The 141,405-nt window shown below is 34.8% G+C and overlaps 10 protein-coding genes, 2 long non-coding RNA genes, 1 other non-coding gene and 1 pseudogene across 13 annotated transcripts; 8 read left to right on the top strand and 6 right to left on the bottom strand.

Annotated features, from left to right (window-relative positions):
- Positions 1–5,959: 5,959 nt before the first annotated feature.
- On the top strand, positions 5,960–9,771 carry LOC126709011 ((S)-N-methylcoclaurine 3'-hydroxylase isozyme 1-like; annotated as a pseudogene).
- A 4,438-nt stretch (positions 9,772–14,209) lies between these two features.
- On the top strand, positions 14,210–16,394 carry LOC126709010 ((S)-N-methylcoclaurine 3'-hydroxylase isozyme 1-like). Its single transcript, XM_050409076.1, has 2 exons — positions 14,210–15,203; positions 15,645–16,394. The coding sequence occupies exons 1-2, from the start codon at positions 14,292–14,294 to the stop codon at positions 16,248–16,250; spliced, it is 1,518 nt and encodes a 505-aa protein (XP_050265033.1). The 5' UTR covers positions 14,210–14,291; the 3' UTR covers positions 16,251–16,394.
- Positions 16,395–16,797: 403 nt separating this feature from the next.
- LOC126709008 (scarecrow-like protein 28) lies at positions 16,798–20,470 on the bottom strand. The gene has a single exon (XM_050409074.1). The coding sequence runs from the start codon at positions 19,260–19,262 to the stop codon at positions 17,187–17,189; it is 2,076 nt and encodes a 691-aa protein (XP_050265031.1). The 5' UTR covers positions 19,263–20,470; the 3' UTR covers positions 16,798–17,186.
- A 1,612-nt stretch (positions 20,471–22,082) lies between these two features.
- LOC126709009 (plant UBX domain-containing protein 8-like) lies at positions 22,083–27,174 on the bottom strand. The gene is made up of 11 exons (XM_050409075.1): positions 26,971–27,174; positions 25,921–25,991; positions 25,205–25,754; positions 25,038–25,121; positions 24,846–24,961; positions 24,228–24,426; positions 23,898–24,098; positions 23,629–23,793; positions 22,730–22,873; positions 22,595–22,651; positions 22,083–22,371 (listed from the first exon to the last, which is right to left on the bottom strand). Exons 1-11 carry the CDS (start codon positions 27,052–27,054, stop codon positions 22,264–22,266), a joined length of 1,779 nt encoding a protein of 592 aa, XP_050265032.1. The 5' UTR covers positions 27,055–27,174; the 3' UTR covers positions 22,083–22,263.
- Positions 27,175–31,983: 4,809 nt separating this feature from the next.
- LOC126709059 (uncharacterized) lies at positions 31,984–39,075 on the top strand. Its single transcript, XM_050409137.1, has 14 exons — positions 31,984–32,245; positions 32,324–32,371; positions 32,465–32,525; positions 32,657–32,689; positions 33,277–33,401; positions 34,003–34,137; positions 35,218–35,294; positions 35,418–35,680; positions 36,273–36,329; positions 36,427–36,595; positions 36,811–36,868; positions 36,952–37,037; positions 37,122–37,178; positions 38,554–39,075. The coding sequence occupies exons 1-14, from the start codon at positions 32,089–32,091 to the stop codon at positions 38,647–38,649; spliced, it is 1,422 nt and encodes a 473-aa protein (XP_050265094.1). The 5' UTR covers positions 31,984–32,088; the 3' UTR covers positions 38,650–39,075.
- Positions 39,076–50,539: 11,464 nt separating this feature from the next.
- On the top strand, positions 50,540–53,458 carry LOC126709919 (cytochrome P450 87A3). The gene is made up of 9 exons (XM_050410288.1): positions 50,540–50,924; positions 51,006–51,327; positions 51,417–51,566; positions 51,864–52,115; positions 52,216–52,305; positions 52,403–52,481; positions 52,587–52,693; positions 52,809–52,936; positions 53,037–53,458. The coding sequence occupies exons 1-9, from the start codon at positions 50,542–50,544 to the stop codon at positions 53,158–53,160; spliced, it is 1,635 nt and encodes a 544-aa protein (XP_050266245.1). The 5' UTR covers positions 50,540–50,541; the 3' UTR covers positions 53,161–53,458.
- A 135-nt stretch (positions 53,459–53,593) lies between these two features.
- LOC126709920 (protein HAPLESS 2) lies at positions 53,594–68,815 on the bottom strand. Its single transcript, XM_050410289.1, has 18 exons — positions 68,494–68,815; positions 67,828–67,971; positions 67,334–67,422; positions 65,249–65,288; positions 64,100–64,157; positions 63,945–64,005; positions 63,379–63,457; positions 62,180–62,314; positions 61,417–61,611; positions 60,753–60,833; positions 60,574–60,674; positions 59,252–59,369; positions 57,276–57,308; positions 57,075–57,168; positions 56,865–56,953; positions 55,906–56,021; positions 54,266–54,366; positions 53,594–54,171 (listed from the first exon to the last, which is right to left on the bottom strand). Exons 1-18 carry the CDS (start codon positions 68,665–68,667, stop codon positions 53,771–53,773), a joined length of 2,109 nt encoding a protein of 702 aa, XP_050266246.1. The 5' UTR covers positions 68,668–68,815; the 3' UTR covers positions 53,594–53,770.
- A 14,568-nt stretch (positions 68,816–83,383) lies between these two features.
- LOC126708348 (pre-mRNA-processing factor 19 homolog 2-like) lies at positions 83,384–83,963 on the bottom strand. Its single transcript, XM_050408141.1, has 3 exons — positions 83,950–83,963; positions 83,618–83,688; positions 83,384–83,526 (listed from the first exon to the last, which is right to left on the bottom strand). The coding sequence occupies exons 1-3, from the start codon at positions 83,961–83,963 to the stop codon at positions 83,411–83,413; spliced, it is 201 nt and encodes a 66-aa protein (XP_050264098.1). The 3' UTR covers positions 83,384–83,410.
- Positions 83,964–88,172: 4,209 nt separating this feature from the next.
- LOC126709391 (U-box domain-containing protein 35) lies at positions 88,173–95,455 on the top strand. The gene is made up of 14 exons (XM_050409605.1): positions 88,173–88,576; positions 89,430–89,844; positions 89,986–90,108; positions 91,914–92,475; positions 92,936–92,976; positions 93,074–93,142; positions 93,238–93,338; positions 93,741–93,819; positions 93,925–94,023; positions 94,109–94,177; positions 94,328–94,377; positions 94,470–94,551; positions 94,632–94,726; positions 94,806–95,455. The coding sequence occupies exons 1-14, from the start codon at positions 88,242–88,244 to the stop codon at positions 94,909–94,911; spliced, it is 2,226 nt and encodes a 741-aa protein (XP_050265562.1). The 5' UTR covers positions 88,173–88,241; the 3' UTR covers positions 94,912–95,455.
- Positions 95,456–99,990: 4,535 nt separating this feature from the next.
- LOC126709019 (uncharacterized) lies at positions 99,991–102,163 on the top strand. Its single transcript, XR_007649298.1, has 2 exons — positions 99,991–100,382; positions 101,858–102,163. It is a non-coding gene; the product is annotated as an uncharacterized LOC126709019 (long non-coding RNA).
- Positions 102,164–102,529: 366 nt separating this feature from the next.
- Positions 102,530–104,823, bottom strand: LOC126709020 (uncharacterized). Its single transcript, XR_007649299.1, has 2 exons — positions 104,026–104,823; positions 102,530–103,011 (listed from the first exon to the last, which is right to left on the bottom strand). It is a non-coding gene; the product is annotated as an uncharacterized LOC126709020 (long non-coding RNA).
- Positions 104,824–116,446: 11,623 nt separating this feature from the next.
- On the top strand, positions 116,447–121,266 carry LOC126708780 (protein IQ-DOMAIN 22). The gene is made up of 4 exons (XM_050408715.1): positions 116,447–117,016; positions 119,281–119,481; positions 120,140–120,217; positions 120,304–121,266. The coding sequence occupies exons 1-4, from the start codon at positions 116,588–116,590 to the stop codon at positions 121,018–121,020; spliced, it is 1,425 nt and encodes a 474-aa protein (XP_050264672.1). The 5' UTR covers positions 116,447–116,587; the 3' UTR covers positions 121,021–121,266.
- Positions 121,267–123,108: 1,842 nt separating this feature from the next.
- On the top strand, positions 123,109–123,182 carry TRNAV-AAC (transfer RNA valine (anticodon AAC)). The gene has a single exon. It is a non-coding gene; the product is annotated as a tRNA-Val (tRNA).
- Positions 123,183–125,113: 1,931 nt separating this feature from the next.
- LOC126709054 (RHOMBOID-like protein 2) lies at positions 125,114–130,118 on the bottom strand. Its single transcript, XM_050409133.1, has 5 exons — positions 129,459–130,118; positions 127,319–127,482; positions 126,637–126,800; positions 125,978–126,228; positions 125,114–125,477 (listed from the first exon to the last, which is right to left on the bottom strand). Exons 1-5 carry the CDS (start codon positions 129,728–129,730, stop codon positions 125,366–125,368), a joined length of 963 nt encoding a protein of 320 aa, XP_050265090.1. The 5' UTR covers positions 129,731–130,118; the 3' UTR covers positions 125,114–125,365.
- Positions 130,119–141,405: the final 11,287 nt, after the last annotated feature.

Here is a 141,405-nt window from a genome sequence, read left to right as displayed (position 1 = left end):
TTCTAAAGAGAATATGATGAACTAGGACAAATTGTCTCCGGTCACAATATGTGATGGCCCTTAAAATAATCCTTATACATGTCTAGGGTTATGAGAAAAGAAACCCTACACAAATATTCAAGGATATGCGTGAAATCAGATCTGAAAATTCTAATTTCGTAATTCTCGATAGATACAGCTCCTGTTGAGCTTCTGTCGAGCTTCAACATTAAATCCCGATAGAAAGGCTTCTGTCGAGCTTTAATAAACAACACTTCTTCACTTGTTTCTTGGTCAGACTTGCATGGCTTCAATACTAAACTTGAACGCTTGTTTCTTGAAGTACTAAATTCATCCTAGATTTACCCAATTATAAGTAAAGTGCATTTTGTCAAAGGATTAGTCAATTTACATCACATATGTTTCTAACACTTTCCACATATGTCCTAACAGTGGGTAATTTTTTAGACCGGATTTGCATTTTATCCCATTGAATTTTGATTTGTCAAGAGGTTAAGGATGATATTTTTAGGATAATTGATTTTTTTAGATCAAAAAAATTTTTGGGTTACCAATATTTACAAGGATATTCAAAATTTTTTGTTCTTTGGTCACAATGATGTATCAGATTTTTTGGAGTTTCTTCTTAAACTATTTTTTTTTTTTTTACTACCTTTGTTTTCAAAATTTTGAAGCCCCCTTTTACTTGGGGGCTTAAGCAAAGACCTAATCTATATATATAATAATAGGAAAAACTGAAGAAAAAAAAATCCAATTAGATTTCAAATTGGAATTAAATTAAAGTCTAATTTTACACCATGTGTCCCATCTAATCTAAATTTTTAAATTTTTGTGCCAAGTGAGTTAATTTAATGTAAAAATTAGATTTCAATTAGAATTTAATTTTGTGACATGTGTCCCATTTAATCTAAGTTTTTTTTTTTTTTTTTTTTTTTTTTTAAATTTTAGTGTCAAATGAGTTAATTTAGTGTAAAAAAAACAAGGAGTCCAATATAAGTAAACCATAAAAAATATAATTTTTGAATGATTTTATATTTAGGAGCCTTTTTTTTTTTTTTTTGTATAACTAAAAACAATTCAAGTTTATAAGTCGTGTGTGTGTGTGTGTCCCATCTAATCTAAGTTGTTTTTAATTTTTGTGTCCAATGAGTTAATTTAGTATAAAAAACAAGGAGTCCAATATAAGTAAATCATAAAAAATATAATTTTTGAATGATTTTATATTTATGATCCTCTTTTTTGTATAACTTAAAACAATTCAAGTTTATAAGTCATATATATATATATATATATATATATATATTAATAGCCAAAACTAGGAGTAAATCCAATTAAATTCTAAACTAAAGTCTAATTTTGCTCCACATGTCTCATCTAATTTTTAAATTTGTGTTTCAAGTGAATTATTAGGTGCAAAAATTAAAAAGTTTAAATTCAATTAGATTCTAAATCAATCAATCAATCAATCGATCAATATATATATATATATATATATAAGTAGAAAACTCATGTGGAAAAGTATGAGGTTTTACCAAATGACACATTGTATGATATTCTTTTCATTTAGGTTTCCACCTCATCTATATTTAGCATTTATGTCAAACTATTAAGTAATGGCAAATGCATTTATTTCAATTTTTTTTTTTAATAATACTATAGATACAAACTATTTTACAAAAAATTTTACAAAGTGCTTATGTGGTGAGTGATTATTGTTAAATGAAAATGTGATATTAATGGTGGGCCTAAATAAAAACCAATAAGAGGTTGGTTACATCAACATTTTGTAAAAATATTGTAAAATAGTTTGTAACTGTAACATTACTCTTTTTTTTTTTTTTAATGGGAAAAGACAAAAATTTGTATACATTTATAATTTATTGCTTTGAATAGATACGAATGGATCTAAAAGTCATTTGAAGTGTAGGAATTAAGAAAACTTTTCAATTTTCTGCATAAGACAAACTGCAATGCAGAATTGCAAGAGTCAAATTCAATGAATTAAGTAAATATTATTTGTCTCCACATTTGTCCAATATAAATCCCCATTTCTGTTGGATTTAAAAATTAAACTTCCATAATATTAATTTCTGAGAGGTATGTTAATTTTCAAAATATTATGCTCGTCTTAGATATTTTGTTTAGATTTTATGTATACATTTTTATTTATGTAGCATTGCAATGTATTTAGGCTTATTTTTTCATATTATGTGCTAATTTATATTTTTGATTTTTTGTATGATGCATATACTTGGTAAGGATTTGTTTTTGGTTGCATTTAGTTCAATTAAAATTTGGAGATTAAATTGTGATATTATTTCATCACTATAACATTATTTTTTATGTTGTTGTATCATGAAAGTCTAGAAGTTTTTATAGCTAATTGATATATAAAGTATAAATCATACAAGAAAGACACCTAGGAACCAACAAATTTGTAGGTGACAATGTGAACTGTGTGATTTGGTGACATTTCTTGGTTGCATGAATTAGAGGAATTTTCCTCCAATGTATTTAGTTTAAATTTAGTTTTAGTAGAAAACTTCATAGATTAATTGTGACTAACAATAATAGTATTCATGAAATCAATGAGACATAAATAATTTGTTACAAAATTTATCAAAATGCACCGTGCATCACGCAGGATTTTGGCTAGCTGAATTTTAATTGGAGTTCAATTTTGCACATGTACTCCATCTAATTTTTTAATTTGTGTGGCAAGTAAATTATTAAATGCAAAAACAGAAGTCTAAATCTAATTAGATTCTAAATTATATATATGTAATTGTGATTATTTTTAAATGTATCCGTGCATATGCATGGGGTTACACCAAGGACGGACCTAATAGGGGGCCTAGGCCCCCCTTTCCTTATGTGAAAAAATAAAATAGTAGGTTAAGCCCAAAAATTATCTTAAAATTCAAAGTGATTTACTTACCAACCCCCCTAAAATTTTGGAAAAAAAATAACTTTAGACCTCGAATAGTTTCACACTTTCAACCCAAAGAGAAAATTTTGATATAAAGAACACAGAATAATAAAAATAATTTGGCCATTCATTGAGTTGTTGACCCATAGCTCCTCCAAAATAAGCAACAAAATAATTTTAATAAATTCAAACAATCACAAAGGGATAAATAGAAAAAATAAACCAAATATTTTCTATTTAGGACTCTTAAATCAAGAGATTCAAGACTCCTCCTAATAAAAGTTGAAAAAGAAAAAACTCATCTATATATATATATATATATATAATTCAAACAAACAATCCCATCCTCCTCCCATCGCCGCTTGCTGCAAAGAGCTCCATCAAGTTGAAGATTTGACTAGCCAACTAGGGACGATCGGCACAAATCTAGCCTCGAGGCCCTCTACGGCTCCACTATTGTATTTATCTCTCTTTGAATCCCTCTCTCTATTTGTATATTCAAATGTGTTCACTTTAAGTTTAAGACTCAATTGCTCTTTGTTTTGGTAAAGTGATGGAAAACTATAGTAACTAATAAAACAGTAATATAAAATAGGATTGTTAATTATATTATTATTTTATTAATTGATTGATAACACCTTAAAATGTATATTTGCTATATATTTATGTGGGCATTATCTCCTTAAAATGTATGCTTAATTTGTATAATTAAGCCATGATTTGCATTAGTCCCTATTATTTATCTTTACATAATTTCTTGAATAAAATGCTATTCATTTTGTGTAATTTTTTACTTTCAGGAAATTATGTGAGAAAGATGAGTTTACAGGAATTTGTGAGAGAATGGAGGCCAAACTAGAATTAAAGTGAAGCTAAATGACCATACTTAAATGTCTAAGGAGGTGCAGCCGGAGTGCTTAAATCGTCTATCATGATTGGAAGCTTTAAATAAGAAAAGAAATCAAAGAGGCAAAATCTGAAAAGGAAAAATCTGATTTGAGCACTGATCAGTATTTTAGGCGTATCTCTCTCCTCAAAAATCCAATTGACACAAAGCCAGATTGGTTGGAACCATGACTTAAATATCTACAACTTTCCAGTTTTAAGTTTTTCGAAATTCTCAATTTTTGAAGGCCGAAATTAACTCACAAGTAACTGCTATAAACCTGAACGAAAATTAAAATAGTAAAAGTATTATTTTCTTTTGACACTTTTTACGCTAGGGTTTGGAAGGGAGGCTGGGTAGAACGAATTTTGGAGAGAAAACCTTGTATTTTCCTTTCTTTAATGGCAGCCTAAACTCTTTGCTAGGGCTAGGGGATATGTTTCTTCTATACGGTATGAATATTCAATGTGATTCTCTCTAAGATTTTAGACAGTAACATATTTGATTGTTCAATTAGATTTCTTTTGATGTATTAGTTCTTCCATGCCTTCAATAAGTTCAATCATATTTTTCTTATTACTTAGATGAATTTCTAATAGTTTCAAATAGAGATCACGTTTTAAAGTAAATGGGTTTTTCTGAAAACTATTCTAACTGCATTATTAATCAAGGTTATCATGCATTCTTGAATTATCTCAGTTCAACTGAATCATAAGTATTTAATTGTATAAGAACAATTAATTATGAAATATATATTTTCTTAGATCACAAAGAATTTCATATTGATATAGGGAAACACCCCGATACCCTAGTATTTACATTATTGACTTAAATCGGTTATTACTGTTATTCTTGTTTACAATTACCAAGCAAAAATTGTTCTTCATCTTCACCAAAAGTTTTTTTTTTTTTTTTTAATTACATTGTCTTTGAATTTACTCTGCTCCTTGTGGTTTGACCGCAGTACTCTGAGAATTATATTGCTACAATCTCCTGCACTTAGGAGTGAGCAAGCATTGATATGTTTCATTAATGAATATGGGTTGATATGTTGATATGTGTAGTTCAATCAAGCAAAATAAGATCACTGTGTAGTACTGTAGAGGACTAGTAGCTATATTGTTAACTTGTGAGTAATCATCAATTTGCTTTATATTCAACGTAATTTTTATGTCTACATTGCAATTTCAATGTAAACTTACATGATAGACATACAAAAAGTAATAAATATTGTACATATTTGTAAAGAAATGGTAAATTTTGTATATTTTTTACAAATGTATACAATATTTGCCATTTTTACATTATATGTACAATGTAAAAGAAGAGTTTTCCTTTTTTTTTTTTTTTTTTAGAATACTAAGTATTTTTAACACACACACGGGGAGAGGGGAGAAAGTTTTTTAAAAAACTTACAGTGGTGTATATCCAAAAGAGTCTAATTCTTGGATACACAATACAGCCTTTAAATCTCTTTAACTCATACTCATTTTCCAATGTGGGATTAACCCATTGTTTTTTCTTTTGAAAATACTAAGTATTTTTAACACACACACACGGGGAGAAGGGACCGGAGAAAGTTTTTTGAAGAAACTTATAGTGGTATAGATCCAAAATGATCTATCTCTTTCATACACAACACAAGTTTTAAACCTCTTTAAAAAACCTTCTTCTCTCTCCCCGTGTGTGTATTAAAAATACTTAGTATTCTCTTATATTTTAAATTAATAATGTTTCTATAATAATAGTATTTGCTTGAGCAATTAAATTAAGACATTTACTCATTCTTATAGACTTTTTATTAATTTTGTAGAATAAAGTATTTTTTTGTCATGATTTTTTTTTAAAGTTAAAAATTTTTATTATCTTTGGCTTGACCTCCTATAAAACATTTTTGACTTTGCCACTAATTATATAAATACTTACTTGAAATTTGATTTTTTACGCATACTTTGCCCTCCTAACTTCAAATTCTGGGTCGTTCCTAGTTGGCATGATGGAAGGCGGCCTAATTGATAGTCAATTAACATGCATTTCGGGACAGACATCAACGTCAACATCTAGACCACGTGGTAAATTTTTTTTTAATTATGGAGTGGTTGAGAGGAATATTACATGTTGACCCCCATTTCTGCCTCATCAGTTATTAGCTAACACAGAAACCACTTTTTTGATTGCGAAAACCAGCTCTGGTTCATGAAAAACATGGCTCAAACAAGTGGCACAGAAGGAAGCATTGTTTTGATTCCTATACTTCTTCTACCTCTCGTTTTTCTCATCCTCAGGCATTTCAAAATTTTATCTTCGCCATTCAAGTCCCCACTAGTTCCACCAGGTCCATATCCATGGCCAATCATAGGCAACATTCTCCAACTGGGAAACAAGCCCCACGTCACTCTAACCCAACTTGCAAAAAACTATGGTCCACTCATCTCATTAAGGCTTGGAACTAAACTCATGGTAGTGGGATCATCACCTGATGTTGCCAAGGAAATTCTCAAGACACATGATAGAGTCTTATCCGGCCGCCATGTTCCTAATGTGTTCTCATACATGAGTTCAGAACTCGACAATTTATCACTTGGATGGTCTCTTGAGTGCAGTGGTCGATGGAAGTTTTTACGTACTCTTTGCCGAGCGGAACTGTTCTCAGGCAAAGCCTTGGAGTCTCAAGCATGTTTACAAGAGAAAAAGGTGAAGGAAATGATGGAACTATTAGGCACAATGGAAGGTAAGGTGGTCAATATTGGAGAAGTGATATTTGCTACTGTGTTTAACATGTTAAGTAATGTTCTTTTATCAAGTGATTTTATCAGCTTGAAGGATGAAAGTGTGGGTGGGGGGGTTGAAGGAACTCATAAGGAAACTCATGGAGGTGTGTTCTGCCCCAAATGTATCCGATTTTTTTCCAATTTTAGGTGGATTTGATCTTCAAGGTCAAACAAAGAAGACCCTGGATTTAATTGGGAGGATCAGTTTTACATGGGCAGATATCATCAAAGAAAGAAGAGAGAGAGAAGGAAGTATTGTTCTGCAAGAACAAGACTTCCTGGATGTTATGATTGACAATAATTTTACAGACAAGCAAATCAATCAATTGCTCCTGGTTTGATCTCTCTCTCTCTCTCTCTCTCTCTCTCTCTCTCTCTTTATATATATATATATATATATATATATATATATATAAACTATGTGTTTATGTAATTGTGTCCATAATACATATTTCATATTATCAAAATAAAGAAATCAAACATAATCAAATTAAGAGCATAATTTAAGTACGTAAAGTTTAAATATGTAATTTGAATCCTCAAAATATAATGAAAATAACTAAAAAAATCAATATGAAAATGTTAAAGAATATAGCAATATACATGTAAAGTTGTATACATATCTCACTTTCTTGAATGCTTTTAAAAAAATACGTAGAATTCTACTCTTCTTCCACTCTTATTTTAAGTAGCTAAATTTTGAGTTTATACAAAAACTTCGAGAGATGAAAGAGAAATGTCAGCAGAAACTTTAAAATTTGTAGATTTTAAGTGCTCAATAATGCTATAGTTCTAACTTTTTTCAGAATAAAATTCACTATTGTTGGAGTGGTTGACTATGAGTGATGGAAAAAAAATAATAGACTTATGAGTATTAGTTGTGTTCACTATTCACAATTAACTACTTTAACAATTGTGAAACTTGTTTGTGAAAAAAGTTGTGTGCTTAAAATTAGTGTTTGTATACATAGTAAGCCTAGTACCACAACTAGTTTCACAATTTTACTACAACTTTGTCATGCGGCAACTAGTAAGTGGTAGAATCATGGACCCACCATTTTATTTTCACTATTTACAACTCGCCACGTGGGCAAGTTGTGACAAAAAATGTGAAATTTATTGTGATAATAGACTTAAGTGTGCGTTTATTTCCACTTTCTTGAGCCAAAACGTGTTTTTTTTTTTTTTTTACTGAAATTTTAAAATGAGTGTTTTAGTAACGTTTTATTCTTGTATACAAAAATATGGAAAATTATTGAATACTCCGGAAGTATAATAAATGCGTACTCCCCCCTCTCACATGAATTGTGAATCCCACCATAAATTTAATTAGTGAGACCCACAATTATGTGAGAGTGAGAAGTATACATTTATGGTACTCCAAGAATATCCAATAATTACCTCAAAAATATAGTACTCCCTCCGTCCCACTTTGTTTGTCCTTTATTCCATTTTGAGATGTCCCAAAATATTGTCCTATTTCTAAAAATAAAAGTCATTAATTTACTAATGTTCCTATTATACCCCTATTTTATTAATAATTTAATTTTTTGATAAATTTATTTAAGGGTAATTTTGGAAACTTATACATTTTTAAAAGATAGACAAGATAATAAATGATATTCCCTTAAAAAATTTGACTTTTCAAACAGGACAAACAAAGTGGGACGGAGGGAGTAATTTTTTTATAATTATATTGTGGGCCCTGCTAATACTTCCACGAAAGAGAGTAAAGTCAACACAAACACTTTTTTTTTTATATGAAAAAAATATATCTTTATGTGAGACCCACAGATCACCATCATTTGTTTAGGAAAAGACAAAATGTGGTTGCTAAGGCCATGTTTGGTATGGCAACTCAAACACATATTTTCAGTTTTTAAACAACATTACACGTATTTTTACACATTTTTTTACTCACACGTATTTCCACACATGTTTTCAAACAACAAAACACATGTTTTTAAGTGCATATACCAAACACCCCCTAAGTTGCTTTATTTTATAGAAGTGAATTCATTAGTTTCAGAGGGGGCAAAATAGTAAAATGCTTTTAATACCCACCGACTTCGCCAGCTCTTCCAAGTATCAGGACACATTAAGTCCTTGATTTTGGTCTCTTTCTTAGCCAACCTTTTGCCTTTTCTAATTTGTTTGTGGAAATTTATTAGCTAGTTTGGGAGATATTTCCTCTCTCGTTCGTATGGAGGTGGGCACCGTGGTAGGTAAGACTCATTCCTATGTGAGAGGAAGAGAATATACTTTCAAAGTATCCAATAATAACCCGTTATTTATTACCGTGCACATAATTTAAGGATTATTTATGGTCAATATCATAATTAACTAGGCATTATACTTTGTTCTCTTTCTTGAGTCTCTGCTAGGTTATTCACTAGCTTTGCTTCTTTATTTGCATTGACAAACCAATTGATAAGCATACATATATTCTAGAGATAGCACTTAATTTTATCATGTATTGGCAGGAGCTCTTTTCTGCTGGTACAGACACTAGTAGTTCAACAATTGAATGGGCAATGGCAGAACTAATTAAGAATCCAGAATCCATGAAAAAAGTTCAAGAAGAACTTGCGAGAGAAATCAAACAAGATGTGGTAAAGGAATTCCATCTACCTCAGCTAAACTATCTACAGGCATCTGTTAAAGAAACCCTTAGGTTGCACCCTCCTGCACCATTACTACTACCTCACCGTGCCATTGAATCATACCAAGTGACAAGCTACACTATTCCAAAGGATTCTCAAGTTCTAGTGAATGTTTGGGCAATTGGGCGAGACCCCATGTACTGGGAAGACCCTTCAGTGTTCAAACCAGAGCGCTTCCTCAACTCAGCTCTGGATTTCAAAGGGAACGATTTTGAATTTTTACCTTTCAGTGCAGGAAGGAGAATCTACCCTGGTCTACCAATGGCTACGAAAGTAGTACCTTTAGTTCTTGCTTCATTAATTCACTTCTTTGATTGGTCTCTTCCTCATGGATATGATCCTAAAAAACTAGACATGAGTGAGAAATTTGGTGTAACTTTGCAGAAAGAACAGCCTTTATACCTCATTCCTAAAGTTAGAAAGTAAAGAAAACTATCATTCCAGTTTCCTCATCATGTGTACTCTTCAACTTTCTCTGGTAATAAACATGTAGTCTATATGACTTGGGTCATATGTTACTAAGTTATCATTTGACTGTATCTTTATAAAGCTGGTTTATTTTGTTTCGAGTTCTTTAAAAGTTGAAAATTAATTTAGGTTTTCAATGTGATTACCTTAATGCACCACCTCATATAAGGCTGTAAATGAACCAAGCCGATTATGAACAACTCGGACTCGGCTCAATAAAGAGTTTGTTCCTATTTGTTTGTTTATATAGTAAATCAAACTTGAGCCTTAGTTTTAGGCTCGTTTAATATACAAGCTAAGCCCAAGCAAAAAAATATGTTCATAAACAAGCTTGTGAGCTATTAAGCTTGATACATAACAATTCAAGAAAAGACTCATTTATAAGTTTATATGTGTTAACTAAATATACTCATTACACATATCTTAATAATGACATGACCAACATGGGACCACTACCCATTACCTTAATTTGGGTTTGGCTTACCTGCAGTACTTTTTTAACTAGAGTCTTCTTTTATTTTAATGAGAAACTACCACATCATCTATTAACTAAATAAAATGTGAAAATTAAAGCTCACTACCCCTTACTATTTAGTATTTAAAACAAAAGGGGATCTTCAGTTAAAAAAGTACTGGAGATAAGTTAAACCCTTTTTTCTTTCCCTCTAAATTGACCAAAAACCATTTTAGACTATAGTTACATTTAGAAATAAATTAATTAATTAAGTGGGCCACATATGATCATTCCCTAACTATCAATCATCTAAAGTAAAGTTATAAAACATGTTAATATTTTCTCATTCATAATAGTTACAAACAAATATTTTTCTAGTTTATCACCATCTAACGTGAATGTAAAAATTGTATTTTAAACAATTTATGAAGCTATAGACAAGGAATGATAAATGAATGAATTTAATTATGTAAAATTTTAATTTGAATAATAGTTAATCATTAGTAGGACTAGATGCATGATAAAATGAGTATGCTATTATTATTTTTTTTCTTAATTTTAGAGATTTAAGCATTTAATAATGTAATTTTTTTAGATCTCAATATCAAAAACTTGACTTGAGCTCAAGTTTGAGCTTGATATTAAGCTTGAGCTTGGCTTGACTAATTAATCAAGCCAAGCCAAGCTCAAACTTTTTGGCTTTCCAATGACCTCAAGCTCAAACACTATTTTTAGGCTTGTCACGAGTTTGAGCCAAGCTTAAACATGCGTTACTTGACAAAGTTCGGCTCGCTTACAGCCCTACTCATGAGATCCTTATGCCCATAGTTCTTGTATACTAAAAACAGGTCTGAAGCTGCGCTGCGAACAATGCTAATATACTGCTAAAATAATTCCCATCAGCACCTATTATGCTATTGGATAGACTATGTATAATGTGAATGAATTTTGCATCACATTTTCACTAATATAATTTTCCTTTTACTCCCCCTCTTGTCTATCTAAAATACTCATTTTAAGAGGTCTTGTGAGAACCATAGCCATTAGGTAGAATTCAGAAACTGAACTGCAAACAATCTTGAACCTCATGTAACATCAAACTAACTCAAACCCAGATAGCACATAGCCATTGAATACTGATTGTATTTTTTTTTTTTTTTTTTTTTGATAATTAAAAAGAAAAATATTCACCTATTAACGACGGTGGATTGAAGAATAATAAGTAACTAAACACAAATCAATGAAATCATATCATATATAACAACCCAGTTTCCGACTACATACATGGTTCATGAGTAACCCTCCAAGTCCAACAAAGACAATAGAATGGAAAATGACTGACAAAGAATTTCAGCTTACATAAAAAATTAAAGAATAAACACAAATTGACTCCAACTACTAGCGTCTGGAATCTAGGCCTATTTGGTAATGTTGTTTAAACAAAAGTTTTCGTTGATTAAACAGTACCATAACACATTTCCATGACGCTTTTTCACTCACACGTATTGCCACAACACTTAAACAACGTTATTAGAAATCTCTTACCTAACGGGGAATCTGAGCTGCAACAACTGAAATCAAGAACGGGATGTATGAAGAAAAGAAAAGCTGCAGCAATCAAGTTGGCTGGGAATAAGAGGATAAACTGATTGCAACATCAATGGGTGCCCATGCGGAGATTGTGTAAAAAGGTGAACCAATGAATGTGGTTTGCAGAGAAGTGAAAATGGAAGTTGATCAATTATCTTAGAAGCAATGGATTTCGGTGATGGGTTTGTAGCACAAACAACAATCTCGTCCTCGTTTACTCCATTTATTGCCAGTTGCACTGGCTTTGTCACATTCATCTATTCATTGTGACAAGTATATTAGATTTTATTACATCATCAATAAATTTAAATAGATTACAAAATAGCTCTAGATAATTTTTGTATAAACATTGATGATGTCATGAGTTAATAAAATTTGATCTACTCTTCTTCAAATTGGATGAATAGATTTCTAATAACTTCAAACTCTAGAGCTTTTAGTTTTTATTGTGATTGAATAATGCTTACATTTTTTACATTCCTAAATTTGGCTCAAATGATATGGTTAAGGGATATATGACTTTGGTTTAAGTATTAATATTTCTCCATCATAAATCAAAGAATAAAAATTCTTTATCACAAAATAAGTGTCCCATTTTATATTCCACCAATCACATTATGCTACATCCTATTTTTATTCCTTATAAAGTAACCAAAGTTTAAGACAAGGGAAAAAAAATTTAATTGATGGTGTGGCGTTGGTGGAACATAAATTTGTGTTGAAGAAGTTGACAAGAGTTTCTCAATTGAATCCAACCATGTGACGGTTCTAGGAATAGTTTTCAGGGGGGTCAATTAAATTTGTGTTGAAGAAGTTGACAAGAACTTCTCTATAGATAATTTTTTCTTATTTCATCTTAATCAATAGTGAAGATAAGATTAGATATTTTCTTGTAACCTATAATCCAAAGGAAGATTTTTCAAGTTAACAAAAGTTCTGTTAGAAGATAAATCTTAGGTAGGATATAAATCTTGTGATACATTGATTTCCTTATCAGAAATTTAGTAAGAGAATAAATGATAAACTATAAGTTCATTGGACATATTTCTTCTTATTATAATGAAGATATTAATTATTGTTGATAAGATTAAATCTTAGAAATCATCTATTGTCTCTTACTGTAATACGTTATTAATTATTGTTGCTAAGTGATTTTTAATTATTATTTCTTAGAATAATTAATTTATTATTTATTAGTTATTGTTTTTACTCTTTTCAATTCTTTTATTTAATAATTCAACTCAACTTTGGCAACTTATTGGTTTTTGTAATTCATTAAGAAGAATTTTTTTTGTGTTTTTTTGCATTACTCTATTAAGAATTCAATAAAACAATACAATCATTAAAAAAAAAATTGTCATCACTCCCCTCTGTCCCACGCCTTACTTCTATTACCTCACACTTAATTGTCTTTAAGTGTTTACACTATACTACCCACTTAATTTTTTTTTTTTTTTTAAGATTTAAGATAAATAAATTACTAATTTTTGTTGTTGGACCTTTTTTTTCTTCTAGATTTTAGATCAAATTAGTTTGTTGTTGGGTTTTTTTTTTTTTTTTTTTTGGTCTAAAAATGTCAAGATAAAGGTTAGTGTTGAATTGGTTCGTTGTTGGGCTCAAGGTTTAAAGTTTTATTTTTAGTGGGTCAAAATAAAAAATCACAAAAAAATAAATAAATTATATATTGTACAATTTTTTTTTGGTCAAAAGTCGAGATTCATTTGAACCCCATAAGCAATGTGGCGCCACCACTAATCCAACCACATGATTGTATTGATTAAAACACTTTTTTTTTTTTTTTTAAGTGTTATCTTTTTTCAATAACTACTGAATTTAACAATGCATTTCATTGATCGATATAGCCACAGCCACATGGTTAAATTGAATTGAAGAACCTAAGTTAGGAACCTAAATATATGTATAAACAGGAACAAGTCTCTACAGCAACATGCATGTTGTGCATCCACGCTTTAGGATGGGCTGGATGATGAATATGTTTATATTCAAAGGAAGCCCAGTTCCGGGTTAAGGCTTCTCTTTTGCCATTATGTGAAAATTTCCAACTCCATTCGTGCTGGTCTAATTTGTTCTGGTTTGGTTTGACAAAGTTTATATTCCAAGGGAAAACCCGTTAAGACCCAAGTCCTACTAGGCTGAATAAAAATTTCACAACTTTAAGGGAAAAAATAAATAAATAAAGAATAAAAATTTCAGATATGTTGACCTGAACAATAAAAATGGTGCTACAGTGTTAAACTGAGAAATTGAAATAATATCCACATTTCCACACAAAACTTCCACTATTTTTTTTTTTTTTTTTGCTGAAAAAAAAAAAAAAAAACTTCCACTATTGGTAGTCAATCAACTTGCATTTTTGGATTGACATCAACATCTAGATCACCGGGTCAATTTTTTTTTTTTTTTTTAATTTATTATGTAGTGGTTGAGAGAAATATCGCACACTGACTCCCATTCCTGCCTCATCAGTATCGGAAACCACTTTTTTAATTGCAAAAACCAGCTCTGGTTCATGGAAAACATGGCTCAGACAAGTCGCACAGAAGAAATGCTTGTTTTGATTCCTATACTTCTTCTCTTGCCTCTCCTCTTTTTCATCCTTAGGCATTTCAAAATTTTATCTTCACCACTCAAGTCCCCACTAGTTCCTCCAGGTCCATATCCATGGCCAATCATTGGCAACATTCTCCAACTGGGAAAGAAGCCTCATGTCACTCTAACCCAACTTGCACTAAACTATGGTCCACTCATCTCATTGAGGCTTGGAACTACACTCATGGTAGTGGGATCATCACCTGTTGTTGCCAAGGAAATTCTCAAGACACATGATAGAGTCTTATCTGGCCGCCATGTTCCTAGTGTGTTCGCATACATGAGCTCAGAACTCAACAATCTATCACTTGGATGGTCGCTTGAGTGCAGTGGTCGATGGAAGTTTTTACGTACTCTCTGCCGAGCTGAACTGTTCTCAGGCAAAGCCTTGGAGTCTCAAGCATGTTTACAAGAGAAAAAGGTGATGGACATGGTGGAACTATTAGGCACAATGGAAGGTAAGGTGGTCAATATTGGAGAAGTGATATTTGCTACTGTGTTTAACATGTTAAGTAATGTTCTTTTATCTAGAGATTTTATCAGCTTGAAGGATGAAAGTGTGGGTGGAGGGTTGAAGGGACTCATAAGGAAACTCATGGAGGTGATTTCTGCCCCAGATGTATCCGACCTTTTTCCAATTTTAGGTAGATTTGATCTTCAAGGTCAAAAAAAGAAGATCCTGGACTTAATTGGGAGTATCAGTTTTGCATGGGCAGATATCATCAAAGAAAGAAGAGAAAGAAAAGGAAGTGTTGTTTTGCAAGAACAAGACTTCTTGGATGTTATGATTGACAATAATTTTACAGACAAGCAAATCAATCAATTGCTCCTGGTTTGATTTCTCTCTCTATATATATATATGTGTGTGTGTGTGGGGTTTGATCTCTCTCTCTCTCTCTCTCTCTCTATATATATATATATATATCTGTCTGTGTGTGTGTGTGTGTGTGAAATTAGGAGATGAACAAACTTGATTCAAGTTAGGCAAGCTGATAGAAAATAGTATTTGGCTCAGAGGGAGGATGCATAAGCAAGGTTCTTGAGATACCTTCTCCCACTTCCAAGTATCAGGAAACATTGAGTCCTTGATTTTGGTCTCTATTTTAACATCTTCTCCAATTTGTTTGTTAGAGTGCACATAATTTAGGGACTTTATACGGTCAATATCATAATTAGGCATTTTACTTATATGGTCAATATCATAATTAGGCATTTGACAGACCAATTTATAAGCATGCTTGTTCTTGAGATAGCATTTTTATCATGTATGCAGGAGCTCTTCTCTGCTGGTACAGAAACTAGTAGTTCAACAATTGTATGGGCAATGGCAGAACTAATAAAGAATCTAGAATCCATGAAAAAAGTTCGAGAAGAACTTGTGAGAGAAATCAAACAAGATGTGGTAAAGGAATTCCACCTTCCTCAGCTAAACTATCTACAGGCATCTGTTAAAGAAACGCTTAGGCTGCACCCTCCTGCACCACTACTACTACCTCACCGTGCTATTGAATCATACCAAGTGACAAGCTACACTATTCCAAAGGATTCTCAAGTTCTAGTGAATGTTTGGGCAATTGGACGGGACCCCCTGTACTGGGAAGACCCTTTAGTGTTCAAACCAGAGCGCTTCCTCAACTCAGCACTGGATTTCAAAGGGAACGATTTTGAATTTTTACCCTTCAGTGCAGGAAGGAGAATCTGCCCTGGTCTACCAATGGCTGCGAAAGTAGTACCCTTAGTTCTTGCTTCATTAATTCACTTCTTTGATTGGTCTCTTCCTCATGGATATGATCCTGAGAAGCTAGACATGAGCGAGAAATTTGGTGTAACTTTGAAGAAAGAACAGCCTTTATACCTCATTCCAAAAGTTAGAAAGTAAAGAAAACTATCATTCCAGTTTCCTCATCATGTGTACTCTCAACTTAGTTTCTGGTAATAAACATGTAGTCTATGTGATTCGGGTCATATGTTACTAAGTTTTTATTTGGCTTTATCTATATAAAGCTGGTTTATTTTGTTTCCAGTGCTTTAAAGTTAAAAATTAGTTGCTGGTTTTAATGAGATTGCCTTATTGCACCACCTCATGAGATCTAAGCCCATAGTTCTTGTATACTAATAAAGAACAGGTCTGAAGCCGCACTGCAAACAATGCTAATATACTGCCCAAATAATTCCCATCAGCAGCTATTATGTGAATAATTTTTGTATCACATTTTCACTTCTACAATATTTCTTTTTACAACACCCCCCCCCCCCCCCCCGGCGCAGGTCTCTTGCCTCTCTGAATGACTCATTTTAAGAGGTCTTGTGAGCCATTAATTAGAATTCAATAAACTACTCTCTTTTTCTTTTTTGATAAGTAAAAAGAAAAATATTCACCTATTATGGGCTGAAGGATTGATGAATAAGTTATAACTAAACACAAATCAATGAAATCATATCATATCATATATAACAAATCCAGTTTCTGACTACATATGGTTCATGAGTAAACCCTCCAACAAAGACAATAGAATGAAAAATGACTAACAAAGAATTTCAGCTTACATAAAGAATGAAAGAATAAACACAAATTGACTCCAAATACTTGTCTGAAATCTAGGAATCTGACCTGCAACAACTGAAATCAGTATCGACCTACTGTATTCATACAAATAATTCTGACACTATGGACTGACAATCTTATCTGCAACAAAAGAATGAAAGAATGATGACAGGTTTCCTACCTACAAAGAATTCTGTATCCCTCCCTTTCTGTATGCAAGAACGGAATGAAATGTAATGGAATGTATGAAGAAAAGAAAACCTGCAGCAATCAAGTTGGATGGGAATAAGAGGATGAACTGCCTGCAACATCAATGGGCGCCCATGCCGAGACTGTGTAAAGAGGCTGATCTAGCCAACCTAAAGTAAGTGCCACTCCATCTTGCCCTTGCTTCTTAACACTAAAGTTCTCACAAGAGTACATCTTCAACAGCATTTGGCTCTGAAGCATTTCCCTCTCAGTAATTCCCAAGCATCGAAATCCTCCTTGCTCTATCAACTTCCTCCACTTCTCAAACCTCTCATGCCTCTCAAACCTGTCCCTTCCTTCACAAGCAACAATGTTCCTAATTTCGCGCCCAAATATCTCCTCTATCTTTAGCCTCACCGAGCTGTCCAAGGGAAGGCTAGAACCAATAGAGTCAAATATGGCAGAGTAGTATTTCAGTGAATTGGAAACTCTTGTTTCCAACCTGGGGTCATTGTGTTCAGCTTCTTGCTCTGCCATAAGGACTATCGTGGGGTTTGTGCTTCGAATCAGTCCCAAAAAGTCCCTGAGTGCTCCTCCAGTTCCATCATAGAGCGTCTTGTGCATTTGGAAAATACAATTCACAGCCACACTCTCTTGCTCCTTCACATGAAGCATCCACAGCCTCACATCTTCCAGCCTGTCCACTACCGGATGAAACTCGAAAGGCAGGTTCAATGCTTCAGCAAATCCAGCAAGCCTATCTCCTGTTTCATTTAGTTCTTGTTTGGACTCACCAATACCCGTGATTCTAACATGGCTTGGAGGATTAGTTCTAGAAGCTAAGCTCTGGAACAAACTAGGCCACTGAAGCCCTTGCTTAATATCGAAATCTATAATGTGAACCCTGTCTTTCCCTTCAAAAGCCCTCAACAATATCTCATTTGAAGTGAAATGAAGAAACTTCGGAATTGGGCTCACCTGGTTTAAAAGCCTTAATGCAGTTCCAGATTCATCATCCACCCGATCAAGCTCCCGAGGTGCATTAATATGGAAAAATTGAGGCCAAAGCCTTGTGACTCGTATTGCTAAAGCTTCAGTGTAATAAGTAGACAAACGGCTTATAGGGCTTCCTTTTGGCGAAGCAAGCTCACCCAATTTAGCTATAAAATGGTGAATAGCTGCAGTATTCCTTACTCCAATTGCTTCAACACAAGCTGTAAGTAAGCTGACAAGCTCAAACCCCTGGTGCTCCACTTGGTTGTTGTTCTCCCCCTCCCTAGCCTCCACTTCATTGCCCTCATATGAATAAGGATTCCTATTAGACCCATTTCCCACTTCTTGTTCTGAGACATTCTCATGTAACCTAAGGCCCAAGCTTTGGCTCTCTGATGAAGTACTCGAACCTGAGGCTTCCTTCACTGGCCCATGGCTTGTCTCACCATCCTTCTCACCAAGGTCTGTGACTGTAATCTCAGTCACAACTGAGTTCACCCAAGGATTGTTTGACAAAGGCTGTTGAATCACTTCACCAGGCACATAACAAACCCTCTCTTCATCCCCTGAACATGTCAGAGTAAAAGGAACTTGAGGGGGGTTAATAAGGCCTGTGAAACTTCGCGACACCTCAAAACTTGGTTGAAACCAAAAGTTCCCAGCACCCAATTGACCTAAACTCAAACTATCACCTCCACCTTCAAGAATGTCGTTGCTTTTCCCATTATCACTGCTACCCCTTTTCCTCTTGGCCCTGCTAATGCATGACTCGTCAACTGATCCTTGCTCCGCAAACCTCTTCTTCTTCAAGCTCTTTCCTTTCTCCCCCCAAAACTCATCTTTAATCTCTCTCTTCGCAGCTTCAATAAATGCAGTCTGAGCATTGGTTGTTTGAGCACTTGTAGCCAAAGGAGGAAGCCGGATGTTCTGCTTAAGAGAACAAGTGCTGGTCTTGGATTCAATTGGCTTCTCAACTGAGAGCCCAACCGGCCTAATGGGCTGCGAGCGTGAAGTGTCTTTGCGAGAGAAAGTACATGGTAAGTCCAATCTCTGTGTGCTCATTGAAGGGAGCTGGAAATGGCAAGCTTGGAACTGTGCAGGTGCTTCACTCCTCAATCTATGCCTCGGTGACAGCAATGTGGAACTAGAACACCCAGCCAACATCCTCTCTATAAACTTCCTCTATTTTTTTTTCTTTGTTTTGTTAACTTCAAATTCACTCACCCTATATGTGTTTGCTTTCTATTTCTCTCTCACTATCTCTCTTTGTTTCTATAAATTTGTTTTTTGAAGAATGAAATAATTGGGTTTTTGTTTTCCTGTACGAATTCTATGGATCTATATGAAACTCTTGAGCGTATATTTTGAAAAGAGAAATTCAGAGAGACAGACTATATGTGAGTGTGTGAATTTTTAAGAAATAAAAACAATAGGAATCCGATGAAAAACAAAAGCTTTCACAAATTCGAGTGTTCCTATATAAAATATATATATATGAGAGTATGCGATGAATAACACAAGTATAGAATATGCAAATACCCCACCCCCAAAAGAATGAAAGAATTGATAAACTAATTTAAAGACCTACCAGAAAATGATCATCGGATTCCAAAATGTTCAGAAAAAACTCATTGGGAAAAGCTATGATTTTTCTTCTCAACGGAACTCACAATATGAAGGGAAATATAGAAACATACTTGCTCATGGATGAAATCCTGAGAAATTATGAGACCCAGTTCGGCATTTGAAAAAACCATGAAGTACACCATAGCTAGAACAGAATGAGAATCAAAACCCAGAATTCCAAGCTCCGAAAAGACCCTTTAAACATGCATGGAGAAGGAGAAGAAGTTATTAACAGCACAAATACAGACCTCTCAGCAGCACTCAGTACCCAAAAAAACCATAACCAATAAGACACCTGTGCTTTTATATACTGACACCCACCTTTCTTCTACTATATCCTACACACTTACTCTACCACTATACAGCAATAACTACTAGTAGCACTACCGCTGCCATGGCCGTCTCTATCGTTTGCTTTTTTTTCTGTGTTTGTAAATGACTACTGATTTGATTTTACCAGCATTGATGGACAAAAGGAAAGAAAAAAATGATGGTTGCGTGAAAAGGATGTTGGAGGAAACTTCGTTTTGTGGCCGTTGGATAGAGAGATCACACGGTGAAGAGTGAGAGTCTATATGACCGTTGGAGGGTTGTCGGTGAAATATGACCGTTGGGGGGAGGAGAGAGAGAGGTGTGTTTAGTGTGTACGGACAGTAAGGGTTTTTGGAATTTTATTCCTCTTTTGGGTTCAAGACTTGTTGGTGTTTTTGGGGTATCTTACTGTCTTTGGTGTCAGTCACGTGGCCCACACGTGCTTGTTCCCCCAACTTGACCGTTGGGTTTACATCATCGTTTGGCTTTTTTATTTTTTTATTTTTTTAAATCTTTAGGGGGGATTTTCATGGCTAAAGATAAGCTAAGGACACGTGGTGGATAACAAACCGACATTAAAGATTTTACCTAACTTTTATAAAAGTGAGTTTTGACAAAATTAGCTTCGGTCCAGTTTTTCTTTTTCTTTTTCTTGTCAAAATATTTTTTTTTTATTGTTTTTGTAATTGTTGTTGTAATTGAGTTTTTGTACTTCGCTTTAAGCATCTATATTGTGCGGCGTCACTTTCGGCAGGGGATTGATACCATCTATATTATTGTAATAATTGAGTTTCATACCATAAAAAATAAAAAAATGCACACGTTAATTGGCCCACACGTGACACACGAAGTCTGGGTCTGATCTGTGTAAGTGTGATATTAAGTAGTGGTACAAATAAAGCAGTTAACCTATATAAAAGATAAAGATACATTTCATAAAAGAAAAAACTCATCTAGCACATTTTGATGGTTTTAACAGAAATTTCCGGTTTCTCACATTATTATAACTATAAAATAAAAAGGGAGAGAAGATAAAAATAAAAATAAAAAAAATTAATTGCTTTAATACCAAAAAAAAAAAAAAAAAACAGAGTAATTGCTCAGAAGAAATAGTCATCCAATTGTAGTTTGCATTTTGCAGTAGCCTTAAAGAATATTCTGGAACCCCATACCCATTATATGAGCAAAGCCTAAGCCCTACTAAGGACTAGGGGTCATAGTCTCATAGACTAGTACTAGCTAACGTTCTTTGACGAAAGTGTTCATCCAATTTGATGAGCATGCAAGAATAATAGGTGTTAGAGTGGTAATCCACTAATCCGTTGAGCTCGGGCCCACGTGAGCTTGAAGAATTTGCCATTATGGGTTGTCACTTGGCAAAGATTTAAAACGAACGGTTATACAAGGACTGAAAATAAATAAAAATGACAAATTACCTTTTGACGACAATGCCAAAGCCAAATGCAATCCATTTTTACATTTAGCTCTCACTCAACCTTTTAACTTTTAAGACTTTTAGGGAAAGGAAAAATTAAAAACTATATATATACTAGTTCAAACTAGTAAAAACAAAAAGTCCCAAGGAATATAAAAATGGGGCACCATGCATCGGTACTGTGTGTGTCTGTCTATGTACTAGATGTTGGGCTCACATCCAGCAATAAGCATCACCGACCCAGTCCCACCAAGAGCTTGTTGTTGTTGGGCTAATAAACCCAAATCATACTCTTAGAATATATGTCCCCATGGCACATGCAATCTTACCACAGCCCCACCCAATACTAGATTGTTGGGCTAATAAACCCAAATCATTTTCTTAGTCACAAGTCTCTATCCAGACGTACAACTAAAATCTTTCCACAATTTAACTAAATTAGTTATTTCTTTTTTAATCATCCTTACATGGGATTAGAACCATTAACTCACATTCCATCCTATATATTTCTAACATCTAAAGCTCACAAACAATTGAACAAGTTAACCTTCTCAGCCATGGTAACTCGCAAAAACAGAACATACCACTGCTGCAATTTTGAAGACAAATACTGACAAAGATTGTTCTTCTGCCCATTCTGTTAAGGAATAATTATGTTCATCTCCTCAAATTTCATGTATTTCACCCAAACACCACAACCAAAATGAAATCCCATACTTCGTGTATGACTTCATATTTTAATAGAACAAAATATTCAAGTGACTAGTTTTCTATAATTTTGGAGTTTATTTGCTAAATCAACTCCAAAAACAAGGCTTCTTGTTTGCTGGTCAGCCCAAGTTCATTTAGCGTCAAGGCACTCTCCCCATCACTAAAAGCACGCCTAGGGTATGGCCTCACCTGTACCACCAATGACATTATAACACGCACAATAAGTGACAATTCATATAAAATCATCTTTAATTCATTTTCCAAGATTTCAGCACACATAGACAAGTAGTGAACATTATTTGGCACTACGAGAAAGTAACCATGTATCCAGCATAAACCGCAGTAATTAGAAAGCATAGGGTTCACTCCCAGAACTCAAAAAGGCATATATTATAGTACAGGGTGTACTTACCAGTCTGTAAGTGCCAGGTTTGACCGCTCTGCCAACATCTATGAAATCAAAAAGAAACTGCAAAGCCAACAACGATGCATGTTCAGCAAAGAGATAAGTAATGGAGCAAAACAATCATGCCATCACAGAATTTACCTGTAGCTTGTCAGACTTGAGAAATCGGCGTCCACGGCGGCTACCATCTGGCATCCGTACTAGAAGGGTAATAGCACTTTCATCATCCGATGCTGGTTCCTGAGGCAGAGAAGCTTCTTTTGCAGCTAACTGTCTCTCCAACTCCTAACAATAAGAATCATACACAGCGCAGCAATAAACAACTTGGAAAGCAATATTCACTTCAATGTCTTTTTTTTACATATAAGTAATCACTTCATATTTTTTACTGTCCAGAAAATAGTATAAACCAATAGTCAGGTGTAATTTGTTTCTTAAAAAAACTGGGATGTACTGATGAACAAACAAGCAGGGTATGCATATATTGCATTAAAATCCGAAAATTGTAAGCACAACATAATGAATAACAACCTTAAACCATCTGGAAGAAAAAAAGCGGTATTGACAAACTAAACACATTCCTGCTATCTAACATAATTGAAATTAAATTCAAAAACATTTATCAACAAGGATAACCTCCCAAACCACAACTTAAACAGAGAACTTCCTATCTTATTAAAAGCTTTTGCTTCTGCAGTCACTTCCTATATGAAGGAGAACAAAAAATCATAAAATGTATTATTAATTTCAAAGACAAAATCATGTTACTCTTAATAAAGTATAATTCAAATCTCAGTTTACCTACAAAACAAATATCAGGGTAACCACAGTCAAGTATCATTAATAGACATGTCTACCAAAAAAACAAAAGAAAAGAAAAGAAAAAGATTGTCACATTTCTAGTTAAGTTCACCAAATATACCAGATATTGCTTATTCCAATATATGACACAAACAAAATGGATGTACTCTGCCTAAATTACATACACAACCAAAACCAAGTTGTATTACAAAACTCTAACGAAACATAAATAACATTACCTGCTCCTCCTCCAATTTCCTGCGAGATTCTTCCTCTCTTCGTCTTTCTTCTTCACGAGCAGCTTGTCTAGCTGCTTCCTCTTCTAAACGACGAGCTTCAGCTTCCTCCATGGCCTTCAATTCTTTTTCTCTGTCAGCTTGCAAAGCTGCAAGATATTCATCATCCTGCATGCATCAGACAATCATAGAACCATTGAAAGTTAAATCGCATTGCTTTTGGTGGCACAAATTTCAGACCTTTATTTATAGTCAGGGCCCCAAAGTAAAACCTGTTGTTCCCGTATCAAGCGCTGAGCAGCCAGAGAGGGTGATGGAGGACGAGGTATCCGATGGGGATAGTGACTTTCAGCATGCATAAACTGATGAGGTCCATATCCAAAATGATATCCAGTCCCTTCAGGAATTCCACCAAACATGGCAGCCTCCAGCATGACTGCTTCATCATGCTCCTCAGAAGAAATCCCTCCCCACTTCAATTTTGGGGGAAAAAAAGGGTCAAAAACTAGTTGTAGCAAAACATTTGAGTAACTATATAAACTGAAAGCCGGAATTCTTATTGAGGTTTAATTGTAAAACCAATGTTATATTAAGTAAGATACCTCATCAGAAGGGAAGGCATTTCTATTGTGCTGTGGATGATTACCCACATCATGTCGTCCAGGACTTGATGGTGGGCTAGCCTCAATTACTTCAACATCGTCAGAGCCAGAAGACACACGCTGGGACCTATGCCTGACAAGAGGTTGCTCCTCCACATCTTCAGCATCCTCTTGGATGGATGAGCTTCCAGGCTCCAACCTAGATTGATCACAATACCCGCATCATATTTCCTCCTCCCAACAGTATAAATCAAATATCATGAATTAAGAAACGGTTCACCATTGTGGCTGGCAGAGAGAGAATCCATACACATTGTCAGGGCAAGAAACCATATATTGCCCTATGAGACAATGGATGCTTTCATCCCTCTTTCGTCCTTTCCTTTTCTATGGTTACCTAACATCAATACCAAATTAACTTGACCTGGAATCAGTGTTCCAGGTAAAGCCAATTTTAAGTTAAGCTTTAAAAGAATGACTTTTCACTCTTGATGGAACATAATGAATGATTGTTTCAATGCCACCTATAGGCAAAGGGGTGAAAGCCTGACAGAGGCCTATGCTAAAGTAAGAAAGAAGTGTGTGAACAACTACTGAGCAGCAACAAAGGACAGATACCTCCCATTCGATGCAACAAATTCTCCTAGCTCAACCTCAGCTGGCTTAGAAGGCCCCACATTTGAAGCTACAGCAATTTCTCCTTGCTCGCGCAATGCTTTCTCTTGCTGTGCTGTCTGAAATCATTCTAAGTTAAAGGGGACCAAGATTCCATTTTAAATTCAAAGACAGAGAGAGTGTAAAAGAACACACCTTCAGGGACAATGAAACAACATGTGCAAGTTCAGCATCCTCCATGTGAGATTGGCTTTGTGTTGGAACTGGGTCAGCTAATTCCTGCGTCAAGATAGGTATGAATTTAGTACCGACAGAGAACATGGAGGCCATGCTTGGGAGCAGTGAATGTTAGCATCACATACATTGTGTGCACCCTCAACCTCTCGTCTTGAAGCCTCAATGGCAGCTCGAACCATTTCTTCTTCTATGTCATTACTATAGTCAGGCAAATTCTCAAATTCAGGAGCACTTGGCCCAATATTTCTGTCATGAGAACTATCACCTAGAATATCATCCTTTTGTTCATCCCGCTGTGCAGTTGAGGCAGCTGAAACATCCTCATTGTCTTCATCATCAATTATAACAGTCCCACGAGTATCTGGGCCATGTGCATGCACAGTTCCAGTGACATCCTCAATGGTAGGAGCAGGTCCAGAGTGACCGGCTGGCTGATTGTTATCTTTTACCTCTATGGGAATCTGCCTAACCTCTCTCGGATGCGTCACAAAGGGTGCACGGTTTGGAAAATCAGAATCAATATTGAAAATATTTCTACGGAAGTGTGGATCAAGAAGAGAATATGTATTTGTGTTTGTAGGTGCAGAAAGAAGTGGTAAACGAGGTCCCTGTGGTTCAATTTCATCGACATCCATTAAGTCATCTTGTGGAGCAGCAACTGAGGTTTCATGCATGCTGTACATGAAAGAATGAATTTTGGCGTCAATGCTAAGGTAGGAAGCATGAATCATTGCAAAATGCAGTGTGTAATTATTGAAGAACCAAATTTGATACTTTTTGTCTTCTAACAAAAAAAAGATACTTTTTGAAATGATAAATAACAGGAAATAAAATAACTTACTTTGCTGGTGTGTTTCTATCTCCTTCAGTAAAATGTGCATTCACAGCTTCGTTGAGATTGCCGCCATGCTCCTATTTGTGAGCAAGATAACAGATATTGCAGACACGTAAAAATTAAGAACTTAATTGCTAAACAATTAAAGTTAGTCAAGAACTTGGTCGTATAAAACATAAAAGAAACCCGCTAAGAGTGTCCCAAGGACAAGTAGATAGAATGAGCTCATTACTCCATTTGTTATGATGCTGGGTATATATTAAAAATCTCATTCCAGGCTGTGGGAATAAGTTTCGTTTCCTACTTTCAAGTATTTACAATTATTCGAGTACAGCATACACTAATTGAGTTGCTTTGTAACTATGTTGGTCAAGCACTTGGGGGTAAGGTTGTTTATGAAACACCTCTCCCAGAACCCAGACCCCCACAAAAGTGGGGGCTTCGTGCACTGGGTACAACACCGCTTATGCTTCATAATTTTATTGAGTATATCAATATAACAAGTCATAGAAAATACAAATTTAAATCCAACACCATTAGAGGAAACCTTAATTCCTTTATCTTCCACCATATGAAATTTTCGTAAGCCCATTTCTTTAATAACACTCAAATGCGTAAATCACCATTAAAACGAAATTCGTCAAGGACACCTAGGTCAGCCCAATACTAAAAACAAAACCAATCAAATATTTTTCTGGCTCCACTCCCTAAAATTGACCAAACTACCTCAAGTCAATTATCATCAACGATAATAGCATACCATCCCAAACAAACTAAAATCCCATCCCAATAAACCATAAACACGCACAAACACGCAAAAATGTCAAATATAAACAAATTAACAAACTAAATTGCCACGAAATGCAGACAGAAACCCTAATCGAAGTCTGGGCTCAACATTAACGGAAATTTTCAAACACTTTTATATACGTCAAATTGGGAATCGAATTTTCCAAGCTCAAGAAAAATAAATTTCGATATATCTGACAAAATTAATCCCAAAAAATTCATCGGTAAAACAATTTACAAAATTATAGGGAACAAAAAAAAAACCACCTCGAGTTTTTGAACAGCGATGGCTTCCGTCGCGCCTGTGATGTTTATGAAGGTATCGATTGCTTCCTGATTAGGCGTCGCCATTAAAGGTAAGAATTTCTCGGAACTCAGAATTTTTACTGTTTCGGTGAGGAATTTTCTTTCGGTTTCTTGGAGAAGAAAGAAAGGAAATGCTTGTACTTTAGGGGAAGGAACTTTATATATGTGTGTAGAGTGGGAGTTTTTTTTTTTTTTTTTTTTTAAATGTTAATATGTTTTTTTTAAGGGAAATTGTTTATAATACTATGAGTAGTGAAAAATAGTAAATACTTGTTATAGATATATGGTAAGGTGAAGCGTGAACGACTGAAAGTGCTTGGGTGCTTCTAGTTGTTAACTTGTGAGGTGGTCTCACCTTCACCAATCTTCTATGAAAAAAAATCTTTCTTTTTTTTGAAAGCCTTCTATGAAAAAAAATAAATAAATAAATAAAAGGATTTTATGTCATTGATATACATGTAACGATATTCACATGGTGTGTTGAATCGTTGATATATGTGTAACGATAGAGGTGGTATTTTACGGGAAGTGTGGGACCCACCCCCCATGAGTCGGTTATTAAATATGGAAGAATGTATCACCGCACATCATTGATGCAATGGTCACTTCACAAGTATAAATGCTGATAGAGTGCGGGAGGGTAAAAATCAGGGTTTAAGTCTCTAAGAGCATTAACATCAGAAAACTCTAATTCTACTCTATTTTACCATTCCAAAAAGCCACTTTATCATTATACCATACCATTTTACAATACCTCCAGCATCCCAAAACTCTATTTTTATTAAAATATTATTTTTTAATATCTCTTTATTATTTCTTTATAACTGTCATTTTTTTCAGACTCATATTTCCTGGGCTTTCCAACAGTCTTTTTTTTTTCCTCTCCTTCTCCCTCAACCTCTAGCAACACACAAGCCATCAACAACCACAGCCACGGCACCAAAAACCCAAGCCACCGATCAGAAACCCACGCTGCTGATCAACCCATCAACAACCACATCCACGACACCAAGAACCCATCAGCACCTCAACCCATCAACAACCACAACCACGGTACCAAAAACCCATCAGCCCATGCCGCCGATTTGAAACCCAGCTGATTTGAAACCCACCGGAGCAAACCCATTAAAAAAAATCATCACCAAAGCCACCATCGGAGCTACCGATGATCAACCCAACCGATCCACTGTTTCAAACCCACCATCAACCAATCCCAGCCCACCGATCCAACCATGACCCAAACACCGGACCCAACCCACTTCAGCCACAACCCAACCACGACCCAAACACTAGACCCAAACACCGGACCCAACCATGACCCACAACCCCTTTAGGCACCGGTCACAGTAAAAAAAAAATTTAAAAAAAAAAAAAAAAAAAAAGCAACCACAGAACCGCCGAATTGCAACCCACCAGAAAAGCTGAGCCACTGTGATGTGTGATATATGTTGGGAGAAGAATGGTGTTTGGGTCTGAAAAGAGGAGAGAGCAAATGGTGAAACAGAGAAGGAAGAGAGAGAAGAGAACTGAAATAATGAGATAGAGGAGAGAGAAATTTCAGGGGAAAAAGTGAATAAATTTTTTTTTTTTTTTAGAAAACTGCTATAGTACAATTCTAACTTTAGAATTGTACTGTAGTACTATTGCAAAAAAATTTGCAATAGTTGAGTTTAGCATTGTCTGATGCAAAAGGATTTTAAAGCTTAAAATGTCAAATTGTCCTTAGATATGGCATTAGCATTCTCCAATGCTAATGCTCTAAGAAGGAGTTTCACACACATATACAATTAATTTAGAGTAAAATTTCTATTTTGTATCAAAAATAAAATTATGGGAGTATGTGTGTGGATTGGATTCATAATGATGACACTAAATATTGTATCCTTTTATGAAAGGGTGTGCATGGATTGGATTGGGTTAAATCTGAATCCAAACCATCACATGTGTAGAAATCAACCCAACTCAACCTACAAAGGTCGAGTTGGATCTATGAGTTATGCTTATATGTTTTTGTGCACGGTAAAAAATAGGTATTCATGAATTATTAAAGCATTTAAAAAAATATATATTGCAAAATAAAGATGTTCACTTTCATAGTAGCAATCACTTTTATGAGCTTATCAAATTGTATGGACTCTCTTATTATTACTCCTATATAAATAATAAAATTCCCTTTTTACCAAAATAATAATAATAATGTATGGCAACTTTCGTGTATGGTTTATCTAAAATTGTGCAATTCTTAAATTCTATAGTACCAAGAAATTTGACCAAACACTTATTGCATTTGATAGGGTTGAGTGATTGACTCAACCTTGGATACCTTTTATTCCTTTCTCAGATTTCCCAACGTGAGGAAGTGGGTTAACCCACATGACTACCAACCCACCACCTCGTCAATTCAAGAACAAAGTTTGGTATTTATTCCATGTCCAAAACAAGCCCCTCCTCATTTTCTATTTTTACTGCCAATGATTTGGGTTTTAATGATCTGACTCTCTATACAAAATCATGCGAGTTTGGTTTATAATTAGTAGTGTGTTTTATTACCAATTAAAATTCCGCACAATAGATGCATGGGAATAGAATCATTTCCCCCAAAATGAAAATATCTTGTTTAAATTATTCATCTCTTTTGGTTATCATGTCTATTTTCAATCTTGTTGGCAACATTGAGGAAATAAGCACAGAAAAATGGAATTCCATTCAATCAGTTCGTGGTAATTTTTGTTGGTAAATAGGATTGGAAACTAGTTCAGTTGCATATTAAAAGTTCAAGTATGTTCATTTAATTTTATTCCAAACACAAGTTAGGCTAAAGCTTATCATCAAATAAGATTAGATATTCAAGCTCAATTCATTTCTTGTCAAACAAACTTCTTGATTCATTTTTTTTCCATATATAATATGGTAATAATGATTAAATTTCTTACCCCTTCACAAATATGAATTTTACAACAAATGAAATCTATATTATCCATAAACTATAAATACTAATCTGATATTATTTAACTTATTTACAAATTGACACAATCCATTCTCAAGTTTATATAAAATTATAAATACACTTTTAGACAAGTATACACTTAAATCAAGCTCGCATGTTCACGAACATATTATTATGTTTGAACTTGGTTTGTTTGCTAAACAAACAAATATAAATAGGTTTTTTTTTCCGAATCGAGTTCAAGTTGCTCATAGATAGATTGGTTCATTAACAGCCCTAGTAAGTCTCAATTTGAAATAATTACTAAGTTCACTTGTCCACGTAGGTTGGAGAAAATATGTTGCTAAGAAATTTTCAGTTGAAAAGGAGAAAATATTTTGCTAAGAAAATTTTAGTTGAAATGGTTTTAAATAGAGTTTGTTTTATTTTGAAGTGGCTCTTAGACCATTTAGATCGCCCCAAAAGAACGAAAATAACAAATAATAATTCTAAAAATGATATTTGTCAAACTTGATTACTTGAGTTGATATTTTTAAGAAAGTTAATTCTAAAATCAAAATTCAATCCAATTCAAGATACCTATAGAAAAGATTTTTACATGATAAGGATCTAGAAATACAAATATGCTTGAATTTATTAGTTATAAGACAATACTATTAGCTTAGATTTCAACAAAAAAAAAAATACTATTAGCTTAGACCATAATTTTATCCTTAGTGTATGTTTGGATAGTGCTAAAAAGCACTTTTTAGCTGCGTCTTACATTTTTCAGTGGGTCTCATGCACTGTTCACGGAATCTATAAGTACTTTTTTTAGCAAAAACAACTTCAAAACTAGGTCCCACAGCACTAATCACACATTTAAAAATTATTTTGTTACAGTATTTTCAGTTTTTAATTTTCAGCAATAAACGATATCCAAACACATTCTTACAATATATATTTTTTAAGAGTTAACAAAAATTTAAAAATTAATATTGATAATGTTAAATTCAGATAGGTGTGTTTATTGTGTATTGTGTATGTATTTCATCTTATAAAAAATAAATAAATAAATAATTGGAAGGATCAAGTTTGAGTTCATAACCTCTAACTATGCTCTAATAGAACCTTGATCTCATAGCCTCCTTGAGTACTTTTTTTTTTTTTTAGAATACTAAGTATTTTTAACACACATACACAGAAAGAGGAGATAATGTTTTTTAAAGAAACTTATAGTAGTGTATATTAAAAAATGTCTAATTCTTGGATACACAGCACAGGTTTTAAGCCTCCTTGAGTACTTGTATGTTAATTGGCATTCTACGGAAAAAAGAAAAAAAGAAAAGAGAGAGAGAGAGAGAGAATGGTTTCCATTTCTAAATCCATTGTATGATTCACATTAAATTTTACAAATTTAAAAGTGTCCACTATCATTTTATCTAATGACACTCTCTACATTATTAAATTTAGGAAATCAATGAATTGAGAATAATCTTGTAATTGGGTGACACTTGTATCTAGTGCCTTTTTGCACTGAACATGATATGGTTTGGATGCATCCCTTGTAATTATGCAATCTTCATATCTTTTAGTATATCAACATGTTACTTAAAAATAAAATTTTATTTTATATGCAATCTACAACTATCTTAGTATAGTAACATATCACTTAAATAAATTTTTATTATTTTATTTTATAAAATAGCAGTATTGTTTACAACGTTGTTTCATATACAATCATATCATTTAATAAAAGTCTCTACATTATTAGATTTAGGAAATTAATGAAATGGTAACAATTTTGTTATGCAATCTACAGCTTTCTTATTATCATTTAAAAAATAAAAAACATTTATAAATAGACTATTTTAAGAAAGTTTTGATAGCATATTTTTCAAGAAAAATATAAAAATTTATAATAAAAAAAAGAAGACGAAGAAAAAAAAAAAAGAAAAGTATTTGTTAACTTTTTCCAAAAAATAAAAATAGAAAAACTATGGGTCTACGACACCGTTTCATATATATAGATGATCCCTTTGAAGTTAAAACTTAGAACTGAAAAAGTAAAAGTTAGGAGTTGGGACATGCTCCCTCGCCGGTAGTCTCTCTCTTTTTCTGTTCAGAGTCCGAGAAGAGAAAGGCAAAAGGAAATGGAAGGTAAAGAGCAAAGCAAGAAGAAGGAGTCATGGTATTGGAATTGGTTGATAGGTTCAGTGGCATTGAGAGTAATACTCATTTACTTTTCCAATAACCTCAATCTCGCTTCTCGCCCCGAAATCTCCACTCCGCTCACCAGCCTTCGCCGCCGTACTCTCTCTCTCTCTCTCTCACCGTTAATTCCAATCTTCGATCTTTAATTTAATTTAATTAGATTTTGTTTTGTAGTGGCCGAGGGTTACTGGTTGAAGCAGTCATCAATGTCTCCCTACGCAGGTCCTTTATTTTTAACTTCTTTTTTTTCTTTTTGATTGTTTGATTTGAGAATTTGTTGTTGTTGTTGTTATTGAGATTTTTGTATTTTGACAGGATCTATGTACCATGGTTCTCCATTGCTACTCTCACTTCTTGGCCCACTCACTGCCAAAAGGTTACCACATTTGCCATTGCTTACACCATTCATTAGCTTTAACTAATTCATCTTTTTCTTTTTTCTTTTTCTTTTTTTCATTATTAATTTAATGCATACTTTATTTTTAACTTTTTTATTGGGTGGTGCAGAATTGAAGGGCAACCTGATCATATTTTGTGCAGGTAACTAATATGTATCTCTCTTCTTCTTCTTTTTTTTTTTGTTTGCTGTTTGGTTCCTGTATTTATTTTATTATCTTTATCATCTTTATATTTCGCGTTATTTGTTTTAAATTTTAATCATCTGAAATTTAGTTATAATTGTCACTCATTTGATATGAATGCATTTTGTGTTACATTTTTGAGTGCTTGCATACACAAATGCGCGCGTGCGTGCACACAGATTTTCAGGGTTTTGGTGCACTTGGTTTTGCTTAGTGGTGTTTTTGTGTTTTTTATTTGCTTTCACATATGTTAACCAACACCTGAGGATGTAAACTTGGCGCTAATCTATCCTAATTAAATTGGAGTGTGTTGCCTGTCAATTAAAATGGAGCAATATGGTAATTCTATTATGATTGTCAATTACCAACTTGTGCCTTTGCAGTTGTGATTGAAATGTGGGCAACAAGCATTGACTTCTATCTGATTTGTTTGTTGCATGTACTATTCCAAGCAACTTGGATGTTACTCCCTTTTCTTTGTTCCTTAATTTAGCCTATATTGTACATACGATGACGCAGTTAATATTAACACACCTTTGGATACAGTTTGGTTTTCGTGATTGCAGATGTTGTGAGTGCCATGTTCATTCGTGCTACTGGTCGGAATCTTCAAATTGCTTATAGTCAGAGTTTGAAATTTCTAGACCTTGTTAAATTATCGAAAAAGTCAGGTAATTATAATAGTTAAAGGGTTTTCCAATAAAAATCATTTTAGATAAAAAATGTTGATACGAGAAGCACACTAGAGAAGAATAGACAATTGAATCAAGCTATTTAACTTACAAACTGTAGGGCAGTGGCACATTTGATAGATTTAGTGTGTAACTGAGTTGTTGATGTTGAGAATTGAGATGCAAGATGAAAATTTTTTGTGCATTTGATTGATATAATGGTTACCCTATTAACTCATAATTAAGTTTCAAAAGTAGTGTTGGCTTAGATATGTCAAAGAGGAAAATTATGTCCCGGGGCTGTTGTGTATATGATTCGTGTTCGGCTGAAATGGTATAGGAAGATATGTGCTAGTGAAGTCTTTTGAGTAGAGTACAGTAAAATTTCATCATAATGCACTGTTTATGTTACTTAGTTCCCATCCGCTTGCAATCTCTTTTAAATTGCTGGGAGGATAGAGAAAAAGAAAGAAAATTGGAACCTTCTAAGAAACTTTTTTTTTTTTTTTAATGCCATCTATATAAGTAACTATATTTATTCAAATTGCCCCCTTCTCGTCTTTCACAAGCTGATGAACTGCAGTATTCATGTTGTCTTCAGATATCCTTCCTTCTGGAGACATTGCTGCTCTTGTCTACTTATGGAATCCTTTCACAATAGTTGCATGTGTCGGTTTGTCCACATCCCCAGTTGAGAACCTGGCCATCATTTTGTCCCTTTATGGAGCATGCAGACGTAAGATGCTAACAATAGTTGTATTGTACTTAAGTTCCTCGTTGTGTGTGTAGTAATTTTTGTTTTCAAGTTTGTTCATGAGAAGTGAAATATATTTCCTCAAATGATCATAATAGTGACCTCAAACAACAGACAAAAAAGGAATTAAAAAGGAGAAAAAACCAAATCTCTTCTTGTGGTGATGATCCTAATGTTTTATGTTTTTCATGTTTGTATTCTCTAGTAGTAGCTGATTTATTTTGATTTAAGGCTTGTATTGAACTCAAAACATTTTGAGTTTGGTCTTTGCTTAGCATTTTTTTATATGCTTCTTTTGATATTTGCCTGCATTTTTTGCATTTTGCACTTAAATCATTTATGCTGACTAAAATTAGCTCAAGTAGCAATTGAAAATTTGCCTGGCTGGAGATGTCTCTAATTCACTCAAAATCATGTAGGCATTGAATTGATAGGCATTTCCTATGCAAGATGCTGCCACCTAGGTACTGTTTATGTGACATGAAGTTATAGAAAATATTATTTTCTTATTACAAAAGGTGTGTCTTACTGTGCTAATGAGCTCTAGCTCAAATGGCAGTGGCACTTCCTCCTCACAATAATGGGGTGGAGGAAAAGGTTGTTGGTTCAATAGCCTAACTTACCAATAATAACTAAAAAAATGAAGAAGTGTCTCTACTTCCTAGTAGTTCATACTGAATGTTTATAATGGTGGAATCATACACACAATTATCATTGGATCAAACTCTCTTATGACTACATAGAATTTTCAATTGCCTCTGGTATTGTAATCCCTACTGAATAAGTAATGATCAATTGGTTCATCACTTCATTGTAAAGATTTGAGGTGCCATGTCATGTGGTGATTGTACAATGCAAGAACATCCAAATCACATGCACTAAGTGCATTTTTTTCTTGATAGTATTATTTATTGATTGTCCTTTCATGAAACATCTTCACGATAAATTTTTTTCCTAATGGTATTATAAGCGTGACATATAGAAAAATGGAGATGTCTTTGAGGCATCTTTCTTTGAAACTTTTTGCTTGCTTTTAAATGTTGTTTATCTGATGGAATCCAGGAATAGCTCCTTTGGCAGCTTTTGGATGGGTCATGGCGACACATCTGTCCCTGTATCCTGTGATTCTGATTATTCCGGTATCCCTTTCTTTGCCTTAGAGTGTTTGATGGAAACAGTAAAGCCTTTAAAAGACTCATGAACATGTTCTTTAAATTTCCAATACATGCAAATTGGTTCTTTATCATTCAGTTTTGTTCCAGATGATTCTTTTATTAGGATATGGTCCAGATACTCCCCCTAGGAAATTGTTCCTGCAAAAAAAATATGTTGAAGTTGGAGATACTCCCTCAAATGATAGATGTCAGCAAGAGGAAGCAGTTGATCAACCTGAACTCCCATATGTTTTCTCATGGAGACCAGTGATACATTTCTTATTCTGGACTTCTTGGTGGTTGGTCTATGTGTTAGTTCTATGTGGTGTATCTGTTAAACAGTACGGTGGTCTCTGGGAGTTGTTTAAAAGGTATATTTTGAATAGCATAGTAATCTTTATAGGTGCTTTTCATTGTCATATAATCATATTGCCTTGCTTTCGCAGCAAGTAGCTAAGTACAGAGCAGTATGTGCAATTTATTTTACTGTGTTTTTAATGATGCACAAAGTAGATTATGTAGATGTCACTTGAGGATGTGACTTCTTTTCTGGGTCAAGAATCGAATAGCAGGTGCATTGCTATAGTAGCTGGCAAATCTGAGTTTAATAATAAATCAAGCACTTAACTTGGCTGCTCAAGATATCTCAGAGATGCCTTGCTCTGATGATGTTATCTTGAGAAATTTCTGGTGTATATGAGCACAAGTAGTTCTAACAAACTTAGTGAAGATCATAGAATACTGAGGCAAGAGCTGCTGCATAGAAAAATAAAATCATGCACTAGGAGTCTTGTTCATCTATTGTCTGTTGCCTTAAAATCATGCTATAGACGATTTGTGTACCATACTCTTTTGGCTTCTGTTAAATTGCTTGGGATTGAAGAGTTATGTACCATAAAGATTTTCACTTTATGGTGTAGAAATCTGTCTTAGCTTCCTTATACACATTGCTGGTTTTTTCAGAACGTATGGGTTCATGCTCACCGTGCAAGATCTATCTCCTAATATGGGTGTCTTATGGTGAGCCTGAAAATATCTCTAATTTAATGTGGTCTAATTTAATCCTTTCTTTAAGTATTTGGACTTATAAATTCTTTTCTCTGATGTTCTACTGCAGGTATTTCTTTGCAGAAGTTTTTGACTTTTTCAGAAATTTCTTTCTGATAGTTTTCCATGGGAATATTCTATTTATGATACTGCCATTAGCCATACGGCTGAAACACCGCCCATTCTTTCTAGCTTTTGTGTACATTGTGATCTCCTCGATGCTTAAGTCTTATCCTTCTGTGAGTTCTTCCTTATTTGAATTATTTCCCAGGATTAAATATTTTTTTGTGTGCAATTTGACCCATAGATATGAGAAACTTTGTTCTTTCAGAACACTAAACAAAAAATGAGGTGACCCAATAGATATGTAATTGTTTTTTTCTGCCTTTTCTGAATTATGTTAGGAATCTAATTCGCTCTTCCCTTGCCCCTTTTATGTTCAAATTTTGATTAGGTTGGAGATTCAGCTCTGTACTTGGGACTGTTGGGGTTGTTTGTTAATGAACTTGCAGGCAAGTTAGCAGGTTCTCTTTTGTTACTGACCTATTTAGACATGGTTTGGTATCTTTAACTTTCTACCCTCCTTGACATGCAGATATGAAATTCTCTTTCTTCCTGTTCTGTGGTTACATCGGGGTTTCTCTCCTTAGCCCTGTGATGCACAACCTATGGATCTGGAGGGTATGGCTCTTTGAAGCTGATCTCAATGTTCAAACGCATAAATATTTTTCTTTTAGATGGTGACTTGTTTAATTGAATTTGCAGGGCACTGGCAATGCGAACTTCTACTTTGCAACTGCAATGGCTTATGCTTGCTTGCAGGTTTGTTTATTTGTAGTGAATTATATTCTTTCCTTGATGTAAACCTGATAGTATCCGTAGGAAAGTATAAGATAATTCAGAATTGCAGCTTTACTTATTAAAACCAAAACAGAGTTGCAGTTGTCATGTAGGAAATAAAAAGCTGACATTTGGTTTATTTCATAATGGTAATTTATAGTGGAGTTGAGCCTTGAGAGGAAATCAGTCATCAACATCGTGATTCTATATATCAACCAAGCTTTGAGCAATTAGTTTTTATCTTTTATAATTCAATAATCACAATGGAGGTGGGGGCATTTGAACCCTAGATGTCTCTGTTAGAAACACTAGGAGGTGTCAATTGAGCTACAAGGCTCTTGGCAACCAAGCTTTGAGCCATTAGTCATCTAGCATGATCATGCCTAGAAGTTTTGCTACTTTCCAGCTGACTTTTGACCATTTAATTGTTTATCTATGTTATGGTGAGTTTTAGGCTTTTAGCTGAATCTTCAAATTAAAATGATTGAAGTCTATATTAAGAGAATTTTCCACCAAACCGGTTTGGAGGGGAGTTATCCCAATCCACTAAGTGGCAATGAAGTGAGCATCCACATGCTTGGAGGAAAATCTGTCCTTAGCAGAATTAATTTCAAATAAGTTGAAATTATGTTGACTTAATCTTCAGAATTCAAATATCATGCACGTACATGGGATTGAACCCATAAACTCACTCTCCACCCCTTTCTTATGGGGGAGGTTAGGAGATCCATTTGGTCAAAGGGCCATTTGCAAAATTATCAAGTTAGTGTTGTTATGAGTTCTACACATCAAAGTTCTTGACTGCTTTTGCCTTTAATTTTTCAAGCAACCTAAGCTGTTCTGTTGCCATCTGACTCCAAACAGAAGATAGCTAATGAAATAATCTCTTAATCATGGAATGGAGATGCTATAGGGCTGAGCATCAAAGTGGATGATCACTCTGTCCCAATTCATTATGGGTGTACAAATCCTTCTTTCTCCCCCAAGACTTGCAAATATACGTCAAACTTACCAACACCTAGATTAGTTGTTGGAACAATAAAGGTCAATAAAAAAATGTAAATTGATGGATGGTGCACGTAAACCTTACTTTACCCTCATATCTGCTTCAATTTTAAAATTTGAGGATTGTTGATCGAAAGAAAGAACTAAAGCATTTGCCTACAGATCTAGGTTTTTTTTTTTTTTTTTAAGCATTTGGGTACAGCTCAAGTAAAATTTGCCACTCCTGTTGAATATATTAAAACCTGCTTAGGATATGAAATTTGAATAAATTAATGCCTGATTCTCAAGAGTTATCCATAAAATACTTTGGTTCATTCTTCTCTAATAATGAATGTTCTGGGTTTGTCTGCAGATTATTTTGGTGGTCGAGAGTGTAAGTGCCATGCTCAATCACGACAGGAAGCTGAGAAAGCTATCCGCCACAAAGGTGTTGGATGGTAAAACTTAAGCACTTCTTGCCACTGCATGCATATTTCTGATTGCTTGGTATTGGTGCTTAGAGTTCTAGAGCAAAATTGCAGTGGTATAGCTGCAATGGCCTTCCTTGTTTTATACTCACAAAGATGCAATTGCAAAGCACTCTTCTGATGGATCGGGCAGCATAGACATTCTTTTGAATTACTTTTAAATCAAATTTTGGATGTGTAAGATTATTGTAGTTTGATTAACAATACTCAATAGTTTTTTTTTTTTTTTTTTTTTTTTTTTTTTTTTTTTTTTTTCCACTGTAAATTGGTACTTTGTTTTATTTACAAAAGAAGTAGATAGTTGATGGACCATCAATATTCCTGGCCTTATTGATGGTTATGTTATTGGATTCTTGTTCAAATTAGGCCCTTCTTGAACACTAGTAATTCATGAAAAATTGAGTTTCTGTGTGGAGATGACTAGGGATGTGCAAAAAACCAGTAAACTGAAAAAAACCGGCTGAAACCAGCCGAATTGAGTCCACAATCTTTAAGTTCGGTTTCGGTCCGATTTGGTTTTGATTTGAATTTCTTGAAACTGAAATATTTCGGTTTTGATTTCGGTACTGAATTTTTTCACCCCGAAACCAACCGAACCAACCGATATATAGATTTTATGTAAGCTTAAAACATAATAGAGCGAGTAGCTTAGTGGAATGATGCACATGTTTCAGCCACTTGTTCACAAGTTAGAGCCTTCGCCTATCCATTTTGAGTTTTTAAATTTTTTAAAAACCCTAGCATCTTATAAGTTATAAACTTATAACCCTACTAGACTCTTTCTAGTTGCCCCTCCCCCAATTTTCTCTCTCACACAAACACAACCACTTGTTCACAAGTTCGAGTCTTCGCCTATCCATTTTGAGTTTAAAATTTTTTTTTTTAAACCCTAGCATCTTATAAGTTATAAACTTATAATCCTATTAGTCTCCTTCTAGTCGCCCCTCCCCCGATTTTCTCTCTCACACAAACATATATCCTGCATCTTTTTCTTTTTTTAATATACACATACTCTACATCTTATTTTTCTCATTTCTTCCAGCACTGATTCTCTCTATTCGTTTCTTGCTATGGGTATGTCTTCTTGATTTGTTTCTCTCATCCCAAATCACCCATGCTTGTATTGGGATTCCATGGGTTTTGTGTCATCCCATGATGTTTGTTTTAAAGAAACTCTGTAGCTACTACCTTTTGTTGTAGATGATGGCTTAAGGTTTGTGTTTTATGTTTTTTGCTGTGTTGCTCTGTATTTTGTGCTGAAAACAAGGTCTGTGTTGATCTTACTTTTCTTGTTAGTTGTTGTACTGCTTTTGTCTTTCAATAATATCTCCGTTTGAGGCAAATAAATCTTCTTCTCTTATTTTTTTTAATTGTTTTTGTTTCTCACATCCTAAACACTGAAACCCGGTCAAACCGAAATCGAATGCAATCAGTTGGTTTGGCGTCCCTTCCTTACAAGTCGGTTTCAATGCTCAAAAATTAAAACCGAAATTTTTGGTTCGTTGCAAAAATTGCCTTCAATACCGACCGACCCGAACCGATCACACTCCTAGAGATGCCAATTGACCAGAAAGAAAGCTTTTTTTTTTTTTTTTTTAAATAAAAAATATTTTTATCCTTTATTTTATTTTATTTAATATTCCAAAAAGGTACGGGTTGTTTAGTCTTTGGAAGTCCTTGTTTGGATGTGATTGTAACACTTGTGGAGGAACAAATGTTTAGAGGGGACAGAGATGGGGTAGGATGGGATTCATGGGAAGCCGCATTAGCTCTGTCAAGTGGGGTTCAGTTATGATAATCTTAATCCTATAGTCCAATAGCATCAGTTGGTGGGCTACTTTATTTTACTATTGACAAATAGGAGGTGCTGCTCGATCAAAGATTTTTTTTTTTTTTTTAATTTTTTGAGAAGTGCTCGATCAAAGAAGAAACAAAAAGAAAGGAAAAAGAGAAAAATCTTGTAGTTAATGAACCTTAGAGATATCAGAAAGCCCAATCTTGGCGCTCTGACTTTGTGGTTGTTGGACTCTTCTCCTCTCAAAATAGGACCAATGTATGAAATATCAAACGTAAATGTCCATAAGATGCCAGTCTTCAGACAAATTATAATTCAATCATTACAGTCAAGAGCATTATAGCTTAACTATTCTCAGTGTTTAGAAACGTCCAGGGTTTGAATTCCTTGTACCCCAACTATCAAATAATTAAAATAAAATAAAACTCAGTCATTAAGGGAGGGTTCTGATCCAGTGTTGACATCATGGTAGACTAGCTTTCCATTATACATTAGTTGACATTTGTTGCTTTCCATTATTCAGTAGTTGACATTTGCTGGTGAGTCAGACGAAAAGCCGTAGTAACGAGAGGCCTGGGTCCAAGTCCACTCATTAACTTGGCAATTTACTTTTGTAGTTGTTATGATCGCTCTGGCAGTCTGGCTAGCTAGCATGCTAGGCAACCAACAAGCCTAAAGAAGCATCACAACCTGTCTTGTTCCCTTATTTTTCAACCAAAAAAAAAAAAACCCTTCCAACTTGTTTTCCCAACTCTCAATATCAATGTTACTAACCATTCCCATGTCACTGCAAAAGTGAATACGTACATGATAAGACCTGGTTCTTGCAAGTTGCTACTAACAAAACATTGCATTGAAGTTATGCCTATACACTATGGCTTTTGAGCGGAGATGTGGTATGTCTTTGTGTTAGAACCCTTTCCTCTCTCCCTTGTGTGTGTGTTTGTTTCTCAAAAAAAAAAAAAGTCATGCCTATACATACTTACGTGGCGTCGAACAATATTTCTTTGACATGCATATATTTTTTGACAATTTATAGAGAAAATAATCATATATATGAGCGAGCCTTAATTCTATATTTAAGATGGATTGATTGTCACGAGTCATAACTCTCTTGAAAAATAAAATGTTACAACTTTAATGGTCAAAAATGATTGTGTCCCAATTAATATTGGACCCTTTTAACATAAGGAATCGGTATTGTTACATTAGGTTATTAGGGTCATGTTTCTCAAAAAAAAGGTTATTAGGGTCATGTGCCCTACAGTGCGACCGAAAGAACAATACTTGCGCATGATTGCATTTGCATACATGAATCTGAGTCGGACTTGATTGTTTAAAAAGGTAGGCTTTGTCTTTGTATATACATGAGCTTCCGGGTGGGTCATGTTTCCGAGGCCCAAGAGTTAATGACTACCCCAGGTCATGGATGACCACATTTACAGCTTGCTTTTCTCAGTAGTTTTGTTTCTTTATTCAAAGTTCAAACAATTATTTTATATTATATTATATAATTGTGATACCAGCAGTCAAATGAAAGTGAACTAAGGTGCTGTTTGGATTTAAGTAGGGTGGTAAATGGGTGGATTGGGTTATAAATGAGTCGGGTGTGTAATTACTTATTTATCTATTTATGGCCTGTTTTTATATAAATTAAGGGTTTTGCTAACGAGTGTCCTTAGGACACTCATTAGTAATCCACTTTAGGAAAGTTTTGATACCACTTTGATGGGAAATGAAAAGAAGCTGTCAAAATATTAATTACTTTTTTTTTTCATTTCCCATAAAAATTTTCTTTATATGGATTATTAACTAGTGCCCTAAGAGCACTCGTTAGCATTTTCCATAAATTAATTATCCATTACCAACTCATCCCATTTAATTAGTAACCCACCCATTTAACTCAATATGACCCAAATGCCTCTAAAACTACTTGAATACCCTCTTAACCTCCAAAATACCCTTAAATACCTAAAATGACGCAAATACCCCTACACTTCCAAAATTACCAGTATACCCTTAGACATCCAAAATTATCTCCAAAATCTCTAAAATGAGCAAAATATTGCCAAAATCTCTAAAATAACCAAAATGCCCTCAATATCTCTAAAATTACCAAATATGCTCAAAAACCACTAAAATGACCAAAATATCCCCAAAATCTCTAAAATGAACAAAATACCCATGAAATCTCTAAAATGACCAAAATACCCCCTATATCTCTAAAATCATCAAATATGTTTAAAAACCACTAAAATGACCAAAATACCTCCAAAATCTCTAAAATGGGCAAAATACCCCCCAAAACCTAGAAAATTACCAACATACCCCCAAAACCCAAAAATTACCAAAATACCCCCGAAACCTAAAAATGACCAAAATACCCCTAAAACCTAAAAATGACCAAAATACCCAAACATTCAAATGGGTTGGATTAAGACTTATCCAAATTAGGTGGGTAATGGGTGGGTTCATGGATATGGATAAAATTGCCACCTCTAGATTTAAGTGAAGAGAAAAGCTAGAAAATGGTTTCATTGTCTTCCTCAATTCTTGGATGAGGTGTAAGTGTATCCTCATTTATGCATCGACTCTCCTCCCCATCTTCTTTCATGCTAGACAAAACAGTGAAAACATATTCCGAGCGAAAAAGAATTTTTTAGTAATAATTATATGAATAAGATTACCTAAATCAATGCTTATTGGTTTCAAATGCTAACCTAACAATACTTAAAGATTATTCAGTTTAATAAGCTTATTTTAATTGACTAACGAGTCTGTATGTATGAATGTAGCCTTCATTGACATCCCTCTAGTCCAAGTCCCTCTTCTCTCTACCCCTAAATTCTAAAGTCAAAGTTGGGGTCGAGAGGAAAAGTATGATGAAAGATTAAATGTTGGCTAAATGTTTGAATTTGAATATATTATTTAAACCCTTTACTCAAAAAAAAAAATAATAATAATAATATTATATAAACCCACAATAACTAGGGTCTTAATGAAGCGAGGAAAAAAGCAGGAAATAAATGAATAAGCTTTAATAAAATAGAGTATTTCAACACTTTTTTTTTTTAAGAAACACTTTAAATGTTTATAACACTAGTTGAGATGATGTACACATCTAAATTTCCAAATCTAAAATTTTTTGTTTGAAATAATAAACATAAAATGAAAATGTGAATATGAAGAAGTGATTCTATTTCTTTGAAATTAAAAGGATAGGGATTGTTCTTGAAAAAAAGAAAAAAAAAAAAAAAAAAAAAAAGGAAAGAAAGAAGAGGCGTTGTTATACATTCCCATAACCAGTGAATTTGGCTTATATTCCACTAATGTTTCTCCACTGCACCGTCTCTAGATCTAGCAAAATTGGACTCGGGTCCGATAACTTGAATCAAACCCAAAAGAAAATACCCAACTTGAATCCAGGTTTTTTACCTAAAGTAAAAACATATTGACTGATGACTTAACCTGTTTTCTAAACTTTTTTTTTTTTTTTGGGTTTTATTTTTTATTATATATATATATATATATATATATATATATCATACTATATAAACTAGCAAATTAATTCAAATGTTAAACTACGTAAAGGTAACATGACGTCAACCATCCAAAGGTAATGATTGCATTGAATCAATTATCAAATAACATCCACTAAAAAGTAAAAAGTAAGTAAAAAGTCTTCTTTCTAATTTGACCATGGGACAACAAGATTAAGAGAAATTGAGTTTACAAGATAAAATTTGAGAGCATCAAAGTAGCTTAGATTGAAACAATATCTTTATATTCTCTGGTGTGATAAAAGGCTCTAAGCATTGGTCTAAGCTCAAAATTTCTGCAAAAAACCTCATAATATTCTTGCCATTGTCAATCTCATTTGCTACAAGTGAACAAACTTCTCTTATTGTTTTTTTTTCCCCTACACACACACACACACACATATATATATATATATATAATTTTATGGACTTTTTTAATGTAATAATTTAAAAAAAAAAAAAATCAAACCTAGGTCTTTTTTGGGCATTTAATGGCAAATTATTTCATTTTTATGGTGATGATATTACTAGTAAACTTTAAATTTTGTAAACTAACGAATTTATGTTTTTTTTTTTTTTTTTGATATTTAGTATTTTTTTTTTCCATTTATATATCTTTTTTGCATGTGAAAAATACGGATAGACCCATAATCCAATTTACCAAACCTGCTTGCAACACATTTATGATAACCCATTTTGACATGAACCCGGTTAACACGACCTGTTTGCCAGGTCAACACCTCTGACAAAGCATGCATAATTGCATATATGTCATAACTCAAATAACTCGGGTGATATGAATTTTTATTTGACTACTAACTTCACTAATTAACCCAAGCAGGCTTTGTCAACTTCGTTATTCCCGCTTCTTAATAAGAAGAAGAAAAAAAATCCTGCACTTTGCCTTTCTATAATTATAGAATGAGTTTTAGTTGGTTCTATAAATAACCTGTTTATTAAATGTTTAATCATCTAGGTGTTACAAATTGAGCGGCTAATCAAACGTGAACGTGCGACCTCGACTAACCACCAATATGAGTATTACAACCTTTATTTTTCTTCAATTTCAATAGCATTATCTTCCTTTTAACTTAATCTAGCCTCACACAGAGAGAGAGAGAGAGAGAGAGAGAGAGAGAGAGAGATTAATATAAACTTTGATGGACTTGCTTGCATTGCAACTAAAGATCAACCCTCACACTCAGTCAATACAAGAAAACGAACTATTGCTGTGTGTGTAATATCTTAAAAAAAAATTAAAAAAAAAAAACATAAAATAGTTTATTGACTACCTGAAGGTGACCCAACATACCTAAGAAACCTATATATATATATATATATATATATAAACTTCTAAATTTGGAAAGAGAACATCTTAATTAGCGAGTATAATAGTGTCATTATAATACTGTTCTTGGGTTTAAACCGTATATGGGAGTGTTTTAGTAATGGATTCAAGTCTTAGTCACTTTTATAGCGTATAATATTCACCTAATCATCAGCCTTAAAGTTCATCACTTTCTTTCCTACCAAAGAAACCTGGTTGCATGTACATGTTAGCTTCACTTCCTCTAAAAAGTTTTCCTGCACTGCAAGCACACACCAATTAGTTTTGCACCTATTGCAGTAGAAGACCATAAATATTTGTTCAAAGCATGCGTTTGGAGAGTTTTTTTTTTTTAATAGTCAGTTTATTTGTTTATATACAGATTTTAAAACCTCAATTTTCTAAATATAAATATATGTTTATAACTTTCAACAAAAAAATAAGTTTATATAGCAAAAAGCTAATCTAAATGCACATATAACCCAAAATCAAGTTTCTTTTCTCTTAAACTATATTGTCATTCTTGCTACTTATTCAAATCCCAACACAAACTAGCTAGCATCTTTCTTAATTAGTTTACTTTAAAGTTTAAACAACATATTGTATATATTTTATAGCCATTTACATGTAGCTTAGTTCACAGGACAATTGATATATGGCAAGTGTTCACATGTGGATGTGTCACTCACGGCCGGGCTGGCCTTGGCATGCGTTACAACATGCACCACTAGGATTAGTTCTCAATAAACTATGTGTTTTGCAAGGAGAGCATGATAGATTTAAATTAAGTGATGTTAGGGAAACTAAAAATTTATTACCTATAGCTTATAAAATGACATATCACAAATCAAAGAAAAATCATTCAAATTTCAAAAATTAATTAATTATGTTGTTTAATTAAGTGACACAAATCATATTATTGTCATATCAATTTGCAAGTTTTTATAATAAAATTTGTAATAATTTAAACATTTTTCATTTAAAATACATAATATATATTGTGGGGCCTGGCCCAAAATGATGGGCTAGTCAAATTACGGGCCCGTCTGTGAAGCATCCTGTCCGAGGAGAAGTCATAGTCCAAGCATCGTTCGAGCCCAATTACGGTAAAGAAGACCTGTCCGAGGAGAAACTCCTCCTCGGACATTACGAAGTCTGGATCAAGAGCTCACCCCAGCCATTGTAATTCACCCTCCAAGCATATAAAAATGAATAAAACCCAAAATATCTCATAGAAAGCTGCTGCCACCACATTAAATGAGTCACAACCACTCTCCTGACCGCATTAATGAGGAAAAGACCCCTGAACAGTGCTGCCTTGGCCACTGCAACTCACAAGGTGATGATAAAGATGTCTGATAGGACAGGTGCTCAAGTGGAGGCTTAGATGATCAACAAGTGTAAGGCTCAGATAAGATCGAAAGACCTATATAATGTAGTGGAATCCCTCAGAGAGGAGGGGAGGCGGAAAAAAGAGGAAAAGAACGGCGAAGAACTTAATACTCCTCGGACTAATTCTGAGGAGTCCAACCCTTCAGGCTACATCGTCGTAGGGCTTGGATGTTCAGACCGAACTCCCTTCTACATAAGCCCTCCTGAAATCAGGACCAGACCGTTGCCCAGCGACCAAAAGCAAGCCTTTTAAGCCCACTCTCTACAAATCACATTGTGAGGGATCTTTTATGTACAACCCCAACGTCATTCTTGGGCCGTCCAATAATCTTGTCCTTACATATATCATATATAGATTGATGGTCTTCACGTAGATTTGCATAATAAAAGTTGGGATGATCGGTAAAATATGTGCAATTTACACTTTAAACAAATATTTAGATGAGAGCTTTTTACTTTTTTTTTTTTTTTTTTTTTTGGGGGTGGGGGGGGGGGGGGGGGGGCGCCACTTTTAAGTTACATAAATTATTTCAAATTTATGGTTACACTGATTTTACAAAATCAATAAATGCTACGTGCCTTTGAGCATGAAATTCCAAAATGCAAGTCAAGTTTCTTGCACTTGTATTTACTGTTTAGTAATAACTTGTAAGCACTTTGATTACTATATCCATTAATCAGCTTTGAAATGAATGGATGTAAAAATTTAGCTAGTCATTTATTTAGTTAAAGTTTATATTCAATTGTTGTTATAAATTGAAAATATTTTTATTAAATTAAACTTCTCTCTTTCATTTTTACTCACCTTGCATACTCGAACTTTAACACAATTTATTCCTAGCTACCGATACAGACCTATTTTTGTGGGCAATGTTTCTTACAAATTTGTAGACAGACGTACTAGCTCATTTGGCTGGGCTTATTTGGTTAGAACCACATTTAGATTTCCTAAACAAATGCTTATGCCCTAATGCGGCTAATGTGGAATATTAAATTTCATATTAACTTTTTATATTTCTCATAAAAATGATGAGAAATGCTAACGAGTGCCATTAGGGCATTAGTTAATAATCCATGTAAAGAAAAATTTTATAGAAAATGAAAAAAAAATTTTAATATTTTGACAACTTTTTCCATTTCTTATAAAAGTGGTATCAAAACTTTCCTAAAATGAATTATTAATGAGTGCTTTAAAGACACTGGTTAGCATTTTCCATTGTTTTTTTTTAGACAAAATAAACCTATAAAAAATTGTATACCAAACCCTCTCTAACTACGTTAGGGCATGGAACACGAGGTGACTGGGATTAGGAACAGTTAACGTTAATGATAAATTAGCGGTTAAAGACGACGTAGTCTTTTGGCTAATACTCCAATAGTTTTGGTTTAGACTTAAAACTTTTAAAGAGTTTATTAGACAACTCAACCAAATGTACCCAATCCCCATGCGCACGGGCACGGCACAGACAAGAAGAACAACTTTCTCCTCAATTCTCTCTCTCATTCTTGGGTAACTAAAAACTCTCTTTACATAGAAGTTATAATATTACTATTATTAATAACAATAATATCTATCTACATTAATTTAGTCTATACTTTTTTTTACATATATATATATATATATATATTTTTTTTTTTATCAAACTACTATTATTACTAAGTGTTGGATTAGAGAATGAAAAGAAAAAAGAAGAGAATTGTACTTCACACTTTACGCAATTAAGCCTTGTAATAGCACTTAGGAATAAGTAAATATAATTTTTGATAAGATAAAAGCAACAGTTTAAGGACTAATTAAGATGGTCTCTGACTCTCTATACCAAAACACGTGTGGCACATTCCAAGTACTACAACCAACCAAAGCTCACTTTGGAAGACTTTGTAAGTCAACTTCATCAACAATCTTAAGCCGTCTGATCATATGACTATGATAAGATGGAATTGATATATATGATCTCTCTGATGTGGACCATGAGATTTGAGCCAATTTATAACTATGACAGGTAGGACCCTCAAATTCCAGCAAGCCCACCTGCAGACATGAGATAAAACCCTTTTGAAAAATGGAAAACCCTTACCCTAATAAGGGTTTAGAGAACATAAAACTGACAGTATAGCAACCACTTCTGTACTGTACGTATTGATTTTATAAAATATATAGTCTATGTTCATAATTCCTATATATATAAAAGCTAATTGAGCTGTCGCTACAGTGCAAACCTCAAATTGGAGCCAAGCAGTTAAGCAATCTTTGTCATCCTCTCAAACAACCCCCATTCAACCTTTTGAACTTTCTGCATTAAAGGTTTAAACTTAAGGGAACCTTACATGTTAAACTAATCACCGTTATATGAAGTTATAAAAGATTGATGTTAAGACACGCTTACATATTTTTCTATATATATATACTTTACAAACTGGTGTATCATTCGCCACTAAAAGAATAATTCAAATATTTATTTATTTTATCATAGTAGTGATTGTCACTCAGTTTGTATGCTCTTTATAGTAAATCTAGTAGTAACTTTAGCATTTTTCTAGAGAAATGAGTTAGTCCTAGAAAAAGAGCATCCAACTACTTAATAATAACACCGTGTATATAAGCTAGAAAGGGCATTAACTTTACAGCTTTGGTAACCTATAATGATATCTACTTCAGTCAACCTAAAAAATAAAAAATAAAAAAGAGAGAGCTGTTAATTAATCTACTTCCAAATTTTAATCTTGCAGACAAGATGTTAAAGGAATCACAGAACACAGTCACTGGTCAGACAAATTTTTAGGATTCCCATGTTCATAATTTCCAGCTCTCTAACCATTCTTTCACGTGAAATTTTCTCCAATATGAGGTGAAAATTTGTACCAACTATATATCTAGTCGGCAATTGCACATAATGGAGGTCATTATTCACGGTAATGAGTGACCTACCTACATTTGGCTCAATGGTACTTGTTGCATGGAAGTTGAGTGAGTCCGTGGCTCAATGGGGGCGGTGCTCTATGTGTTGAAATGGGTTACCTTATCAACTAGCTTAGCTTACCTACTTGTGTGAAATTATTTTCTCCAAGAATAAGAACAAAATAAGCATGTGGCAGTGCTTGCATGCATTTTCTAGAAAACCTTAGAAACTAAATCGCTTGTGATGTATGCATTAAGATTGAGAGTCTGACATTGAGAATATGATTATACGAGATAATTGTTACTTGCAGCTAAAGAAGATCTAGTAAGAGATATGATTCTGAAACATAAATAAAAAGAGAAGAATGAAACACAAGAAAGAATAAGTGTGGAATCTTTCATGGTATTTCATCACATAGATACTATAGCATTCAGCAAGGATATTGGAAAGATTTCCTAAGTAGGTGAAAATCATTAAATTTTAGACTTTTTTAAGTTTTTAATGATCCATTGAAGATTGGTTTTCATACTTAGTTTCGTCAGAAAGATCCTTTAAACTTCTTCTCAAATCTAGATACAAGCTCATTGTTCTTGCAAAATCTCCTTAAAAAATGGCCATAATTCTGCCTCGTGCTCCTTTTGTTTAGCTTTTGATGAGCTCTTAACCATAACCAAACAAATGATTCACACACACTCACACACATAGAGGAAGCATCCTGTAACCTTCAAAGTTCAAGGTAGGGTCATAATACAAAGTTTTATAGCTGCCGTTGACAAAGGCTAAGGGGTTGTAAAGACAAGTTAGTCTAATGTATTCTATTCTATCTAAACAGCTAGTGCAACTTTATATACTATTATTTTTTGTAACTATTTGTAAATTCTGCCTGCCTATTTAAGAAGATCTTCTGGTTGCTAAGATACATGCCAGCACTTTCTGCTCCACCCTGTCTATTCTTCCCACGTTTCCCACCTCAAACTCTTCTAACATCCAGTAATCTTAGCCTGTCCCATTTCCTTTTGTTTCAAAGGCCTAAAGCACATCACAGCATTATGTACTTATTTCTTCAACTCAAGGTCTTCTCTGAGCTTCAATTAGTGACTGTAGGCAGGATGTGGGGCTTGTGCATTGGAGCTTTAGTAATCATAAGCATCACACATTTTGTTTACCGCTGGAGAAATCCCAGATGCAATGGAAAACTCCCACCAGGTTCAATGGGATTTCCACTCCTTGGTGAGACCCTGCAGTTCTTCACTCCCAACACTTCTTCTGATATTCCTCCTTTCATAAAAAAAAGAATGGATAGGTAAACTTTCTAATAAATTCACCAATTCTTTTTTATCAAGAGTATTGCATTCTTCTTGTTGTGACACATTTTACTTTACAGGTATGGATCAATATTCAAGACCAATTTGGTGGGACGACCAGTTGTAATCTCAACGGACCCGGATCTCAATTACTTTATATTCCAACAAGAAGGAGTACTGTTCCAGAGCTGGTACCCAGATACATTCACAGAGATTTTTGGAAGACAGAACGTGGGTTCCTTACATGGTTTCTTGTACAAGTACCTCAAGAACATGGTGCTAAATCTCTTTGGTCCTGAGAGCCTTAAGAAGATGCTCCCTGAAGTTGAACAAGCAGCAAATAGAACATTACAACAATGGTCATGTCAAGACACTATTGAATTAAAAGATGCAACTGCAAGTGTAAATCCAGGCTAACCATTACTCTTTTCATTAAAGAAACAACAGAGAATTTCTTGTTCAGAAGTGTAATAATAATTTGGTCTTTACAGATGATTTTCGATCTGACTGCAAAGAAACTGATCAGTTATGAACCTGATAAGTCCTCGGAGAATCTAAGGACGAACTTCGTGGCATTCATACAGGGATTAATCTCCTTTCCTCTGAACATTCCCGGGACAGCTTATCACAAATGTTTACAGGTAGATGAACCAAAACCGATTATACTAGTTTGTGTCATACATATCATGCATTTTTTTCTTTTTTTCTCAATTTTTGACCATTGGGGAATGTAGATAATCAGGCAAACCAAGGACCAATTTTTCCCTTAATTGACTGACTCTTTAGTACTTCACACAATCCAGTAAATGGTTGATATTTCAGTCATGGACTGAATTGGTTTTGTCTGACCACAGGAGCTGATAAGCCTTTTAACTAAATATGACTTTCTAAGCAACCCTGTCTATGTTTCTTGGCCTTAACTATTCAAGTTTTCTCAGGGAAGGAAAAGGGCAATGAGGATGCTGAAAACCATGCTACAGGAAAGACGGGCAATGCCTAGGAAGCAGCAAAGTGATTTTTTTGATTATGTCCTTGAAGAACTTCGAAAGGATGGAACGATACTCACAGAGGCAATAGCTCTGGATTTGATGTTTGTGCTACTGTTTGCCAGTTTTGAAACGACTTCCCTCGCTATAACTTTAGCAATTAAGTTTCTTTCAGACCATCCTCTAGTGTTGAAGCAATTAACAGTAAAGAATTTCTATATTAAATTCAAGACCATTGTATTCCTTCACAACCTTTATTGTTACCAACCAACAACATACTCTAAACGTTTCTACCTTCTGTCAGGAAGAGCATGAGGCAATTCTTAACCAAAGGGAAAATGCTGATTCTGGACTTACATGGAAAGAATACAAATCAATGACATTTACATTTCAGGTGGATTAAGCCCTTTCAGTTTTTGCCTTAATAGAATATTAGAGATCATTCCTCTTTCTATTTCTACTATACAAAATTTGACGAGTTCAACTTGCAGTTCATCAATGAAACAGTTAGACTGGCAAATATTGTTCCTGGGATCTTCCGCAAAGCACTGAGAGATATACAGTTTAAAGGTATGCATACATTTACACTGTACAGGACTAGTCAGCTTCTTATCACAGTAATTAATGCAAAGAAAGTTAAGCCTAATATGACAAATAATACAAATATTGATGCAGGATATACCATTCCAGCAAGTTGGGGGGTTATGGTCTGTCCCCCAGCTGTACACTTGAACCCTGCAAAATACAAAGATCCCCTTGCTTTTGATCCATCGAGATGGGAGGTGAGTCATATGTTTGAGAACTTCCAAAGTAGTTTACTCCTAGCTTTATGCTGCTACAGATAACATGCTTGAATTTCTTATATCTTGATTGTATGAATAACACTGGCATATACAGGGAGTGGAATTAAACGGTGCAACCAAACATTTCATGGCTTTTGGTGGTGGAATAAGATTTTGTGTTGGAACAGAATTTACTAAGGTGCAAATGGCTGTGTTTCTCCATTGTCTGGTAACAAAGTACAGGTAACTGTCCCAAAATCTGTGTGTGTATGTGTGTGTGTGTGAGAGAGAGAGAGAGAGAGAGAAAGAGAGAGAGTAACCTATTTAACATTTGAACTTCCAGGTGGCAAACAATCAAAGGAGGAAATATTGTCCGAACTCCTGGTTTACAATTTCCAAATGGTTTTCACATTCATCTCATGAAGAAAGAAACAAGGGAACAACAAACAACATATAGCTCTACATAAACAAAACAGAGCAATCACTATGCTAGCCATATGTTTTGCTAGAAACACTATACCAGAGGTTCCAACTTATCTTCACACCCAGCAAGATCACTGGTCTCAAGCTGCACAGGATAATGGTCAACAAGACATTTTGAGTGCAGAAGAGGGAGAACAATTATGATATTCTCTCCACAAGCAACGATCATGCTCTACTTTTGCTCAACAGCACAGACAAATTTTTGTGTTTTATCTCAACATGTATCTATAAGATCCAATATATAACAAATTGATCAAAACAATGATTTACTTGTAAGAATTAGTGTAAATTTTTCATTGTCATCCTTCAAAAATATCTGAAAATTCGAATTGCAAAATTACATCAAAGTTTTGTCAAAAAGGATTGCATTCTTTCACTCCACCCCCTCGCCTTCCCCAAAAGAAAAAGAAGAAAGATATACAGGAAAAGAGTCAAAAGACTATAATGTAGTTTCTTGGAAATTTGTATTACTTGACGAAATACCATTACATATAATATCAATTTAAGCTCCAAAATTCTCTCTGCTTAGCATGCAGACAAAAGTGTGTCATTCAGCAGTCCACATCTACGTTTGTAAAATTCATCTTGTTTCTCCTAAATATATCTGCTTGCTTTGGACAGCCCTTTCATAGTCTCTCTTTCCTTTCTCCGTCTGTGATGCCCAATATTGTCATCAACTTGCTGAAGACTACCTAAATGCTTACTTCGCCTATGCTTGTGCTTTTCCTTGTGAACATGATCAACACAGTAATTATAATCAGTGTCTCTGCCAGAATGGTTATGTCTTCGTTCATTGTAATTGCTTCTTCGGTTATGGTGGGCACCATGCTTGTGGTGCCTTGGCTGCTCATGATGTTTATTGACATGAATGTGGTGGTGATCAAATTCATTTCTTTGGCTGATACTCTGATTATCATCCCCAAAATGATCTTCCCACCAGTCATAAAGAGGATCAAAGAGTCCTTTTTGATGTAAAAGCCATAGAAGCACAAGCACTGCAACTCAAAAGTATAAGGTATTATGTATTCCCTGCCTTTTCCAAAATTATCAATGTATGGTTCTCACATTAATGAATAAAAAAGGTTTTACCTGTTGGAAAAATTGCCAAAAGTAAACCAAACATCACTATCCAACTCATACATATATACTGTATGTGGCACCTGAAGTCAAAAAATCCAGAGCATTTTCTTCTGCTCGCCAAAAAGACATGGAATATCAGTAGGTAAACCAACTAAATATAATACTTAAATATGAGTTATACATAAAAAGCCATAATTAGGTGAAAGTAATGTCATAGTTTGACTGTTTACAGCAACATACTTATTGTTTATAATCCCAAATTTCCAAGTTCTTGCACAAGAGAGCACTTCAAAGTATTCCACATTTATTTTTTGGAATGAACCTCAAAATCTTAAAAACTTCAGAGGGGGAAATAACCCCCACCAGGCACAATTTGGATCACCAATTGTATTGTCTCAAAGCAAGCCTCGCTTAGTGCTTCTAGAATTAATGATTCCAAATTTAAAAAGAAAGTGCAACTATATATGGTTTGATGTTCACAGATTGCATGCAGATGTCAATAAGACTAAGATTCAGTGTAATAAAAGTTACAAGCACATTACCAATAGAAAAGTTATGAACGCAATGATATCCTCTAAGCAAACACATATTTTATGGTCCCATTAGAAATGGAGAATTTTCATAAAACGGGATTTTTTTTTTTTTTTTGCAACAATTATATTAAGCCACATTTAAAAATAAATAATAATAATAATAATAAAAAGTTCCTACCCCTACACGTTGGCTCTGTCTAAATGCATGTACTTGTCAAAAACTCAAAATCATTATTGTATATTCTATTGGGTCTGTCATTTTAACCATCATGCACACTATACATTATGATGGTAAGATTATCAAACAATCTAATTAATGTATTAATCATAGAATTATCAACTTTAATATCATATCATGTTAGAGCAATATAAAAGTTTAAAATTGTAGAACTAACAAGGCCTGCAAATCTAAAGTAATTTGAGTTTTCTAGACTCACTTCTTTTGAAATTTAGCTATGACTAAGCCATTTATCCTTTGTTGATAAACTACAATTAGAGGATACAAAAAAGCATGAAAATTGAAAATTTTTGGGAATCAAACTATTATGGCTTTTCAATGGGAGGGGAACTTATCCCTTGAATATGTAGGTCATGTGTTCTTTAGTGGTATATAGACTCTTGAATAAGTATACCCCAAGTAAATAGAAATTTCAACTTTCATAAAACTCTTTCAATCCCTGAAATTTTTTAGATATATCGAAAGATATGATTCCAAATCCTTAAATCTGAATCACTTTAAACTCATTTATGTATAGGAATATAGAAAGAAAAGAGAAATGCATTAATAGAATCCAACTCAGTTACCAATCTGTATTTAGCTTCTTTCAACTCAAACTCAATTTGATAGGTAGAAATATATTATAAAACAAAAGGAAATAAAAAAAGGTCTTTGTTTAACCAATGGAGTTTCTTTTTTGGCTACAAGCCTACAACTATGTGTTTTATCACATATATCACCAGAAAAAGAAATTTACAAGTGATAGAAAATCCCAACAGAACAATCCTTCATTGCCATTCATACCAATATAGAAAAATAGCTTAAAAAATGAGCAAAATTTTGCAAATAGGCTAGAATTATGAGGTATTTTAAATCTATTTTCCTTCTAGAGCAAGTACCTGCAAGTTTTTCCAGTGATGAAATCTAACAAACCTCTCCATATTTTGTTCCAAATGCTTTCTATAGAATCAAAGAAACCATTTATACCGCTCTCTGGTGGTTGAAAAGGAGTACTCTGCAACAAATTTATGATTTAAGTGTCTCTTGATGTCACTAAATTGAATGAGAATACGTGGTAATTCCTAAGAATCACTTGCAATATTTCATTACATAATTGATTTTTCAAATAAAAAATGACTTCTTAAAAATCTATAGAGAACAAATTATATTTTAGACTAAATTTTTTGAGTTAAATTAGCATTGGTTACAACTGGATATATAGGAATAGTCTTCTCCTAAATGAAGAATTGGATATATTTTTCATGCTACAGTTCCCCTATATGTCCATTAATGATTCCTTAATTAGCATTGGTGACAATATCCAAATAGTGTTTTTGGATAAGGAACTGAATTGTCAAGCTATGTGCAGTTTTTTTACAGTAAATATATCTTGAAAATTATGAAAGAGTTTATAGCGCTAAAGTTTTTTAGCATAAAAGGACATTCCAGATGTTGACAATGCAGGATATCCTTAATTAGGGGCTAAATTCGAAATATCTGAAGTCTTTCCTGAATTGTCAACATCCTAGAACATCCTTGCTATGCTGAACAACTTTACTACCATAAAATCATTCATAATTCCTCAAGCTTTATTCACTACATAGAAATGGCATATAGCTTAAAGCTAATAAATTATCTATTATCTGCCTATAGAGAAATCGTGTTTCAGAAACATAAAGGCATAATTCAAAGACCAGTAGTAATTCCTATATCCTCTAGCTGCAAACAATATTTTCTCTCCACTCACACTTTGATCGGTACCAATGTCCCTTCACAAGACACTTGTTTGCATAAATTTCTGAGCTGAAGGAAATGAAGATGTACTGGATAAATCATAATCTCAAAACTATCACCAAACCTGTGATCCGTTATCAAGAACAGTAGCTGTAGTAGTAAACTGGCACTCAGCTCTATCAGCTTCATTAAAATTAGAGTCCTTCAATATTGCTGCATTGACCAAGATTTAGTAGATTCAGCCACCTTACCAATCTCTCTCTCCTGGCCCTTACCCCTACCCTTAACAAAAAAAAGAAACCATGATTCTACATTTTTGTATCATTGATCATACCAGCGCATACATATTTGGCAGCTTGATCTGTAGTTGGATAGAGTTTAAATGATCGATTCGTAATTTCTTTTGGCTTCATAATAAAGAATTGTTCCTGCAACCGTCTGATGCTAGTGAGTAACTAAACACATTGATGAAATATCCTTTTTTTTTTTTTTTTGATAAGGATGAAATATCCATTTAAAAATAGAAAAATAGTACCTCCATGAGGATGACATCTCTCGAGCAATCAAACTGCAAGAAGGAGCATTCATCAAGTCCATAATTACAAATTTCAAATTTATTCTCAAGGCATCCATGTTTTAATTCAATTTGATATAATTTTATCAAGCAATGCCATAATATATTACTACTTGTTCGAAAGTATATTTCACCTTCCATGTCATTGAAGACCAAATCAAGACATTGATTTCAAGAGAAAATTATGGGATTGATTGCTACAGTAAATTGTGGGATTGAGACAATCAACTTCAAATTCTTTTTAACTTTTGTATGTAATCCCATTATAAATATGGATTCCATTGTAATATATTATCAAGAAAAGTATAGAAAAAAATGTAGCCCTAAGGGCTTATCCCGTGAATGTAGGCCACACACTGGCAGCTCCACATGCAAGCCAGGGTGGTCATAGGACTACCTTGACTTGCAAAATAATGCATATATATACTTGCCAAAAAATTATTACACGTTAAATTAACCTATTATGACCACCCTAATAAAAATGTTGAACACCATAATTTGAGAATTACAAAAAAATTGGGTTCAACAAAAATAAAAATAATGCTACATTCACAATATTTTCACAATACTTTTACAACAAATCCAATGTGGTAAGCTGTTACTAATTTTAATTTGGGCTCAATAATGATATTATTTTTTTTACTCACTAATAACAGTTTTTTGCATAAAATTTATTGTAAAAATGTTGTGGACATAGCATTACTCCAAAATTAATTTTGCCCCCCAAAAATAATCCTTAATCCCTTTTATAAAATTAAAAAGAAAAAGCTTAAATAACAACAATGAATATTGGCCCAGATAACAACAAACATAAACCAAACAAAAACAAGACAAGACTAAACAACATCAAGTGATCAAATTATTCAACAAAAAGCTTATTATAAAACAAAAAGATAAAAATCGCTAAATATTCAAATTTTATCTCGTTCAAACCATTCAATAAAACTAATTTCTAATTTCATTTTTCCCTAAAAAATTGTACCAAGAAAAATATTGTAGTTATCAGTTCTTGATGGTGACAACAATTATATTCTTTTTGACTTTGCAGTCGCAACAATTTTGCTTTCTTTAGCGACTGGACTCACAATTGTAGCAAATATTCAAGTTATCCCTTTATTAGATTTTATATAATTTAAATTTCTTAATGACCATCCTAAAAAAAGTTCCTAAAACCGCCACTAAGGCCACAATGCCAAACCACGTAAACTCTCGTGTCTTCTCTCTTTTCTTTTCTCCCTCACATCACAAATTTCTACACTCCTCAATGAGAAATCTACATGATAGCTAAGTCGTATTTGTATTGTATGAATCATTCTATCACATATAAGCACAGTATGAGGTTTTCCTATTTCCCTCCTCAAAAGCACAGAAAATAGAGACAACAGTTATCGGTATTAAAAAAAAATCAATTTTTTTCTTCTTGCAGTTGTCAAAACCACATGTAACTGAAAAGCAGGGAAAACTAAGCAAAGTCAGTTCATTTCCAGTTTCATAATTGAACCTAAATGACAAAATATATATATATATATATATATATATATATATTAAGAAAATTATGCAACTATTTTCCATATTGAACATATACAATTTATCAGAAAATTAAAATTCAAGTTAACATCAATCTAGTGCACCACAAACATGGGTCACATGGCTCTAGACTTTCAGTAAATGATAATCACTATAGAAGTAAACCAGCACCCATATAAAAAGATTAAAAAAGTAAAAAGATTGCAGTGTAGATTTATAACAACTATGTAATTCTCAATATATGAAAAGGGGCATTTAAAGTTTCACATGCATATCTAAAAGTAATTCGCCATTTTATAACAACTATGTAATTTGCCATTTCCCCAGCTAACCAAAAGCTACATTCCTACTGCTTGAAAACATTTCAGTATTATGACAAAATGTAATTTGGAAAAGTTCAAAAGGGATACCGTTAAGCTATATGATGCTTCCAGTTCACCAGTATTTTTAGTTGCGATTGTAGCAACTCCGAATTGAGTAAGGGCTTCAAATGTTGGTATGCTAACGCTCAAGATTTTTCCAGGGCTCCTACAAAAATATGTAAGTATATAATGCAGTGATCTGCAAGAAATGACATGACACTAGAGAAGATTCAAAGAATGAAGTTATGCTAAAAATCAAACTGAAAGGCGGAAAAAATATCGTTTGGCATCATTTGAAAAAGATGTGGTATTTTTTATAACTGCTGAAACCAAAAAGTTATACAAAGACAGGCAAACAATTGTGTAACAACCAAAAAGTCTTTAAAGTCAAAGATGTCTATAATTAGCTCAAAGCTAAATTCAAGATTTTTTTTTTTTTTTTTTCAGATAAATACTAAATTCAAGAAGTTTTCTTCCATTATATTCAAAATTAATGATTCTGGAGTTTCTAAATCTTGTATTTAAAATCTAGAAATCTAAAAGCTCTAATGGTCCGTTTGAATTGAGGAGGAGGGATGGAGAGTAGAGTAGAGTAGAGTAGAATTGGCCCAAAATTAGCCTATTTTTAGCCAGCTCTACTCTACTCCCCTCCACTCTCCCTCCCTCTCCCCTCAATCCAAACGGGCCCTAACAGTCATTCAGGTATGCTGCTTTGGATTAATACAAAATCCCCCAATTTTAACACCATAAGTCATGATACTAAGCAGTGGACTTTTCACCCTTTTTCTGCTGACTCAAGGAGCTGATCTGAAAAATGCATTTTGAAGTGAGGGAAGCTAGGCTTCCCATGTTCAACTCTAATCTGTTCTTAACAAATTTAAAACATATTCATCAAATCAGTGATATCTTCCATAAACATCATTCCCATGTATATGCTTCTTTCTCTTTTCCCCCCTTATTAGATGGGTAACTTAGCCATGTGCATAATAACGGAATTTTATAACAAGTGGTTTTATTTGCATCAGAAGTATATCATATATTACCTGTAAGCAAAATTTAAAAGGATCAGAGTCATTAAAAACGACATCCTTAGGTTCCAATTTAATTGAAAATTTACAAACCACTTCTTGGAAATATAATCCAAACTGTAATTCTGCTAATAGTCAGCCACTAAGATGTTGCACCAATTAGACATCTGACAAGATTAAATGTAAATAAATATTATCTATTTTTTTATAGTTAAATAAATATTATCTAAAATAATAATAGCAGTTATCATCTTGCATAATTCATCTCTGGATCAATAGTTGAAACAAACTTCTAGGACAAGCCACTTGTAGCAGTTATTGATGTTAGAAAATGATATTAACCTTTGGTAAACATATTCTATGTCATCAGCACTTAGTTCTAGCAAAAGATTTGTATTAAGAACTTCAGTGACTCCTATGGAGAATGAATGACTCCCTGCATTCTGCACCCAAATCAATGATAAATAGAAAGAATAATAGGCATCCTTAGGAATACAATTCATAAATGGCTAGAACATAACTGGGTGCTGGTTTATCCTTTCAAACCTTCCTTCCACACCGTATAGTGGCAACTGATTCCTAGTAATTCGATTCTTGTCAGCCTGTCAGAAATAAGAAAGCTTATTCTTAATTCAAAACAACTGTAACTATACTAAATGCTGACTTTTGATTCAAAAACTAAAAAAATCACAATCCTCTGAAGTTTTTCTAACTAAAAATGGGAAGAGAACATGACACATAAAACGAGAAAATGAATATGTGATGCCCCAAATTAATTGGATATTGATTGAGTGTATGTTGTAGGGTGCGTATTGAGTCTCACCTCGGGCATATATTGGGTTGATATGGGTTTTATTAATAACTAAAAGAGCCTCAATTGTGATTAGACCAGTCCTTTTGGGGTACATCACAAATGTGGCTAGTATTTTTCTTGGGTTTTATTAATATTTACTAATGCTAGTGTCCATGATTACATATATAGAAAGACCAAATCCTTCATATATAATATTATTCATGATGCAAAAAAAAAAAAAAAAAAACAGCATTAACCATCAATAATAAATAATTCATGTTAGGTAAATTCTTTAAACTGCATGGAGATTAGAAATCAAGGAAAGAAAAAGACAAATGGCCAACATGAGAACATAAGACAAAATAAAGTGCTAACTTTTCAATTTCACAAACCTCCCTGAAATTCCACAGCTGATTATGCAAGCAACTCCAAAATGGTGAAGCACAGAAGTTTGGTTGCCCATTAAAGGCCTCGAAACTAACACCAATTTTGTTACATTCAAGGCCATCTAAGGTAAATCTAACTCTCTCAAGCAGCATCCACAGAGAAAAATTTCCTCCCAAATTCTGTGGTTGACCAGGGCCACCCTTCCACAAAGAAAAAAGAAACTCTCAGCAATATAAAACTAAAAAACCATTTATAAAATACTCACTCAATTTAAAAATCAATGAGAAGATAAATTAAGATAAAATGATCTAAGAGATGGACATGCTGACTTTCCAAGTGCATCTCTACTGTAGCTGTAAGTTCAAAAAGTGTGCAAAAAAAAAAAAAAAAAACCACAATACAAATGATATATATGACTAAAAAGATCAATGAGACCACTCAAATGCCTTTCCCCCTCCCATACAAATGGGATGGAGTGTGAGTTCTTAGTTGTGGGTTCAAGACCCACCGAATATGTGTGTAATGTATCAATTAAAAAAAATATGACCACAAAAAAGCAAATATTTAATTCCATAAATTACTTGGTTATAAACTAAGTCTACCTTGGCTCACTTAAAAAGTTAATTTTAATCATTATGTATAATGCAGAAGCCCAAAAAAAAAAAGGCGCAACGGATAGATTAACAAGAAATTTTCAGCCAGTTTTTTGCTTCCATCAATTAAAGTGAATGGATATTTATCAAAAATATGCCTGTGAAGCAAGTATACCTGCCTGGGTATAACAAGGTAGAAGTCCTCAAATGTTGGTATATTTGTGTATCCAGCAAAATCACCAATAAGATTAACCCTTAAGAAATTATCATTAGATGTTGCTGTTCTATTTTCAGGACCCACGACCACTTCCTGATAGCAAAGAAACAGCCAAAAAGCCTTCAGTTAATAAATAATAACAAGGTTTTTTTTATTTCAATACAAAACATTAGAGAGATTGAAAATTACACAACTTTACAATTAGTATGGTTTTTCGCAATTACTTCTTAAATTCATCATACAGGGTTCAATCTACAGACTGAATATCCATGTTCAATCCAGCAAGAATATGAACACAGCATCAGAAAGATTAGACATAGCAAACAAAGTGAAAGCTGGTGTGGAGTGCCAGCATACAGCTGAACCAAGCATTCCCTCTCAGCCTCTCCATAAGCCAAAACCATAATTGAATTTTTCAAAGAATATACTTTAGTGCACCTAGCTTATTTCAGCTACCTTTTTTAAAGAGTCATCAAGAAATATCAGGCTTTGGACCAAGAGGGTACTTCAAATTTCTTTTAGTTTATAAGACATTTTTTTAATTAAAGCTTCCTTAAGCTATTTTATATGGTTCAGAATAATTTTCTTTTCTTTCATCCAATCTTTAATCCATGTCTAAATTATGTTCTTTCTCCTCTCCCCTTCCACTAAAACCTGCTGCTTCATTATTCAAGCACCTTTCCCATTAATTCTGAACAATGAATTAACAACTAACTTGCATATTGTTAGTTCAGGGACAGCTATGCTGCCCAGCCAAGGGGAAAAAAATTCAGTACCATGATTTAAAATATTACAGCAGAAGATGAGCTCAAATAGCCAATTAGAATATCTTCCTTATATTTAATGGAAGAAGGGAAATGGTTTTGATATTCACCAAGCAATCATTAATTAATAAACGTCCATTTATCAATATATTCCCCCAGATTTTAAATTATCTTACATGTCATGAATAACACATATTTAATAAGAAAAGAAAAAAAGTCACTTTGCCATTCAATAATGAATCAGTCAACTTCCATATATCTACCATTATATCTCTCTCCATTAGACTTAACTATATATCAAAGCTTGGTTTTACCAAGCATGCAGTGCATTTGCTTTCAACTAGTGTGGATAAAGTATAAGGATATTGACCCCCAAACAAAATAAAAAATTACCGAAATCTTAGATCCAGTCTTGACTTGAATTTGGACACTGAATCCCAATGATCGCTGTCCAATACCAAAAACATGGAACCTAAGTTGATCAAAGAAAATATTATTCATGGCATAATGTAAAATAGATTGCAAAATTTAAATACTCTGAACTCTCCACCCATCATCCAGGAGTAAACAATGTTAATAATAAGAGGATTGGATACATACCAGAGCTGTTATGATCTCAATTAGCTACTTCCCCAAAATATTTATATATGGCTACTTACTGAAGAACTTACCAATATTTCAAAACCTACAAACTATTTTATGAAACCTCAAAAAGTAGAAGTTGTTAATAACATAATGAAACAACAGAGCATTCATTAAACAACCATAATAAACAACTAATACAAGCTTGTATAACTAAATGCTGATTGATATACATAAATTGACATAACGCGGCATTAATGTGTTGCTGTAAACATTCGATTCACGTGTACTCCAGAAACACAAATAGTTGAATATCTTGACATCTAACTACCAAGCAAAACACTATCAAGATGAGAAAAGGTAACTGATGGCCGTACCAATCACCTGGAAATCGGAGACAATGTGCAGTGTTGGCCTTTCCTTTCATCAACTTGTCAACTGATTAAAAAATAAAACTATAATCAATCACAATGTTGTAAGAGGCATTCTGCATAAAAAGTTGAAGAGTAATGAACCATATAAAAGCGCTTACAAAAGTTTCCACATGATGAAGGCACCCTCCTCTGGGGCCCACAAGGACAACAGATTGGCTAGGCAGAAAGGATATGAAGAGGAGTAAGGAATAAAGAACACTAGTTAAAAACATCTGTGAAAGGTAAAAATAAAGAAGCATAGCTGCGTAAATGTCTAAACGTGTTCCACAATTTTCCCTAGTGTGGGATATTCAAGTGCAATAAAGGGACAGTAGATAAAGAGCAAAGTATCACTACTGAAAGAACAAAAACAGATGTAACTAAAATAATTGAAATCTATAAAAATGAAGATCACCATTGCAAAGTTAACTTATAGCTTGTTTGGATGGAGGGGGAGTAGAGGGAGGGAGAATAAGCTAAATTACCTTGTTTGGATGTTTTTTAAGGGAGGAGGGAGAGGGATTTGAAGGGGTTCGGAGGGATTCTAACTACTTTTAACCCCTCATTTTTAATTCCCCCAAATCGGAGAGATTTGGAGGGAGAGTAGAGAATAGAAATGTTTGACCAAATGGATTACCAAATTTACCCTTATCATATTAACAAAATTACAAACTATGAAAATGTTAATTATTTCTCTTCCCTTAGTTTTAAAAACATCCAAACAAAGTGGAGGATAACCATTTCCCTCTACTCTCCTCCCCACTACTCCCCTCTACTCTCCTCTCTCTCCAAACTTCCAAACATAGCATTAAGCAGTTTTATTAAATAAATATCAAAATCTTAATCATCAAAGCAAGGAAAAGCCTTCAACTCTTAAAGTTAAGCTGACACATATAAATACCGCATCTAACTCCAGACATCAACATGACACATGCAGATATTGCAATAATTCAAATTCATTAGAGAATATATAATCAAATTCAGAGAGAGTGTCGAGGCCATGATGGTATGGTATTTTTTTTTTTGTTAATAAGTATGATGGTATGGTAATTTTGAAGAATCCATATTACGTTCAAACTGCAAAAGATATGTCAACTGTTAATCCAGGCATAACTTTATAAAAATCTCAAGTTCTGCTTCAGTAAGTAGATCATAATATAAACCACTATTGTACTTATTGAGAAAAAATGTATCCTAAGTATTATTGGCACTTAAAAGAAAAATGACAGGTCCAAAAGCAAATTAGATCCAAGACGGTAGAAATGCACCTGGGTATGCTCAATAATGTGACCTTTATCATCTCGTAACCTTCAAAACACATAAAAAATCCAGTCAGCTGAATTCACTCACATAACTCTTCTTTGTTTGATAAGTGACTTCATTTAAATCCAGGAGAACTAAACCACTCTCAGTGTAGTGAAGCTACTGGTAGAATTGCATATAGCCTACTTCACCAAAAAGTATACTAGTTGAACCTTTTCAGCACAAACGCTATATAGTTAAAAGAAAGCCCCCAATGAAAACAAGACATTAAAAAATAACTATATCCTGCACTAACTATTCCAGAATTGAATGCTTCTTGTACATTGTTAAAGTATTATATGTATGGAAAGGTGCCAATGAGCTGTCTCAAATGGTACTTCCTCCTTTCATAATAATGGTTAGAGAGTGAGGTTGTAGGTGTTACTTACCAATAAAAAAATGTAAGAAAAGGCAATCTTATACTTTCAAATAATTAATTTGATAAGTAAGAAAAGGCAATCTTATACTTTCAAATAATTAATTTGATAAGACTTTCTAATAATTAGTAACAATACATATAACCTATAAGCCAACCACTCCAGGGTTGAGCTATTACAATCTCTTTCTCTCTCTCTCATCAACACCACATAGTACTAGAGGCAAGATTGTTTATGTTATTCAAATCTTGGTCACCCCAACTATGTTAGTTACTTCTATTGTGTGTATGTAAGGCCCACAATTGGGCAGGCCTACAAATGAGTAAGAGTGTTAGTGCTATTTTAAACTTGACATACATTGTTCACTTTGACCATTAAGAGTAACTACTCTTTGGGTCTTTGTTTCTATTGCATTCTATCACATTGTTCCACATTCTATAGTACGATATTTCAAAATCAAACACCACAATAGCCTTAGACTACATTAAAATTGATATTGTAGTTTATATAGAGATTAAATTTCCTTATGGTCTGTTTGGATTAAGGGAGAGAGAGAGGGAGAGGGAGGGGAAGTAGAGTAGAGTAGAGTAGAGTAGAGTAAATTTAGTACAAAATTAGCTTATTTTTAACCAACTCTACTCTACTCCCCTCCACTCCCCCTCCTTCTCCACACATTTTTTTTTCTCTTCCTTTCCTTTTTTTTTCTTTCTATAGTGGAGATAGTCGCACGTAATGACAGATCACGGCCATATTATTAAAAGCTTGTGGTAAGAACAGGTTTCTCCATCCAAACAGACCATTAAAGAATATCTTGTACATACCCTGTGTACAGCGTCTTTAGTAATAAAATCTATTTTTATTGAGAGACAGAGACAGAGAGATTAAAGCAGATCTTAAGGATATAGAATCATCAAAGCATTTATCAAATATGTAGATTCTATTCTTATAACTTTACACCCAAGTCCAAAAATCCTCCCTATTCACTAAGTAATAAGTAGCATACTTTACCAGATTGTCAATACAACTCACAGACTGCTGAAGTATATACCTCAGGCAGCTATAATTTAGTGTGAGAAAATCCATGAACATAAAAGCATGAAAATGAAGCAATTATCCAAAGACTGGATATCGAAGTTAAGAGTCCAGATAGAAATCCCAAGATTTTATGTATCTAAATTGTAATGCCTTTTAGACTTATGATGCCCATAGTCAGAGCAGGATATTATCATTATATTGCAGAGAGGGAATCTAATCCGAAGAAACATTTCTAAACCAAACACATTATAAAAATTATACAATGCAAGGTGGTCTATAACTATAAGCAAAGTTGTTGTATGCAAGATCATATAAATATAATTACCACAAATTTAAAAGTTAGTTAAATAAAGTAAATCAAATATTGTTGATACAAAAGTTGTCCTTTTTTTTTTAAACTTCTGCAACCACATAATTTTATGCTTTCACCAGAATTTTATCAAATCTCTTCAAAATTTTGAATGTTTACCACCAGTAAATGCAGATAAACTGGTAAAATCTAAAATCTAAAACAGAAGTGCAAACACTGGAATGGAAAAATCGTTACTCCACCCAACCAATTTTACATGGAAATTACAAACCAAACATTGTGAAATCATATAAAAATGAAATGTCAGGGGAAAAAAAAAAATTGCTTGCCTTTCACATATCTGCACAACTTTGGCATCAGCATCTGGCTGACATTTACGTGTCTTAACATATAACTCTTCAGGTTTATAAGGAACATCCTGGAAAATTGTAGAGTTTGCCAATGTTATAGCAATTGACTTAACAAAACATCAAGTGATGTAATAAGTAGAGGGTTTACTTAATAAAATCATCTATCATCCTATCAGACTTCTTTTCAGACTTATGGCAACAGCTTTTGCAGAAGATTTGTTATCAAATATATAAGAATTTTCTCTAATCTCTAGCACAACAAACATGTTAAAAAAATAGTTCAGTTATTAAATTCATTATTTTCTAACAACTTAAACTTTTGAGACAAGTGGTGTTTTAACATGAAATCAAAATGGGCGGTCTTTAATTTGGACCATGTATCCACTCCACCTCCCAATTAAAAATCTCACATGTTGAGCATCTGGGTTAGTAGAATAATGGTTAAAAAACAATTTAAGAAGGTAGTTCCATACTCGTATATATGTAAGCTGATACATGGCATATGCAGCAGATTTGTTGACCGTTAGCACGGGTGGTATTCGCAGTGTTTGCATGTTGCTGGATGAGTTATCCTCCACCTCCACTATTTCTGCCACTATCGAGGCCTCTCCCCCACTCTGTATAATCATTACAAATTATATGACATTTAAAGGTAAAAATTCGAGCAACACTATACAAAATAGCTTGCACTAAATTTAAATCTAAACTGGCTGCCCCTCGCTTCACTTTCACAACAAATTTATCACTATTCTCGGATTAACTTGACAAGTAATCAACATGACTAACTCTGTCCTTCTTTTTTTTCTTTTCTTTTTTGCGTTATTTTCACAAACACCTTTGCCACATTCATCTACAGTACGCCTGTAACAAAATTTTAGTAACTAAATGTAATTTTTTTAAAGTTCTTTATAGTCATGAAAATAGCACTAAGTATTACCAATTACAACAACATCATATATACTTTAATAAATAAATAAACCAAAATTTACTTAGTTTTGAAATAGAAACAAGAATTTTACAAATTATAACAATAAATATTTTTTCTCTTAATTTTTTTTTTTTTTTTTATATATAAAAAGAATATTGAAATTAAGGAGAGAACAGAAAGAGAAATGTAACATTAGAGAAAGAAGAAGTACGGAGCCACTGGGAACCGCCATGTTCAAGACGATCTTCTTGGTGCAGTTGAGATCACCGGATTCGGAACTCTTCTCGCACTTCTGGAGCTTAGATTTGGAGAGGATCTGGACTCCGGCAACGCCATGAGAAGCGAGAACGAATAAGAGAAACAAGATCGTCGTCTTTGTATTCATTTTCTTCAAAACTCTCTCAGTGATTCTTTCTCTGCTTTGAGAATTTCGTGAAACTGAAAATGTGTGTACGAGTGTGAGTGTGAGGGACACCAAAATATAGGGGCCGGTTTTGGCGGGTTTAGTTAACAAAGTGGGTTTTGATTTTGAAACTGCATGCAACGGTTTTGCCAAGGGGAGGACTCGGATCACAACAGGACAAATGACGCCCAGCTGTACGACGCCGTTTCGTGTGCTTGGGCTTAGGAAGGATGTCACGTGGCTTTATTGCAAATGAAATGGATTTAAAAGCATCTCTAATTGTGTAACTAAATGCATAAAAATTTCTATAATAGAGAATGACACCATAAAAATAGTCTTTAATGGACTCTCTATACTCGGAAATTTTTTTGGCTCATGAACAGTAGCTCATCAAGTCTGATGGGCTACTGTTCATTCTTCAAATGTTTTTTTTTTTTTTTTTCTATTATAATAATCAGGTATTGAATAAAAAAATGTTGGAAGATGTGTAGTTGTTAAAAAATAAATAAATAATGAATAAATAAATAATATTTAAATGAGATAGAGAATGGGATAGAGAATTTGTTGGAAAATGTATTTAAAAAAGTAGGTAGCTAAAAGGTAAAAGTCACTGTTCATTCTTCAAACAGCACAAAAATTTGATGAATCTGCTGGAGATGGTCAAGATCGAGATAATTTTAGACCTGGCAAGTGGTCGGGTCAACAACAGGTTTAGGTAAAAAACAGATCATTTTGAATAGATTTGTGAGTGAATTGGATCAATTGCGTTTTGAATCGAGTTAATTTGTATATAGTCACTGTGTTATTTGTTAGGGGAAGAGAAAGTTTTGCAGCTGATATAATCTTAGCATGGTTGGTCTAAGATGTTGCCTTACTATTGTATAGACTTGTTCCTTTCTTTGAATAAAATTCTGTCATTTATTCTCCGAAGAAAAAAGGTTAATCCAAATGAGGGTTGATCAATATTTTTCACATGCAAAAAAATAATAATGAATGAATGAATCAGAAAAATAGCTAAATATCAAAAATAACAAAATGCTCAAAACTATAAGTTAAATACTATTTTTTTTTTTTTTGGAGAAACAGTTAAATACTATATTGATTCTTAAGTTTACACAATTCAAAGTTCACTAATGATATCTTGGTCAATAGACTATTTTATTAATCCAAAATTTTGACTTATTCCCATTCATATTTCATATTTTGTACACTGGCTTTTCTAATAGAATTATTGAGAATTTAATATTTTTATGGTGATTTTGCTATCGAGTAATAGGTTTGGTTAATTATTTCATCTACATCAGCTTTTTCCAAAAAATAAAATCATAGAATTTAGTGTAAATTGAACCATAAAATCTCTTCAAAATCTCAATATTGTATCCTCTATTAATTCCATGGGTAAAATATAACATGCCTCAACGTTGAATAAATTCAAATAGAAAAGGTAAATGTGTTAAAATGTGTCAAAGGTTTTCTTACCAACTCGCATAATGTAATTTTGTTTAATCTATAATTTCTACTCACCCTTATTTTCTTCCATGGTAAGAGCATATTTGACTTGACTTATTTTTATATTAAAAAGGAATGACTCATTTTTTTAAGTCTCACATTTTTCAATGTGTAATTGTCATTTTGTTTTTAAGTACTTGTTATTTAAACAAAATAAACCAAGAAAAATAATTATGACACAAAGATCATATGAAAAGTGTAGGGTGTGGTCTCTCGAGTATGCTTTACAAGTCACAGATCCTAGGCCCAATAAGAAAACAAGGTGGTCCGAGGTACTAGGCCTAGACCATATCCTCAAAGAAAGAAGGCCCAAGCTAGAGAGGGGAAATGAAGGCCTAATTGGGAAGTAGCCCCCTTCCATTCACCGAGGAGAGTTATGAAGTTCAACACACCGTGAACAATCTCGATTAAGGATGAATGATCAGTAAAACATCCGAGGAGAAGATCGAACCCATAAATCCAGCCGAGGAACCAAATGAGGTGGCTTGTAACCCAAGCAATGGTCACCTCCACATTAATTAGGTATTCCCACCTAGCCCAAGCCGCATTTAATGCTAAATGACCAACCCAAACAATGTTTTACACCCTAAAAGTCCATTTTCACCATCAAAATGGAGGAGGGGAGGAGACACTTGATAGGACAAGCATCTTTTGACTCTCATTATGACAGCCCACTACTGAAAGGATGGACTAGGTATATAAATAGGACATTCCCCTATACTTAGTATCTGTTTGGATCCATATTTTGGATCCACGTTTTTCATTTTCGTTTTAAAAATGCTAGGACCCACGCTACACGCTGAGGAAACGCAAGTTGAAAAGAGCTGAAACGCAAGCTCTATGCACCATTTCATTAATCCAAACGCATGTTGAAGCACTGTTCATGGACACCAAAGCCAGCAAAATAGGAATGAATTAAAAAGAGCTGAAACAATCTCATAGAGATGCATCGTTTCATTAACCTCCAAGGCTTTTGCACGTGCTGTTCATGGCGTGTGCGTGTACTGTGAACAATAGTGCGCTTAACTCTGATGAAAACAATGCGTGTATTGTTCATTGCACAAGCACAGCTAGGAGAATCATCTGATTAAAATGATGCGCCTCTCAACGGCTATTTTCATTCTCTTCTGCTTTCTTCTTTTCTCTCAACTACTATGGCAGAATGCCTTCAAAGCTCTTCAATGCTCCGACCGAATCGTCTTCAATGAGTTGCACCTACCCACCAACCACAAAACCATCAAAACAGAGCACACACGGTACAAGCAAACCCATTACGCGGAACTCTCTAAAAAGATCCCCTCTGTTCTTCCTTCGCTCGAGCTCACCTTCTTTCCGCTTGGGACATCGTTGCCGCCACTGTGAGTCTCTGCATTCATGGGTAAGTTGTGTCTAACTTCTCATGCTCTCTAATCTGTTGGTGTGTGGTTATATTGTTTTCCATGAGGCTTCATCAATCTGTGGTTTTTTGTGTTCAACGTTTGTGTGTGGTTTTTGTGTTCAACGTTTATGTGTGGTTCTTTTGTGTTTTCCATGACACTAGTATGTTGGTTTCTAGATCCTTCGTGTAATACCATTGTTTCTCTTCCTACCTTTGTTGTATTTGGATATATGTGAATTTACTTTGCATTTTTCATGTGGGCATGCCTAATTGATTATGATATGCACACGAACTATTTGTTGAAATGCCTCAATAAGTATAGAAGGAAGTTGTAGCAAAAATGGTTAAGGAGAAATCGAAGGACAGTGGTAGTAATGATCCGAGAGCTAACTGGAAAGACCCTAAGGAACTACAAGCTTTTTGTGAGTTCTGTGTTGTTCAAGTCATAAACGGCAAGACGAAAGAAGGATTTTTGACCAAAACTAGGGTTGATGCAGTGATTGAGCAGTTGGGTGCCATAGGAAAAGTGGTGACTTACCTGTGGGTTAAAAACAAATGGGATCATCTGAGAAAAGGGTGGAAGTAGTATAATGAGTGTTTTGACAATGAGACTGGGTTAGGTTATGATGCTGGAATTGGGATGCTTGAGGCCAGTGATGAGTGGTGGACCCGAAAGATTGCAGTTAGTTCACTTTACATAATTGTGAAAAACTTTACTGTCTACAACTATATTATTATGTTCTAACTACTGATTGTCCACATGTAAGCATGTCCCAATGTAAAAACCTTTAAAAATAAAGGTTTGCCGAATCGTGACTTCATGAACATTATGTTTGGAGGCACAGTTGCAACGGACAAAAATGCATTCTGCATGAGTGGTCAAATACCAAAGGAAACCACCGAAGAATCTGAGGACTCCGTTGATAGCACAGAATTTGTTGACCCCCAATGTGAACCCGTTGTGAATGTTGACGCAATGGAGGTTAAAGGTCCATCATCGTCGAGGGTAGGACCAGCAATGACTAAGGGGAAAGGCTTGGCAACCAATATCCACCTTTTCAAGCCAATTTGCAAGAAATCAAGAAAAAAGCATTCAGTTGCGCAAGAGATGTCCTACTCTTTGAAGAGCATCTCAGATGTTATTATTGAAAGTAGAAGTGTAAGTACCCGTACACCATTTGCTTCCACAGCAACTACTCAGGTTAAAGTAATTTTGGACATGGTGTTGAGTCTTCCCGGGGTGCACTTGGGTCATCCCCTTCATCTGTTCAACACCTTCTACTTCATGGAAAAAGAGCTAGGTAGGCACATGTTTACAGCACTTCATGATGACAAGGACGTTCAGCTGAAGTGGCTAGAAAAAGAGTACCAAAGGCACCCTGAATTTCATTTTCAGTGAAAGAAAGGGGATTGTCTTGATAGGACTGCTTGGGCCTGGTGTAGTAATTGGATTTTCAGTGTTGTACCTGTTGCACTATTTTTTTTCTTTTTTTCTTTTTTATTGGTAGAAACTTATGCTTACCATTGGTGTGTATGTAAGACAATGTTCATCATTCCTATGTCAACTTCTTGGTATATTTATATATGTTTTTCCAATGCTTCTTTTAGCTAACTTTTTTGTATTTTTTATGGTTATGCACTGTTATTTGTGGTAAAATTTGATGATGGTCGTTTATGATTGGAAAGAAGAAGTCATGGGATATAATCCTTAAAGCATGCTCTAAGCTCTGGTTTAGTGTGCTTTGATTATTTTTTGGTTCTGCCAATAAGTCTACTGCAAAATTGCTAGTCATGATTAGACAAGAGTGTTAGATGTCTTTTGGAGGCCACCATTAAGGGTGTGTAGGTATAACAGTTGCTAAATGATTCTTTAATTTTTCAGATGAATAAAAAATCTTCCATTGTGTAATTTTTATGGCTCCCTCATAAGTTTATGGAGTAGTAGTTACTAAAATTTAATTTTCAAGTTGTTTTTACAAAGGGAGATAAGTTGTTTAAGGGTGCCAAAGTTGAACATCTTCAGTTACAGATTATTATCCTCGTGGCTCTTCCATGATCTTATGAGCTTGTACTTTTAGCATTTCTAATTTCTACTATGTTGCATCTTCGCTCTCTTTTTTGTCAGATACTGCTTCATTTTAAGTGTAAAGAGTCTGAAATTAATGGAGCATCAGAACCGTTATCAATATTCATTAAATTAGATTTCTAGGTATTTGAGTTGAATTGTTTCTGCCATAATCTGTAGATGCTTGTGCTCTAGTCCAATACTTCTATTCCTGAATTAAGTGAATTCCTCTGGTGCGACAAGGTCACAGAAATCTCATTTTGTTTTTAGAGTTTGTTTGCATTAAATTGAGATTGACTCTACTGAACCATTAAGAGACAGCAATTAAATCAATGAAGCATTAATTCAAGTAAATCCTTGTAATAATGTGACTTATTGGTAATTAATGTAGTTTAAGCAGCTGCTGGAGAAGAATGAGAAAGGGCATGTTGTTTCTACTTGCCGTAATCCTGATGCGGCATCAGGGCTTCTACATCTAAAAAATAGATTTACTGAAAGACTTAGCATTCTACCATTGAATCTGACCATTGAAAGCACTATAGAGGTTATATGACCACTTACTCAAAGGGAAAACTTTTCATTTTGACACAGTCAGAGCTCTACCTTGTGGTCATTATATGCATTTAGCTTGCTTTCAAGTCTCTGTCTATCCCACACTTTTGTTCTACCAAACTGTCCTTGACTTTTTCATCTTTTTTATCTGTCCTAAAAAGAATTGGAGAGAAGTGGTTGATTTTAATCTCAAACCTTGTTTTGTTCTCTTAGGCATACACTTGCAGTCATTACATTTGTCCAATCTGCAACAAATTTTTAGGAGATATGGCGGTAAGAGAACTTTTCCCCCTTTCAATTACCACCTGATTGAGGTTTCTATTATTAATATGTTAAAAATGTATTTATCTGGTATATTGTGCTGAAATTGGTGACCTGTTGGTTACTTGGGGAAAACATAGCAATGAATGAAGTTATGTTCCTATTTTAGAATTGGATTCTTCGTTCCTTCAATCTTCAAGGAACAAGAAGTTAATTTCTCCGACCACAATTTTACAATATTGTTACTATTACTCTTTTAACAAATTTACCCTTAATCTTTTGGCAGCAAGTTTATCTCTAGTCCATGTGGTTTGCAATTTTAGATGATCTTGATTTAGTTGGCCTTCCAGAGTATACCATGCTTTACCTTTTAGTATGCAAAGAATTTTCTTACAACATCAGATTTCCTTTTTACACTTTTTTGTCCAGTTTGGAGGGTACACTTGGATCACAAAGTCTTAGAAATTTGCAACAAATCTTATTATACCTTTTTTTCTTTACTTTACTAATATAAATTTTCAGACAGTTCCAATTAGTTTGGAATTAAGGTTTAGTTGAGTTGAATTTTTAGAAAAATGAACTGGTAGACACACACCTCAACCAGTGTAATTGTTTTTGCAATAAGCCAGTTATTGGAATGTTTCTATTGGAAGTTTTGATTACAATTAGGCTTGTTTAACTACTATTTTGTTTAAGCTTCTTTAAGGCTGCATGTTTGAGTTGATTGGACCTGTTTTTACTAATAAATGGAAACCTTGAGTTCCTTGACATTCAAAACAATGGTATCGTTGCTAAAAAAAAAAAAAAAAAAAAAAAAAAAAAACAATGTTATCGATTATTTTATTGTGGCATGTTTGCTCTTTTATATTAGTTTATTATATGAGTATTCCTTTGATACTGTATATATTTGTATCATGATTAATATTTAAAAAGTATGTTAGGAAGTGGGTGATTGTTTAGTATAGAAATACCTTATGCTCGTGGTTTGGCAGTCTAATCAATTGGTTGTAATATCTATTATTTGTTCTATAACTAGTACTTATACTATTTTCTGATTATTATTTTTCTTGGTTTTGTTGCATTAGATATCTTTTGTATTTCAAGGCTCTGAATTTTAAGGTCGATATCTTTTAGATCATTGTTCAATAGCTGCAAAACAATCTCAAGGTATACAAAAGGATGAATTTGCTAAACGACTCATCTAATTCCCAACACCAATGAGTTTCTATACTTTCCCCTCTAGATGTGAATATACAATTTGTAGAAATCTTGGATGAAATCGTGAAAGTATATGCTTAGGATTGTTAATTTATTGATACTACCATAGTTTGACCCTAGTAGTAATAAAAGTTCAATAATGTTTAACAACTTATTTTTAGCCTACATATTATAGTATCACATTAGTATTTACACATGTAATTAAAGTCGGTAACATATGCAGGGACAATGACTTCAACCTAAGCGACGACATTGTCCTCGCAACATATATAGCCGGGTGTGCATGTGTAGCTTATGTGGAGACCTATATGACCAAAGTACCATTGCATACGAATATACAAACAAGGTATGAATGGGTACAATATACATTAACTGGAAATGAGAAGAAATATCGAAGACAATTTAAAATGTCAAGCCATGTGTTTGGATAATAGTGTAATACATTGCGCTAGTATGGATATAACGGTACCAGAAGAGTTTACTTGGAAGAGTCTCTGGCACTAACATTGGTGGTACTTGGTCATGCTAAGGGTAACAAAATGGTGCAGGATAGATTTCAGCACTTAGGTGAGACAGTGCATCGACACGTGTCCACGATAGTTACATTGTTAGCCACCGTTATGACAGCGGACATTATCAAGCCTGCTAATCGTACATTTCGAGACGTGCCAAAACATATTCAGTATTCAGGCCGATATTGGCCACATTTCAAGGTACTTTGTGAATTTGGTATCTTGACTTGATTTTATTCAAATTATCTTTATGGTCATGCCACGTATTTCATTTTACATGGTATTTTTGTGGTAATGGTTAGGGTTGCATTGGTGCGATTGATGAGGTCCACTTCCTTGTGGTTGTACCAGTTGATGAGCAACACCCGTACTATGGCAAGAAGGGGATCACCACAACAAATTGCATGTGCACATGTGACTTTGACATGAAGTTCACATTCGCATGTGTTGGATGGGAAGGGTTAGCGCATGACACAAGGATTTTTTTAAGCTGCCTCAATAATGAGAGTTACAACTTCCTAAAAGCTCCAGCTAGTTTGTAAATATGCAATTTAATTACAGTATTAAAGTATGTCTTAATGTAGTGAAAATGCTAATGTAATAAACGTATTCATTTGCAGGAAAATATTATCTTATTGATTCAGGGTACCCTATGAAGAAAGGGTTCCTTGCACCATATAAGGGAGAGAAGTACCACATCCCCGAATGTCGGCCTCATGAAGTGCTGCATTGTCCAGAGGAGAGATTTAATTATCTCCATTCATCACTCTGTTCGGTCATAGAACGAACTTTTGGAGTTTGGAAGAATAAATGGAAAATTTTGAAAAATATGCCACCCTTTCATATATGCACTCAATCGTACATCATTGTTGCTACAATGGTTCTTCACAATTTCGATAAAGCACATGAGATAAACAATGACGTTGAACGTTTCAACCCTACATGGGGCACATCTAGACATAGTGAGAGAGGTCATTACGATCTTGTGGCATATATGATCTCAATCTTGGATGAAACTGAGATGAAAGAGGTTCGTGACAGTATCACAGCATCGATATGTGCGGACGATAACTGATTATGGTGACTATTATTTTTGTCACAATAGAAATTTAGTGTGGTTGAAAATACCATTAACATTATGGAAATTTTTTTTGTGGGGACCATAACTAATGGTTCACAAACTTCAATAATGTAATACCATTTGTTGTTGTATTGTTGGTGTAGGGACACAATTTTTAACAACCCAAGGATGACGTTGGGCTCGTATGTAAAGGGCCCGAACAATATGATTTGTAGAGAGTGGGTTTGGAAAGGCCTGCCCTTGGATGCTAGGCTTCGGTCTAGTCCTTGGTCGATGGACGACGGTTTAGTCATAATTTTCATGGAAGCCCATACGAAGGTGGGTTTGGCCTGTATGGCTAAGCCTTACACGGATGGGGTTTGAGAGGTTTGGCTCCTCGGACTTAGTCCGGGGAGCGTCTCGTTCTCACCATTCTTCCTTCTTTTTCGTCCCCCCCCCCCCTTTTTCTGGGGGACTCTTACATATAATATAGGCTCTCCCCTATCATCTGGGCCCTACACTTGTTGATCATCCAAACATCCACTTGAGCATCTGTCCCATCAGACGCCCTTACCAGTTCTTTATAAGTTGCAGTGACCAAGGTAACACTGTTCAGGAGTCTTCTCCTCATTAATGCGGCCAGGAGAGTAGTTGTGGTGCATTTAATGTGGTGGTGACAGCCTTTGCTAGGATATTTTGAACCTTCTTTCTTTTTATGTGTTTGGAGTGAGGGCTACAGTAACGGGAGTGCATCATTGATCTGGACTTTGGGATGTCCGAGGAGGAATTACTCCTCGGACGTGTTTTCTTTGCCCAGTTGGCTTGGGCAGGGATCTACGGGCCGCGCGTCTCTTCAGACAGGATCATCCTCGGACGGGCCTGAGGCCCAGCCAACTTGTTATTCTGGGCCGGTCCCCACAATAGCCCCTCAAAACTCCGGCTTTGATCTCCCTCCGAGGAGAAAAGCGGGGTTTTGACATTTATGAAGGATGGAACGGATGACCTCTTGGTCCGCGCGCGTGGGCAGTTACTTTTGACGCGCCACAAGTTACGAGGCGCGGCCATTTACTCCAGACAGCTTTATGTCTCCTTCATCCAACGGCAAGATGTGGATCAAACGGCCAGCATTGCTCCTTGAATTCGTGAGCGGGAAGGGTTTTTTCTCTCTCCCTCCTACTATATAAAGCGCCTGAGAGGCTCCTTTTTTCTTTTTTATCCGCACATCTAAACAGAGAACTCCAGAGAACTCCAGCGCCCAGAAATCCTTGAGCACCTCCTTCCTTTAAATCTTCATAATCGTTTCTGTGAAGTGCCTTCCATAGAAGAGATTTTCGATCACCTCACCGGTCATTTAAGAAGATATCTGTAAGTTCCGTTCGCTTCGTCGCTTCGATTTCCTCCTCGAATTTTGTTTTTCTCCTCGGTCTTTATTTCCATTCCTCCAGTTCAGCTAAGATGGGTAGATTCAAAAAACTAGTAGACACTCCGGCTGCCATGGAGGCCTTTAGGGCAAAATACCATATCCCGCCGGGGGTGGTTCTGCGGTACTGTCCCCCAAAAGGAGTACTGTTAGATAGAGGAGTGGGTGAAGTAGTCATTCCCATGATTGCCTTTATTCAAGGGGGAATGACGCTCCCCATGCGTAGGATTACCCGGGACTACTTGTTCCACCATAGGTTGACGCCACACCAGTGCGCTCTAAACATGTTTAGGGTATTAGGCTGCATAGACATCTTGAACGAGCGAATGGGTCTGGGTCTGACTTGGCATGACGTGGTACGCATGTACGAGTGCCACTACGTCGAGAATGGAGGGTATTACCTTAAATCTCGATCCGAGATGGTTAGGCTAATCTCCTGTCTCCCCATATCCAATAAGACTATGAAGGATGATTTCCTCATTGGCTCAGGAGAATGGAGTGATGGTCTTCATTGTCCTACTCAGGCAGGAACCCCAGGTGCGGCGCCTTCAAGCCCAATCCTTTAGGGGAGGGGCTTAGCTCCTCGGACTTACTCGCTTTTCCGCTTATCATAAATCTTTTAGTTTAATTCTAATTTTCTTCGCGGCTGTATTGCAGATAAAGCTTTGGTTGCTCCCAAGCTGAGCCACGTGAACGTTCCGGTCCTAAATTATCTCTTAAGGTCAGAAATCTACGTCCACGAGGACGGGCAGCTGCGTGCGTGTCATTTGGTTTTGTGCTATCAACCACTAACCCGTGCTTTCCAACCCGTTGGCCACACCATTAGAGCTGGTAGCCCCCGGTTAGCTAGGATTGACGTGTCCAAGCCTGGGTGTTTGGCCCGAGTAGATCTTAAACCAGTTGTGCTACCTGGAGTTCGGGATCCTCCACCGGTCGTGCAACCGCCTCCAGAAGATTTTGAAGTCGCCGCGCTAGCCGAGGAAGAGGCCGAATCATCTCGTCTTTCCCTTGAGGAGGAAATAGAGGAGTTTTATTTTGAGGAGGAGGTTAACAAAGCCCCCGTAGTTGAGCTCTCGGACCTTGAAGGAGAGCAGGATCGCAACTCCGTGGCTGGCGGTCTAATCATTATAACTTGCTCGGACGATTCTTCAGACGAGGAAGCAAGCGATATGGCTGGTAAGGGAAAGTCTTTGCGAGAACTAATGTCCAGCCAAGGAAAGGGTCAGTCCTCAAAGGCGCCTGCCAAGGTACAAACCCAGGACCCTCCTCCAATCGTCCCTCAGGTTCCTTCTGACCCTGGCCTCAAGGTTAACCCTGACCTAAAAAAGAAGAGGCCGGCTGACATTCCTGAGGAGGGTGAAGTGGCCCCTCGCCCGGCCAAGCAGCAAAAGGCCACTCAGGGACAGAGGAGCAAGAGGGCTAACTCCACGGAGAGCCGGGATGAGGAGAATCGGGCTGAGGTGCGTGTCAATCCCCGCGCATGGAGTCCGAAGATGGAGCTAGACGGGGTTGCTATCCCTTATACTGCCTCTGTTCGCGAGTACAACAGGGGCAGAGCGGGCTACATAGCTGAGGCCCTGGAGCAGCTAGTGCTCCTTCCTCGGGATATAGAGGCTTACAGGCGGTTCTCCCAGCCCGAGCTTTTTCTGTCCCTTAAGAGGGACCTTGCAATGGTAAGCCATTCTTGCACCCTTTTATCAAGCCATTAGCATTGTTGCATTTTGTCCTAATTCTGGTTTTATTTTGTTGGCAGATCACCCAACAGGTGTTTGTGGCTGAGGAGTTTTGCCGCAGCAACCGCAGCTTGGCTGAAGCTGAGGTTCAATCTCGAACTGAGGTGGAGAAGACCGTGGGGTCCCTCAAGCAAGAAATCTTTGAACTGACGGAGAAGTTCAAAGAGTCAGAGAAACAGCGCAAAAGCGCGGAGGCCGGCCTGAAGAATACTGAAACGCAAGCAGAGGATCAGCGCCAAAAATTGTACGTAACTGAAACCAGTCTCGCTACTGAGCAGCAGAATGTATTGGATCTCAAGGCCGCTCTGCAGAAAGCTCAGGATGAGATGAGGCGGGTTAAAGAAGAGGCCCAGCTGATCCAAGAGGCTGCAGAGGCTGAAAAGAAAACTCATCATCAGCTCGGGGTCTAGGAAACGGAGGCCAGGCTATCCAAGGAGATCCCCGAGGTGTGTAGAGAATACTGCAGCATTTCATGGGCTCACGCCCTTGATGCTGCAGGAATTCCTGCGGATTCGGCGCTAAGACTGCCTGAGAACGTCTTCTACCCTCAGGACATCTGAGAGAATCCTGATGGCGTCCAAGCAGCTTCTGAGCAGGACTTGGCGGTGCCTGATGCCACCCCCGTGCCTGATAAAGCGAAGGATCCCGCCTTGGACTCTATCTCCGAGGCTCCTCCTCCTCAGCCAGAGCAGAAGAAGGACCCTCCTGCTAAGGCTTAGCTCTTAGGCTTTTAATTTTTGTGCTTCCCCTTTTTTTTTTTTTTTGAATGAGAGTCGCCCTGTTTTTGCGTTCTTTTGTAAGGACCTCTCTTTGTATTGACCTCGAAATATTAATGTAGAATGCTCTCTTTGTTTTCTATGGATGTACGCTGGTACCATCCCTTTATTTAATGTTTGCAATGGTGTATATAAATATAAATGATTGAGATAAAAAGGATGCCGTGCGGCGAACTTGAATATGGGTTGCAATAGTGCTGGGCTGCGCGCACACCTCGAAATGATTTCCCTTAAATAATAATTTCCCCTAAGTCTGTGGTCCGAGGAGCCGTGCAGGACTTAGGTTTCCCCATATTTTGGAAGTTTTGCTTTTAAGTAGTTGGTTTCCCCATAGGCTTGAGTCCGAGGACCATGCAAGGCCTTGGTTCTGTCCAAAACTCGTAGTTTTGCTTTTAAGTAGTTGGTTTCCCCATAGGCTTGAGTCCGAGGACCATGCAAGGCCTTGGTTCTGTCCAAAACTTGTAGTTTTGCTTTTAAGTAGTTGGTTTCCCCATAGGCTTGAGTCCGAGGACCATGCAAGGCCTTGGTTCTGTCCAAAACTTGTAGTTTTGCTTTTAAGTAGTTGGTTTCCCCATAGGCTTGAGCCCAAAGACTATGCAAGGCCTTGGTTCTGTCCAAAACTTGTAGTTTTGCTTTTAAGTAGTTGGTTTCCCCATAGGCTTGAGTCCGAGGACCATGCAAAGCCTTGGTTCGGTCCAAAACTTGTAGTTTTTTCGAAGGTTAGCCCCTCGACCAAGGTGGGGAGAGTTAGCTTGAGGTTGGAAGCCCCTAGAGCTGCCCATGCCATTGGCACTGCGAGACGTAGCCCCTAGCGGGAGTTTATGTCGGAGCAACAACTGCATGTTGCTGGAAGTGGAGGAAACTTCGCGGACCTCTGCTCGATATAGACTTGACTCCACCGCCAGCCGCACCAACGCGCAAGCCTTCCCACAGACGGCGCCAATTGTAGGGACACAATTTTTAACGACCCAAGGATGACGTTGGGCTCGTATGTAAAGGGCCCGAACAATATGATTTGTAGAGAGTGGGTTTGGAAAGGCCTGCCCTTGGACTCTGGGCTTCGGTCTGGTCCTTAGTCGATGGACGGCGGTTTAGTCATGATTTTCATGGAAGCCCATATGAAGGTGGGTTTGGCCTGTATGGCTAAGCCTTACACGGATGGGGTTTGAGAGGTTTGGCTCCTCGGACTTAGTCCGGGGAGCGTCTCGTTCTCACCATTCTTCCTCCTTTTTCGTCCCCCCCCCCTTTTTTCTGGGGGACTCTTACATATAATATAGGCCCTCCCCTATCATCTGGGCCCTACACTTGTTGATCATCCAAGCATTCACTTGAGCATCTATCCCATCAGACGCCCTTACCAGTTCTTTGTGAGTTGCAGTGACCAAGGTAACACTGTTCAGGGGTCTTCTCCTCATTAATGCGGCTAGGAGAGTAGTTGTGGTGCATTTAATGTGGTGGTCACAGCCTTTGCTAGGATATTTTGAGCCTTCTTTCTTTTTATGTGTTTGGAGTGAGGGCTACAGTAACGGGAGTGCATCATTGATCTGGACTTTGGGATGTCCGAGGAGGAATTACTCCTCGGACGTGTTTTCTTTGCCCAGTTGGCTTGGGCAGGGATCTACGGGCCGCACGTCTCTTCGGACAGGATCGTCCTCGGACGGGCCCGAGGCCCAGCCAACTTGTTATTCTAGGCTGGTCCCCACAGTTGGTAAGTAGAATTGAGGGCTCACAAAGAAAACAATATCTACCCTGAATTCTGTTTGAAGTGCAACAAATTACACACCAAAAAAAAAGAAAAGAAAAAAAAGGCAGTCTGATAATTTTAGGAAACAATTGTCATAATCTTATCACCCAACCACATTTGAACATACAAGGCTAAATTCTTGGCCAACAACTGAACTATTCGTAAAGAACAAAATCTCGTTAAGAAAAATTTGGAAATAATAATAATATATTAGATTGGACATGTACTTATAAAGAGATGATAACATGGAGACTAGAATTGCTCAGAGATATAACTATTTCCAGCTCAGTTGGCAGTGCACCTCATGAAATTGATGCAAAATGCTCATTGGATATTCTCCGGTCTATGAATATGAATGTAAGAATAGCACCAACACCATATAATTAGGGAATTCTACCTTCCACTTCTTCAGCCAATAAAATTCAAAAGTAGCAATAACAGAAATTGCAGGAAATACCAATAAGTCCACTTCCCAGATAGGGCAACTTGAAGGTGCCTTATGATTCTAATGGACCATCCTCTCTAGGCAGGCCGAAAATGCGGAGGTTTCTATCCATTGATCCTACAGCTAAATATTTTGCATCCGGACCAAATTTTACACAACTTGCCTTACCTGAAATCAGAGCAGAATATGTAAAACTTAAAGGACTAACAACGAAAAGCCACAAATTATAAAAATATGAAAATAAAAAAAATAAAAAAACCTGTGCCAGACAAATTTGGGAAAGTTTTGATACAATTCCATTCTGATTTAACACTTGCAACTTGGTAAACTCTGCAGAAGCATAAGCCCCAAATTAGTTTCCATAGCTGCAAAAATTACAAAAAGGGAGGGACAAGAACATTTGGCTTTTATGCAGTTGGAATGAAAAGGTGATGCAAACTTTGATAACTGGTCAAGGCTAATATAGTAATGTCCTAGGAGAAGAGATAGCTTAGCTTATAAAAAATAGTAATTATCTATTTTTATTGGTAATTATGCACTCACAGGTTGAACCCATGGGCCACGACCCCCCACCTTCCACCTTGCTCTTACAAAGGAAGTGCCATTTAATCGAGAGCTCACTGACCAAGATGGTAAGAATCTTAAACATGCATTAACATGCCATTTCGGATTTCCCACATTAACTTGCTATATATTTGGCTAGTTTGGTGATTTTTGTGAAAGCCACAAATATTTATAAGTAGCAGAATACTTACTACAAGGAAGTATCCATTTTCAGAGAACGATATGGAAGTTACTGCCCCAACATGTCCATCAAATCTGGCAACATTTGCCTGTAAACCAATCAAAGAATGTTTTATCAGAGAAACACACTGAAAAACAGAGGTAAGGTAAAGAAAAGAGCTAGCTATACCTGACTTTTCACATCCCAAATTTTAACAATAGCTTCTGAAGTGCCTATCCCAAGGATTAAACCATCATGATGAAATGCTGCAGAAGTATATCCACTAGAATCTGTTGAGTCCACAACCTGCAGAACTAATAATTGTCAAATTGACCTAGCAGAAAGTATGGAGGGAAAAAGATACATACTAATGACTGTGAAATACTTTAAGGTTGATGAAAGCATTTAAAACTCACTATTTCTTCTGCAACCTCTAACATGTTATTGAAAGCGCAAATGACATTTACTTGCATGTTTGTCTAAGTGTGCATGTGTTCAATCTATTGATTAAGTCAATGCAATGGGCTGTCAACCTTTAGATACATGATGCTATTCATAGTTCTAGATGTACTATATAACAGTGAGTTTATGTGTCAGTTCAAGTATGAGTGCGCACACATGCACGAGAAGGAGAGAAAGAGACTTGTGTTAAGACATAGTCTAAAAGAAAATTCATAAAAGCACCATGTGCTGTCAAGAGAAGCAGTCACGAAGTAGTTACTAGCTTGCACTTGAAAAGGGGAGAAAAAGGCAAAACTTCATCACCAAGAAATAAATCCGAGATTCCAAGAGTGCCAAAATGAAAACTACACCATGGCATGCCATTTTTCTAAAGTTAAGAACACCACATTGATGAGGGCAGTGTTGAAAATGGTAAGAGGAAATCATTACATATAATGCAACAATTGTATTCATGAATGTTAGAAAATATTTCAAAGATCCTAGATTAATTGTGATGTCAAGATATTATTTTGATCAACATGTATTACTTAATGGAAATATTGTGCAGCATTTAAAAAGGAAGGGAAAAAAAAAAGGAAGAAGATAGAGAGAAAATGCCTCCTGTTGCAGGTTGTACATGAAAAAGAACATGATTAATGAAGTGTGATATAGCATAGTGAGAGACAAGTTCCCTGACACTAAAGGACTCAGCTATAAATACTCTTAACTGAAGTAACACTTTACTAATGACCACATACAGGTCTCATGCTCCAGCAGCACCTTACTAGGTACGTCAAAACTATAAGAAAAGAGGAAATAGGGGGGAGGGGGAAGACAAGAAAGAATTGAATAAGAAAATTCAACTACTATTTCTCAAGTACAAACTAAAAGCATGAAGAATAAAGGCAAATTTTACACCCAAAGTCGAAATCAATTAAGGGACATGATGAATAGAATCGAAAGCATTTTTACCTCAACAGTATGATCCTTCAAGATTTGCCTACAGTTATAGTTCCCACCATAAACTTTTTGTCTCTTTGCGATGTATCATATATGGTTGAACCACCTCGGTTTCAATTTTGGAAATCGGAAACCTTCTAAATATATTTGAGTTTGTTTGATGTTAAAAGTTATCAAGACTCAGGCTGTGAGTCGTGTGATCCTTGTTCTGATGTGATATCCATTCCATTTAATTATTGAAGATGGACTCAATAACAGAGAGAATCAGATATTTTCCAATCTCTCAATCTACACAATGTAGGTCCATAAATATGTAAATACATTAACCAATCTCATTGCTAAACAAAAAACAGAGTTGATCATAAAGCTAAGTCGAATCTTAAGCAAAAAAAAAAAAAAAACCAACAGATCCACGTCTCCGTTTATAGCTTTGATCATCACGCGTTTCAAACAACAATCAAAGTATTGAAATCCAATTCTCAAAATAAAAAGAAACAAAGAGAAAACACACACACAAATCACAGTAATGAGAATATTGTGAAAGGTACCTGTTATTTAGAACACGAAAGATCCACAATTCACAAACTCAAAAACCCATTTACCCAGAAATTAAACAAATGGGTCAGCAAGTGAAATTGGAAGAGGTGTGAAATCGATTTATGGGAAGAGAAGTGTTAGGCTAGGAGAGGAGTGAAATTGGAAGAGGGTGAAATGGGTTTATGGGAAGAGAGGTGTCATGGGTGGGAGCTCAAGTGAAATTGGGGAAGAGGGTGAAATGGTTTTATGGAAGGAAGAGTACATGCCGGCGTCGGACTAGGGTTGTCTTCCTCGTGGATTTCTCACCTGAGCTCTTCGTCGGCGTCAGACCGATGTAGGTCTTCCTTGTGGATTTCTCTAGTGGGCGTGGAACTATCTAAAAGCACAATCATTAGCTAGGGTACGGTGATGAGGAAGAAGGAAAAAAAAATTGAGTAAATGCTGTATTTGTTTGCTACAGTACTTTCAGCTGAGCTACAGTACCCGTATTAAAAAATATCATCCACGTTTTTTCACTTATTTGCTACAGTGCTTTCAGTTTTCAGCAAAATAAATTCTATCCAAACGGACCCTTAGTGTGAGATAGGAAAATTAAGGAGAGAAGGTGTAGGAATATCTAGAGAGTGCTTGTACTTGTCTTTGGTTGCTTGTAACCTTGACAAGAGATAATCATTCTGATAATCAATATAATATCTATTCAAACTTAGATTTAACTTGTTTAGGTCTCCCATTGAAGATTGCTCTCATGTTTTATAAATTAGTTGTGATGATTAGGGTATTAGTAGAGTTCTCGGGCCAAAAAGGTGAACTATGTTAGTTAAAACAAATAACAAACGAACTGTGAAGAAGTACTCTTTACTTATGTAACACTAATGCCACTTGCTCTTTTAAACTATGCTTATTAATTTAATTTTCTTTTTACCTACTTCTTCAGCCTGACTTCTTTCTTTCTTTTTTTTCTTTCTTTTTTTTAAATTTACGAAGTTAGCAAGAAAAATGGGAAACTAAGTGATGGTAAATTGGTAATAGGTCATTCAGTGGTGAGAAACTGAGAAATGATGGGGATTAGATAGTTAGGAAATACACCATTAAGGTGAGACAAATTGCATACACCCTTGGACTAAAAGAAAAATGAACTAAAAATCAATAAGTAACACGCATGACTATTTCTTTCAATCTTTCTTTGTTTTTATTTTTTATATTATTATTTAAAAAATAAAAAAAAAAACAGCATGACTATTGCTTATTAATTTTAAAATTAAAAGTAAATGATGGAACGTGAACAAGATTTTAAGAATGATTGGTAAAATGTTTGAATCTTTTTGTATCCTCAATACGCTACGGAAATGTGTAACAATTAGTTAGATGCTGCATTCAAATAAATTCAGTCATTCTCATTGTCATATCTACCTTTTCTTTTTGGTGACCCATTTGGCTTCCAATAGATAAAGGCAAATATCAAATATGAATATTATTTCTCTTTTTGGCAAATACAAAGTACAGTTTTCCTAATAATATAATAATTATATCAATTAAAAAAAATACTTAAAATCTTATACAAAAAAATGTATGTGAAGCTAATAAATTTTAAAAAAAAAAAAACTAATAAATCAATTGGTGGTAAATATATCCTCCACAATAAATCATTTTCCTTGATTTTGATTTTGACCAAGCACCACGTCAGCACATCTGCAAATTGTAAAATATACATTGAATATCATAGTGTAGGTTGAGTCGTGTAAGTTTCTCAAAAAAAAAAAAAAAAAGGTTGAGTCGTGTAAAGCAACCTAACCCATCCATCCCACTTGCTCTTTTTTTTTTTTTTTTAATTAACACCAATGGCGGCAGGGGCAAATTCGGAATAAAACAAGACAAAAAAGCCATCCAGTTTCGTCAACCAACAACCAATAGCAAACCCTGTTCAAACAACAAAACGTTAGAAAAGCTGAAAGCCGCAAAATCCTCTGTCCCCATTCGCCATCGTATATCGTTAACTCAACACCTGTCCGTACCTGATAGCTTCCCCTGATCGGCCAGTGACACGTGGCGGAAACTTAAGCCCCACGCATAGTAATATTTTAAAAACAAAATCAAATAAGAATAAAGAAGAAAAAGGTATAAATATAATACACACAAAAATATAATACTAATACAAATACAAAAGCCAGCACTACCACCAGCTTGAACTAATAAACTAATATAGTAGACCACCACCACATCTATGCGCATTGCGCAAGCTTTCTCCGGCGAGTCTCAGGGGACCTCCATGGCCGGAGATAAATCAGAAACGGCTCTGTACCAAGCTCTGGCGGATCGGTTCCAGAGTTTGGAGGCGAGTCACGAGAGGCTGAGAGAGCAGTTTGATGAGGTGGTTCAAGAAGATAAGATAACAAAGAAAAAGGAAGTGGATTATGATATGGTGGGCTCAGACTCAGATTCGAGGTGGGGTTGCTTCCCTGGGTTCTTTGGGGCTGGGGGTCCGTACAGAAGTGTGTTGGAGAACATGGGTCATGCTGTTCACGTGTGCAGAGCTTCTTCTGGGGAGATCATATACTGGTATGTATGTATATATATGAGTTTTTGTATGCAAAGAGATTTCATGAAATTAGTTTGTCTGTTCGTGAACTTTATTTATTGGTTGACCATGTTTGGTTGTAAGTTATACTGTGAGTGACTGAGTGTACTGTTGTGGTTTATGGAACAGTTATGTAGGAATAGAATGTTTAATGTGGTTTAATTAATGTGAAGGTATAAGGTCAAGGAAAAGAATGAGCTTTATGTTAAATTGGATCAGATGGAAGTTGAAGTATTATAGGTAAATGAAGTAATTAATATATAAGAAGTAGATGTTTGAATAGGAAGGTGGTGTACTTGGGAAGAAAGAATATTATCTTTCGGTAATACCAACTTAGCATCTATTTTGTAATTTCTTACTCAATAAATAAGTAATATATATTTCAAAATATCACATCAAACTACTCCAATAAATGATTAATTTATCTTTCCGACAATATAGAAGATTATGATTAAATTATTGGAGTAGTTTGATATAGTTTTTAAAAACAGATATCATTAATTTATTGGGTAGAAAATATCAAAATAAATATTGAGTTGATATTATTAAAACATGGTATACTTTCTCGTACTGTGGTGGGAGATATTTTAAAAGCTGCATTTTTTGAATAATAGAAGAGGCCTCAAACTCTTGAATTTGTTAAGATCTTTTCTGTATGGTCTGGATCTGCTATAATATGCATATTCCATCTCATCCGTAGTTATGTGTTTCTCATAGAAATGAAGAGGTTCCACTTAAGATTAGGAAAGAAATAAGTCTTTTTCATAAAAACTTCTTTTGCATGTTAGTACTATCAAATATTGCTGTTATCTCAAAGGAAAATTTATATTTTAGGAATTATTCTGCTGAAAGTCTCTATGGATGGAAGGACTATGAAGTCCTTGGAAAACAAGTTGCTGAACTTCTTATTGCTGAAGATTATTATGCACCTCTTAAGAAAATCATGGACAGCTTGAGCACTGGGCAATCCTGGTCAGGTCAATTTCCCTTTAAGAAGAGGTCGGGTGAAATATTTATGGCGATAGTGACAAAAAGCCCATTATATGAGGATGGTGAGCTTGCTAGTTTTATCACTGTTTCAAGTGATGCAGCCGCATATAATAGTATAGGTTCATTCAACCTGAGAACACATCAGGATCATGTCAATGGCCAACCTAGACCACGGGGGTTAAACTTGAAAAGGATTCAGTGGCACCAGCGTCCACCAATTGCACCAGTGCCACAGATTGCATCTTCTGTTTCCAATCTGGTGCTTATGAGTTACACTTAACAATTCCTTTCATTCTCTTTCCTCCTCTTATTTTAGTAATTATAATTGTTTTCATTGTAATCAAATTAAATTCTAGTTTCCGAAAGTGTGTTCTAAAAATTGTACTGCTGGACCAATCAGGCCTCAAAATTTTTATCACGGAGACACGGAAATGATACATCAAATGCATGTGATGCACCCATGGACAGGGAGGATACTGCAACAAATAGTGAAGATGCTAAATTTGACAAAACTAGTACACTGGTAAATCCCTTTTCTAATGACTTCCCAATCAATTTTATGTCTGTATTTTTGGAGAAGATATATTGTATTATGTTTCTTACCTTTTGACTCTTGAAAAATACTTTCACTACCTATCACTCTCTCAAATATGGAACTCTAGATTTGAATTCATCCAATACGATCATGTGTCCACAATTGGCTGTGTATAATGATTTGGTATTAATTTTCTCAAGTCACTGGTTGGAATTGGTTTCGAAAATGGCCAACAAGCCTTGGTTTAAATAGCACTTTCTCATCTCATAATTAAGTGTGGGCATAGGGTGAGATTGTAAGCTCAAGACCCACTGGATGCATGTGTAACTTACCAATTTAAAAATAAATAAATTGGTTCTAGAAATGGACCAAAGTGCGGATTAATTTTTCACTCTCCTTGCTCTCTCAAAAGTCATCCTCCTATAAAACGCCATTGCTTGATTGGAGTAATGCTTTGGTACTCTCTATTTTTTAGTTAGCATATCTCTCTCTACATTCCATTTGTATCCAAACCTCTTTTACATGGTACACTGCAGTGTTGTGTATACTTTCTTAGAGTTGATTTTTTTTCCCTTCTTTTTCAGTAGTTACTAAAAACATTGGGGATTTCAGTCATGTCATGACCTACTAAAAACGTGTTAGCGTTCATAGATGTGTTGTCAAATCCTAGTACCAAAGCATATCAAATTTGGATTATATCAACATAGTGGTGCTAGGGTTTATTCTGGTTCAGAAATTGCTCAAAGATGACAAGAATTTAATCTACTTAAAGATGATGAGTTGTTGATCTTTTGCTCATATCTTTTACACTGTAATGAATTTTTGAGTAAAACTTGTTTAGCTGGAAAGTAGGCATTTAAGGCTTCAAAATGAACACAAATTAACCTTAGTTGGATTTAAAATGAGTGAGATATGACTATTTGAATTTGGCACAACTATGTTGTCCCTGAGAGTTCACTCAATCCTCACTAGACACTAGCTCAAGTGAAGTTGCAACAAAGAGTAAACCAACTTTGAAGATCTTATGACTTAACCTAATGATTCCCTATATAAAACCAACCCATGTTGCACAAATTGAGAGAAGAGAGGCTACCAAATCAATATTACGTTGAGAGAAAACCTTCTTGAGTGTAAAATGTTTTAAATTCCTCTCCCTAAAGTGATTCTCCTTATGAGATCTTTTAATTTTGTCTCTGACAGTTTCTCCTTAAGCCTAAACCGTTGATTCCTTGAACCCACGGAGTTAGTTCTTTGACAGTGGGTTATTATTGTTTCTAATCGGAGTTCCAGGTTGTCACAGATGAGATTTGATCGTGGAGGAACTTTGCGTAGAAGGATTCCAGAAATTTTAGGGCCATTATGGTGGGAGGCAAGTGGGGTGTTTGCTGAGGTTACAATAGAGAGTCTAGCTTTACAAAGATTTTGTAAGTAGATTATTGTAACTTTTTCATCTCTAAATTTTCTTTGAGATTGGATCCCAAGGTGGTTTTTCCTTTGAAAAAGTTCTTCATTGGTTTTCTACCTCGTTACCATATTTGTATACCTTTTTACTACTATACATCTTTATTGCTTTTGATTTGGTGAATTATAATAATGGTTGAAATAGCTGTACATGCTCATCTCTTTGGAATCAATCATAACATATTTGGTTAATCCACTGCTTAGTTGTTTGGGGTCAAAATCAGATTTTTTCAAAATGATATCACCTGAGCGTCTGCATTCCTTCATTTCAGTATGTATAGCCTCTGCTTTTGTCAACATTTATTCTATATTGACTGGTTGGGTGATTGTAGGCAGCCAAGGTCTTGGCAAAGCTGCAGCACATTAAGGGAAATAGCAACTGTGGTAAAGAAGATGATGGAAGTATTCAAGAAAATGGTGCAATTGATTCTTCAGAAAGCAAAGTGACAGACAATCCTAATTCTTTTAGAGATCCAAAGGCATCAACTTCACACCATTGCACCCTTGATACAAAGGATAAGGGAGAGAGCCCCCACAGAAAAAAATCTTCCTTTGCAGCTAGGAGAGAACAAAGTGACTTTGAGAGGAGTTCTGTTGTAGCCTCTTCAAAGGAGTGCTGTGAGTGTTTTGGTTTATCCAGACCTGGAGACCCATTGCCAAGATTAGGCCGCCAATTCAATGTGAAGCAGTTGGAACCAGAAGTATCAAACTTGAAAGCCTTGGAAATAGAACATGAAATGCAAAGACAACCAGGTGATAAGCATTTCCCAAATTCAGGGGAGAGCATTGGCAGCAATGGGAGTTCATCAAGCAAAGGGGATAATGAGTCAAACTCTATAGTAGATTGTGAGATTCGCTGGGAAGACCTTCACTTTGGGGAAGAGATTGGCCAAGGTATACTTGAGATTCTTCATTTTTATCTGAATCTAAATTGCATTCTATGATTAAAATTTGAAACCAATCCATCGTATTATGATGTTGGCCCATGGGGAAGTAGATCAAGACTAAATTTAGCAACTGTCAACTACTCTGGCTGTCTCAAGTTAGACACACTGATAAAATTAAATGACAATGACAGTTGATATTTAATATTTGACACATTTTCAATCACTAGAATAATGAAAGTAAATTATTTTACTACAACTAATTGTGCGAAGGTTTTTTCCCCAAAAATAGGTTGGTCCTCCTTTCATTTTTAGTTTAATTCTCTATTAATTTATAACTATATTATGCTGCTCTTTACATTTTATGAGAAGATTTAGGCACAAAGTCGGGAAATGGAAATTTAAGAATGTACACAAGAAATGTTGCTGGACATTTGATGTGAATATATGTATCTGTTCTTGCCTGACAGGTTTCTATGCTGTTGTTTATCATGGACTTTGGAATGGATCGGTAAATTTGAAATTCTCAAATTACTCTATTTACTGTTCCAAGCAAGATTATTCAATCAATATCTTGACATTAATAATTTTAAGTGTGTTCATAACAGGATGTTGCCATTAAGGTTTACTTTGGGAATGAATATAGTGAGGGAACTTTACTTGACTTCAAAAAAGAGGTATCTCTAAACTCTCAGCCAACTGCTTGTAAGTTGTAAATCTTGGTGGCAAAAGGAAGAACCTTATCCCGGGATCTCATTTGCATGTGTTTCAGATTGATATAATGAAGAGACTAAGACATCCAAATGTACTGCTGTTTATGGGGGCATCATATACACAGGAGCGACTTTCAATTGTCACAGAGTTCCTACCCAGGTAATAGATATGGAAGTGTTGTCCAAGGAGTGGTTAAACTAATGATATCTTAAGTTAAGTGCAGTCCACCTAGCAATGTAGCATTTGATTGTTATGTTGAATTGTATTTTTCCATCTTTCATGCTAAATAAAGTTCATTGGTAAGGCTGAGAGTACATGCCTATGCCTTTGTCATTCAAAATTTCTTGTTTAGAGTATTTTTCTAGAAGTCCCACGGATTGGCCCTGCGAGCATGTGATACTTTTATTAATTGGGTTACTTCATGCTGGGTGATGTGTACATACTGGGGTTCAATCCAATCAGCCCAACTATCTGTGATTCTGCATAGTCTCCTATGTTTTTCTCTTTTAATGCTAAATATATGTTCCAGTGTTTTAAGTAGATTTTGTTTTGCATGGTCAGAGGAAGCCTTTACAAAACACTTCACAAGAACAATCAGGCATTAGACATTAGACGGCGTCTGAGGATGGCCCTTGATGTCGTATGTTCTCTCTCTCTCTTTCTGAGTCTGTGCATGCACTCATGGCATGTGTATCAACTTTTTGAACTTGAGTTTGAGCCATCATAATCTATTATGTTACTGCAGGCTAGAGGTATGAATTATTTGCATCACAGAAATCCGCCAATAGTACATAGAGACCTAAAATCTTCTAACCTTCTCGTCGATAAAAACTGGACTGTCAAGGTAATATGTGCTGGTTAATTGCTTTAAATAATTCAAGCAGATTGAGCATATAGCAGTTGCTTATACAAGGCATTCAATTTGTCAGGTTGGAGACTTTGGCCTGTCGAGGTTAAAAGACTCAACCTTTATAACAGCAAAATCTGGGAGAGGAACAGTAATGATTTGTATTCTCTCTTTTTTTTTCATTTATTTTATAATGTAAAATCTCTTTTTAACTCTGTATCCATATGCATAATTAACTTTTATCACTGAAAATCATCCATTGTTTGTTTGTTTGTTTTAATTTTTTATTTATTAAATGCAGCCTCAGTGGATGGCCCCTGAAGTCCTAAGGAATGAACCTTCAAATGAAAAGTAATTTACAAAAACTGAGCTTTAAAATTCTGAGTGGTAAATGATAATCTTATAAAAATGTTGAAGTAATGAAACTCCTCCTTGCTAAGCAGATCTGATGTGTTCAGTTTTGGTGTCATCCTGTGGGAATTAATGACGGAATCCATTCCATGGAACAACCTAAATGGTTTACAGGTCTCTCTCTCTCAAACACACACATTCAAGTTATGTAGCCGTTGAAGCTCCTCTATGACCATTGTCTTCCATTTTGATAGGTTGTTGGAGTTGTGGGATTCATGAATAGAAGATTAGACCTGCCAGAAGACCTTGATCCCCAGGTGGCAACCATTATCAAAGACTGTTGGCAAAGGTAATTTCATTTTATATATTAAATATTTATATTGAACCTACAAGTTGAGCTAAACCTTTATTTACTTAAAAACAAGCAGTGATCCAGAACAGCGTCCTTCATTTGAAGACATAATCCAGAGAATGATGGGCCTACTTCAAAGAGCTGCAGCAGCAGTGTCAACCCGGAAGAGTTCAGAACCTTAGAATTGCAATGTTGTTTAGATTAAATATATAGTAGCCGGTCAATTGTTAAGGTAATCTATAACAGTTTAGAGGAGCTCACACAGGTAAACTGAATAGCATATATGGGGTAATCCCAAGGGATTGGTCGAGTGGTTTTCAATACTCATGTGATCCATGAGGTCTTGGATTAATATCTCCTAACCAAGATCTTAAGGCAACACCCCAGGAGATTACTCCTTATAACTATTTGGTATGCATGGAAAGGAAGACTACACACACTCGGGGGATTAGTTAGGTGCTCTAAAAATCTTAGAAATTCACATCAACAAAAATAATAATAATAATCACATAGGGAATTTGTACTTTCTTTTTCAAGAGGATCTTTTTAAGGTGTGGACAGGACGAGTGTTACGTTTTAGAGCAAGTTTTTAGAAGAAATTACTGTAATGACTTGCAAGTTATTGTTGTAATCCAACTCTAGATCAAAGTAAAGAATCTTCACACTGATATGAACAGACACTGTTTTGAAAGTTATAGTTGCAAGAGTTTCGAGGTTTCACTTTTAGCAAGGTGTTGATTTCTATCTTTCCTTCTTTTTTTTTTTCCTCTAAACTATTATCACTGTTGAATCCTCAATTACTTATATAATGGTTCCTTTGTGTATTCGAATTTTATTTGAGGTCATCAAAAGACCTCATCTACTGGTTATAAATAATGTAACGACCAGACTTAGATCTATAGAATGATATAGAGAGAATAGATATACACACTTAGAAAATAAAACTTCACCGTAGCATGTGATTCTGATTCATACTGCATGAGTTTTACGAACAATTACGGAAGTGAGTGATTGAATCCCTGTTTACTCAGTGAGAATCCTATTGGTCATTATTAAGACCCTGATTATGCTCTATGTGACTTATGATTATGTTACAAGATAAATGTTCTAGTGCCTGCAACTCTAGCATGTTATTTATGGCCACGAGTGATGTGTTCTAAAGAGGCACGACTGGGAAACCAACTAGACCTAGGCATTAGGGCAATGGAAGATTATTAATTTGAATGTCGCACAATCTATTTGTCAGCATATATAAACAAGAGTTAAATATTGATATGAGGGATGCATGACTGTCATGTCCACAATGAGGAAGTGGGAGATGTTAGCATTTGGGCCAGGTGTCCACAAGGGCATGAGTATGACTAGACCTAATCCAACCCGGATGGAAGTAGCTCTTCAGCTGCTACACTTCCGGTTAATTTTCTGCAGTAATGGTCTTGTCTTTAAGGCATGAATGTGTGGCTTAAATGTTGTGACTTACAACTTGTTGGTTGCCTATTTGCAATGGCGGAGCTAGGATTTCAATTCTAGGAGGTAAGATTGTATGAAAAAATTAATCCCAAAATAAGTTCATACTATTAACATAAGTATATAAAGTGTGTGTTTGGCATTAGCTTATTTAGCTTTTTGCTGATTTTTTTTTTTTTGGCTAAAGTATGCTTGTACTTTGAAAATATAAGAAAAGATAAAAGCTAAAAAAAAAAAAAAAAAAAAAAAAAAAAAAATTTGAAAAAGCAAGATCCAAACCGAAATAAAGTGGAAAAATAAATAAATGCAAAAGTGTCAAGTGTAGTAATATACCTAGAAGTTGTATATTGTTTTCACTCCCTTGATTGTTCTTAAAAAAATATGTAAAATTTAACTTTCTTTTTTTATTTTTCTAACTATTTAAAATTTAAGCTTATAGCAAAAACTCAAAGTTTGAAACTGTGAAGAGTTAATATATTAAAGAGTAAAAGATTAGTGAGGGGATTGAGACAATACGAATATAGTGTAGTGGGAAAATAAGACATAAATAATATTTTTTTAAAAATTTATTTTAAATTTATCCGGTTACTTTGAGTTCAAATGCCATGAGAAAGATGAATATTGTGGGAGGCCAAAAATGCTAGTTCCATTGGGCCTAGTCCGAGGAGTTTGCAGGCCCAATTCTCAACCCACTTAACCCAAGCGTGCCTAAGCATACATCAGAAAGGCTCGGGGCCAAAAAACGACCAATCCAAGGAAAGCTCTTGGTCGAGGACCCGATAAGGAAAACAAGATGGGGATTACGTAAGGGATGGGTATACAATCTGAAAAGTCCCATGGAAACTAGCTTGGATAAGGATGGGAGGAAACTTCCTAGAGAAGCATCCATCACCTTTGCATTGAATGCTCTACTCCAACCATGCCAATTGCATTAATGTCTGATTGACACTTGAACAATGTCCAAGTAGCTTATAATTAGCTCAACAAGGCCTTAAAAGGAAGGATGAGACAAGTATCTTGTGGAGCGATCAGCAGCCCTCCATGTGGAGGGCCAAGATCAAAACAAGAACACTATAAAAGAGGAATAATCCCCAATGAATAGGGATCGAATTCTTAAGATCAGAGAGAGAGAAATACTTATCTTTGTAATCTATCAAGTGTAAGAGACTCCTCAGCTATTCCAAGGAAGATAAATCAAACATACTATCTTTATGAAATTAGTTTAAACTCAATTAAAATTGCATTTTCTTTATCTTTAATCAAAACCTACTTTTTAGGAGTCCAATTGTTGGTTTGAAAACCCATCTCTACAAATTAATTGTAGTGGGCCTTGATCCAAGCCCAATCATCTTTTGGGCCTCGGATATCCGCCCCCATACAAATATAATTTAGAGTTAATAAATTTTGTGATATGAGAAAATTAAGTTTTAATTGTTGTAGCTTGTAAGAAACCATAATTTTCATTGTTTGACCAATCTAATATTTATACTAATTCAAGAGATTTTGGGTGATTACACTGATAAAAGAGAGCTTGGGGGAGGCCCCCCGTCTCTGGCTCTCCACCCATTCCTATATGAGGCTCACGAATGGTCATTTTTGTGTGTGGAAGATATTATCAAAGGTAAAAACTCTCTCATATTCTATGACTATGAACATTGTGGGCGTTCAGGTGGTGAGCAACTGAGCATTGTGTATTTAGTTTCTGTAACAAAATCCACCATTGAATCCATATTAGAGCTCAGAATATAGTCCATATTAGAGCTATGGATGTGTAGGGAATACAAAGGCTTTGGTAGAACAACCTTATCGATCCACATAACTTGTTATAAGCGTGATTTGGTATTACCTGTAAACTTTACTTGATGTTCAATATTTAAAGCAAAATGTAAGTTAGGTGTGGAGTACAAAGTATTTAATATATAAATCTAGCTAGACTCAATTTAAGATGATAGATTTATACCTTCAAGTCCTTTGTACTACACACCTAACTTTACATTCTAACATCTGATCTACCATAAATAAACGCACAGATCCATTAAAAACAAATATACATTGAAGAATAGTAACAATCAATGCGAATCAACTGGTTTTATTTCATAACTAACAACATTAACCTGTTGTTATCTGTAATGTTTCTACAAGGTTTGGTCCAAAATTCTTCAATATGAATGGCATTTCCCTCGCGTGTTCCTTTCTAGAAGACTAGCTTGGCACATTTATTTAACCAAACATTGATTTATTAACCTAGTAGTAGTCATAGCAGATAATTTTGACCTGTTGTCTATAGGCAAAAGATAGTACACCCATTCAATTCACACCAAACAATAAACCAAATCGAGTCCAAACAACGAATCCTCCACCCAATTTGGCCTCATTATATTCCTACTTCCTTGTTATAATCACAATGGTTTTGTGGTAGATTATACATGTAAATAAATTACAAATTTTAATAATAGAATACTAAGCTTAAGCTCCTCGCATGTGCTATGAGTGTGCTCAAACTCTAGAGCCTTTCGTTCTCTTTGTGTTTTCCTCTGAGAACAAAATATTAACAATTTTTTTTAAAAAAAAAAGTGAAGTTTGCAAATTGCAATAAATTGAGAGGAAAATCGCAAAAAAAAAAAATGATAACTAACTAAGAATAAGAAAAAATTTAAATCATACATAACCAAAAAAAAAAAAACCCACTTGTAGTGGAAGTGGTTACGCTCCAAGAGAGAGTGTGTAACTTTTTATGGAAATGATATGTGACCTCATTTTAAAGAATTTTAATTATCTTTTCTTATTTGATCAACCTTTTTTTTTTAAGGACTAAGGTTAATTATGTGTTAAACAATATTTTAGAAAATTAAGTAAACACTTAACAATATATAACTTAGAGGATTAAAATGCACAAAATTTATATAACAACAAAATTAAAACAACGAAGGGAGTATTTTTAATAAGAAATTTATATCTAGCTAAGAAGAGTTTATATAAATAAATAAAATCTATAAAGAAGTTCCTAATCTAGTCAAAGACAATGATACTAGTTTTTTTTATATAAAATAAAATAAATAAAATTAGTGACTAATTAAGAATACATGAAAATGCATAGAAACAACACCATGAAACTTGAACAAAGCACGAGTCTACTTATAATCTTAAGATACATTCATTTTTATAAATTTTTTTTATAACTATGAATTTGTTTTGGATCCATTTATTTTGTTGAAATTGAAAATTATTTGTTAAAAGTATTATATATAGGTAAAAATTAACTGAAATAGTATAGTGATACTCATGAATAATACTAAAAAATACAGTAAGGCACATAAATAGTATAAAAAATAAACTGAATATTAAAATAAGCTAGTTTTTTAAACTGAATACAAACCCATACTATGTTGAGATCATTTGTGCTGATTAATATTAATAAAAATAAAAATAATATATTTTAATAATAATATTTAGTAATAAATCAACTTGATGTTTTAATTATTATTATTAATCACATAAGAAATTAATTTTAAAAAAATAAATAATAAAAAATAAAAATAAAAATTTATGAAAAACGGTAACATTACAATCTTAACCGTGAATTTTTTATTTTTATTTTTTTTGGGAAGTTGGTGAAAATACTTTATTATTAGCTTTTTGTTAAAGTGTATATAGCTTTTTCAGGGTGAAAAAAAAAGGGCATGATGTGTACAGGTTTGTTCTCTCTGTCGTCTGTCTGTAGATTCCGAAACACGACACCGACATATTTTCATTTTCACAAGATTTGACCATATATGTCATTCAATTTTCAACTGGTCAGTAGTAGTCACACACCTTGGTAGCCATACAGCACCAAAGATTTCTGATTTTCCTACAGAAAACAAAGATGTATTTGGATTCACATCCAGTGCAATAGCTAGGGTATTGCACGGGGTGCAATAGCTTTAATATCAGCCATGGATTAAATCTAATGCTCAGAAAATTGACACGTTATATCTCCACGCTGGCAATCCGAGTGCTTCAATTTTTCTCCTCTTTTTTTCTCTTTTCACTTCAGCAATTCAGCTTTCTCAAATATGAGTTTCAAAAGAAAAAAAACTCTCTTGGAGACTCTAAATCCATGGCCGAATCTCAGTGGGCCTCAGCTCATCCCACACCACCACCACCACCGGCTATGCTTCCCGGTCTAGGCTTCTCCTCTTTCAAGGTTTTCTCGTAGCTCTCTCTCTTCTCATTGCACCCACACCACTGCCGTTGGCGGTGCTTATTACCGGTGTCACCACCACTGGTGGCTACCGAGTTTCCCTCTCTCCCTCTCAAATTTATTTTCTCTTTTATTTTTGTTTTTGTTCCAGTTTTAATTATTTTGATGACTAGAGCTGTATGATTTTGTTTGGGTTTGAAAAATGGGGGTTTTGGTATGAGTCTGTTTTATTGTGTAAATACATGTCATTTTGTGTGTGGGTTATTGAGTGAGTGAAATTTGTGTTCTTGAGAGTGCTTAAATTAGTGTAAACACATGGAGCAGTTGAGTGCAGATCTTAAAATCTGGGTATGTAAAGGGTAAGTTCTACCTTTTTTTTTTTTTCCTTCCTTTGCTATGATCTTTGTTATTGCCTTGCTTCTTTATTGTTGCGGTTGCTGTGGCCTTTGAGTCCTCTGTTATTGTTGCTGAAGGTGTTTGTTGAAATGCTTCATAGAGGGGTCAAGATAGTTGGGGCTATTGAAACCAAGCTCCTGAAATTCTGATTTTTTTTTCCCAATCGGTCTTTTGGCTAATCCGTTGGATTTTAAAAAAGACGCTGAATTTTACTAAGGTTATTCGTTGCAAAATTTTAATCTGAAATATTGTCAATAAATTGCAGTTGTTATTTTTAAGGAGTAATCATACATGCAATAGAGAACTCTCACAAATGGGCTTTTTATGTTTGATTCCTTGTTTCATTTTTATGCGCCTTCAAGATCTTCCTGACTTTCTCTTGTCTCAGGCTTAATGTTCTTTTCTTCTTTACTAAAATCGTATAAATATATATATATATATATATAATATGACAGCCAGCTTTTAAGGTAATTGATGAGTGCAGAAGAACTTATCAGAACTAGAATCAATTGCGCTAGAAGAGACAATGAAACTGCAGGCTCTAAAACATCTTTGTGGTGAAAGTTTTGTTCTTAGCTTGATCATATTACCTTTTGTTTGTTTTTGTGTGTTGTGGACCTGTGGTCCAAAAATGACTGCTGTGTTTTCATTCCGAAACCTTTAAAGAATTTCCATAAATATTAGATGCCATTCTGGATCAGAAAAGTTCTATTATAAGGGGGAATAAATTGTGTTTTGGGAAGCCATGGTACTTTGTCTATTGTCATCCTGTAATCGCCATTCATTTTCATTATTAATCACTTGAATTCCCCCCCCCCCCCCCCCTTTTTTCTCTTTTCTTGATTTATTTGCCTAAGATCATACAATTCTTACTCCTTTTAGCTTCTTTTACTGAAATAGAGCTATGATTCTTAGCTTGATACTAATTTCTCAGTTTGAAATTTGTCACAATGGATCAGTTTTTTCTCATTCCCAATGTTCCTATTGTGGTTTGAGTTGTGAAATGCACTGAAGGTGTTTGTGAAAATATTTGTTAGAAACTTTGAAGTGATGTTAAGATGTTTTATTTGTATGTTGTGCAGTCTTGAGGGAGATTCGTCATATTGAGAAATGCGACAAGCTATTCTTCAAAATTGGTTAAATCATTCAAGAGAGATTCATCTTGTGTAGTGGAAAAATCAAAACAAATTGAAGTTTCGAATGGACTTGTCTCGGCCATGGCATCATTCAGGAGATTCATCTCTTGCCTTCCATTGTTGCCATTGTATAATTGAATTGCTGTGCAAGTTGTATTTTCATGTAGTAACTGATTTTTTGTGTTGATGAATAGATGAAATGTAAACAAATTTGTTTTGCAAATAGCATGTTGTGATGGAGTTCTATTATTAGCTTTTTAGGTCTTAATGCATTCCAATTTTTTATCTAGTCTAATTAGAGTCATTCTTGCTGGAGAGACCAACAGTTCTTTGTGTTTGAATATGCTTGGAACAAGTACTAAAAATTGGAGGATGACTTAAAAACACAAATTATATAAACTATTCACAGCTTCATTCTGGCTCTTCACCAAAAAGCCAATCTATATGATGGAATTTCTTGGAAATACTATTAATGTTCTTTTCTGTCAAATTACAACTTCATGCTCAATATATTCTCTTGAAAACAAGAATTACATAACAAGAGTCTTCAAGAATATTTGGCATATTTTAAAATCAATGGATCCAAGATAAAAGTAAACCACCAAAAAAGAAGAAAAGTTTGATCCAAAAAATGAACTAAATTGTATTAAATTATATTCTTTAATTACAAGGCCATAATAACATGATACAATAGAGAATTTTTTTTCTACCATCATATTACCTAATTCTCATGTAATAACCAAAAAAATAAAAATAAAAAGTCTTGCATGCTTCAAGATCAAATGCTTCAACAATCTTATGCGCCTACTCAATTGTAAATAAAAAAATTGTGTCATGACCCTACTCAATTGTAAATAAAAAATCATATGCACTCATTTAGTTCCACTCTTGGGGTGTCTCTTTCTTCTTGTTGTACATTCCTCTGCACTGGTTTTTCTGCACTGGATAGCTGCTGCCTGCAGCATGTGGGCTGCTGCTTTCTTATTCTGCATTGATTTCCCTCTCGGCACTGGGTTTAGTTGGCAGCACTGGTTTTAGTTTTGTTGTAGTTAGCTCCAGCTGCATTTACTGTTTTGTTTCCCCTAACTGACCCCCAGGGTCTATACTTCTTTGTATACAAACTATATCAATAATATATCTATCTTTACATCAAAATAAAAGGACAATGGTAGTGCTACATAGAAGAGTGAAAGTAAATGAAACCAATAAGCACAACATCCTTCAAAGGGCATGCACACCAGAAACACATAAGAGATACTAAAGCTTAAACCACAATTCATATGCAATACAGCATATATATTTATACGATTTTAGTAAAGAAGAAAAGAACATTAAGCCTGAGACAAGAGAAAGTCAGGAAGATCTTGAAGGTGTATAAAAATGAAACAAGGAATCAAACATAAAAAGCCCATTTGTGAGAGTTCTCTATTGCATGTATGATTACTCCTTAAAAATAACAACTGCAATTTATGGACAATATTTCAGATTAAAATTTTGCAACGAATAACCTTAGTGAAATTCAGCGCCTTTTTTAAAATCCAACGGATTAGCCAAAAGACCGATTGGAAAAAAAAATTCAGAATTTCAAGAGCTTGGTTTCAATAGCCCCAACTATCTTGACCCCTCTATGAAGCATTTCAGCAAACACCTTCAGCAACAATAACAGAGTACTCAAAGGCCACAGCAACCGCAACAATAAAGAAGCAAGGCAATAACAAAGATCATAGCAAAGGAAGGAAAAAAAAAAAGTAGAACTTACCCTTTACATACCCAGATTTTAAGATCTGCACTCAACTACTCCATGTGTTTACACTAATTTAAGCACTCTCAAGAACAAAAATTCACTCACTCAATAACCCACACACAAAATGACATGTATTTACACAATAAAACAGACTCATACCAAAACCCCCATTTTTCAAACCCAAACAAAATCATACAGCTCTAGTCATCAAAATAATTAAAACTGGAACAAAAAAAAAAAAAAAAGAGAAAATAAATTTGAGAGGGAGAGAGGGAAACCCGGTAGCCACCAGTGGTGGTGACACCGGTAATAAGCACTGCCAACGGCAGTGGTGTAGGTGCAATGAGAAGAGAGAGAGCTACGAGAAAACCTTGAAAGAGGAGAAGACTAGACCGGGACGCATCGCCAGTGGTGGTGGTGGTGTGGGATGAGCTGAGGCCCACTGAGATTCGGCCATGGATTTAGAGTCTCCAAGAGAGTTTTTTCTTTTTTTTTTTTTCTGAAACTCATATTTGGGAAAGCTGAATTGCTGAAGTGAAAAGAGAGAAAAAAAAAAAGAGAGGAGAGAAATTGAAGCACGCGAATTGCCAGCGTGGAGATATAACGTGTCAATTTTCTGAGCATTAGATTTAATCCATGGCTGATATTAAAGCTATTGCACCCCGTGCAATACCCTATCTATTGCACTGGATGTGAATCCGATGTATTTGTTGTGAGTTGACGAAACAATATTATTAGAGCTACATGCAAAGCATAGGGTAGGCCGTAGGGGTTAGGTACAGATCATTGGAATCATGAGTCTATAAACTCAGTCCTTGTTGCCTCGTGTTTAAAGAATCTGTATTATAGTTCAGTCTCTCATCAAAAGATTTTCTGGGAGATCCTAGATACGACCTCACTGATCTGGACTCTGCACAGGGAGGGAGAGGTTTGGTTTGGTTGTTTCTATGTAATCTTTTTCAGTGCCGCAGGGCAGGGTGTGTTTACGTTCCCAAAGAAGTTTGACACCCGTGAAAATCTCTACTCAAGTCTAAAGTAATACAGTGCCCCAAACTCAACAGTCAACACTTCATTCCACCACGTGAGGTTTGCCAAACCTGCCATCCCTACCCTTCATGCCCATTTAGACCTGCCATTTTGCAAATAGGTCGGGTTTCGTTCAAATGGATTACACCTCAAATTTGGTTCAGGTTAGAAATATTTCGGCCTAAACGGGTTGAGTGAATCTGGTTAATTAGAATGTGTTGGCTCGTATTTTTTTACCTGAATGGAAATAATAATATGTTCAAATTGTTTGTGTCTTCTGTCCAATATAAATAATAAAAAAAAACAAATAAACTAAATACCCAAAAATAAAATTTAAATGGTAAGGATAAGGGTCTAAGATCATATATTGGGTCTTGAACTTTGTCCGAAAACGTTGAATGGACCGAGGAGGAACAAATAGTTATTAGGGGTTCCAATTTAAAGTTTCATGAGTAAGGAACGAATGGAAGGTGATCCGAGAAGGAACTCCTCCTCTAATATGTTTAATGCAACTCAAATATCTATTCCAGCAATTAGAATGACTCTCCAGGAAGCTCCAATGATAAGAACGTGCCTCATGAACATATGAGAAGGAAAGAAACCCAAAAATATCTAAAGAAAAACTGCTACCACCGCATTAAATACACTGTAACTACTTTTCTGGCCGCATTTATGTGGAAAAAACCTCTAAACAGTGCTGCATTGGCTACCACAACTCACAGAAAGCCAAATAGGGTGTCTGATGAGATAGATACTCAAGTGAAAGCTCAAATGACCAACAAGTGTAAAATTAAGATGGTCCAAAGGGAGCTATATAATATAAGATACCCTCCATGAGAAAGGGATTGAAAATTGATCAAAGGACATTGTAGCAATCAAAATTATATTTATAATTGATTTGTATGACAAAATACTTTATCGGACAATGAATTCATTCAACTCTATTCTCCTTGTTATTTCTTGATCACTTTTAAATTCATACTAGCCGTTCTCAAACTCATTAGGGTCTAGTTTTTCGACCCACTCTTTGCAAATTTATTAATTGTACCGGGTTCACTGGGTCAAGATCCCATATATCTTGAACTTGGGCTGCAAAACGTGTCCTTCCATAAATAATACATAAAATTTTAACTTTATTTACATAATCTATAGTTCACTAATAATATCATCATCATAAATAAACGGGAAAAAAAAATACTAAATATGGTAAACCATACTTTTTTTTTATTAGGTATAGCATATTATCACTGTAAAATACTAAACATTGTGGACCAAAAAAAAAAAAAAATTTGTAGTCATAGAAATGCTTAAGAAATAGCATGCTATTAATGAAAGTCCAAAAAAAAAAAAAAACCCAGTTTTAATTATCTTTCCACCAAAAGAGAACATTCAATTTTGCATATTACTTTCAAATATGAAAAAAAATAAACAATTAAATAATTAAATTGAATCCCTTCTTGGAAAAAGGGGATGGGTTTGGTCGGGTATAGGTTAATTCAGCTCAACCTGACATTTTAATTGGTCAGGTATGGGTTGACCTTTTTTTATTATAGGTTGGGTTAATGGGTTCGTGTCTAATTTTTTTTTTTTTTTTTTTTTTTTTTTTGTAAACTGGAAATTGCATTCAACTAAAAGGGAGGAATAACAGCAGAGACAGGACAAATCCTAATCTAAGATAGTCCATACAAGTCAAAAATAAAGGCATCTAGGATAGGGGGAGGGGGATAATTGAAATACATAATATTAGTAGATAAGGAGCACCCTAATCTAGCAAGGGCGTCAGCACAACGGTTGCCTTCCCGATTGCAATGAGTCACCTTAACTTGAGGAATTAGGGAAATTAACACCCCCCAATCAGCCACAATAGCATAGTTAGTAGCATTCAGGCTTCCAGTATTGTTCATCAAATTAGAAATAACTTTGACATCCAATTCAACTTCAAGAGCGTTAATTTGCATATTTAGACACATTTGTAACCCATCCTTGAGAGCCCAAAGCTCAGCAAGAACACTGGTGGTGGTCCCTATATTTCTCACAAATGCTCTAACCCAAGAACCAGAATCATTACAAAGGATTCCTCCTCCGCCAGTTGCACTTGGGTTGCCTAATGAAGCACCATCCGTGTTCAATTTGAACCAACTTCTGATTGGTCTTTCCCAGCGGATAAATCTTTCAACTCTTGGTTTATTGGATGATAGGTTTTTAGCACATAAAGTGAACTTAGCTGCTCTTTGAATACCTTCCTTGTGAATGGAAAGACTCAGGGGAGTGTTCTTAAAAACCACCCTATTGCGATGGTTCCGCAAGGTCCAAACACCAAAGGAGAAAAGACAAAGTTCAATAGGTTGAATTTTACTAAAGCAAATTGAGTCAATTGACACATAATAGCAAATAAAAGACATCATTACCCTAACTAAAAATATACATCACTTACCCTTAAAAATGTGTAGTTACGTAGCATGGTTTTCTTCTTTTTTTATTGGGGGAAATAATTGAGGTTTTTTTTTTTTTTTTGCCTTGTAACAAGTGAGGAGGGGAAAAATAAATGAATTAGAATATTGGATTTTGCGTGGAATATTGGAACGGATTTTTTTCCTCAATTTTTTTCTTATTAAAGTGAATTATTTGGAAATTTGAGGGTGATAGAATGTTGGTTTGGTTTGAAAGGGCAATAGTGCAGCTAGTTCTACGTTCGGCTTTGATGGTGAACCATGGTGTTTGTGAAATTTTAAATAATGACCCCCTAAATTAAAAAGAAAAAAAAACATTTATGCAAATGATTATGCAATATTTTTTATATTCTTATTTTCATCAAAAAAAAATTTATATTCTTATTACTCTTATATAATTCCTTATTCACCAAATCAAAATAAAATAGATAATTTTATATAAATAATTTAATGGATATTTTTTATTTTCTTATATCATACCAAACTCAAATTTGGTTTATTTATAAACAAATAAACATAAATAATTTTTTTATCAAGCCTAGTTTAAACTATTTATGAATAGCCTAGTTTAAACTATTTATGAATAGTTTAGTTCGTTTACAATCTTTTGCATGGGTTGCAAAAAATTGCTCTAAATTTCTACATATTTGCATAAAATACCAGAATGACTTAAATAATGGTTCACTAAGAGCATTCACATCAGACCATCTAAAGTCTTCTAAAATAGATCTATAGTGCAAATTTTACACATTTTGAGCCAAAAAACACCCACATCAGTGGGTGTAAAAATGTGTAAAATCGTGTATATATTTTCATGAGCTACAGTACCCATGTATATTTACACGGGTACTGTAGCTCGTTCATAATTATTTTATTAATTTCTTCTCTCTCTCCTGCATCTGACTCTCTCATCTCCAAACCCAGGCCACTTCATTATCCGCGGAAATTGATAAGATTGAATCGTCTCAGATTTATCTCCTATATTTTCTCTCTATAAACTTCGAAGACCCCTGGAAAGACGTATTGAATCAAGCAGATGCTTATGCGCTCAACCAAATTGAGGTTGAATTTAGAACCTGGGTTGATGCGAATCTAAGGTTGAATAAAGCGGATCCTTTTGCATCCAGCCAATTGGAGATTACGAAATGTGGAGCCCATTTGGTATTTGAGCAAGACATTGAAGATCTCAAACAAAATTCGTTGAAGGCAGAGACAATTGAAGATCTCAAACGAAATGTGTTGTTGCTTATCAAAATAGTCCCGTTTTACTATAAACAAAATTTTATTTATTTAGTAAAATTCGTTTTCTTTTCCACTCAAATGCTAGACGGCAGAGACAATTGTACTACCGTCTTTGAGCGTCTCTGGGGTTGATTCTGATGATGATGGAGTGGAACTGGGTTTGGTGCTATTTCTGTTTGGCTGTGGGTGTGGACGGAGAAGACGAGGTGACGAGTATGTGCCAGAGAGGAGAGGGAATGAAATAATAAAAAATGTAAAAAGAATGAATATTTTATTAAATAAATGTGTAGAATAGATAAACTAATGTGAGTGTTTTGTAAAAGTGGATGTGTAAAATAGAAAAAGTAGGTTTTTTCTTGTAAAATAGACAGAAAATTTGTACGAGCTGATATGGTTGCTCTAAGATCCAACTAACCGAACTTGGCCGAGATTTATAACTACGCCTTTGGATACAGATCTAGGGAAGGGTGTTACGGAATACGGATTAGTGTGAAATGAATGAGGACAAAAATGATACTTTTTTTTTTTAATTATATAAATATATAAAAGACGTTTTTATTGTATACATAAGTTTGAAAGTTATGTGATCATTTTAAAATAAAATGCGTAAATGCACTTTTAGTCTCAATATTTTGTACTTTTTTTATTTTGGTCCCTATATTTTGTTTTACCACTTTTAATCCCTAAATCAATTAACACGTGATATTTAGGTCATTTCTGTCATCCAACTAACGACAAAAACTTACGTGGCTGATGGTGGAATAAAAAAATAATATAATCACACACATTAATTAATTAAATTAAAAACAAACATTAAAAAAAAAAAAAAAATCATTAGTTTTTGGGAAGAACATGATTGTTCATATTCTTCATGTTCTTTCCTAAACATGTTTGATTGCCCAAAAATTTAAAATATCGAAGATTTAAAATAACGCATCGATGCCCTTGAGTCCTCTCTCCAACCATCAACATTTTCCCCAGAAAATCAAGATTTTCTTACAAACTAAACACTAAAATTCGTCACATTTAACAAACAAAACCCGTTTCTCTATCTATTCTCCAACTCTCTCTCTCCTCACCCTCCATGGATGGAAAGTCTCTCTAATCTCAAAGTCTCTCTCTCTGTTCACCGTAGCTCCATGGCCAGAGCTCACAAGCTTGGCCTTCTTCTCCACCACACACCACCGCTATTGTGGTAGTGTGGGACCTAGTAGTCGGCCTCTCCGCCGTTGATGTGCAAGCGGCAGAGATATGAAGTGATGAATGGTTCTTGATGGGCTTTGAGGAGCCGGTGGAGACAACCTTTGGGGAAGCCAAATGCGCTGAGGAGAAAAAAGTTGACATTTCTAGACATTTGGGGTTGGGGTTTGCTGGAGATTTGGGTTTGGCATTTGCTGGACATTTCGCATTTTGAAATTTTTTCTGTTTTTCAAGTTGTTAACTTGTTGTGGTATTGGAAGTTTCTTTGATTATGGTTTGGCTTGGGAGTGGATGAGTTGGGTTTCTATTCTTTGGATGGTTTACTTTGGGAGTGGTTTCGTTGATGTGGTAGTGGATGATTTGATTTAGTGGTGGTGCTTTGCTGGTTGCTGGGTTTCTATTATTTTGCTTAGGTTTGATCTTCATGTTCTTTGATTCGGTGGTGGTGATTTGGGTTTTTTTTTTTTTTTTTTTTTGTTTGCCAAGAAAATTTATGGGTTTGAAGGCTAAGGTTTGCTTTACTGGGGATATGGGTTTGGGGTTTGGTTTGGATCTGGGTTTAGGGTTTGTTTTTTGCTGGAGATTGATTATAGGGAAGAACACAAAGAACATGAACATGTTCTTCTGAAAAAAAAAATTAAAAGAAAAAAAAAAGAAAAAAAAGACAAGGAAGACATTTAATTTATTTATTTTGTTTTGATGTGTTTGGTTATAAAGAAAGTACAAGAAAGGAAAAGAAAATGATAAGAAAATAAGGATTAATTTGGTAAGAATATGAATCATATACGGGGAAGAACATAAAGAACATGAATATGTTCTTCTGGAAAAAAAAATCATTTTAATTAAAAGAAAGTAAAATTTTTGTTTGAAAGAAAATAAATTTTTTTGTTTGTTTTTTTTTATTTTTTTAACTAAAATTGAGTAATTAATTTTCTTTTAATTTTTGCATTTAAAAAATGACAAATAATTTATTTAATAATATTTTAATGCCCATGTTAGCCACCTCAGCTTTTCCTGTTAGTTGGTTGACGGTAAGGACTTAAATATCATACGTTAATTGATTAAAAGACTAAAAGTGGTAAAAACAAAATATAGAGACTAAAATAAATTTTAAAAAAATGTAAAATATAAAAACTAAAAATGCATTTACACCCAAACAAAATTGAAATAAGGATACAAGGGGGGACTACCTTCTTATTCATTTTCTAGTTTGATGATATTTCTTGGGATTGGAAACTCTTGCAAAGATGAAAGATCTATCATTATCACAGCAGTATTTTTTTTTAACAATCCTATAAAAATTCACTACTTTGCTTTATGTATCATTACACGCTTTAAATAACGTATTTTTATACATTTTTTCATCCACACATATTTTTAAAAAATATATATAATATTATTAGAATAACATTTCCAAACCCCTTAATATCCCATAAATAAAAAACATATCTATAGGGTTTAAACACCTGGTTGGATCGGGAGCTATCATTATCATCAAGATTTTTACTTTATGCGAGATCTGAAATCTAATCAATGCTCAATCAAAGTGGTGGCCCTCTATGATAGTATGGATGCTCATGTTCTTGGGGTAGGACTAGTTGATCGTGTCCCTGCTTTGGAAGAGTACTATGACAGTTGCAGCATCTGATCAGATTTGCTAGGTAAATATTTGGGGGTAATCAGGTAATTTACACCAATTGAGTACGTATTTATTTGGTTTGGCCTTTTTTTAAAAAAAAAAATCTTTTTAAAACTATGTTTTGCATGAGAAAATAAAAGGGGAGGAAAGATTCTCTTTAATTGAATTTATTTATTTTCCTTTTTTAGCCTTTATGTGATTTTTAAATACTATATGTCTTACATATAAAGCAATTAACATAATTTGGGTATTATCTTCTCAAAATAATAATAATAATAATAATAATAATTTGGTTATTTGGGATTTGAACCCTAGACTCCATTGGAAATGATAGAAAATTTTAGTTAAGCTACAAGTCTCGAGTCTTTACAATGGAGTCTCTAATATTAAATACTAATACTAGAGTTGTTTGATTGCATCTGAGTGTTGGCAAACATATAATGTAATTGGATTTTGTAATTTTTTAGCCCATTTGATCACCCTCCTTGGACTCTATTGTGTAGTAATGAAAGAATCATTCTTTCATTTTTCTTTGATAAATTTGATAGTACAATGGGGGAGATTTAAACTTTTGATGTTTTTGTTGGAAATACCAATAAACAAATGCTAGTTGATCTATAAAGTTATTGTCAGAATCATTTATTTTCAGATATTTCAAGTGTGTTGATATATGAGGGAGAAGAAGAAAAGATTAGTTCCCAAATTCTTTTGTGTAATAATATTGTGATGCATTTGAGAAAAAAAAAAAACACCACAAATTGCTATAACCTAGCACACAACTAGCCTCATGGTCGTGGATCAAATAATTGCAATATGACATGATATTGCACTTTAACTCCCCCTTTGTTTTCTTGATGTTTCAATGATCATAAATGAGGAAAGGAATTAAGACCTTTGTAGTTTAATCAGTACATCTTAGTGTTTTTAACGAAAATTTCTAAGGTTCAAACTTCAAAGTCCCCCTCTCCATTACATTTATTAAATTATTAAAGAAAAAATGAGGAAAGGGAATTTGAACTTTAAATTCTTTTGAAGAAGATTGTATTATTGAAGTACGAGAAATCCCAAATATTGATAAATGATAATAAGCTATTGAGTTCTTTTATAGACAACAAAATCTCATAATTTAATCCTAAGATTATTGTGAAATGACAAAATTTAGATACAGCATTTTAGGTATTGTTCCTTAAGTTCCTTTCTTAAGATTTAGTCATGTGACTACTTTACTAAAAAATACACTTCCATCCCATGAGAAAAAATCCACATATTAGAATTTTAAGAGAGGAATCTAAGAAACAACACCTAAATACTGTACCTAAATTTTACTCATTGTAAAAAATAGTGCGATAAAAAGTGTGATCTTGAAATTACTCATTTCATAATTACCATGCATCTCACTTGGGCTATTAATTTGACTACTCATCCTGAAAACAAAAATGCAGTTACTTTGACTTGTATGTTTTACTACTTTTCATTTGGCATTTCAATGTGACACATTGTTAGGAGTTTTAGTTGCTGATGATGATGGCATGAGGAATTGGAGTGCTTGGACAACATCAGGCCAGTCACTTGGCTCAATGTTTTCTCAAGACACCAATAGCTCCTCATGCCTTTCTAGTGAAACTCCTAACTGCTCTTTGAGGGGGATAAGCCTAGTCTCCCTACTGGATTCAGAGTGATAAGCATGATAGGAGACAGCATGTGGAGGCACCTTGCTCCACATGATGCCCTAAGGCCATGGTAGAGAAGAGCCATGGTGGGCAGAGATGGATTTTGATGTTGGGTAGCAGCAGGTGGTACTGATCCTATGGGATGGTGCATGGCAATGGTGGCTTGGCTTATGGTTGCTTTATGTGTAGGTTTGGTGGCTTGAATGCAAGGTAGTGTTGGGCTGCTGTGATGATGATATGCAGTGCAAGGCATTGGGCTGGTTGGTGCTAGTAGAATGCATGAACTTGTATGAGTGGGCTGATGGCAGTTACTTAATATGCTGCATATGGCCATGTTATGTGGGCTGTGATGCTGATGAAAAGGGCTTGGGCAGGGGACCAAGCCTTCTAAAACGTGATGGAACAATTGTGTGTGGGTTGCTGGAGCATGAGCAGAAGCCCCATGATGATGTGCTGGGAGCCTGAGACATGGGCTGACATGTGCAGAGTGTGCAGCAGCAGTTATCAGTAGTTACCAAGCAATTCTTAGCTTTCTGGATGTTCGGACCTACTATATAGGAGCTGGAAACGTGGAGAGCAGGCCAAGACAACATCAGTTGAAGGTGTCTTAAGTCAGACCACATGTGGCAGCAGGTCTTAGACAGGGGCAATAACTGCCGTGACAGTTATTTCTGTGCATTTATCCTAGGTTGTTGGGGCTGTCAACAGCAGAGTGTGTAATTTTGCTTAAAGAATTTCATGTGTATTCTCCAGGCTTCTTTTGTACTTGATATTGAGTAATAAATGTTGGGATTGGTGCCCTGTAAATACTGTGTGTGCTGTATGTGTGTGAATTCCCTTGATAATTCTGTTCTGAGTGTTCCTGCAGTGTGTGTGTGAAGTGTTGACTAAGACTAAGTCGGGTTTAGTGCCATCATAGGCAAAAAATTAAAAAGAAAAATTGACCCTGTGACACACATGCATGTGGTTGTATTTCACTTGTTGTGCTGATACTTTGACTTAGGGCTGTCCATGAGTTGGGCCGGGTCAATTTTGGACCCAACCCGAACTCGACCCGCCGGTGTCGGGTAGAGGGGTAGAGGAACCCGAAACTGATCGCCGAAAAAATCGATTGGTTCGATTTCGGGTGATGGTTAGTGTCGGTCGAGCTGGGTCGGTTGCCAGAATTAAAAAAGGCATCGAAATTTGAAAGAAAAAAAAAAATGTCGAGATCTGGAATTGTCGCTAAAAACTAGAAAATCTTGCAGGAAACTGGAAAAATCTCGCCGGAAATTGGAAAAATCTCACTGGAAATTGGATTTTTTTAATGAAATCTGCATTTTTTTGGCTAGAAATTGCTGGAATTTGGCTGAATCTGGCTAAATCCCACAAGATCTCGTCAAGATCTCGTCGAATCTGGCTTGTTTTTGTAGGATTTGGCCGGTTATTTTTGTAGCTGCGATCGGGTTCGGGTTGCTCGGGTTTTGGAGATGCAAACCCGCCACTCGACCCGCCGGTGTCAGTTTTTGAGAATGGAAACCCGCCGCCGACCGACTGGACCTTCGGTTCGGGCCGGAATAGGGTCGACGTTAGGCGGTTTGGCAGGGTTTTCGGGCTCCGGTCGGGTCTGGACAGCCCTACTTTGACTAATATAATTCTAATTTTTGATTCATCAGTTTTTTAATTTCCCCCTGATAAGTGTAAATGAGGCGATTCAATTCCGGAACTAATTTTTTATTATTACTTTTTAATTTATATACGCAGCACATTGCATAAATGTCAAGATATTTAAATTTTAAAAAATTTTGGTTTAGTGGCATGTAGTCAAGACTCAAGATTAACCAAAATGTACAATCTTTTAAATAAAAGATAATATATTTATAAATCGATAATTGGAGGGAGAGATTTGATTTACAATTCATATGTATATTAAAGAAAAAGGTACAATAATATCAATAGAATTGAATGATAAAATGATTGGATTAAAAAAAGAATGAAAAATAATGAACAGAAACAAAACAAAAAGAAATTACCTTAAATTATATAATTGAAACATGTTATGTAAGAGTAAGACTGATCTATTTTAATCAAAACTACAAATTATGGTAGATGAGTAAACATAAAAACAACCACAAACTTTAATCCAAATTTTTTGGGTCAGCATGGTAAATGAGTAAAGCAATTTAAGATAAATAACGGAGTTTAATTTCTTTTGAATATTTCAAAAAATAAATATTTTAGTCCTTGATCATGCGCATAATGTGTGTTAAAATATTATTTATTAGCTTACTATATTACATAACATTTTCTATTTATTTCAATGTTGATTAATACAATCAAATATCTTTTTTTTATTTTTTTATTATCTACAACATCAAATGATTTTTTTTAATAAATAAAAATAAAAGTTATTTATGCATATCTTATGCATTTACTTTGTTTCTATCGTTATACATGAAAAAAAAAAAATTCAAACATAACTCACACCCAAAAATAAAAGTTCAATTGCAATTTATAGGGAAAAAATGCTAAATAGACTATTTCCAGCAAAATATTAGGCGCATGGAATGCGTTCAAACTTATTTAGTTAGTTGGACTTTTTTTGAAAGTCGAGTTTGGCAAACTCGACTTTGGGTTGGAAAGCAAACACTATAGTGGCATTTTTTTTAGTGGCGTAAACGCTGCTATAGGCACTAAAAAAACACCACTATAGTGTTTGCTTTCCAGCCCAAAGTCGAGTTTGCTAAACTCGACTTTCAAAAAGAGTTCAACTAACTAAATAAGTTTGAACGTATTTCATGCGCCTAATATTTTGCTGGAAATAGTCTATTTAGCAATTTTTTTCTAATTTATATATATGAGAGATGCTACGTCTACAACATTTTTACAACATTTTCATAACAAATCATAGGTGGTTAGTTGTTATTGGTTTAAATTTGAACCTAACACTAAGTTTACTTTTTTACCCCAATAATAACAATCAGTAATAACCTGCCACTTATAATTTGTTGTAAAAATGTTGTAGACATATCATTTCTCTTTATATATATATATATATATATATATATATATATATATATATTTAAATTGATAGAAAGATGATTTAAATTATGAACATTTTTGTTGAAAATAACAAGAAGTGTCAAATGAGTAACGAGCTCTTGACTCAATTGTAAATGAGAGAGAGAGAGAGAGAGAGAGGGGAGAGGGGGGAGTTGGACATGGGCTATTTGGTTTGGGTGGGCAATACTCGGTCAAAGTTGTAGTTAAAAAATAAAAACATTAAGGGCTGTTGGGTAATATTGTTCTATTAACATTATTTATATTTTTTAAAAATATATGTGGATAAAAAGATGTGTGAAAAAATGTGTAATATTGTTTAAAAATTAAAAACATGTGTTTAAATACATTAATCAAACGGCTTTACTTTGTGTTTGTGTGTGTGTGTGTGTGTGTGTGATAGTCACGCACAAGCAAGAGAGTGGAATAGCTAGCTATATTTAATCCATATTAACTTTCTACCTCGCGATTTGCAATGCGTTCCTGTAAGCTGTAATTTTCACTTTTATAAACAAACAACATTTCCAAATCCTCACACAGTTTACAATACAATACAATCTCTCTCTCTCTCTAATCTCTATATCAGAGCAAATGCGACCCCAAAACCAAAAGGGATAGCCCAAACCCACTCGGCCCTGGCCTTGCTCACCGTGGCCAGTGACCAAAATGGGCAAAGCCTCAAAGTGGTTTCGCGGCCTCCTTGGCCTCAACAAAAAGACAGACTCACACTCCCAAACTCCCAAACCTCCCAAAGAAAAACGAAGATGGAGCTTCGTTAAGTCATACAGAGAAAAAGACCACTACCAAACCAAACACAACAACGACCAAACAACAACAAAAGCAGAAGCCACCTCGTACGGAAAGGTGTCGGCCTCAGAGCACGAGGAGGATGCCAACAAGCACGCCATCGCCGTGGCTGCTGCTACTGCCGCAGCGGCAGAGGCGGCGGTTGCTGCGGCCCACGCGGCGGCTGCGGTGGTCAGACTCACCAGCAGCGGCAGGTGCGCCACCAACACCGCCGTGGCTTACGTTAGCGGAGGCGTCCCTGAAGAGTGGGCTGCACTCAAGATTCAAGCCGCTTTTCGAGGCAGCTTGGTTAGTACTCTCAACTCTCAACTCTCAACGCTCTCTCAAGTCTCATCCCACTATTCCATTCTTCTATCCAATATTTTTCTTTTAAATAATTACAAATTTTACATAAAATAAGGGATAAGTTTTTTTTTTTTTTTTTTAGTTATTAAAAAAGAGTTATTATAAGTAGTAGTACCGTACACTGATCTTTTGTCTTCAGAGCTGTGAATCTTTCAGTTAAGTGTTTAGTTTCATTTAATTGGCCGTTAATCTCGACGTAATTACGGGATTATCGCTCGGGATTTACCGTTATGGTTGAGAGCTTGACACGTGTCTCTCACTCTCTCTGTGAAAATGAAAGGGGCGTTTCTAACTGAATACGAAACGTCCTGTTAATTAGAAATTTTGCAGAATATTCGTTTGATTACACTTGACTTTTCGCTACGTTTTTCACTAGTTCCTTCCTCCTGCAACTGTAAAGACCTGAGTTTCCTTCCACAAAAGGAAACCAATGATTCCTGCGACGTCGTTTCGTTTATACTGCCTTATCAGATCAGACTTCGTAAGTCGTAACTATCACGTGTATCTTCGTTTGGATCTGAGAGCGAGAGTGAAACAAATGATGCCTTCGTCATATCAAAATCACTGATTATGACTTTCACCCCTTGGGAGTGGGGAAGGTAAAATGTCAATTCTTCTAAAACGGTGTCGTTTTCTTCCCTGTCTTTGTGAAGCCCAATGTTATTCATTCCCATAATAATCATTTCTTCTATTCCTATTCCTTCAATGCCCAGCTGTTCTCTCCTGTCGTTTTGCTCAATACTACATTTTATAATTGAGTCCCTGTACTTTTCACTTAATGCGTGTTGCTGGCTGTTGGTGCCTAAATTTTTTACTAATTTTTTTTATCAGGTTGATAATAAATGTGGGTGAGAATGAGACTGATGGTGGTTATGGTTTTAAATTTGGGTTTTAACATGGAATTTTAGTTTTTGGTATTAATATTTTGGAAATAAATAAATCTGACATACCGTTATTTAAGTGCTTTGATTGGAAGGGACCACTTTGCCAATATCAAGAAATTTCTGTTTCCATATTTGTAGCTTGGGCAATTTGGTTGCAAACTTTGGATTTATACTTTATAGTGTGAAACTTCATGTTGAATTGTGATTAATATGTAGTATATGCTAGATTTCAGTGCTCACCGACACAATTGACATTATTTTCTTAGATTTTAATTGCTTGAAAGATAAGAAACAAATTGGAATGTGAATTTGTGCTTTGATTTCTTTTTTCCCCACTTGTAGCTCAAATAAATTATGCAGGGGTATGTGCACTTAGTCTTTGTTTTATTAACTAATAAGTCTAGGTTCACACAATTTTTCATACATCTTGCTAAGGTGCTAAGTAATGATATTAAATTCTTCACAATATACAACTTCTACAACTACAAGCTATGACAAAGTGTGTAAAAAAATGAGTAGCAGTTGTAATGAGAATGCCTTTATTTTATTTTATTTTTTATATATATTTATTAATTTAAGGGCTCGATGACCAATAGTTCAACTCTTTTCATTGAACTTTGGCATTGTGGGTGTTGTAGCCTTGTATGACAGTAGTTGCTAGGACCAATAATTGTCCCTACCAGCAAAAGGTTTTTGTTTAAGAATGTGTTTTCTTAAGCCATACAATAATTGTTTCTTAAGAGACTTGTTATGACTTTTTCCAAGTTAAGTTGGGTTAGTTGGGTTTTAAATGTTGTATTATAAAAGTCTAGACATCATGGTCACAGAATTTATCAACTTTTGTTTGACCCTTTATGGTGTGGCTAGTGAGATGTCTTTGTCTTATTCATGTCATGTCAGACTTTTGGTTTTGAGAGACTGGCTTTTAATATGGTTTCCTTTAGGCGCTTGTTACATTTAAAATTATTAGTCGAAGATTTTTACTTGGCGCCCTAATTTGGAAAATTGCCTTTCAATTTGAATGTCTTCAGTAAATGAAACAGTGTGGTCCTCACACTATATATCTCAGCTGTCACATGAGTGTAATAACTTTCTGGTCTTAATTGAACAATACGGGTCTGCCAATTTAAGCTGTCCTGACATTTTTGAAGCAAAAAGGTGATGTAACTAAATTTGTCTTAATGCAGTGGAACATTGTGTATCATAGCTTGATTATAATTTAATAATGCACTTATGATATTAATTGTGCACTTGATTGGTGCATAATCATGTGGTTCAGTGTTTGTCAAGTAATTTTTTTTTTTTTTTTGGGGTGTTTTTAAGGCTAGGAAGGCATTGAGGGCATTGAAAGGATTAGTGAAGCTTCAGGCATTGGTAAGAGGACACATTGAAAGGAAGCGAACAGCAGAGTGGTTACAGAGGATGCAAGCATTGTTGCGAGCACAGGCGCGAGCGCGTGCAGGACGGTCCCAGATTTCAGAGTCTTCACAGTCGAGTAGCAAGTCTTCTCACTTCCACCACACTGTAAGAAAAATTCAAGTTTCCCTCCAATTTGCAAATTTTTTGCAGCCTCTTTTGTGGGGTTCCTTGATAGGTTTCACACTTTAGGGAATGGACTTTTTCTTTTTGCTCCATGCAACTTATCTTTATTTTTTTCATCGAGTGTATCAATATCGATATGTGACTTTAGTGAATTCGGTTTTTAGAATTATAAAATAATGACTAAAAGAGCAACCTGCAGAAGTTACTTTGAATGTGTTTCTTTAAAGGTGCACAATTTCAAGGTGTTTCTACAGATATAATATGCTTGGACTGGTTTTCTAAAGAAATAACACTTCGGAAATTTAGAGTTTTTTTTTAATAGTATTTCCTAACTAAAGTTAGGTGGTTTTTGCCTCTTTTTGAAATTCATTTGACGGAGCAAATTTTTTAGTTGTCTAGTTATTCTCATCTAATCTTGCCACTGCCTACATTGTCACAGTTATCCAATGAAAGATGGTGATTAGCAATTTATGTATTTTACCAATCATTGCTGCAGTCTAAAAATCTACACATATTTCCTGATAATCTTTCAGTATTGTAAAAAAAAATGTGACCAGAATCTCTTGTGACTGCTCTCTCCTGTGGTATCTTATATTTGTATTTGCATCAATTATTCATGAGTGATGTATTCTATATACAGGGTCCAGCAACGCCTGAAAAATTTGAGCATGCCATCAGATGCAAGAGTACCAGATCAGATCAATCACCAATGCTCACGGTATCCCTCCTTTTGCTTTATTTTTTTCAATTCCAAACACCATTAAATTTATCCTGCTGGCTTATGTTCCATCACTACAAATGCAGAGAAATGGCTCAAAATCAAACAGAAGGCTCATTGGCAATCAAGATGAAGCACGCATAAGTTGGAATAGGTCTGACAGTCGGAAGGACGGGTGTTCAACAAAGACGGGCACTACAGATGATGAAAAGAGTGATAAGATCCTTGAAATCGATAGTGGAAAACCCCACTTCACAACTAAACGCAAAAATGTCCTCCACTCTTCTCATCATGTTCTCGCTTCTGACCAATGTAGTCACAGCTTTACCACTTCAAAGGACTCAACTGCCCATCAAACAGTTCCTAGTCCATCTTCTTGTGAAGTCCAATCTTTAACCCCATTGAATTTCTCTCACGAAGTTGAGGACAGTCCTTTCTGCACTGCTGATAATAGCCCACAATTCTACTCTGCATCATCGAGAGGTGGAGTATCAAAAAGTAGTCCCTTCACTCCCACAAAGAGTGATGGCTCAAGAAGCTTCTTAAGTGGTTACTCAGACCACCCTAGCTACATGTCTTACACTGAATCTTCAAGGGCCAAGGTGAGATCTCTCAGTGCTCCTAAACAAAGGCCACATTATGAGAGGACTAGTTCGACAAAGAGGCATTCTATTCATGGATTTGGTGAATCAAGATCGAGTGCACAAAGAATCTCTAACTTGCATGCAAACTTTGCGAATAAAGCCTACCCGGGATCTGGTCGCTTGGACAAGCTTGGGATGCCAGTGGGTTATAGATACTAATGTGTTTATACTGTTTTACATTTTTCGTCTATCATAGGTGCCTAATTATGTATTTAGGTTAATTTTAAACTAGGTATCAAGTCTAATCTACAAGATATGAACTACTTCATGTGTTTAGGTTAATTTTAATCTAACTGAATACTAAGATGACTAATGAGTATCTTAGTGCATGTGACTTTAACGAGCCGAGTAATTCTTAGGATAATGATTACTTGTCAAAGTAATGATAAAATCTTGTGTGCCTAATCCTGTCCTTTTCCCCTTAAGCTCCTTATGTGTATATTCTATAACGATCATTGTTTTGTTTTTATTGAGATTGCACCTTGTTTTTCCAAGCCGACCATAGGAGTGTGCCGACAAAAGATCTAAATATGTTTTCCAAAAGCTTGTACTCTCTCTGTGAAAGTTCGTGCAGGATTGTTCAAATTACATGGACAAAAAAATAGGAAGTACAATACAAATGAAAAGGCGTTGTGGTGAAAGAATAAATAAATTGAAGAAAGTCAATCAAGACGGCTATTGCTGTTGTGACGTGCGATCGAGTTGTACAATTTATGTGATATAGCCCACATGAAAGACCAGATAACAACGAAAATTCTAAAACGTGGACTCTGAGATAGACATTGTCGGTGGTTTAGGTGGGTCTGCGGAGTGTGGACATATATGGCTCTTCTGACCTAACCAGTGCCGGTAGACTACGGTCCCTTATGGTCAATCTCTCTACATTTACAAATAGGCCACTTTTAGGATAGGGGAGCCCGTGTCTTTATGGATCTTGGTCAAATAGTTCAACTCAACTTCTCAATCTGCACCACTATTTAGTATTTACATGTACTAGGCTTCATTTCACGTGAGTAGAAACGATTTTATACACATTCAGCAAAAAATAGAAAGAAACGATTTTATACACAACTAAAATATTCCCCTCTACAAATGCGTGGATCTCAATGACTACTTATAGTACATCTTCTTGGCTTTACCTTGCTTTATTTTTTTTAGAAATTATTTTATACAACTAATGCTTTTCATATAAATGTGTGGTATTTAAATCAGTGAGCCTTTGTCACATATAGGCTGCATGGGGTATTTGTCTCCACTTTGAGTTTGACGTATATTATTATTTATTCCCTAGAATATGTCACCCAATTTTGGAAAACATTTTTATTATGTAAATAATTTCATTATTGATATCGTTTTGACAATGTTGATGACTTGATGGTTTGATGACTTTCTATCCCTTCCATGAGATTTGTAAATGGATTTGATCCCTCTTACACTTAGGGTGTGTTTGGATAGAACTTATTTTGTTGAAACTGAAAACTGAAAACTGAAAACACTGTAGCAAAATAATTTTTAAATGTGTGAATAGTGCTGTGGGACCCATTTTTAATGAAAAAATTGATAAAAAATAAAATTTGTGGGTCCATAAACAGTGCATCCGTGCACTGTTCATAGCTGACCAGTCAAAAGTTGCGGCTACTGTTGCATGAACAGTAGCCGCTTGTGGGAAAAACGCGTGAAAAAAAAAAAAAAAAAAAAAGGAAAACGCAGAAACGCAGAAACGCAGAAACGCAACGCTATCCAAACCAGGCCTTAATATAAAAGAAAAGTCTAGAGAGGAGAGACAAAAATATTCACCGAATGCCTTTAACTATTTGTATTGTTGTGGAACACCCAAATGAACTAAGTGGTAAAAAGACTGAAACTTTATGTGCTTTTTTCCGTGTCTATAACAAAGCTATAACATAAAAGAAACTATCACTTAAACGTGAGTGGAAATTTTTTAGATTGTCGTGATTAAACATGGTTAAATCCTACAATTCTCCTTCAGACTCCTCTCCGCTGCAAAGCCAAATACTAACGCAATTTTTGAGCAAACTTCACACAAAATTAGTCTCCCACAACCTCATAGTATGGGCTTTCACACACACACACACACAAAAGATCATCTCCCCCCACTTTTAGTATCATTTTAACGATACTAAAAAAAAAAGTAAAAAACGAACGTTGGTTTTATGTGGTTTTTTTTGTTGAAGAGGGATAAACAAACCAATAGATTTAAATGTTGCAAAACCAATGGCAAGTCAAGGTGTCGTGGTGTAGTTGGTTATCACGTCAGTCTAACACACTGAAGGTCTCCGGTTCGAGTCCGGGCGACGCCAAGCTTTTCTCATTTTATATCCGATTTCTATTTTTGTGCCATTCCCAGCTTTTGTATTGGACCCCTTTTGAAGAAGAGTAAAACTGTAAAAGTGAATGGGCTCTTCTTCTTAAGCATAGACCAACAGTTTCACCCATTCCAAGCTGTGTATATTTGGACTCCTTTTGAAAAGTAAAGGTGAATGGGTTCTTCTTCTAAAGCAGTTCAACAGACCCACCAATGGTATTAGATGCTAAGAGGTAAGCATAGACCAACAGTTTCACCCTTTCCAAGCTGTGTACTTCTTCTAAAGCAGTTCAACAGGCCCACCAATGGTATTAGATGCTAAGAGGTAAGCATAGACCAACAGTTTCACCCTTTCCAAGCTGTGTATATTTGGACTCCTTTTGAAAAGTAAAGGTGAATGGGTTCTTCTTCTAAAGCAGTTCAACAGGCCCACCAATGGTATTAGATGCTAAGAGGGTGTTTGGTTTTAGCCAAAACTTTAACTCAAAACTCAATTTTCATCACCCAATTCTCAAAATTGGTGAGTCCCACCTCAAGAAACTTTGTTTGGTTCAGTTTTTGTTTTCAATTTCCATAACCCAAAACTCAAAAAATTGAGTCAGAGTTACTAAAATTGAGAACAAGTTTTAGGAGTTTTTAAGTTATGGAAACTGAGATATTATGACATTCTTGTAAATTTTTACAATTGTGCGGGACCTGCAATCATAACTTGTCTCAATTGAGTCAGACCACAACACATTCTCCCAACGACTCTCACATCCTTTTTTCCTTTTCATTACTATAGTCTTTACTCGACAAACCCAAACCTCACCCACCAAATTTACATTTCATTTCTTTTTCACCTTCCTCCACTCAGTCCTTTGAACATTTCTTCTTTTGCATTTGATGAGTGATGAGAATTGAGTTTAGAGGTTGAGTAATGAGAATTGAGTTTTGAGTTATCTTTAAACCAAACATGGCCTATGGCAACCTAAGGATGCCATGGTACTAGTATTGGATCAATCACACACATTCTTGTATGCAAGTTAGGCCATACACCCTGCTCCTGGAATAGTATCAAAATGGTGCATAGTAACACAACAATGTAGCTCTTACTTTGGTGCACCACTCACCATGTTCCCCCATAGCTCAAATGGTTCAAATTCTGATGTTCATTAGTTTTTCTCATCCCCCCTCCCTCTCTCTCTTGAAAAGTTTTCATCCACGCAACGTGATTTTAATACTATTAATCATCAACTATGTGTTGCTTTCCACCATGGAAACTAGAAATATAATAGAACTAGCGTAAAAGAAGAGGGCAAACAAACATGCGTAGTGCCCTACGCTTCCGGAAAGTTTCGACTCAGACAGAGTTTATGAATACATAGCTTGCTTTTAAAAAATAAATAATAATAAAATAACATTTACTTTTTGGTTGTTTAAGATTCCTTACACGCAAAGAGGAAAGAGGAAAATGAATGATAGTAAGAACTGCAAGAAGAGGTCAAACATGTTCTGTCATATAAAATAAGTCACATTCATGTGCAGCTCCCTTGAATCATTTGGAGCGGTGGGATTTTTTGTCCCATAAGAATAGAACTAAGGGTCTAATAAGAGGGTGGGTTAAGGCTCTGGTCCATTGCATCAGTGTATTGGACCTGATACTAAGCCTAATTCCCAATAAAATACACAAACAACAGTGCTGATAGTCATAATTCTTTCTTCAAAAGTTGTGTCTGTTTCATGGAAAATCTCTTATCTTATTCCCATTTGTTTAAAGATATTTCTTTTCTGAACTATTTCTGGACAAATTCATGCAAATCACATGAAAATTTTACAAAAATCAGCCAATTTTAATTATAAATATTTCCAGGGAAAAACCTTCTCCAATAAAACAAATAAATCCTTAGACACAAGGGGGGATTTTTGGAGAGAGAGAGAGAGAGAGAGAGAGAAATAAAACATATTGACATAAGAACAAATATAAAATACAAAACCCAATCGTTTGTGTATAATAATAGAAAGACTTCCTGTACTAGGTAACACTACTTTCTTCATGTCCAAAGAAATCTATGTATATTCATGTACATGAGTGAAAACATCCCGATGAAAAAAAGAACTAAAAAATAATAGTTGGAGGAAGAAAAAGAACCAGAATATGACAAGGTATGGAAAGTTAAGATAGGTGGCAAAAGTCCATTAGTTATCACAGTGCCATTTCGAGGTAGGCACACAGCTAAGATAATGGCACCAGCTGCAGTGATCGTTTCCATTCTCTCCCCTAAACAGCATCACCAATCCCACAGTAAATCTACAATTTTCAAAGGTAGTATGAATTAGTTTTCTAATAGAATTGCATCATGTGTTGTTTTTTTACCATAAAACTCCTAATTCAAACAATCCAAGAAGGGTATAAGAAAAAAAAGGTTAAAGACTCGTATACCACTTAGATTTCACTCCATTAAGACAAGTCAATATACGTGTGGCTAAGGATGCTGGAGACGCCTAGGGGGATTTTGTAGAAATAATATACTCTCTTGTGTTCTGAAGAACATTTGAGTACATTGTCTTTCAGGACACCATCCAAGTGTTGGGTATAATCATTCCTAGGAGCCCAAGAATGACTACTTGTTTTCCAATAGTCCCTTAATTTTTTAAGGTCAAATATTTTCCCCATTCCTTTAAAGGTTATTTCATCCAAATTACCATACCCCAATGAAGACCCAGGAAACACAACAGAAGGCAAAATGGACAAATCCCATGCGCTGTTAATCCCATATGCTAAATTAGAAACTAGTGTGATAAACTTACCCAGCAATCAGTAACACCACGGAAACTACCCAGAGAACATATTGGTAAGACTTGTACTTAGAATGGACACGAGAACCAGCTGGAAGATTCTGGCTTTCCATCCACCCAATCTGAGGTCGAATTAGCAAAACAAAGCCGAGGAGAAGTCCTGTCAAGAATCCTCCAATATGGGCAAAGTTATCGACATGAGGAAGAATTCCAACCGCCAAGTTAATGACAACGATAACTATAAGGGTGAACAGTGCTGCAGCCTACAGGAGAACAAAGAAGAGGCAAAAGTTAGAAATCGAAAAAAAAAATACCATAAAGAATAGGACACGCGATATAAAATGAAAAAGAATCATTCAAACAGTAAAGCCTCTCCAACTACTGAATTCAATTTTAAATTCTTTCTCCAAAATTTTCTATCAGTCCACAGTCTCTGCCCAGGTCTCATTGACTCACTATCACGAATAAGGAGGCTATTCATCCCAACTACTACTGAAAAATATTGTATAAACATCATAATCTTTGCACTTGCAAATATTATTGTTCAGTGGTGAAAGCCTCATTATTAGATGCAACTATGAAAGACATGAGGCAATCAATCCTAATGCTAGGTATGGACCGATAATAATAACAACAGTGACAACAAGAACAACCAAGAGCTAGCAACAAACCTTATTGCTATAAATGGTCCAATTGGTTAAGAGCTCTGATAACATTGCACCAAGAAGGCCAAACAAAGCACCAGAGGCACCAACAGAGATACTTTTTTGAATGAAGAGGCAAGATAATATGCTCCCACCAAATCCTGATAACAGATAGAGTAACCCAACTCGCACTGCAAGAAAATAGCCAAAATTTATGTTAGAATGCTTGAAAATCAGAACAGAATTTAAAAACCAATAAAGTGCGTAAACAAGAGCTTCATAAAGGGGTGAACTAAGGTTCATGGTCTGTAGATGACTGCATATGATAATCATCCATGGGAATACAATTTTTGAATACATTTTTTTTTTTTTAATGTTTTTTACAGCATTTGGATGCACAGAATTTATATTGTCATTGATAAAAGATAATCATACAGAAAAGGAAGATCCAAGCGTAAATATATTAATCTTTTGATATGCTACTGATGACCAATACAAATAGATGAATGATTTCAGCTTTACAGTGAACACAATGACAGCTTTTATAACCACATAAAAACATTTGGATAATCCAAACTCTTTAATCTTGAAAGAACCCTATTTTAATTAACCTAATAATGAATTTATAGATTAACCTCTTTTTCAAAATTGCACTAGTTTGATGTAGTTACACATTTAAATTCAAGCCACAGTGGAAAGCATGACATACCAAAACCAAATTGCTGTTCTAGGCGGATCCCAATGAAGACCAAGCTCAACATGTTTGCAAGCAGGTGAATAATACCGGCATGCAACCAGATACAACTGACAAGTCTCCATCCTTGATGTTGGTACACTACCTTTTGCCAGTCCAAAGCTCCTAATTTTTCCAATCTGCACAGTTGGAGTATAATATAAATTAAGATATCACCATAACTACACTTTTTTTTATATGTAATCACCAAATTGAGAGAGGAATGAAATGAATTGTACTTCCAAGCTCAAGCAATTCAAATCCAACCAATAACAGCATACTGCATAAATGTGTATTAATATGATCATGACGTATGGCTCCAAATAACAGCATGATTTTACTTGATTTGCCAAGAGAAAAACAGTAGTGATAACTATAAGTATAAATGATGCAACTAAGACTTACTTAAAAGAAGTGTTCCCATATCTATGTCTTGCTTTTAATTAATCTATACTATTATTAAAAGAGTAGCGTGTGTTAGTCTCATTATTTGATTTGTCAAAAATGTCCTTACTAAGAAATTAAAACCAAAAAGGACAAAATTTAAAGAACAAGTTAAAATTGTCAAGGTAAAAGCATAAATAAAAATCCTTAAATTAGGTAAAGCGGGGGAAAAAAATTGGGATAGTGGAGAGGTTATACTTTTAAAATTTAACCATCTACAACTACAAATATAATGGAACATGAGTTAACAACAGTTAAGGTAATTAGACAAAATAGAATTTTACTTTAATAAAAATAAATTTTTTTTTTTTTAAAAGAAAAGACTTTCGAACATGTGGGAGCATTTGTGAAGAGGGTTTTCTTCGCCACCCCCCCCCCCCCCCCCCCCCTCAAAGTATCTAATAAAAACTTGCTTCCCACCACATCTTTTAGCACAAATTAGACCAGACAATAACTGATTCCTGCTAGAACCCACTTTTGTATTATGATTCTTATCACAGTGAATGATGACTCATTTTATCCAAAAAGGTAGTCCACAAGAACAGGAAACCAAAAAGACTAGCAGATAAAATAAATCAAATAAATGGATGACATATCATTAAAGACTACAGACGAAACTAGAAAGATAACAAAGTATCCACAGTTAATGACTCATTTGATTTTAGGATGGGATTTCACATCCATTAATTAAACCAACTCAAATCTGCTGAAGATAACAATTTTGACCCACAAACCATGTTGAAAAAATGACGAACAAGGATCACTTTCATGTATCTGAAAATCTAAAGCTCCAGTCTCTTCCCAAATTAACTTAGATAGTATGGAAGCACCAATTAAAGTTACAAAAGCAAACCAGGAAAAAGAAAATTTAGTGCTAACAAATCCAGAAATCTCTCATGCTTCACCAAAAGATCACTCCCTCTAATTGCCACAAGCAAAAAAGCATATGCTAGACCTTCATTAATCATTAGAGGAATATTCTGGATTCCAGGAAAAAAATTGAGGAATTTTCTAGTGTTTGAACAGTGATACAGATAGCTAAATTGTTCAATTCTCTTTGATGAAATCACAGATAACTCATCCGTCATGTTGATACACAGTGGCTTATATTATCCTATAATCCCAGCTAACCATGATTTGGGGCTGTCAAAGAGCTAAGAATAAATTGGCCCAACACAAACTAGCTGATCCATCAATAGAATTTTCACCCCCTAACAGAATGGAAACAATCAGAAACCAACCTCCCTAATGCAAATAATTCTTCAGAAGCCCAATCACTAAAACCAGATCACAAGAGAGAAAGCAGACATTGAGAATTGGTAATGAATTCAAAATTCAACCATACAGATTAAATCTCATCCACCAAATTTATAATTCCACACGTCTAACATCAAGCAGAACGATTCACAATCCAAAAATAAACACAAACCAAATCAAAAACAAGAAATTTCTGCATAAACAACTACTAACTCCCAAAAATCCCAAGCTATTAACCAACAAAGAAAACCACAATATCTCCAAAAAAAAAAAAAACCCACAAGCCCAACAATCCTAATCAATAAAAAAGAACCCCAACCAAAAAATCAAATCCAACCCAGTTCAAAAGGCAAACAAAAATGCACAGAAAACAAATAAAATCCGAGACTTGGGGGACAAAGCAGAGAAAACTCACGTAGCAGAAGAGGGACCGAAGAGAGGGTTATCATGGAGAGGCTGGAAAGAAAGCCTGCCAAGAAACTTGGCCACGCAAGCCTCGTTCAAATTGGGATTGTCTTTGGGGCAGTTGTTGATGTACATGACCACAACGAAGACAGCAACATTGGCCACCACAAACAAAGGAATCAACCATGAAGTCCATTCATTGTCCGAGGTTTCAACATCGAAATTTTCCCGGTTGTACCTTCCGTTTTTTACTCCTCCTCGCTCAATATCAGAGCTAGCCATTCTTTTGTTTCAATCTCACAACAAATCTCTCTTTTTTTTTTTTTTTTTTTTTTTTTTTGTGGTTATGTGGGTGTGTGAGTTAAATACAATAATACGGGAGTTCGAAAGTTTCAGTCTTTTCAGAGACACAGAGGTTGTTTATTTATATTATGGAGAGAGAGAGAGAGATTGAGAAGTACTGGCTTGGAAGGGAGTGTAGGGAGTAGGGACTAGTAAATAGAATGAAAAATACAGAAAAAATGAGGTTTTTCTTTTTTGATGCGAAGAAAAGGAGGACTTTGTTTGTGTCTCTTTCAGATTTAACCGTTGTTGTTTTGCACTCTAACTCTTTTTGCTCTCTCCGACTCTTTCTGTGTCTGATTCCGTGGGGCTTGAATTCTTGGCTGTTTGACTGCGTTGCTCGTTTTTTTATGTCTGTATATTAGTAGTAGTAGTAGTGGAGTTTGATAGAGTTACCTGATTCCAAACATATGTTTGCTTTTGAAATTACTTATGTAGCCTTGAATTCGAGAAAAAAGTATGTCATGAGGTTAAAGACACCAATTAGTAAATTTCGCTAATTGAATTAATTAGAATCTGCAAATCAATTATTGTTTTTGTTATGGCAAAGATAAGAAAAGAAATTGCTATTTCTCCTTGCCATGGTTATAAAATAATTCAGGGCTATGATCTAAAAAAATAATAATTCAGGGCTAGTATGTGAGAATAATGTTATAATATAAAATAAAAATAAAAATAAAAATAAAAATAAAATAAAATAATGGAGATAAGAATCATGAAACCCATCCAATAAAATTGGTGAAATTTTTTTTAATTTATACAATAAAATTGATTGAGAACTAATTAGTTGACAATGTCAAATTGTTTATTATAATGCATTCTTAATAAAGCGCAATTGATGTCAAATGTCTTATAATTAACACTGACACTTCCTATAAACTATTATTTCTAATGTGTTTAGGTTCAGTCTTCATCTCCCAATTAATGAATTATAAAGAGAGAATTACAGATTACCCACTTTAACTTACCAATCCATGGTTTCATTTTTGACACTTTACCCACCTGTACTTCACTTTGTTACTACTCCGTGACCCATTTCCATTTCAGACATTACTCTAACACATTTTTTATCAAAAACAAAACCCAAAACAGATCAAACACTCCTCTCTCTCTCTCGACATATCAAAAATAAAAACCTAGTCTTGCTTTGGAGTACAAGGCAATCAAAAACCCAGAAAAAAATATTTTTTTTAAAAAACAATAGAATTAATAAACCTGACCTCAAACCAACAACCAATATTCAAACATCTTAAGTTTCAAACCCATCACTAGAATCTACATAAGAACCTAGCAATCAATCCCCATACAACCTGATTTTACATAGACACCAACGCTAACACACCCACACCATCAAAGTACAAACCATAGATCCATCAAAATACAACCCCAAAACCCAAGTCAAAATACAAACATCAACACACCCACACACATCCAAACCCACGGATCTATCAGTAACCATGCCTCAAATCCCATTTTTCAAACCCCAACAACCAAAAGAAACCTAATCCCTAAATCAAATAAACAAAGAAGAAGAAAAATATAGTAGAAAATAGAAAAAGAAAACAGTAAGAGAAACAGAAAGAGAAACGGTAGCCACCTTCAATGGTGGCACTGTCGATAGTGGATGTCCTGCTCAGCCATGGCACACCTCAGACTCAACCTCAAACACATTGTCCTCCTCCTTAGTAATATAAGTACAAAGCTAAATGAAATTTATATGAAATAGACAAATATATAAGTTCCGATGGTGGTTGTGATGGCACCAAATGGTTCTCAGTCTATTATCTGAAGCTCTTTGCCTTGTAGCATCTAGGATCTTAGTTTGGTGAGCACGCATTGATGAGAGCGTATTTTGGGAGAGAGGAATGTCTGATCTGTTTTGGGTTTTGTTTTTGATAAAAAAATGTGTTAGAGTAACGTTTGAAAGCGAGGTGGGTTACGAAAGAGTAATGGAGTGAAGCAAAGGTGGGTAAAGTGTCAAAAATAAAACCATGGATGGGTAAGTTAAATTCGGGTTAAATCACAAGTGAGTAATCTGTAATTCCCTCAATTATTAAAGAGAGAGAGAGAGAGAGAGAGAGAGAGAGAGAGAGATAAAGTACAATTGATCACATTGGAAGTCTAGTTAGGTTTGATCATATACATAGAGGTGTTCACCAAACCGCACCACACCGCAAGTAATAGTGCACCGCACCGCACCACACTGCATGGTACAATATGATTTGCGGTTTTATAATAAGAAAACCGCACCGCACCCTCTCCATATATTAATATATTTAATTATTTTTAATATTAAATATATTATTAATTGTTTAATAACCCTAGTTTTCAAAAAAAAAAAATAGTTTGATAACCCCAGCAAATGTTGATTAGGAAAGCCAGCCAAAAATAAAGAAAATCTAGCTCAATAGTTTAAAATTTGGACCAAAACAAAGAGAAAAATTAGTTTTGGGTTAGATAGAAAAAGCCCAAAATTTGAAAAATATACTAACTTCAAATCATTCAAACTGCATTTTATACACCGCACTGCATATTTGACCGCAAAAATAAGGTGCGGTGTGGTTATGGTTTTAACTAAACTTTAAACCGTACCGCACCTGTGACCACAAAACTAAGGTGTGGTACAGTTATAGTTTTAGATAAACCGTACCGCAAAATGCGGTGCTAAAAATGACCCAAAATCGCACCGCACCGCACTACGAACACCCCTCCATATACATATTCCAATGTCTAGTTGGGTTTGCTCATTTTCCATATTGAAAAGATATAAGTATTAAACGCATTTGAAGTTTAAACCCAAGCACCCACCAGAATAAAAAAAAGTGTAAAACTCTTTCACGTGCATAATTAGGGGTGTGCAGAAAACCCACCGACCCGCCAAACCCGACCCAACCCAACCTGACCCACCGGGTTGAGTCGGTTTTTAAGGCTTGGTGGGTTGGGTTGGGTTACAAAAATTTTTTTTATGGCGGGTCGGGTTGGGTTTGGGTCATAAAATTACAAACCCGCCAAACCCGACCCGACCCACCCACCCATATCTAATATATATTTAAAATATATTTTATATTTAATAAATTTTTTTAAATCAATTGTAGGGCACTTATATCTATATATATATATATATATATATATATATATTATATTTAATAATTAAAAAAAAAAAACAGCTGTAGAGCAGCATTTCCTCAATTCCTCCTACTAATACTAATTTAATATATATAAAAAATATATTATATAATTAATAAATTTTTTTCAAATAGCCAGTTCTTCCTATCGCTATCTTATATAAAAGTCAATTAGTTCACACAAATCCTAATAAATTACTATTGTTGTTTTGTTATTAGTATTGTTTGCCTTTAAAGAGTTACATTGATACTAATATTTAGGTTTTTTTAATATATTAATATGTATATTTTTTTTTCTACTCAATTTAATAATAATACTAAAAAAATTTGTCAAACCCATGGGTTCAACCTGACCCAACCCGACCCATGTGGGTTGGGTTGGGTTGGGTTGAACTTATATGATGGGTTGGGTCGGGTTGAATTTTTTTTGACCCACCATGGTGAATTGGGTCAAAAAATCCCCTCAACCCGACCCAACCCGACCCATGCACACCCCTATGCATAATAATTATCACTTGTCAAATTGTCACTTACAATTTTACCAAAAAAAGAAAAGAAAAAGAAATAGTAGTTTTACTTTTGTCACTTTGTCTATAGAAAGGATGAGATAACAAGGGAGCTACATTCAAATTAAAGTAATGCATTGAATCAGAAGTCAACCAAAGATGAAAAAGAACGTTAACTCTGGCAAAAAAAGAAAAAAAAAAAAAAAAGGAAAGAAAAAAAGAAAGAGGAAAAAGAACGTTAACTTTAACGATTCTTACCAATTTTATCTTTTGCATGCCCTTTATTTTGAAGGGCCTTCTGTTTCAAACTTACAATCAACCCCATGCACAAAATTACTATCAAAATAATTTGCTTAACGAAAAAAACTATGTTAAGTACGAAAGTTACCTTTTTGGTTGTACAATCCAAAATGACTTGGTTTTGGTTGCATAAACCAATTTTAAATACAATATATTTTCAGATGTACTGAGGTGAAAATGCTCTATTGCATTAATAAGTTGGAAGTGAGAATCCATTTAAAAGAAAATAGTGAAAAAGGGTACGAACAAGTGAATTTTTTAGTTAAAATAATTTAGAAATTGGTAAATAGTCCATTTGGTTAGACATTTTAAGAAATTAAAATAGTGTTTTTAAAACCCTAAATTTTGTTTCGAAATCATAATTCCTTATAGCATTTTTACAAAAAATTATTTTAAACTTAAAATACAGTTTTCTAATAGTTTATATAAACGTACCCAAAATTGGCTTCTGTTTTCTCTTTTTTTTTCCTCCCCTCTTGTTGTGCACCAATAATGAGAAATGAACTAAAAGTATAAAACAGTTAAACTGAAGAAATAATTTGGAAGTTATCCCTCTAGATTAATGTTTTGATCTTTTGTCTAATTTCATTATGACGCGTCAATTCATTTCATTATTTATATAGAAATATAGCTCAAATATGGTATCACATTGAGACAAACAAAAACGCTGATATTTTTTAAGTTTACAAGAATCACATTTCACATGTTACAACAATCTTTTTTCCCCAAAATATCGTACTTTTGATAGCTTTTGTGTTTTTTAAGGTATTGCACGCTTTAACATAAAGTGGCCAGGAACTCATGCTAGCAATTGCCCACGCCCTTTTGGATATCCAAGGGCATGCTTCTCCTCCTTCAAAATTCTATATGATAAAGTCTATATGTAATGGTTGAATTGTGCTAAAAATTTGAATTATTAATTAATATTTATCTGTGTTAGAAAAAATGTTGGATAAAATAAGAATTCAGCCTCTTTTTTTACATCATAAAGAATTCAACATTATTTTTTTAACCCCGCAATTCGAATTCCTATGCCCTAAATCTCCAAGCATTTTATTTGAGAATTGTCAATTGAACTACATGACTCTCGGCAACAATTTATTATCTCTGTTAAACTTTAAACATGTAAATTAAAAATAAGAATACACATGAATTAGCCCAAATCATGATAATTCATTTATTCAATATCTTAGTTGTGTAACTCTTTTCACTCTAACTAAGACAATAACCCAACCAGTAAATAAAAACTTTTAGGTTCGATCATAAAGTGAAATTCAGGCCTTACTTTTATCTTTATATAAAACTAACTTGTAACCTTATGCACATACATGGATATACTTAAAAGATATAATTCATACATATATAATTTAAATATTATTGATAGTTATTCTTATATATATTTTTTAACTCTTTAAAAAATCTTGTAAGAATATTATTAAATAGAAAATGTAAATTGTCCATTTTTTTTATGTTCATTAATTCTAGACTCTTTGATTTTTATACGCAATAACTTACCTGGATAGATATTTATGATATGGTTCCACATTTGACTCCAAAATTAAGAAACAAAACTCTCTAAAAATAAATAATTTAGACCACATGGCACAAAATTGAACTAAAATTGTAGAATCTAATTGGATTTTCTCTAAACTTTACCTATTAATATATATATATATATATAGATTTTTTAAAACAAAATCCAAACTTCCTCAATTAAATCCGAAAGCTAAAAGCCCTTTAGAAACCCTGGTTTGTGTTTCTAAGGGTTTTCTCTAATCTCCTATTGAATGTGTTTCTTTCCTAAAATAATGTGTTTCTTTCCTTTTAAGAGTTTTTATTAGGGCCTTTAGAAACCCACCATAGTTGGCTTTTCTCCTATTTAATGTGAAGAGAAGACACCTCTATCAACTGGTTTTAGCACCTTTAAAAAAATGTAGAAGAAAAGGTTTAACTTCCAAACAATAAATAATAATGCACCGACAATCACAGCTTGCAATTCCCAACAGTCCAAAATGTTTTAACATTTCCATAGAAAACGACTACATTCCACAGTCAAGTTTCACAAGCAATTGCTTAATCTATTCCTTAATTCTTTGGTTAGAGAACAAAGTCAGTGTAACAACATTACAGCAACACGCAAATCCATATATCTCATGCCCTCAAAAAATAGTAAAGACTGCTATCAGTATATATGGTCATAATCCAAGTAACATTAATGCACATATTAAAATGGACGTAAGAAAAATAAAGACAAAATAGAGATTTCAAAGAGGGAGGGTATTATGGTTTCAAAAAAAAAAAAGAGGGAGGGTATTATAGTCATTTGGAGAAAATACCAAGTGGGGGCATGGGTGATACAAAAATAAAGACCTTGATTAACACTATCACAACACGTTTTCTCTAAGTTTTCTTTTTCTATTTTTGCCGTAAATAATAGGATAACACGTTTGGTTGTAGACGTAGACCCCGTTTTGATGTGGGAGTTGGGAATTAAAGTGGGAGCATGAAATAAAATGTGATGCTGAGTTTACGCGTATACGCGTGGACACTCACAGCAATACAACATCAACAAGCAATAATGCTAAACACAGAAAATTACATAATTTTTGTCTGTGAGTAGTAGGAAGAATGCAATATGTTCATACTTCTATTATTTACGTGACAACCTGTAATAAAAATTATGTAATTTTTACATTTTTTAAAAATGCTAAAATTATAATAATGTTCACAAATTTTATCACAATTAACCACGTTATGAATTATGAGCGATAAAAAAAAAAAAAAAAAAATTATGAAGTTTATATATTTATCACTCACAAATCAGTGTACAGCGGGTTGCGGTAAAAAATGTGTAAAAAATTGTGGACAAATTTTCTTTTTCTCCGACACACGATACCCGCTATGCTGGCAATGTTGACTGGTGTGATGAGTTGGCGGTTTAGGTACTTGGGTTAGAGACAGTTGGCTCATTTTGCTTTGAAGCTACTCTGTGTCAATTTGCCATCTGGCGTATATGACTACGTTGACGTCTTGTCAGCCACCAATAAAATAATTTTTGACAGAGACGTGGACCATGTTTCGTAAGTTGCTAATGCAAGGCATATTAGGTTATTGACGGAGTACCACGCTTTCAAAAAATAAAAATGAAAAACATAGGAAATATATAAGATAGGATGGAGTCCAAGCTAGGACTTTCTAATTTTTTGCCAATTTGTTTTTGTCTTAAGCGACATGAATTCGACTAGTGTAGGGCCTTTAGGTCCCAATTCTTGGCGGTATCGTGTCTCTAGCATTGTAATCCCACGTTCGATTTTGAATATTTTAAATACTTTTTAGCAAAGTTTTTTACTGCTTTATCCCAAGGTCAAAATAGTTCTAACTTCTATCTGTTTTCTACTTATTAGTTTTTTTTTTCAACTTAGCAGTTGGTCCTTAATAATGACGATCTATGGCTAAGGTTTCTAATATATATATATATATATATATATATATATACACACACGGTATCCTATGTTACTATAGGGGAGGGGATGACCTCTGACTAATGGTGATTCCAGAAATTTTTCTTACGGTAGTTATTAAAAAACTTAAATTAAACATAATTTAATAAAATAAAATTTGAATATATCAATATCACAAAAAGCATGAATAATTATATCTTTAAAATTTTATTATATGAGTTTTCATATTTTGAAATTGATGTATGATAGTTTCGTTATCAGTTCTATTAACTGCATCATTTTCAATGTATATAACCAAACAATCATTAAACTACTGATATCCCATCTGTAGGGGGGCGGTTTTGGGGCTCAGGCCCAATAGGCGGGTGGTTCTGGCCCAAAAGTCCCTCAATAATGAATTTATAGAGAGTAGGTTACAGAACTAGGTCTTTGACAGAAGAAACGTAGTTATGACCAAGCCATGCAACCAGTTGGACGTAAGGATATTCCTTCAAACTTTTTGGAATAACGGTCCCTGGGGCTGTTTCTTCTACTTCTATCTCCTTTCTCTTTTTTTATCTTTTTCTTCTTTTTGCTTGCTATCCCCTTTCCATGGGGATTTCCTTCTCTTATATAGCATCCTTCCTAAGATCATGACCCTACACTTGTCAACCATCTGACCCTCTACTTGAGTGCCTGTCCCATAGGTCATCCTTCCTCTTTTCTGTGAGTTGCACTGGCCAAGATGATTCTGCGTTCCTGTCCCTTCCACATTAATGCGGCTGGAAAAGTAGTTCCTTGGCATTTAATGCGGCAGTTGTGGTTGCCCCCCTTCCTGAACGTCACGCACTATTCCTTCGTATTGGGTGACCTTTCGCCAGGTATGGAGTGCGAATTGGACACTCACTTGGCGAGTCCGAGGAGGTACTCCTCCTCGGACGCCCCTAAGTAGGCCCGGCCCATCATGGTTGGGATGGGATATCCTACGCCCATGCCTTTTCTTCTTATCGTGGCTGGGTTTGGTACATGTACTATGGCCCAACATCAGCTGACAGATTTTACCCCCCACACCATCCAATTATGAACATTTTGCCTAATAAGTAACAATATAAACAAAATACATCATCTTTTTTTATGATCTATTCCAACCAATTTTTGTATTCTTTAAGCTAATTAGTATTAAATTAACACAATGCTCCATAAATTTCTTTTTTTGGGGAAATCATAGCCAAGAAGTTAACAAAAACCTCTTTGTAAATATGCTCTTCTTTTTTCAACCTTATCATTAGAATGAAAAGATGAGACATTTTCTCATAGCCTATAACTAGAAAGAAAATTATTAAAGTCAATACATATTTGCTTAGAATATTAATCTTGCAATACAAGTGATTTCCTTATAAGAAATTTGTTCAAGGTGCAAAATAATAAAGGGTAAACTATAAGTTCATTCAATATATTCAATTTAGGCATTCAATTGTTATATTAATCATATTCAATAAAGTATTCAGACATTACTTAATTTAGTGCATATGCGTATGTACAAAATATATCACATAAATCCAACAAATTCAGCTAAAGACTAAAATAAACACTAATAGACTAGCCATTTGAAAATGTGTGTCCTTTGAGAACACAATTTAAAAATCACAATTAAACATTTGATTTGGGCTTTTGGGCTAAATTGTATTTGTTTAGGCAATTTTTGAGAAGTGTTATGTTCATAACATTTTCACGACACTTTTACAACAAATCCTAGATGAGCAGTTTTTACTGGTTCTAATTTTAACTTATCACAAAAATCATTTTTTTGTCCACCAATAACAGCTAGTAACAACTTACTACTTAAGATTTATTTGTGAAAATATTGTAAAATTTGCATTTTTTGAAATTCTTTGGTTCAACCTTCAATGGACCAAAATTTTGGAGAGATCAAATTTTATTTTTAATGGACTCAAATTTTGTATTTAGGGTGTTCAAGTTTTTTTCTAGGTGGTTAAGATTTTTTTCTAGGTGGTCAACAACCCATATTAATTTAAAATTCAAAATTTTTTTAAGTATTATAAAATAAATAAAAATCAATTCAGGGTGGTCACACCACCCTGAGTAACATGAGCCGCCAGCCTCTGAGAAGTTAAATGAGCCGAAGATTTTGGACCAAAATGATGGCCCGAGGTACCAGGTCCGGCTTACGTCCCATGGAAGATATCCATAATAGAAATGAGGGAAAAGGCCTAATGGGGCTGGATCCTTTATTCCTAAGAAGAGAAAATGAGACTTAGAGTGCGTTTGGATTCGGCTGAAAGTTCCCTGCGTTTGCGTTTTGTCTTCTTTTTTTTTTTTTTTTTTTTTTTTTTTTTTTTTTTTTTTTTTTTCACGCGTTTTGGAGCGTTTTGGGTGTTGCGGCTACTGTTCATGCACTGTTCAATGAACAGTAGCCGCAAACTTTGACTTTTCAAATTTTTTTGACCAATCACAGCACATCGTGTACTGTTCACGGACCCACAAATTTCACTTTTCAGCAACTTTTTCATTAAAAATGGGTCCCACGATACTATTCACACATTTAAAAATTATTTCGCTACAGTGTTTTTCAGTTTTCAGTTTCAGTTTTCAGTTTTCAGCTGTATCCAAACGCACCCTTACTGTGCCGTAGAAAAGTCTTACCCGAGGATTCTAGGTCGAAAAAATAGCTGAGGAAGAAGGAATTACCCAAAAGACAAACTGAGGAGCCCGGAAAAGTGGCATGCAATCCAAACAATAGTTACCTTCTTATTAATTAGGTGTTCCTATATAATGCATGTCACATTTAATGCTGAATGACCGGCCCAAACAATGTTTGACACCCGAAAAGCCAAAAGTCCATTTTCATCATGAAATTGAGAGACGAGACACTCGATGAGACAATGATCTACTGACATCCAGCCTAGTAATCCACTGAGAGGAAAGATTATCAGAGGGTATAAATAATTTCTTCCTTTACACTAAATGAGGATCGGAAAATTCGAAAGAGAAAATGTTTAAGCCTTAAGATTGTTTCTGCTTATATAAGTTTGCTTATAACCTCGGCAGAATTGTATTCACATTCTTAAATTTAATATTGTTCATTCTGATTCTTGATTATTCTTGTTTAGTCCCTCCGTTGTGGATTACCCTATTTTTTTACAAGTTAATTGTGATGATTAGAGCCCTAGGACGGCCATTCCTGTTCCAAGTGTTTTTGACCCCATAGTTACTTTCTCAAAGCATAATACAATGAAATATTATATGCACAAATAATGCCACGTGCCAAAAAATTATTTGTACTGGTGGCGACTCCAAAAAATTTTTCCAGGGTGTTCCTCAACAAGCACAAATTACACAATCTAATAAAAAGAAAATTTTATATATTGACAACAATAAAAAAATAGGCAAATATATAAAGTTTACAATTGTCTTCTACAAGTTTTCATATTTTGAAATCGTTACATGATAGTCTCATTATCAATGCTACAAGCTACATCTTTTTCAATATACACAACTGTACGGCACCGAGATTCCAAAGCCCATACCGGCCTTGGGCCCAGGCCCATCTAGGCCCCGGGCCCAAGCCCATTCCGGCCTTGGGCGCAGGCCCAGCAGAAAGTTCCAGTTACCTTATGCCCTTCTTGAAACTGCCTTAGAGTAAAAACAAGTTTTGGGTATTGAGTTCCCAGAGTTGACCGGTTAATCTTTCCCGGTAGAGCGTATGGGTCATATCCGGGAAAGTCATGGTATGCACGGGAACGTGAGTTGCCGAACATAATCGGTCAAAATGGAACCAAGTTCCAAGATCATAAATGCTGCACCGCCCTTTCACCTAAACCACCACTTTAACCAGATAATACTGGACCTTCAGTAGCACTAACGGTGACTGTAATCATAATCTCCCCACTAACGTTGGCTATAAAAAGGAGAAAGTTGGGAGAAGAAGGGGTTCAGAAAAAATTGAGAGAAAACAGTCAAGGAGAGGGTATCAACTGGGTGTTACTTTGAGTCTCTCTGCCGAGAACGACCCATTGTAGGAAATACTTAAAGCCCACTACAAATAAATTGTGAGCCCAAGTGACCTAAGGTCCAGAAGTCTTGCACTTGGTTCTTACAACAACCAAGCTACATTTGAAAATTTTGTTTTGTTGTTTCATTAATTTGTTTGTTTTTTATAAACTATAATTTGTTATATTGCTATTTCATTAATTATAAAATTATTAATTGTTGTTTAGTCTAAC

This window comes from Quercus robur, chromosome 12, assembly GCF_932294415.1.
Source record: "Quercus robur chromosome 12, dhQueRobu3.1, whole genome shotgun sequence".
Classification (NCBI taxonomy): Eukaryota; Viridiplantae; Streptophyta; class Magnoliopsida; order Fagales; family Fagaceae; genus Quercus; species Quercus robur.
Note: the sequence above shows the minus strand (reverse complement) of the source record. Positions and strands in the feature narration are given on the sequence as shown.

Bases quoted from the DNA above. Each gene is read 5' to 3' on its own strand.
- LOC126709059 (XM_050409137.1), top strand. From the start codon at position 32,089: ATGGAAGGTAAAGAGCAAAGCAAGAAGAAGGAGTCATGGTATTGGAAT. The intron at 35,681-36,272 runs GTATATTTTGAA...TGGTTTTTTCAG, and splicing joins CTCTGGGAGTTGTTTAAAAG to AACGTATGGGTTCATGCTCA. The intron at 36,330-36,426 runs GTGAGCCTGAAA...GTTCTACTGCAG, and splicing joins CCTAATATGGGTGTCTTATG to GTATTTCTTTGCAGAAGTTT.
- LOC126709009 (XM_050409075.1), bottom strand. From the start codon at position 27,054: ATGGCGACGCCTAATCAGGAAGCAATCGATACCTTCATAAACATCACA. The intron at 25,122-25,204 runs GTATGTGATGCT...ATCTTGACGCAG, and splicing joins AGGTTGAGGGTGCACACAAT to GAATTAGCTGACCCAGTTCC. The intron at 22,372-22,594 runs GTAAGTACACCC...TTGGTGGTACAG, and splicing joins AACCTGGCACTTACAGACTG to GTGAGGCCATACCCTAGGCG.
- LOC126708780 (XM_050408715.1), top strand. From the start codon at position 116,588: ATGGGCAAAGCCTCAAAGTGGTTTCGCGGCCTCCTTGGCCTCAACAAA. The intron at 117,017-119,280 runs GTTAGTACTCTC...GGTGTTTTTAAG, and splicing joins CCGCTTTTCGAGGCAGCTTG to GCTAGGAAGGCATTGAGGGC. The intron at 119,482-120,139 runs GTAAGAAAAATT...TTCTATATACAG, and splicing joins CTTCTCACTTCCACCACACT to GGTCCAGCAACGCCTGAAAA.
- LOC126709920 (XM_050410289.1), bottom strand. From the start codon at position 68,667: ATGAATACAAAGACGACGATCTTGTTTCTCTTATTCGTTCTCGCTTCT. The intron at 63,458-63,944 runs GTACGGCCATCA...TGATCAACTTAG, and splicing joins CTCCGATTTCCAGGTGATTG to GTTCCATGTTTTTGGTATTG. The intron at 56,954-57,074 runs GTATGATCAATG...TGGTCAATGCAG, and splicing joins TGCCAAATATGTATGCGCTG to CAATATTGAAGGACTCTAAT.
- LOC126708348 (XM_050408141.1), bottom strand. The intron at 83,527-83,617 runs GTTTTTTTATTT...CTCTGATTTCAG, and splicing joins CCCAAATTTGTCTGGCACAG to GTAAGGCAAGTTGTGTAAAA.
- LOC126709010 (XM_050409076.1), top strand. From the start codon at position 14,292: ATGGAAAACATGGCTCAGACAAGTCGCACAGAAGAAATGCTTGTTTTG. The intron at 15,204-15,644 runs GTTTGATTTCTC...TCATGTATGCAG, and splicing joins AAATCAATCAATTGCTCCTG to GAGCTCTTCTCTGCTGGTAC.
- LOC126709919 (XM_050410288.1), top strand. From the start codon at position 50,542: ATGCCAGCACTTTCTGCTCCACCCTGTCTATTCTTCCCACGTTTCCCA. The intron at 50,925-51,005 runs GTAAACTTTCTA...TTTACTTTACAG, and splicing joins ATAAAAAAAAGAATGGATAG to GTATGGATCAATATTCAAGA. The intron at 51,567-51,863 runs GTAGATGAACCA...AAGTTTTCTCAG, and splicing joins CTTATCACAAATGTTTACAG to GGAAGGAAAAGGGCAATGAG.
- LOC126709008 (XM_050409074.1), bottom strand. From the start codon at position 19,262: ATGTTGGCTGGGTGTTCTAGTTCCACATTGCTGTCACCGAGGCATAGA.
- LOC126709054 (XM_050409133.1), bottom strand. From the start codon at position 129,730: ATGGCTAGCTCTGATATTGAGCGAGGAGGAGTAAAAAACGGAAGGTAC. The intron at 127,483-129,458 runs GTGAGTTTTCTC...CCAACTGTGCAG, and splicing joins TTCGGTCCCTCTTCTGCTAC to ATTGGAAAAATTAGGAGCTT. The intron at 126,801-127,318 runs GTATGTCATGCT...ATTTTCTTGCAG, and splicing joins AGAACAGCAATTTGGTTTTG to TGCGAGTTGGGTTACTCTAT.
- LOC126709391 (XM_050409605.1), top strand. From the start codon at position 88,242: ATGCGCATTGCGCAAGCTTTCTCCGGCGAGTCTCAGGGGACCTCCATG. The intron at 89,845-89,985 runs GTGCTTATGAGT...TGGACCAATCAG, and splicing joins CATCTTCTGTTTCCAATCTG to GCCTCAAAATTTTTATCACG. The intron at 93,339-93,740 runs GTAATAGATATG...TTGCATGGTCAG, and splicing joins GTCACAGAGTTCCTACCCAG to AGGAAGCCTTTACAAAACAC.